General features: G+C 36.6%; 12 protein-coding genes and 1 long non-coding RNA gene across 17 annotated transcripts in view; 8 read left to right on the plus strand and 5 right to left on the minus strand.

Annotated features, from left to right (window-relative positions):
* Window positions 1-4,362: 4,362 nt before the first annotated feature.
* LOC147863734 (putative isoprenylcysteine alpha-carbonyl methylesterase ICMEL1) lies at window positions 4,363-6,769 on the plus strand. Its single transcript, XM_087320415.1, has 4 exons — window positions 4,363-4,700; window positions 4,906-5,113; window positions 5,673-5,787; window positions 6,053-6,769. Exons 1-4 carry the CDS (start codon window positions 4,369-4,371, stop codon window positions 6,571-6,573), a joined length of 1,176 nt encoding a protein of 391 aa, XP_087176541.1. The 5' UTR covers window positions 4,363-4,368; the 3' UTR covers window positions 6,574-6,769.
* Window positions 6,770-15,900: 9,131 nt separating this feature from the next.
* On the plus strand, window positions 15,901-19,075 carry LOC147863735 (putative receptor-like protein kinase At2g42960). The gene is made up of 6 exons (XM_087319439.1): window positions 15,901-16,830; window positions 17,259-17,363; window positions 17,483-17,599; window positions 17,725-17,895; window positions 18,080-18,209; window positions 18,536-19,075. The coding sequence occupies exons 1-6, from the start codon at window positions 16,286-16,288 to the stop codon at window positions 18,740-18,742; spliced, it is 1,275 nt and encodes a 424-aa protein (XP_087175565.1). The 5' UTR covers window positions 15,901-16,285; the 3' UTR covers window positions 18,743-19,075.
* Window positions 19,076-21,531: 2,456 nt separating this feature from the next.
* Window positions 21,532-28,668, minus strand: LOC147863736 (SH3 domain-containing protein 3-like). Its single transcript, XM_087319441.1, has 10 exons — window positions 28,240-28,668; window positions 27,568-27,690; window positions 27,397-27,466; window positions 26,604-26,752; window positions 26,352-26,453; window positions 24,397-24,597; window positions 24,186-24,248; window positions 23,924-24,103; window positions 23,764-23,838; window positions 21,532-21,824 (listed from the first exon to the last, which is right to left on the minus strand). Exons 1-10 carry the CDS (start codon window positions 28,297-28,299, stop codon window positions 21,708-21,710), a joined length of 1,140 nt encoding a protein of 379 aa, XP_087175567.1. The 5' UTR covers window positions 28,300-28,668; the 3' UTR covers window positions 21,532-21,707.
* A 1,940-nt stretch (window positions 28,669-30,608) lies between these two features.
* Window positions 30,609-37,268, minus strand: LOC147863737 (uncharacterized). Of its 2 annotated transcripts, none has more exons than XM_087319443.1 (6): window positions 36,932-37,268; window positions 36,044-36,146; window positions 35,078-35,166; window positions 32,627-34,987; window positions 32,100-32,289; window positions 30,609-31,723 (listed from the first exon to the last, which is right to left on the minus strand). In XM_087319443.1, the coding sequence occupies exons 2-6, from the start codon at window positions 36,123-36,125 to the stop codon at window positions 31,032-31,034; spliced, it is 3,414 nt and encodes a 1,137-aa protein (XP_087175569.1). In that variant the 5' UTR covers window positions 36,126-36,146; window positions 36,932-37,268; the 3' UTR covers window positions 30,609-31,031. The 2 variants fall into 2 exon arrangements, with proteins under 2 accessions (XP_087175569.1, XP_087175568.1); XM_087319442.1 differs by having other exon boundaries at window positions 35,075-35,166.
* A 4,079-nt stretch (window positions 37,269-41,347) lies between these two features.
* LOC147863738 (histone H3.3) lies at window positions 41,348-43,322 on the plus strand. Its single transcript, XM_087319918.1, has 5 exons — window positions 41,348-41,492; window positions 41,651-41,737; window positions 42,547-42,623; window positions 42,715-42,805; window positions 42,892-43,322. The coding sequence occupies exons 2-5, from the start codon at window positions 41,666-41,668 to the stop codon at window positions 43,060-43,062; spliced, it is 411 nt and encodes a 136-aa protein (XP_087176044.1). The 5' UTR covers window positions 41,348-41,492; window positions 41,651-41,665; the 3' UTR covers window positions 43,063-43,322.
* Window positions 43,323-44,729: 1,407 nt separating this feature from the next.
* On the plus strand, window positions 44,730-52,730 carry LOC147863739 (SET domain-containing protein). The gene is made up of 16 exons (XM_087319554.1): window positions 44,730-44,888; window positions 45,940-46,033; window positions 46,390-46,567; window positions 46,654-46,759; window positions 48,030-48,112; window positions 48,226-48,252; window positions 48,405-48,483; window positions 48,598-48,748; window positions 49,438-49,521; window positions 49,649-49,707; window positions 49,895-49,951; window positions 50,025-50,096; window positions 51,476-51,727; window positions 51,919-52,034; window positions 52,117-52,176; window positions 52,299-52,730. The coding sequence occupies exons 1-16, from the start codon at window positions 44,838-44,840 to the stop codon at window positions 52,459-52,461; spliced, it is 1,632 nt and encodes a 543-aa protein (XP_087175680.1). The 5' UTR covers window positions 44,730-44,837; the 3' UTR covers window positions 52,462-52,730.
* Window positions 52,731-55,649: 2,919 nt separating this feature from the next.
* On the plus strand, window positions 55,650-58,426 carry LOC147863740 (UPF0664 stress-induced protein C29B12.11c-like). Its single transcript, XM_087320530.1, has 5 exons — window positions 55,650-55,822; window positions 56,517-56,628; window positions 56,747-56,818; window positions 57,062-57,306; window positions 57,979-58,426. The coding sequence occupies exons 1-5, from the start codon at window positions 55,707-55,709 to the stop codon at window positions 58,091-58,093; spliced, it is 660 nt and encodes a 219-aa protein (XP_087176656.1). The 5' UTR covers window positions 55,650-55,706; the 3' UTR covers window positions 58,094-58,426.
* Window positions 58,427-60,334: 1,908 nt separating this feature from the next.
* On the plus strand, window positions 60,335-62,073 carry LOC147863741 (uncharacterized). Its single transcript, XR_015529828.1, has 3 exons — window positions 60,335-60,445; window positions 61,492-61,562; window positions 61,641-62,073. It is a non-coding gene; the product is annotated as an uncharacterized LOC147863741 (long non-coding RNA).
* A 423-nt stretch (window positions 62,074-62,496) lies between these two features.
* LOC147863742 (uncharacterized) lies at window positions 62,497-64,285 on the plus strand. 2 transcript variants are annotated; one of them, XM_087319891.1, is made up of 4 exons: window positions 62,497-62,995; window positions 63,079-63,338; window positions 63,420-63,996; window positions 64,065-64,285. In XM_087319891.1, the coding sequence occupies exons 1-4, from the start codon at window positions 62,513-62,515 to the stop codon at window positions 64,149-64,151; spliced, it is 1,407 nt and encodes a 468-aa protein (XP_087176017.1). In that variant the 5' UTR covers window positions 62,497-62,512; the 3' UTR covers window positions 64,152-64,285. The 2 variants fall into 2 exon arrangements, with proteins under 2 accessions (XP_087176017.1, XP_087176018.1); XM_087319892.1 differs by having other exon boundaries at window positions 63,801-63,996.
* Window positions 64,286-66,709: 2,424 nt separating this feature from the next.
* On the plus strand, window positions 66,710-73,773 carry LOC147863743 (uncharacterized). 2 transcript variants are annotated; one of them, XM_087319882.1, is made up of 9 exons: window positions 66,711-67,074; window positions 69,163-69,224; window positions 69,452-69,506; window positions 70,690-70,788; window positions 70,886-70,972; window positions 71,058-71,174; window positions 71,679-71,771; window positions 73,165-73,195; window positions 73,272-73,773. In XM_087319882.1, exons 1-9 carry the CDS (start codon window positions 66,769-66,771, stop codon window positions 73,466-73,468), a joined length of 1,047 nt encoding a protein of 348 aa, XP_087176008.1. In that variant the 5' UTR covers window positions 66,711-66,768; the 3' UTR covers window positions 73,469-73,773. The 2 variants fall into 2 exon arrangements, with proteins under 2 accessions (XP_087176009.1, XP_087176008.1); XM_087319883.1 differs by lacking the exons at window positions 73,165-73,195; window positions 73,272-73,773 and adding an exon at window positions 73,102-73,161 and having other exon boundaries at window positions 66,710-67,074.
* A 7,412-nt stretch (window positions 73,774-81,185) lies between these two features.
* On the minus strand, window positions 81,186-86,110 carry LOC147863744 (uncharacterized). Its single transcript, XM_087319496.1, has 2 exons — window positions 84,655-86,110; window positions 81,186-84,427 (listed from the first exon to the last, which is right to left on the minus strand). The coding sequence occupies exons 1-2, from the start codon at window positions 85,543-85,545 to the stop codon at window positions 81,542-81,544; spliced, it is 3,777 nt and encodes a 1,258-aa protein (XP_087175622.1). The 5' UTR covers window positions 85,546-86,110; the 3' UTR covers window positions 81,186-81,541.
* Window positions 86,111-92,070: 5,960 nt separating this feature from the next.
* Window positions 92,071-106,146, minus strand: SOS4 (pfkB-like carbohydrate kinase family protein). The gene is made up of 12 exons (XM_087319444.1): window positions 105,785-106,146; window positions 102,519-102,612; window positions 101,733-101,837; window positions 101,552-101,635; window positions 98,431-98,504; window positions 97,304-97,368; window positions 95,870-95,933; window positions 94,958-95,023; window positions 93,788-93,844; window positions 93,463-93,507; window positions 93,324-93,377; window positions 92,071-92,415 (listed from the first exon to the last, which is right to left on the minus strand). Exons 1-12 carry the CDS (start codon window positions 105,857-105,859, stop codon window positions 92,275-92,277), a joined length of 924 nt encoding a protein of 307 aa, XP_087175570.1. The 5' UTR covers window positions 105,860-106,146; the 3' UTR covers window positions 92,071-92,274.
* Window positions 106,147-115,218: 9,072 nt separating this feature from the next.
* The window catches only part of LOC147863746 (protein argonaute 1B-like), an 8,099-nt gene continuing 628 nt past the window's right edge, over window positions 115,219-122,689 (minus strand). The window contains exons 2-20 of one of the 2 annotated variants that reach the window (XM_087319446.1): window positions 121,751-121,962; window positions 121,087-121,370; window positions 120,413-120,519; window positions 120,195-120,301; window positions 119,874-120,012; window positions 119,681-119,797; window positions 119,350-119,457; window positions 119,056-119,127; window positions 118,834-118,956; window positions 118,568-118,727; window positions 118,086-118,345; window positions 117,858-118,004; window positions 117,706-117,764; window positions 117,563-117,626; window positions 117,305-117,440; window positions 117,142-117,215; window positions 116,668-116,762; window positions 116,414-116,445; window positions 115,219-115,787 (exon numbers count right to left, since the gene is read on the minus strand). In XM_087319446.1, coding sequence (XP_087175572.1) covers window positions 115,570-115,787; window positions 116,414-116,445; window positions 116,668-116,762; window positions 117,142-117,215; window positions 117,305-117,440; window positions 117,563-117,626; window positions 117,706-117,764; window positions 117,858-118,004; window positions 118,086-118,345; window positions 118,568-118,727; window positions 118,834-118,956; window positions 119,056-119,127; window positions 119,350-119,457; window positions 119,681-119,797; window positions 119,874-120,012; window positions 120,195-120,301; window positions 120,413-120,519; window positions 121,087-121,370; window positions 121,751-121,962 — 2,514 coding nt within the window. In that variant the 3' untranslated portion in view covers window positions 115,219-115,569. Of the gene's footprint in view, window positions 115,788-116,413; window positions 116,446-116,667; window positions 116,763-117,141; window positions 117,216-117,304; window positions 117,441-117,562; window positions 117,627-117,705; window positions 117,769-117,857; window positions 118,005-118,085; window positions 118,346-118,567; window positions 118,728-118,833; window positions 118,957-119,055; window positions 119,128-119,349; window positions 119,458-119,680; window positions 119,798-119,873; window positions 120,013-120,194; window positions 120,302-120,412; window positions 120,520-121,086; window positions 121,371-121,750; window positions 121,963-122,689 lie in introns of both variants that reach the window. The other variant, XM_087319445.1, reaches the window with a different exon arrangement.

Consider the following 122,689-nt stretch of genomic DNA (forward strand, 5'->3'; position numbering starts at 1 on the left):
GATTGAAGCAGAAGCAGAAACAGAAACAGGGATTCGAAGGAGAAGCACAGACAAGGGAGCAAATAATAGACGGGGAGGAGTGGAGAAACCCTAGAAAAAGCAGAGAAATGGTCGCCACTTCCCGTCGCTTCCTGAGTGTCCGAAGCGTAGAAGAAGAAGAAGAAGAAGAAGACGAGGAAGAAGTAAGAAGTAAGAAGAAGAATTGAATTGAATTTTAGAACGCGTGCGAAAAGGCGTTCTTTTGCTTTTTTGCGTTTTGGTTTGGTCAAGCAAAAATAAAACAATTGCCATTTCCTCATAATCAGTTCACTTTATTCACTCTCCTAATCCAGGATCCTTCCTCGCCTACCTAATCCATTCGTTAATCCTTCATTAACTTGATAATTATTCATCCGTTAATTGTTTCCGTCAACCTTCCCACTTTCTTAATGTTTGTGCCGGTCAGTGGATTAATGATATTTGGCTACGGCACCTTTGGAATGGCCTAATGACGGTTCTCCCTTCAGTTGCTTCTGCCTGTCTATGTCGAGAATTGGGCGGTGTCCGTATCAAGAGAATCATAAGCTTAACTATTTCTTTCGACTTTTTGACTGCATCCGTAATCCAATGAAGAAGTGTGGACAGGGTAGAGATTGAGGGGGCCCTGAACCTGCCAAATGTATTTGATGACTAGTGTTGATATGTCCATTTGTTGTTCACTAGACACAACTAAATGCCCATATAGGCATTGAGTATGACCGTATGTTTGATGCATGCACACAATGATGCTACCTGGAGATCGGAGAGAGATGGAAACAAACAGGTGGGAAATATCGTAAGAAAAGGATGTGTGCTTACCTGTAAATTTATGGATAGGCATCGATCAAAGTGGAGGCTTGTGATCCCAAGACATTCCATATCAATGATATAAAAATACCTTCAAGTAATCATTACAAAACAAATTTCTTTAATTATGATATATACTTATTTATTTGTAGCTAATTAGGAAGTATGACAAATTATAATTACCTTAACTTATCGGTCACACTCATAATTAGAACTTGAAATTGGCATTGCGTCTCTTTTAAAATACTTTAATCATGTGCTAGTCTCAGTTCTTGTTTGATTAGGATGTGACCCAAGCAATTGTATGAATAACCAAGCATACTTTTTTTTATTCGTGTACATAAAGCCATATTTGGATAAACTCTAGAAAAACAATGTACGTTGTAATTATTTATGTTTATTTTCTTGATGACATAATCTTCCATATATGTATGTGGGTATACATATATATGATATTGCACTTCAAGCAAGACCATTGCATTTTGGTTTGGTTTGGAGGCAAAAACGTTATGGTATCTTAGGATGAAAAACAACTTCTCTCATGTGTAGATGTCGTTGGTAGAAACATCTAGTCATATTGATTCTTAAAGGCTACGGTCACTTACATGGCTCATCCAATCGTGTATTCCTATCTTATTTGTTTACATTTAACCCTTGATTTTATAAAAGGTGTCATGATACTCATGTCAATGTGCATAGATTGTTGATTTTTCCTCCCTCCTCTATTTTACAGGCTAATTAATCACAATATATACAATTAGTGTTATGGACATAAACTCTTATGACAAGTTTCCACATCAAGTACTGTGCTACAAATTATTATATTATTTTTGCTTTGAGATGTTATTCATGAGTTTGTTTGCATTGTTGTATATTATATGTAAACTTGAACATTACAACTTGCATCAACATTTTTGCTACTAACTATTATATTGTTTTTTAGATTTGTCTACGTTGATTGATGTGCAGAAAACAAAAGGAAGCCAAGGAAATTATTTGAAAGGACAAGGCTGTAATTGCCATAGCAAACCCCTGAAATTATAACTTTGAAGACTATGTTGGAGGAAATTTCCATTTGATCGTCATTGACCATTGAGCATGGGTCAATTGAGAATGCGTTCACTCATAATGTGTTATTTCTTTGAGACAATATGCTGACCTACTGGCGTCTCATTGGATTTTTTCTAAAGAAATATCAGCATGTCATTTTATTTTGTTGTCAATAATATAAGCTTTTTTTATCTTAAGAGTTGTGATTGTAATTGCCAACTTCACTAAGGGCTTCAACATTTTTTAAAGACACATTACTGATGTGTAATTAATTTGCATCTAGTAAGACGATATGTGAGATTGTTAATTGGTTGAAAATAATCACACAATTGTCAATATGGTAAATTAACACACACACATTCACTCACTCACACACACTCTCTCTCTACATACATATGTAAGTACGTGTATGCACATTTACACACACACACACACACACATCAAACGTGTCACATTGTGTAGGATTCTCATGTACAATTCTTGGCATGTGTCCCACAAATCAAACCTATACTAAGATAACCATGTCTACTAATAGGTTCATGGATTGATTTGGTTTTTGAGGCTCATAAGAACCTTTAGAAAGTGTACATAGTGCGCCTCCTCCACCGCCCAACTATAAAAAGACAATGGTGTAGGTCTTTAGTTTAAAATATAAACCTAAACAACAATGATTGGACCATATCAACTAGTATATCCATTCTCTATTTCTTCTGAGAATGGATGTACTGGTTGATATTGTTCTTTTTTTAAAAGTTGGCCAAAAGTTAACCTTAGATTATCTCATGCACACTAAATAACTATAGATGCAATCCTTGAACTCAAAGCCTTAAACAAGATATCGATATTTGGTCATGCCAACTAACTAACGATAAACACAAAAATTGTAGTCATGATCCAAAACATCCTAAAAGAGTGCGCATCGTCTAAAGTAGCCTATTAGTATCCATAAAGGTTGGTTGAGCAAATAGCTAAGGTTTTTGGATACCAAATATGTACTACCATATTCATAGACACCACGAGTACTCGAAATCTACTTTGTTAACACTTCTACTTGCCACGAGGAGCTACCATTAGGACTCCACTAGTAACCTGAGCACATAATATCTACAACACATTGATGACATGCTTGATCAAAATTGTTTCCACTATGTAGCTTATATTCCGAACACTTTTGACTTCAGTGTGTTGAGAGTGGGGTTCCACCCACTCTTTATGGTCATGTGAATGATAAACACAAACCGACCCAAATAAGCAAGCTTTACCATGCTTTACGGGTTCGGTTGATGCTTATGACCATATAGAATGGTTTTAACAAATTGTGCAAGCTTATGAACTACTCTCAATTGGGACGAGAGTTGGTACTTCTGGCCTTGCCTTAAAGGACCAAGTTGGAGTTTGATTCCACTAGATTCTAGATGAAGTCTATAATGACTTCATTTGTGTCAATGAACAATGTTTTACCTCAACCAACTTTTCTCCCTCGAACAAGAAGCAAATGAAAGCAACAAAGTCTATACACACTATACTTAAAGCCTACACAATTAAGGTGATGACAATGAAAAGATAGTATTGATGAAAAACTTATGAATTGGTTCATCCACAATTTATATGATCCCACCAAACAAAAACATATGTAGCAGTCCCGATTACGGCTAGTCGCATGCGTTGCAACACCTTTTCAAGCTGACAATATTAGTTTCACACTTAGAAAGGTAAATGGTGTGGCCAATCTTGTGATACTTGATACCTAGGGGTAGTTAATGTTTAAAGTAAAATTGTTGGGAGCAATGGGGTAGTTCCAAGATGGGCTAGGAAGAGGTGAAATTTTACATGGCCAATTGCTCAATTCAACATCTCGAGAGTATGACAATCAATCAACCCTTCACAATATATGACATTGAGTATCATCTCGTGTTTGTATTTACTAGATCGACGAACTAATTGAGCCACGAGTGCAGGTTAGGACGACCTTTCCTTTGAGTAAGTCGACTCGTGTGATGAGCTTTGAGAACGTTTTGTCAACTCCACCTCTCCCGTCATTTAGATTCATGGTTAGCCGATTGCCTATAAGGGATGCGCATGCATGTGATAGGTGAAAAGTGGAGAAGGTTGTTTTCATGGTTGGATTGAAGTAGATGAGGGGATACGCTTATGCATAAGCTGGATTGAAGTAGATGAGGGGGGGGGGGGGTTCACGGAGGCTACAAGTTGGATTGATCATTGGAGGCAAACTAGGCAGGTCTACACTTGGTGAGGGGGTATACATATGAATATGTATATCAAGACGCTCAGACAAACATCCAAATTCCAAAGAGGGGGGGGGGGGGGGGGGGAGGTGTGGATAAGAAGCCTTTGGTGGACACATTTTCAGTTATGAGCAAAATATGTTATGTGGATGTTTCCTTCGTCTTCGTCAAAAGTGGGTTCATTTTTAGTGCGGGGGGGGGGGGGGGGGTGGGCAGCTGCTGTTTTGAAGGGGCCGGCGGCGTAAGTATGGCGCTGGCCATGCTGCTGGTGGCCATCGGCGGCGGCGCGTCGCACGTGCGCAGGACACGTGGCGTGTGGCCGAAAGCCCGCCTCGCCACCAGCCTCGCCTATCTCTTCTTCACGGAGATCTTTGGCTTCCTCGCCTTCCTGCCGTCCGTCTCCCGATCGCTCCTCCTCTACTCATCTCTCCCTGCAGCCGCCCGATCAGATCCCACATCCTGCCACGTGTCGCCATCTGGAGGACATCCCGAAGCCTTATCTCGCCGCCCGCGTGTCCGATCTGGAAACAGAGTTTGTGTGGATCGGAATATTCGCTATGGTAAAGCCAAACGGAATCTGTAAGTACATATATTACACATATACATTCACATTCACATGCACATACACATACACTTACATATACATATCCAGTTGCATATGCATATGCATAAACATATACATACATATACATATGCATCTATATATATATATATATGTAGATATATGTACATATGCATAAATACACATACATGTGATGTGTGTATCTTATTTGTTAAACTTTAGGCTAGATGTGTACTTGCCGGCTGAAGCCCCCGTGGAAGAGGCTGTGTTAGCTGAGACCAATGGATCCAATGGCAGTCGTCCTGTCGTCGTCTTTGTTCACGGTGGGATTTGGGCGACCGGTAGCAAAGAGTTGTTCTCGAATTTGGGTGTTTCTCTGGCTAGTCATGGAGTCATCACCCTCATCCTACAGTATACCTTGTTCCCTGAGGTGAAGAGCTCTCTCTCTCTCTCTCTCCCTCTCTCTCGCATACACACGCGCACTCATGCACAAAGGCTTTATTCACAAGGGCTCTTCGACAATTCTGATTATTATGGTAAGACAGAGCATATGTCCTTGCAAGGGAATGCCCCTGGTAGGGAACATGCTCCGGAGGCAAGGCGGGGCATATGCCCTAGCTAGGGAACTGCACATAACCATGGATGCAATTGACCGTTGCCTTGACGTTATGCTGAACACTCTTGGGGAACATGAGATAAATGATGCACTCTTTCGAATATGTGAATATTCATTCGATCCCTGGCTAACGGCCATGTGTGTTTGCTTGTTTTTAAATGGGTTGAATGTAACCAGTTGACCATGACACCATTTTGACAAAGCCTACTGTAAGCCTATCCTACAATGTTGATGACCTCTGGGAGACATGAGGAAAAAATGGGAAGTTCTATTGAACATGTGACAAATCTGTTTCTTGTAATGTTTGGGGACTTGGTTTCTTGATTTACTTCATAATGCTTGGACACCACCATTGTAATCATTGCTCTAGCAGGCACTAGCATCACAACAGGCGAGAGAAGTGTCGTCGGCTTTGACTTGGGCCATGGACAATGTGGAAGAATATGGTGGCAATCCGCGCAAGATCTCTCTCATGGGACATTCTTCAGGTACTACTACTGCCCGAGTCACTTGTTTAATACATTGGGTGCCAATGGACTCATTCATTCGTGGCTTTAATACATTGGGTGCCATGTAGGGCCATCGTGTGGAGTCGAGTCACTTGTTTAATACATTGGGTGCCAATGGACTCATTCATTCGTGGCTTTAATAAGTGGCCATGTAGGGCCCCATGTGGAACCCCTTGATTACTACATTTAGACTGTTGCAAATGAATCCTTTCATATAGTAACTTCAATATTTCTGGTTATCTAGGAGCCCATGTAGCAGCCGTAGCAGTGTGGGAGCGATTCAAGGGACAACATAGTCAACAACATAGTGACAGTCCATATGTGGAGACCAGAGATGTCCGACAACCTTGGCAATTCATGGGGCTTGCAGGTGTATATGACATAGTAGATCACCTTGCCCATGAAGAGAAGCGTGGTGTGGCATCATTGTCATGCATGACACAGGCAAATGGCACCTTGCCACATTCACTAGAAGCCATGTCCCCTGTTCGCCTTTTCCGCCGGGTACTAGACGAACATGACAAGGCATCGTTTCATGACATGTTGCCAGAGAAGTTCACATTGATGTGTAGCCGGGGCGACATCGTGGTCCCGCCCGACACTTCATGGGCATTTCATGGTGTGCTTCTTCCATTGTTGAGCGACCAACATTGTCGCATTCTTTCATTCGAGAGCCTCAAACATCGCGACTTTCTACAGTTGGATGGTACTCTCCCAGAATCTATCCGCCTCCGTGATCATATTCTACTCTCTCTTCGCCAATAGATATTTGTGCACCAAATGTTGTACTTATCCTGAACATTATTAATCTTGATATTTCTACAGATTTGATACTATTATCAAGTTATGAAACAAAACTATTAAAAGTTCTTGATTTCTATTTTCACCAGTCCTAGGTACATTTTGTATAGATTTTCACATACGGCCATGATTCTACTTTTCCAATGATTGTTTTTGACTTATTGGGCATTTCATGGTGTGCTTTTCCAATTGTTGGGCGAGCAACATTGTCGCATTCATACAACCATTATTCTATTTTCACATACCTAGGATTGTATACCTAGAACGTTTATTTTCACATACAACCATGATTCTACTTTTGAGATGGCTGTTTTTTATATTTTGTATATAAACCCAAAGCAGGTGGTGATGGAAACCATTGTGTGTATGTCAGGCGCTTCGTTGAAGGTAACTATATTATTCTCTTATTGTATGTTGATGATATATGCTAATTGTCAGACAAGATGTAGACATGATTCACAACTTAAAAGTAGACCTATCCTAAGTCCTTTCACATGAAAGATTTAGGGCATGCTAAACATATTTTAGGCATGAAAGTTACTCGCAATAGGGAATGTGGAAAGTTGTGGCTTTCCCAATAAAAGTACATAGAATGAATACTAAAGAGGTTTAATATGCAACATGCAAAACCGGTAAGTACCCATCTTGCTAGTCATTTAAAACTGTGTAGAAAAGACTGTCCACATATCGAGCAAGAAAAAGAAGAGATGTCCTCAATTCCTCACTCTTTAGCAATTGGTTCCTTAATGTATGCCATAGCTAGTACAAGACCAGATATTGCTCATCTGGTTGGTGTCTAAGTAGATATATCTCCCCAATCTTGATAAGTCTCATTGGGACATCGTAAAATGGATTTTTGGATATTTAAGAGGTACATCTAGACCGTGTTTATCTTTTGGAGGTTCTTGACCAATTCTTGAAGATTTTTAAGATATAAGTTACAAAAGTGTGATGCTTTCGATGCTTTGCTTTATTTCAGAATTGGGTTTGAATCAACTAACTGATGTGATCTTTTATGATAATCAAAGTGCAATATAGATTTGAGCAAGAACTCGATGGACCATTATCGCACGAAACACATTGAAATGCGACGTCATTGGCTATGCTTGGCAATTGAAGACAAACTATTACAACCCAAGAAAATTCACACAGATGGTAATGTTGCTGACATGTTGACAAAGGTAGTCTCTACAGAAAAGCTTGAGCTATGTGCCAAGTTTGTTGGATTGAATGCAAGTTGAGTTGCTCAATGAAATCTTCAAGAGAGATTTTTAGTATTTTTTGCTACACTAATTAGGTGTGTGGATGGGCGTTGGATGCCCAAATGTTATTATTTTAAAAACTGTGTGAAAAGGCTCACACTTATTTCTATTTACATATCTATACACACTTTTAAAAAATGAGAAAATGGGGACAAACGAGCAAATTTCTATGGTAGAGGAGAGCAAAATTTTTGGAGAGTTTTTAGAGAGCTCATACTCTTATTCTTGGCCTTCTCCATTAATGTTTCTAAGTACACGATTTAACACTGACATTTTGGACATTGTGTAGTCTTTTGGTGGTTTTTTGTGTCTTGTTAGTTGGGTTTAAGTTATTAGAGGAAATTTTACTTTCCTCTTTACATATACTCTAATATATTCAGAGCATAACTTTGGTGTACAAATTCTATATGCTCATGGTGAACTATTTTTGGACTAGGTTCTGTGGTTTTTACCTCCTTGAAGGTTTTTCACATCAAACATTTTGTGGTGTATAATGCATGATTTTGTTGTTTTTTCTGGAATAATTTGCACAATGAAATCTTTCTCATTATAAGTGGTAAAATGCTATCATGAATCTGATCAATGGTTTGGTCTTTGCTTTTAATATGTGTTGCAAGTCCCCCGCGATCTAATTAACAATGGTTCGTGTTCCTCCGACACGTACATAACTTCTTTTTGCTATAACTTATAACCATGTACGTATTTGGAAATGTGAATATTCATTTCTACATCCATATCCAGGGTTCATCCTCTTATATAGTGTGATGAATGATATGATGATGGATCACTATCTCTACATGCAAGCTGGAAAGGTTTATTTATACTTTTTGTTTATCTTATTTAGTTTCAAGGGGAGTATACCTTTCCTTTTGCTGCATTCCAATCCAACCTATGACCTTGTGACGCCTAGTTTATTGGTAGTTTCCAATTCAATTCCTCTATTGTGTGGAAGGTCATTTCTAGGGTCCTACCGTCTCACGTTGTTGTTTTTGATAAATGCACCAACTAGTATGCTATATAATGGGTTTTTTTTATAGTTCTAGAAAGGCATCACACACTATCATTTAGACAAAATGTAGGAAAGCCTGAAAATGTAAATATGGTATAATGCTGAAAATTCTGGCATCTCTATTTATTTATTTTTTAAACATATCCTTCCATTAGTTTAAAAAACCATATCAGCGACAAAATACAAAATGATGGAAAGGAGATGATTATCCTTCCCCAACCCAAAAATTGAGAAATGAGATATGAGAAATGATACTTATATATAAGTTTCACCTTGTGGTATATATGGAAAGCGCGTTGCCTCAAGGTCTTCCAAGGTACGGTACGGCCCCCGGAGGAAGTGATCATGGACATATGGTTCGCGCTTATCAACTGCCTACGAGGGCAACTAGAAGAGGTTTGCAGCCACTCCAACGACGTGACCACTGCCCGTTTGCGTTTTTGGCAGAAATGGCGGAACACACCTATGGTGATGCAAGGCGGGAGTGGCCCGAGGTGGAACTACCAGCCCCCACGTTGCTTGTTTCCTACTCACCTACCACCCTCTCTTCGGTGTAGGCCCCAAGAGCCGACTCGTACTAGGCAACATTGAAGGGCATCGCCTTGGATATAGGTAGCTTCTTACATTAAGTTAGGCCGCAAGGCAATGTAAGTGGCTCATCTTCTTTGGCTTGATCGGAGGAAGTCTCCCCGATGTGTGTATAAGTCTCCTTATAGACTCTATGTAATAATCCTTCCTAACTAATGGGAAAGTAGTTTTACTTTGAAAAAAATAAATAAATTGAGAAATAATACTTGAGGAACCCAAAAATGTATAAAAGAATACCACTAGATAGAGCACTTTTGAATTTAATCTTACCAATCACCATAAGCTCAATTTTCCTTCCTTCCTAAAACCATGTTTTCCAATGTTTGCTTAGTGTCATAAAAAAGACCCTAACATTGGATATATCTACATGTGCAAAGATGATAGAATTGTTTCGTAAAGCACATGCTGAAAACCATATGTTCGATGCTTCCACTTCCACGGGTTTAGCAAATGCGTAAACATTGAATTTCACTGACTATGATTTGATGAGCGCTCTCTAATTTACCAATAAGAATGCATATTACTTGCATAACATACAAATTTTTTCATGATTGTTGCCTTCAACAAAACGTATGTCTATTTCTAGCTAAGAAACATATGACATGTCTTCATGTGCATGTATAGTCCCCCAATGGCTCCAAACTATAATATGAGGGGATCATCTCAAATTATTGCACATACAGAGTATGCCAATTTTTAGTTAGTAAGCTCTAGTAAATTCAAACATTTGTTTGGTAGTAAGTGAAGTCTTGATTATGTCATTTTCCTCTTGATCGGAGAATTTTTGTACCTATTAAATAGCTTCAATGATGAAAATATGTAGCAAATAACATTTATATCCTTATGAAGGCAAACATAAGTTTTAACACCATGAAGGCATTGAATTTATTTGATAATTGATTTCTAGTAAGTTATAGGTGACTAATGTTTATCCGGTCAACTAAATTTATATAATGTGAGCACACGTGGTTACATAAAATTTTGAAGTTGGCCGAATAAATGTCATGGAATAGAATTCTGAAGTTATTATCTTAAGGATATAACGAGGAATGACATAAGTATGAGAGTCTTGGGATGAGTGATTGCAAGAAAATGTAGAATTGGATAAGCTAAGGAATCAAAGCACATTGTTTTACAACTTGGCTACATATAATGTGCTGATATTTGTTTGTAGATGTCAGCAGTTATCACGGAATGTCAAAGTTGATGGGTTGCCCAAAGTGGCAAGGGAGGTTCACCAATGTATGCCATTATTAAACTAAACAAGGAATAAAATCTTTATATTTTATAAGGGAAAGTTTATGATGTATGTTTGCTTAGAATAAGATACACTTATAGAAGCCATCATAAAATCCAAAATTAACTTTAGCCACGAATTGATGGATAGATTTGACATGGACATCCTCGATGGGCGTGCAATACTTTAAATTATCAAAGAAAATGTGACAAGAAGATGTAAAATAGAATTTTCATTCTTGTAATTGATAAAAGCACATCGAGCTATTGCTGCATTTTGTTTTGCTTCTATTACATTGTTATTTGAAATTGTAACATTCAATGTAAGTTGATAAAAGAATGTATGATGAGGTACAATTGTTTCATTCATAGAACTATTGGGTTTTGACAAAGCTTAGAGTAATAGCATGGAGTCTGTGTGAAGCACACTCCTCCATCATTGTGCACTTGGAGATGCATTGTTTTTGGAGGAATTCTTGATTCATCGTGACATGCTTTGACACATTTTGAAGACATGATCCACATCATAGGTGAGCCGATTCGAGATGCTAAAATATCACCTCATGCTCAATAGCTTGCTCTTTTGTAGTTTTTTGGATCTTGGAACTTGCATTGCATTTGAGTGGAATTTGAGAAAAGGAAAGAGAGATCAACTAGTAGGGTTTTGAGATCAAAACAATAAATGTCAAATGTTTTGGCAATCTAAAAGAAAGTGTAGAGTTCAACAATAACACATTGTGTGCTATATTCATTTGTAATTTGTCTTGCCTTTCTCACTAATTGTGGCACATAAGGTACACCAATCATGCTCTATCGGACCATTGAGTGACAAAAAAGAGTGACATAATATGTGCTATGCCAATCCACGTGGTTCCTATTTCACCCTTGGGCATCAATGTTGAGTGTATGAAGAACTATGTAGAGATTGATTATTGCTAAAATATATTCCTCCTGATGCACACAAAATATGTATATTTGAAGAAATATCTGGGTTTATGATGAAGGTGTTGTATATATGGCATGTTACTTTGTGTTTGGTGGAAAGATTTGAACATGGGATAACAATCCTCTCTTCCAATTGGTGCAAATCTGTTTATTTGGTGGGAATTTGTGTTTGCAAAATCGTTCCCCCCCCCTCCAATTCTTGACGAATACATAGGCTCCTTATGTGCCTATTTATGTTGTTGTGTCACATATTCAAGAGTCATTTAGTTATGGCATTGGAGCTATGCACATGATCCTTAAAGGAGTTGCCTTCATATTTCACCTAATAATAGGATCTTAAGAGTACTCTCTAAGTTTAATGACTTTGATGACCAATCGATCCTAACATAGTTTTACAAGGCAATGTCTTTTGATGTAGTCAAACTTGAGAAAATGTCTATGCTTAAGGAGAGATTGCACATATATACTTATGAGTTGTGCAAGATTGTTGCTTGTGGTTGCTTCACATCGTGGTTAGGGGTGATCCTTCTCCAATTTGTTTTGATGATCAGAGAGGAGTATGGAGATCAAAGTTTCTCTAGTGAGTTGCAAGGTTCAATTTTGTTTTCATGATCATGATGATGAGTGTGGAGGAGGATTATTCTTTTGTCACAAAATGGCATGGGGGAAGAGTATATACGATTGGGTGCATCATGTCCTTTCATTGTAGGTGTCAAAACATGTTGAGTCTATGTATGTTGTAGGATTGCAATTTGTTGTCCTTGGCATCCTCTGTCCATTTGATTCAATGCCTTGAACATATAACAGATGTATAGCTCAAGCAGTTTTGCCAAAATCCAACTCTTCAACTAGAAGACAAAATTATGATTTTATTGGTTTTCTACCTTTCAGTATAAGAGTATGGCATCCCAAGGTTGGATTGGTAGGTTAAGTGTCTCTATGTCCTTTTCTTCATTAACAACGTTACTTTTGGACTCTCATCAAGCCCTCTTACAGAATGGGTCTACCGCAAGTTTTGAGGAGAATTGTAGAGTATGACATGATCACCTTGAATCTGTACTTCCACATGATCCTTTAGATCAAGAAACAGGGTAAGCAGATGTTTCACTAAGTTTGGACCCAAAAAATTCTCACATCATGCTACTTGTATGATGATTTTTTCAAAGTGTCCTATGCATAGGACAATATAGAGTGGGATAGAGAGGGAGTTTGTATTATTGTAGTTCAGAAATAATTATCACTTATACATGAGTTGTCACTTTCGAAGTAAATGTTTACTATTGTGATATCATTATCATGGATCAACAAGACATGTTTTTATGACCATTCTAAATTATATTTTGGCATTACAAGCAACATTGGAATTTAAATATTTACTCGTATGAATGTCATGAATGTGGGGATCCCATATTACAAAAGAAAAACACACATCAATGTTTGTGTGATGGAACTTTTATTCTATCATATGGTGCACATGAAAGATCTAGCACTTCGGTTAAGCTCCTCAAATTGTTTTATTTGTTAGTGATGAAAGCCATTAACTTTTCCACGAGGCATTGACCAAACCATCCCTTAAGAAAAAAATGATATTCTAGGGAAAGTATTATAAGGTTTCTAAAAGGCGTGAACATATTTCACTTTACATAGATGGGTTAGATATAGTAAATTGTCACGTTTAACTAAAACCTTGTAAGCTAGGAGATCATCAATGAACTAATCATATTGTCAAAAGTGGGTAGCTAAGAGGTTTGACGAACAAAAGTTGCACGCGTCATTTATCATCTTTATTTGCTAGATCATTGAGAATAATCATGCAAAATACCACTATGATGTTGTCAGTTGTGATGTGCATAGTCAAAGAAAAGTAGTATCCATCCACAAAGTTCATGATTTAAACATTTGAAATAATAATTGTCTAAATGCTGAAATAAATAATAAATATCAACAAGATGTGTAGATTTACATTTGTCCACTCATAATAGAATTAGGGCAATATGCATCATCAAACGAAGATGAAGACGAGCACTCCACAAACAAAAATTACAATGGATCAAGCAATAAACTTCTTCCAATGTGAGAATACAATGATAAGATAAGTATAAAGCTATCAATTATTAAAAACATAATCATTGGTTGAAGAACTGAAAGGGCATTGCCCCACCATCAACTTTCTGAAGTAAAAAATAGCAATGGAATGAAATTTGGACTCTCCCATCTTACTAGGGTACAATGAGACAACCAAGGATATCGGCTTATTTTTGCAATATGCAAAGTTGTGCTACATTGTAGGAATCTTATTAGCATGTAAAATAAAACTAGTGGACAATTTGCATTAATTTATTCTAACAATGTCCCAACAAACATCGAAAGGGAGAAAAAAGGAAACTTTCATATCCAAAGCTAGATTTAGATATAGGTTTGGTGTAGGTGTTAGAGAGTATAATTCAAATATGAAGAACTATAGGTATCCAATGACCTTCAAAGCATATTTATGGATTTCTTAGACATTTGAGTGCCCCAAACATTTTGTGGTTGAAGACAATCAAAGGTGTAAGACGAATTAGGTCTGGCAAAAAGCAAGCAAGCCAATGCGATGAACACATTAGTATATGAGGAACTCTAGGTATCCAATGACCTTCAAAGCATATTTATAGATTGTTCGGACATTTGTGTGCCCCAAACATATTGTGGTTGAAGACAATTGAATGTGCAAGTCGAAATTGGTCTGGCAAAAAGCAAGCAAGCCAATGCGGTGAACACATTAGCATGGAATAATATGATAGGATACAAAGCCTATCCTTTGTTTTTTTTTGTCTTCTCGACTTGCTGTCCGAGCCAACTGTGATGGGGTTGAGCTTTTGAGTAGACTTTCGTGTTCTCATTAGTTTGTGTGGGGTGGACAATGTATGAGCACAGGGATAAAAGTGACGTGATGAACACATGGGAGAAATAAAGGAACTCAATCACCGAGACTGAAAAGGACACGTGTGCGTGTGTCTCTATGTGGGTCAAAAGTATGTAGATTTTGGAAGCATATTAAACAAAGGCACGATCTATGCATATTATACATATGAGAGAAAGAGAAAGAAATAGTAACGTGACTTTTTAAGAGGCCAAAATGGCCTATAAGACCAAACGAGAGGGGGAGAGAGAGAGAGAGAGAGAGAGAGAGAAAAGGAGAGAATGGACAAGCGAGAAAAGGTGTGGTTCCTGTGATGGGGGTATAGGAGGAAAAAGTGAAAGTGTCGTCATGTGAAACAAGCAACCGAACCGAACCGAACCGAACCAGAAACCTGAACCAGCACCAGAACCGAACACAGGGCCGGTTCCGTAGCGCACGTGTGCATGTGAAAGACAAAGAGAAAAGCCAAAAGCAGTGAGAAAGAAAGAGAGAGAGAGAGAGAGAGAGAGAGATTTGAGATTTAAGAGGTGTCCGTGTTTTTCTTTTTTCTTTTTTTCTTTTTTATTTATTTCCCTCTTTTTTGTCTTCGTTTGTAGTGATCTCTATGTTATGTTATGTTATGTTATGTATGAGTGTATGTGTGTGAATTTGGCCAACTATCTGACTTTTTCTACCACCACCACTACTGCTACTGCTACATGGATGGATGGATGGATACATGGATGGATATATGGATGGTCACACGTGTGTGTGTGTATATGTGTGTGTTTGCCATCTCCCCTGCTGTACTCCTTCTGCTGCATGCTAAATGTGAATGGCTGGGAAGGATATGATTCTATGAATGAATTCATCCATCCTACTATCTATCTATCTATCTATCTATCTGTATCTATGTTTCTTCTATTTCTATACATACATATTTATCTACTCCAACAATCAATGCATGGCTCTCACATCATCCATCCCCATCCCATATTTTATAACCCCATCCATCCATCATCCTCTCTCTACAGTCCTTTTCTGTTCACACACAATTCATTCTCTCTCTCCCTCTCTCTCTAGTTTGACATATTCATGCTCTCTCTGCTTTGACATATTAACACACACACACACACACACACACACACTCTCTCTCTCTCTCTCTTTCATTCGTTTGCAAGTAGAATGTTGTGATCAATGAGTGTCTCATAATTTGGGCCCCAAATCTTAACTCTGTTGAATAAATACATCATTATTATATTTAATCTGCCCTTCCCTTCCTCTCTCTCTCTCTGTCTGTACATACATACATACATACATACATATGTATGTGTGTGTGTATAGCATGTGGTGCTTATATAATATAATATATATATATATATATATATATGATCGATTGTGATGATTGATTGCTCAACCTCTCATGATTATAGTGATCATCTTGAAAATCCAGCAAATAACTGAGAGCTTCCTTTCGTATACATAATAATGTACTAGTTAGTATCAGCTATCATCTCATCCATACAACAACACATATGTACATAGACCCAAGAATTAATATAACTTATAAAGAGGAAAATACATCATAATATATATATATATATATACCCATTAACCTCTGTATACGCTTGTTTGATTAGTGATTCATGTACGCTTGTATATATCCATAGACCCAAGAAGAAGAAGAAGAAGAAGAAGAAGAAGAAGAAGAAGAAGAAGATTGATTCAGGTATACATATATACATATTATCACAAATGGGTGTCAATGAAGACCTCAGCAGTAAGCTATCTCAGGAAATTGAACTATTAGGCATCAAGCTATGGGTGCTTATTTCAATATCGGTGGGTGTGTTTATGACTCTCATTCTGTCTGTCATGTCCATATGCCTCCTTGTATCGAGAAGGAAGAAACACCGCAGCAGCTTGGAACCAGTGTTCCAGCATGTGAACACAAGCAAGGTCCCCCCCACATACATTTCTACGGATTCTCCATGGTCATCAAGCATCTCGACAACAGGAGGGGATGATCTGCTCATCATCATCCCACCCACCACAGGTGTTTGGGATCCCACCTGCCATCAACACGACAATGATGCCTCATGGCTCAATCGTAAGCAGGGCACCCATAATCAAATATATCATTGGTTCACACTTAGGGACATGCAAGAAGCTACCCATGGTTTCTCTGAGTCCAACATCCTAGGGCATGGTGGCTATGGCATTGTGTACAAAGGTCAACTGCCTGATGGAACCCTAATTGCTGTTAAGAATCTTCTCATGAACGACAACAACAACAACATGTAAATACATCTACTTGACAAACTGCTACTATTGCTACAATTAATCATCATTTTCTTTAATCTTCTTAATAGCATAAATAACGTTATAAACATATTTGATACAGATATATGTATGTATATTGTGTAGATATCTCATGCGTGTCCTTATAGCCATACATATTGTTTACCAAGTCCCTCGTAAGTGCCGGAAACAACCGATTATATATATATATATATATGCTACAAAGTTTTTTCAAAACTGCCCAAAGCAACAGATTCTTTGGTACTGTCTTATGTCTTATATTAACCATAGATGTTTGTCTAGCAAGCTCTCCGAGAACAACCCCTTCTAATCATGTTGCGAGCGATATGTTTCGCATGATAACTGTAGATAATTTTCAAGCCATTGATACTTGAATGTTGACAAAAATTGTCTTTCTTGAAAAAAGGGGTCAAGTGGAGAGAGAATTCCATGTGGAGTTGGAAGTGATCAAGCATGCGAGACACGAGAACCTCGTTCGATTCCTCGGTTATTGCAAAGAAGGAACCCATAGGTAATAATCACATAATGTCATAGACAAATTCTAAGCCCCGCCTCTTTTCCTTGTGCCCAAGTAATATGTCAATGACATGTAGTTTAGCTCCCCATGATATTGATCATAATTTTCGATAGGATGTTGGTCTACGAGTATGTGGACAATGGGAGCCTCGAGCAATGGCTTCATTCATCTCCAAGCATTGTTCTCAAGTGGGAAAGTCGCATGAAGATCTTACATGGGACCGCGAAAGCGTGAGTATCAATTAGCAACCCCTCCATTAACCGTTGTTTTTTGGTTGTGTTGTAATAATATATATATATGTCAGATCACTTGGATACTAACTTGAGAGATATCTCGTTTGGATGTGTTTTTGCAGGCTAGCTTATATGCATGAAGCTTTGGAACCTAGAGTAATTCACCGAGATGTTAAATCAAGCAACATTCTAGTAGATAGCCGATGGAATGCCAAAGTCTCTGACTTTGGCCTTGCAAAACTGCTCGCTGCCGAGAAACATCATATCGAGACCCGTGTAATGGGCACCTTCGGGTAACTAGATATTTAAAACCCGAATCCGATTCCTAATCATCTTTGTGCTAATGATCAAAATAATAACACCTCTCTTTGTGGTTCAATTCTTCTTCTTCTTCTTTTTACATATCTTTTTTATTGTCTTTATCTATGTCTTTTACTTCCTCTTTTAATAAGCATGCCACCCTTTTCACATTTGTAGATATGTGGCTCCGGAATATGCCAATACCGGCCTTTTAAATGAGAGATGTGATACTTATAGTTTTGGTATTGTCGTCCTTGAAACCATCACCGGAAGGGACCCGGTTGACTATGCCAGACCTCCGGGAGAGGTATGCTATATCATATCAAACTCAAACTCCATCAGCAACAAACATGTCTTTTCTAAGAATCAACTAACCTTTTAGATTAGTTGTAAAGCTTTTTAACTACATTTAGGCATTATAGGTGCTTGCATGTACCTGAGCTAATACATATTGGAATACTATGATTGATATTCTTGTGCCCAATGCACATGTACCCAATAGCAAAAACATGTCTAATACCATCGTTTCGCAAATATTCATAAAGAAGAGTTTGTATTGTGGCTAAATCATTCGCAACAGCATTCTCTTCGATTTCGATAATTGGGGTTAATGGTAGATTCTTTGCCTTTCAGGTGAATCTTGTGGATTGGTTGAATGTGATGGTATCAAATCATCAATTAGAAGAAGTAGTGGATCCAAACCTCAAAGAGAAGCCATCCCTCCAAGAATTGAAGAAGATTGTTGATATTGCGTTAAAATGTGTGGATCAAGAAGCTGAGAGGAGGCCAAAGATGAGTCAAGTAATTCAAATGCTAGAGTCCGATGATAATGTCCTTTAAACAAACAAATGGGTGCAGACTTTAATCATTGTATATATCTAAAAAGGAGCCCCAATTTTGGTCTTCTTCTTAGTTTGTTGGATGGTCGGATGGATGGAGGATGGTAATTAGAATTCCTTCATATCCACATCTGCATTATTAATTGTCTAGTTGATTCAAAGCATGTCGAAGAAAAACCACACGAGGATAGGGACCTTGGTGAAATTAGGGCCCACTTCTTCGACGAAACATACTCTTCGAATTCAATTCATTTGCATCACATTCACCTAACTATTCCAAACATCAACAATGTAAGAGGAGCGACTTGCAACAAGAATACCTAACTTTTTTTTTTGAATTCCTTTTTGTTTTGTTTGTAAACCAAACTTTCACATATGTTGTCAGGATATGAAGTCACATCTATACAAGTAGATACAAATTGGAGTATGTGAAACAATGTCAACGGATTCATATTAAATTCATTACGAAAAGACACAAAGCAATCAAAAATCAAAGGAATTGGCATGGAATACCCCCCAACTAATGGAATCTCTACATGGAAATGTTTCAATACCCTAAAGTGTAAAGAAAAATATATATGTACCCACATGCAACCTGAGCTCATTATTGATCATAGTATAATTGCTATATCATATCGGTAGAATAGACCGCCTTATTATATCCCAACTATTTTTTTACACTTGTAAACTACAAAGAAAAACACAACTCCTCACATGGTGGGTGGTTCGGTGCCACTATGGCTTCTTATTTAATTGCATTTTCTTTACAATATGAAGATTGAAACATTCACTAAGGCTTGTTGTCACATGGGTTCTACATGTTGACCCCATAGGGTCGCTACGTATTATGTCCTTGTGTACTCGCATCATCGGCCAAATTGCTTGAAATCAAAGACCCACAATTTAGATGATACCACTAAATTAGCTTCCTTTAAAAGGAGTCAATAAGAAAGGTGTATTCAATATGGCATCCAAGTTTTTAAATATATTAACTAGAAAGTTCTAATTAATGTTTACTTTATGAAGACAACTTCCAAGAGAACTATTACCAATGTCATGATTATGCTTCATCTGATTTTCATCACTAATTTTGGTACAATTCAGATCAGGCCCTAAAGGTTATCAACGGTCACTAGTATAAGAAAGTTATAGACCTCTCAAATGCATACAATCAAGACATACATACATCACACAAATGTACATGTATGTGTGTGTGTCCATGAACCATCATTAAAGAAATTTCATGTTCAAGAATAAGATCCATTGGTCACACCTTGACCTCTCTTTTTCCTCTTTTGAGCTCATCTTTTCTCTCCTTTCTTTCTTCAGCTTGGCATCCCTCTTCTTTCTTCTTTCTTTTTGAGATTGAGAAGGCCAATCAATATCATAGAAACTTGCCCGCTTAACTATTTTGAATTGACTGCAATGTCTAGAGACTCCTAGCAATTGGCAACCATTTGGTTTGGTTTGAGGGGCTCAAATTTAAACTGTTTAAAGACTTTAAACTACAACTGTTTAAAGCAACCCATTTCATGGATTTCCAACCTCAAACCAAACAGTTTTCTAGTTCAATGCGAACAAATATTTTCTGTTAAATTTCACAAAATATTTTTTAACAAAGAGTTCTCCAACCAAAAGCCACCTACTCATAATGTGAGAAAAGAAGAGAATACTGGAGCCCTAATGTTATAACTTACTATGTTAGAAGGCTATAGCTCTCAACTTTTTAAAGTCTGATTCATTTCAGATAAAAATTTCACAAAACACTAACCCTAAAGTGTGAAGCCTTTTAACTTGTGGTATAAAGATGCCATTCAAATTGTAAATCATTAACCCGATAAAGGCTTAAACTGAATCCTTGATCTCGAAGATAAATCAAACTGTTGGCAAATTCTAAATCTGAATTGAACCAAAAGAAACTGTTTGAACCATTAGGCCATTGCGCCGCAGTTTATTTTGATTTATTCTATTGTGATGCCACCCAAATGTTGACAGCCACACAAAGTGGAACAAAAGAAATCCATGCTAATACAGACCGGAACAAATATAGATCAGAATGAGTGATAAAAAATGGATTGCAGTGATATCTATCAATGATATGTTTCTGAATGGAGATTTTGATTTATTTTAAAGCAATGCTGGTGTTTATTATGACCAATATTTATTCCCTGAATGGAATTTCTATACATTTGGAAAGCGTTTGATTCCCTAAAGTGAGATTATTGCACAATAGCTAAGTGGCAAGCATGGTAAAAAATATTTAAATTATATATTTGCTAATGAGATCCTTCCGCCTACCTTTTCCCAAGGATAGGAAAGGATAGCTTCCACAAAAATGTTCAAATCTGAATTTGATTGGGAGGATTCACGACTCTGGTTTAATTTCCAAAGCTATCTGATATTTTTTCCAGAAAGATTTATACGGAAATGACTTACACGAAATATTTAAATAGGGTTATCTTATCCCCAAGTTAAAATATAAACAAAAGTTTCTCCAGGCACAGTTACATGAACCATTGTCAATGAAGCAAGAAAAGGACATCCAAACACCCCATATTGATGAATGAGAGTAAGGTGAAGAGTGGTAAAAAAACCCATAAATTATTCTGAAGTCAACCTCCAACCTCAAGTTGTTCTTGGATTGTTTATGGACGCTATAATTCAAAACATGTGACAATTCAAAAACATTGAATGGAATCAGACTAGACAGCAAAAAATGGGCAAAAAGGGAATTTGCTTAGTGATGAATTGCAAGAAACTCCTCAAATACAGAGGAAGTTCACTACCAACTGAGCAACCAAACCATAGAGATAAATTAAAAGAATATGAAAAAGGGATAAATAACCATACAAATGCTAATGTTAATATAGCCAGAGGGAGACAGGAGATATTATGAACCTGAACAATGGTTTAGGGTACACGGCCAACATATAAAATTGGGGTTTCCTTCTATGAAGAAAATGACATCAGAAGAACTCCACTAGCTTACTTCCAGGTATCTGCTCCCGAGGTTCCACATATGCTGATGGGAACCATCCAGCCTTGCCTTTACACTCTCCTTCTGACCACCCAGATTGTGAAACCTGTGATTAAGAATCAAGTCAAAATGCTCTCTCTCTCTCTCTCTCTCTCTCTTCCATAAATAATGGCTTTCATTACGAAAGAAAAACACCACCGTAACTAACTACAGTATAGAACCCTTCTATCTATCTAGGGATCTAAAGACTACTACGACTCCAAACTCAATGCCACCCTATACACCAATTCAAATGGAGAATATGATGATATGTGATGATATGTGACCTTGCAGAGTTCTCTCTCTCTCTCTCTCTCTCTCTCTCTCTCTCTCTCTCTCTCTCTCTCTCTCAAAAACACCACCGTGACTAATTTACAACAAAGTATAGAACCCTTCTTGGGATCTAAATACCACTACTACGACTACAAACTCAATCCCACCCTACACTTGCAGAGCTCTTGCTCTCCCACATGGTATTCACTCTCCCACATGTTAAAATACATCTACCTATCTATTACTGCCTGTTGGGTTGTTGATTTACCCTGTAGCATCAAAGTCATAAAATTGAGAGAATCCAATTTCGATCCTTGCAATGAACCCAGCCCTGCCCTATATATACACCATCTTCATTCTCCTGCAGATAGTGATGATATATCTATCTCAAGCACATAGATATACACATTCCTCAAGAGCATATGTGATGATATATCTATCTCAAGCACATTGATATACACATTCCTCAAGAGCATGGATATCTGTCTCTCTATATATCCTTAGCCAAACGCTTGAATAATAACCAGGGGATTTGATGAAGGTTTACTAATTTATTCATATTCATTTTTATTTTAGTTTGTTATTCTCCAAGATGTAATTTCTTGTTTAGTCTCATAGCCCTTTTTGGCTTCTTAAGAGAAATTAACACATCATTCTTTCATATATTTATGTAATGTATCTCAGGAAATCCTCGTTGTAATTACATATTTTGATTTAACTCATAGATGTATGTTCATGTCCAGCCAATACTTTCGATGTTTGATCTTGCATCAGTCATTCTATTAATGATGATTATCAGAGTTCATCTATGTAAGGATTCTAACAGTCAACTTCCACTAAGATTTAGTGGTTTTGACTTCAATCCTTAACAGAAAACTATTAAAACATTATCTCACATAGTCATCATGTTTAAGTAGAACATCATTTCCTGTTAAAATATTTTTGAAACTTTAAACTTCCATTTGTATATCGAATTTGACCTTCGTGACAGTCTTCACATTTTTATTAATTATAAAATTTATTATGCACGCATATATGTAAAGAGTCTTTCCCAAGGAATGAGCTTAGAGAGTTACAACATTATCCCATAGACTTTGCATCCATAGGGGGAGGGTAGTCATAGGTGTAATGTTCATTTGTTTAGACGTGCTTACTTGGGGGCTATCATACTGTAATATCTGAGTCGTCAGCTTTTTTGGACTAACCTAATGTGTGTCATTGGGTACCCCACACATGATTGGTCAGGTAGATGTCATTACATGGCCTAGGTCCTATAAATAGGGGATACTCTCCTTGGTCAGGAGGAGCCCCATGAGTGGTTCCGACGAAGCTCTCTCTAATGAGGACTAGTCATCTACCAAGGTCCTGACGTGGAGATCCTGGCTGGTATGGGACAGATCGGGATTCCTTGTCTGCGCTGTCAACTCTGGCGTGGGGGCGGATGGGTGGTAACACGTATTTTCAGTATGATTGTGTCCCTTATGTCTTTATGTGAGGATTAATGATCTTGGTTATTACAAATGGTGTGTTAGAAACATTCGTTTTTTTTCTTGTATTTGACAAAGATGAAGAAGATAAAAACAATTTTACTGATAGCATACTGCTCTGGTGTTTCTGAATTATAAAGGTACAAACAAGGTGACAGCACACATATTTCTGGATACTAAGCAATTAGAAATCATCCATATATTTTTGGAATCCTTTTTCAGATACATAGAGATTAAAAAACGCACCTGGCGAACAACAACAATGTCACCAACAGATAAATATAATTCCCCTTCTGCTTCACCATCAAATGCATGCATAACCTGCAACAAGATCATGATGCTTTTATGTTTTTACCATTCACCTAGTTTGCCTTTGATATCTTGGTATGTTTGAGAGTTAACAAACCTCAGCTAAGTACATATTTGACCTTCTGTTTTCTCCATCAATTACCAGACCTTCCAATGAATTAGAAAGATTGTTTTCTTCTTTCAATGGCACAACCATCTCAGTGACATTTACCAGTTTGTCAGTGTTTTCTTTCTTTGTGGGTGGTAATGAGTCATTTTTCTGACGTTCTGACACAATCTGTTAATATATACATAACAGGAAATAATAAATAATATTTTGCTACAGCTTATATATCAATTCAGAGATGATTAATACGTACATGTGCCTGTATCTGGTCCAATAATTCTGCAGCTCGTCGATGATATGACCGTTCATTTTCCACCTGAAAACAAATTCTGAAATGAAGATCGAGTAATAAAATGCTGTTGCCATGAGAGATATTTTCATTCACATTAGATAATAAATGGAAAAAAACTATTTCTCGAGACTCTCAGTCCAAATTTAAGAATAGAATGGACTAACTAGCTAACCAACACAATAAGACGTTGGAGGGTAAGGCGCTGTTGTTGGGTATCCACAGCTATCATTGAAGCTGAGGCCTCTTTTCCCAGCACTGCCATGGATGATGTGATTTCCTGAATCTTTGCTTCTGCAATTTGAACTTTCAAAGCATTGTCTGCACCACCTCCGGCCTCCCGCAAACGCGCTTGACGCTTTGCCAATTCAGCAGCCTGCGAAGAATTACCCCAAGTTTTTCTTTATTCATATGTTTTAGGAAAAAACTTTGAAATAAACCCTTTTTGCTATTGTCCCAACATGTTTTTGTCAACCTCTCTCATATGTTTTCAGAAAAACTTCAAAATAACCCTTGGTTTTTCTATATTCCACCACTTTTTGTACTGTCTCAAAAGCCCTTATCAACTGGCCTCTCACACAATTTGATGTATACTTTGAATACATATACAACCCTTTTTCTCAATTGTGTGCTATTTGAGCTGTTCAAATTTTCTTCTCTCTTTCAAGGGTTTATCAAGGTCATTTGAGGAAATAAAGAAAAATTAAGAGATGTTTTTCCTCCATCTTTTTAAGGGATTATGAGAGACATTATTGATTATTATTATAGAACTGCTGGTCTGTGGATTCATGTAGAACCCCTCGTGTAGAGGCTTTCTATAGTTCAAAACAGAAATTTTTAAGACACGAATCATACAGAAGGCCTAAAGTCAACCCCCTACCAAGCATTGCAGAACCAAGAGATTTTACATAAATAATCTATAAGAAATTATTTAACTTAATATCAAACAGATGCAAAATCCAATGTAGTGGTTACCAATCTATAGATGGTCAAGGAATAGCTAGGCGTATGCAAGATCTGTTTCTTTACCGAATTTCTTTTGTAAAAGACTATGTTTTTTGCATTGGAAAATATGGTTTTTATCAAAATATGATAAAAGGCCAAAAATAATTCCTCATGTGCAGAAACCTCCATTTATATGTGATGGAAGATAACCTTGATCATATAACTTAATATGGCTACAAGCTGCTTCATTTTCATTTACCAATGCAATTGTTTCCATAAACTTATAATGACAACATTCACAAACCTACAAAGTAAAATCTCATGTGAACTTTACCTCATACCAATGCAAACGCAGTTTGTATCATCCTAACTCATTTCAGGAATATAAGCAGAGTATCTGGTCAGAATCCAGGTTACAATTTCATGTAACCCGCCTTTGGTTGCTATTATCCTCACAATTAAACATGCTCATTCACAATGTGCCCAAATGTTAATGTCTCTCCTTTGCTACTCTATCTCAGTCATAAACCATTCCTATTTCATGAAACTTAAGAGACATGCAGAGAAAAAGGTGAACTTAGCATGGTTCAGCTACTCCCCAGCAAGAAACAGAATCATTAACCATTGCAGCCAAGTCACAACAGTGTTAAAAAGAGCTTTCGCATAACATCATGAAAGAAACTTGTGATTAGATTACAAGGCTTAAGCTTATTTGGAGATCAATTAAAAAAATTTCACTAATAACTTGAGTTGTGTGAATGAGATGGCATAACATGATGAAAAGGCCATGCACTGAAGGTAAATTTAAAAGAAGATTCTTGCAGTCATGCATAATCTCCTAAATGGGTTCAGTAGCATTTCTGAAATGAGGAAACAGGAAACAACAAAGCAACAAAGCACGTCCCTGATTGCTTGGTTTGTTTTGGTTTTTTCATTAGAGAGGCATAGAACTAACATTCTCATTCTGCATTTCAGCAAGTGATTTACGCAACTATGCTCTCAAGTATAATTCAGTCTAAAAACTCTTTTAAAACATCATCCTGTAATTTCTAACCTTGAGATTTGCTTACAAGACAAAATTAAATTTACGCTGTTCAATTTTTGGAGTAAATTACTACTTCTATGAACAACATAAACTTCACCAGCAGAAATACAAAAATGCAAGTGTTGGCTAGTACTAATAACCTGTGCTTCTACATCTTGCCTCATTTGGCCATATCGCTGTACCAAATGGCGAGCATCCTCCAATGCAGCTCCATTCACCATTGCTTTCAATGGTTCTATGACCTAGATGTCGAGCAATAAATGAAGAAAAAATAGTGTTGTTATTCTTGAAATGTTTCTTTTCTATTTGGAAATGGGTGAACATTAGCAAATACATGAAACTTAAAAAAGGATTACACGATCTGTTGAATCATTATTTCTCTAGTGGCTAACCTGACTGCTTAGAGAATTGAAGAGAATCTCTCGCTCCCTCTCGAGGGTAGCCCGATGTGTGCCATAATAAAATAGAGATTTTCCAAGTAAACCTCGAGTACCATGACTCTCCGAAGCATATTTGCAGATGTCATCACAAAGTTTATTTACTGCCAAATGGAAACTGATGTGACATTCATACAAGTTGAATGACATAACAACCATAACAAATTCTACTCACAAAATGAATGCATGAATACGATGGTATAATAATAACTCTTTTATTTCTAAAACATTAATATTGTGGTTTCAAGCATAGAAGTGATAGGTTTAATATTATACTCATTGTGAAAACAATCATGCTCTGGTCTTCCAGTAAAGCAGCTACCACTTAATACTATTACCATTTCATGCTTAGAATATGGCTTTACAAGTTTCAGTTCCCATAAACGAGGGAAAAAAACAATTGCAGGGCCGTGTAAAAGGCATAGCTAGCTAAAGTTCATATAAGAAGAGCAGTTCAGTGTTTTCAACTTGAATTAATTGCATCAAACAATCTCAACTTCCATAACCCAGGTGGTCAAAAATTGTAGGAATGCCTTATGTAAGAGCCATTCCAAGAAAAGTATATGTAACTAGACCACTCATGAGTACTTGTAAAAATGGAAGCTATCAAAACTAACTCTCCCCTAATGATTTACATAGCCTATAAAAGGTGAAATGCGAACAAAAGTACAATGTAACTAGAGCAAATGATTCAACCAGACACTTTGATGCAAAGACAAACAGAAGTAAACCTCTCACAATCTCTTACCTACTTCAATCTGTCGTGTTCCAGTGAGTATGGAATTCTCCACATCTTTCACAATGTCTCTTTGAAAATGCTGCCATTTTCAAAACTTGAGTACATTAAGACCAACATTAGAACAGAGAATTATCTAAAACAATAATAAAAACCTTAGGATATTATTACAGATGGAAAGACCTTAGTAATCCTGGTAGAATTGTAAAGGTTCTCCAATTGATGATGTCGTTGAAGCTCCGCTTCATCTGTGATGATGACATCACTAGAGCCGTGATGATTGAGCGAAAATTGTCGCACAACAGCCTAAAGAAAGGAGAGAGAGAGAGAGAGAGAGAGAGAGAGGATGAGAAAGAAAAGCCAGATCTCAGTGATGGTATGACTAGAATGAGAGGCAAGATCTGGCAAAATTATGATAAAAAAAGAACAGCAAATCTGATGTAAAAGGAGGGACATGAGTAAAACGAATGGCAAAATGTATGAGTAAATGAATGGCAAAATGTGGTACGGATGTGAAAAATATGAAAGGCAACAAATATACAGAAATTAACTTGAAAAAAACAAAATCTGATGCATATATGAACCAAAAAGAAAGAAAAGCAAAACCTTTTCTTAATGCAGATAGATATGAACAAAAACTAAAGGCAAATATCTGATACAGATATGAGCTAAGAAAGGGAAGGCAAGATCGGATGCAGACAGGAGTTGAAAACAAAAAAAGGAGGAAAATTAACACGAAATTTGGATCCTGAAACGGCAGAAAAGATATGAACATCTGATGAGAGGAAAAAAGGAAATGGAGCAAAAGGAAAAAACTAAAAGAAACGACAATACAATAGATTACATAAGGAGAACCTGTTGCTGCTTCGCAACTTGCTCGCGTAGTCTGGTGGCATGTTTCCGGAAGGCATCCATCCTTTTGATGTGGCTGATCACGATGAAGAAGAAGAAGACGAGGATGATGATGATGATGACGATACAGAGGAAGATGAGGATGATTATCAGGAAAATGCGGATGAAATGCTAAAACAGAAAAGTCGAACGTTTCAATGCTTGCCTTCCTCCTTCTTCCTCTTCAACCCTCCCTTTGTTCCAACTGTGTACGGCTATGGAATGAACGCTGAGGGATCGAACTCAAAGCCTCCATACATCCAACAGAAGAAGAAGTCCCTCTCCTCTCCATCTCAATTCTCACTGATCCACTGTGCGACATATAAAATGTTAATAGAACCATTAAGAAGTAGTAACTTTTTTCCCTGAGAGAATCCGAACGCGCGCAAGAGAGGAAGCAGAGTAATGTATGAAAGCATAGTGGAGGGAAAGAGTGGAAAATAGAGAACCTTTTACTGATTTACCATAGCTACGCTCTCTCTCTCTCTCTCTCTCTCTCTCTCTCTCTCTCCAAAGCTTTTTCTTACCAGCAAGGCAATTTGCTTTCCCTGGCTGAGCAGCTTAAGCTCGATCCACACAAAACCACATCATTTCATTTTCAATGTGGGGGTGCTATGGTGATGTTAAGATAGAAATGTACATGGAGACTAGACCTAATGGCCAAGGCCCAACACTGTGTTGAGACACCCCCGGAACTTTACAGTACCCTATCCAACCCCGGTACCCTACACCTCCTCTCCAGAACACTCTTGCGTTCCATTTTTGTCGGGCATTATCCGTTTGCCTCTTTAGACTCCCCGATCTGACCCAAAATACCCCATTCTGTGCAAGCCCATTCTAATGCACCGCCAACCTAATGCATTGCCTCTCTCTCTCTCTCTCTCTCTCTCTCTGTGTGCCCAGGTGTACACTCGATTCGATGTCAACATGAAAACGCATACTCATGATCCATGCACAAATCACGAGCTTGCATAAAATGCATGAGTTTGTTTGACACATTGCTTCTCAAGGATGGGTCCTACATAAGGATCGAAAGCAAACAAAAAACCATGTTCATGTGGCACAAATCATGATCACGTGAAATGTTGGGTAAACGACATTCTATTCATAAACACAAGAATTATGTGATGTGTTGCCACTTAAGCTACCTCCATATATTGAGTGCCCATAATGAACTCAACAAGTTCATGTTCCTCAAAATCCAGAATTTGGTGACCAACTTCTTATCTTGCTTGTTGGGGCTTGACAAAACTTTATTCAATCAATACGCAAGGACATTGTGATATTCGAGAATGAGAACCTAGCCCATTTCCAAAATCTTTCAATTAGTCAATCAAGTATCGACAATGGACGATTACTATATGGATGCTTAGTTTTGGTGGTTATGTAAATCATATCTATGAATCTCAAAGGGAACAATAAACATCACTCACGGTCTATTTGAGTATAAAAAGAAATATTTACTCCAACACATCCATACCACATGTGTTATCAAAATGATCCTTTAAATTATACGCATAATGCTTTTGGCATTGCCTTTTAAGGGGTGATGTTGTAAAAATACAAACAATTTCCACATTGCCATGTTTTAAAATAACAATAGTTTAAAAGAAAATACTTGATCAATAAAATATTTTCGTAAGATCTTCTTAAAAGTGTAATGGTATACAAAAAAGGATCTAGCAGCCTAAATGCAATCCTAACTTGTAATGCCAAGTTATTGGGAGCACAATAAATAGAGAGCATGATCTCAACCTAAAACTTTGTATCATGCAAAATGTGTTGGTATCAATGTCAACGTTTGTAAAGGCAAATTAGTGGGTACAAGTTGTGCGCACAATCTCCTAAGCTATGCTTACTAACTATGCTTATACATCACTATAATTATGAAGAGTTTCGATACAACCCATTTCCCAAGGTTCGTTCACATGTGCAATATCACCATCATGATACACAAAGTTTATCATTAGAACGCTTCATCACCTTTTAGAACCTTAATATGCTTCTTCCATTCATTTATATGCATGCTAAATGCTGTCTTACACAGTCATCCTAAGCACTAACTAGTCACACCGTAAACAATTGAATGCATGTGACCACACTCTAGAAATTCTGTTATTTTTGTTTACAGAAATCCTGCAAGTTTGCAGGGCCGTTTCTCTACATCATGCCATTTGTGCATTGCTATAAAAATAGAGGATACAATATCTGTTTGATTCACATATTTTCTGGGTATATATGAGTGGCGAGGTCGTAGATCATACATTTACCTACTAAACTCTCTCATCATGCATAATTATGGTAATGTCACAAAAACGATCCAGTAAAACAGCTTAAAAGAATTGATATAGCACCATCAAGACTAGTCATAAACAGATTTTGTCAATAAAGGAGCAGATGCATATCTGTACATTATCGAGTCAGCTGTATGAGCAAATATTAAAAGGAAAAAAAAAATTGTGTTTTGAAAATTTATGGAGGGATTAGGCCTAATAATCTCTGATACCCTCATTATGGGAGGCATTAATAATCTTGACATTGTTACTGAAAGTTATAACTCCACCCCGACGATGCCAAAAAATCACTAGAGCTCCAACACATTACCTTTATAAAGTCTCTGATATTACAGAGTATTGTTGATGAAAATCGATATGGGAATTATAAGGCAAACCCGTAAGTGGGCTGGAAATCTTGAAATCAGGTAAGCCCAATATTGATCTAAATTGTTACTAACCTGTCAATGAAAGATCTTGAGCCTAGAAATCTAGCAACAATTCCTCGATCAGATCATCTATGATCATTCTTTCCATTTCAAGACCCAATGCTTCAACTTCGAGGCCATTGTCAAACCATTGGCCTTTCTTGCCCACATCATTCATAACCAGATTCTCCAAGGTGTACTGACTATCTGAATGAGAGCACAAAAGCTGATCAATGTGTACCCTAACATGCTTGAAAATGTCAATATCTGAGATTGTTAGTTTAGAAGATGTTAGACGATGCCCTAAGATATATAGGATTTCATTAACACTGTCAAAAAGAAGACGTCTTTGAGAGGGGCTTAACATTGCTCCAATTGTTCTATCCGGGTTCAGAAGTTTGCTCTCCTTGCCAACATAGTTGTTTTCCATCTTTTCAAACAGATTCATGTTAACAAGTTGATGTGGGGCATGAAACGATGCCAGCAAAGTTCTCTCTCCAATCACACCAGAGGCAAGAAGAACATCTCTAACATAAAGCAATTCAGCTTCTTTTCCACTTGAATAGCTAATTTCCTCCAGGTGAAGATCAGTGCAATTAAGATCATCGTCGATAACATTATCATTATTACATTGCGAGATTGCATGTTTTTTGCATTCAATTTTGTCTCCAGCAAGGCAAGAAACATTGGCTAATGCCTCCTTGTCATGGATATCAAAGTGAAGGCGACGATGACATGTCTGGAGCTCTGCACAAACATATCCATCATCATTATAACACAAATGCAGATTAGCCTGACATATTACAATTCAAAAAGATACATTACATCGATAGATATCATAAATATACCAACAACTTTCCTACTTGTTTCTTTTTCTCTTTGTCTTTTGAATCCTATTCTAGGCAAACTCACAAAAGTCAAAAATCCATCGTTCGATGTGTTAGATCTTAACTAGCAAAGAAAATTTAGATCAAATACTACTTGAAACTCGTTAAAAAATGTGGACTTCATTCTGCCATAAGAATCTTGTTAATTTCAGTTGGTTCTAAAATCATACAGGAAAGACAACTCTGTTTCTGGTGAGATATATAACAGACTTGGCTGCAATGCTCAAAAATGTTACCTTGTAAATCAGAGTTGATCTTATATTCCCTGGATACCGAAGCCTCTTCTTCATACGGGAAGTCCAAAATAGATACAGGACTTGGTTGTTCAGATTGCACTTTGAGTGGTCCATTGTTCTCAATTAATGCTACAATATTTACAGGGGGTTGAATTACTCCAGGTTCTTCCAATATGTGATGTTGATTACTCTGCAAGCAACGCCAGCAATTCATTATATTCTTAGTTGTTTTGCATCAGAGCATAACCACTGTAACCGAAGGTCAAATATTCATTCTATAATATCACAGAAAACCCAACCACAAGCAAATTGTGTATGTGTATTTGACAGCCAAAACATGTGACTGTGAATGATGGTGGTAACGTTTAACTTTCCAATGTAGGGGTTGAAAATTCGTGAACGTGATCCTTTTAACATGACAACCAAAAAACCATTTGATATCACTATCACATTACACAACAAGTACACACGTAGCCTTTAACGTTTTAAACATATACTCCACACAACAAAAGAAAAGTGATCCATACATGTCTATTATTGAGAACGCTGATAACATCTGTGGTTTGGGATCCATAACCAGCTTCATGCTTAGCTGCCATTTGACAAATTGTATCATTGCCTCCACACTGATGGACCTTTTTGTCAGGTTCAGGAGTAATAGATGTGACTGAAGAGAGCGAAAAGTCCTTTTCTACAGCTAGATTATCAGGATCATCTATGGATTGTTGTTTCACATGTATCATGAGAAGTTCCTCATCTTGTTTATGCACAGTAGAAACATCATCTTCAAGAGACATTTGATCCACCTCTGTCGCATTTGAACTTATCTTCAACTGTGAAGCCGCTTTATTGTAGTCAGATTCTGACGTCGAGCTGATTGATCTTATCTCATCAGCTGGCTTTCTCAAATCGTCAAGAGATTCCATACCCATTTCAGGAAGGTCCCCCAAATTAATTCTCTGACTGAACACTTGAAGCTCCTCCTGATTTTGCTCAACGGAAGTAGCAATCACACCTGTATTGGATTTTGGCTTGCTTTTCTCCACATATCTCTCATGATTGAAGCTTTCCATCCCACATTCCGGACTGCTCTTCATATGACCACTGTTCTGTGGATAAGAATGAAAAAGAACATGCCGATACCTCTGGTCCGACTGAATCCCATCCAAACTAGGATTCTCAAACCTTTTTGAACTAGGTGAAATTCGTAGGTCAGGAGAAGACTGATAGCTACTAGCTTCACTACATACTCTGTTGCTCGTTGGGGTATTGTCAACATGTGGGATAATTTTATCTATAATTCTTGCAACTTTTTCTCTGGTCTGATGAGAAACATCTCTTTTCCCTCGTTTGTTAACAACTTCCAAGCTGAGTTTCTTATCTTGGTCCAGCAACATAGAACTTGACCAGCTGTTGGGATTTCCACTGTAAAGTCCACTGGTGGTTGTCAAAGCCTCCCCATCAGTGTCTCTTAGCCTTCTGCTCAGGATTAGATGATCAGAAAATTTGTGCCCATTCTTTGAATTCACTGACCCAATAATGTGATCTCTGGTGATGTTTTCCCTCGCCTTCCTTGCAATTTCTCGAGCAATCTCCCTACAATCGTTTAGGGCATCTCTATGATATTCATTGACACTACTTCGTGCATTTTTTCTCTCGTGTTCATGCTCCTTATCTTTCCGTAGCTTTTCCAATAGTTTCTCAAGAGCAACCATACTTTCAGCAACATGATCCTTTGGGGAGCTAGAGTAGGTAGGGGATGAAGGTTTAAAATTCCTTGCCCTCACGGAGCTTGGTTTCAGCACAACTATCCTAGTTGGAACCTGATAGTTGGCACCATATACCAATGAGGGATCTGCATACCGTTGGTAACCCAATGATTCTTCACTGCATGATGGTGGTGACTCTGCAACGTTAAACTCATTTGTATCCACTGCTGCATCTTCAGTGGAGCTTTCTGGATCACCAATCCTAGAGTTGATCCTTGACCTAGACGAATCTTTAGCCCGAGGCTGAGGCCTATAGCTTTCATCTGGCATTGGGTGTGAATATCTAGCATTCGTGGTTTGTGAAGGATGTGGAAGAAAATTACTGCTCATACAGTCTTCTTGTTCATGCCTTGGTAAAAAGGACTTGGACTCTTGAATGAACTTCATAAAGAAATCTTTGTTGGTCTGTAAAAAGTTTAGGGTATCCTGAAGCTCTCTTGACTCTTTAAATCTCTCTTCTTGTGTGGTTATCCTTGAGCTGCTATGTTTTTCACTTATATCTGCACGATGCATCTTTTCATAAAGAACTTCATGTTTATCAATCTTAGATAAAGATGAATTGTCATTTTTGGCTGACTTTTTTGAATGGCCTAACTTTTGGCTTCGCAATGCATCAAAATCTTTCCTTAACTCTTCAAGCTGTTCTTCCTGTGGATGATTTTGGAAGGATAGATATTGGACATCATTTTCTTCATCATATTCCATCCGATTTTGTTGGAGATTGCTTGTGTGCTGACCTGTGATAGCAGATGCTTTTTTGGTTTTCGAGAACTGTCTAACATTGTGAGACGGTTTATCCTGGTGATCCTGTCTCTCTATGATTACTTTATGAGAAGTTTTCTCATCTATATTGGGTATCACCTTCCCTGTTGACCCCTTATGTAGGGTTTTAGGGCTTATCGGCTGTGGTTTATTAAGAGTTTTAGAATTTGTAGGTAATGTCTTCTGAAGCGTTTTCGAACCCATCGGCAGTGCTTCCAGACCCATCAACCGTGCAACCACACTGGGGGTATGATTCTTGACATCTGGGCCTTTTGATGATTCTCGTTTAATGAGACCCTTCACAGGCATTCCATTGGATTTTCTCAAGGCTGATGCAGTAGGTGTTTCATGCCAATACTGCAAATTATGTGTAAAAAGAATACCTATTAGTCAAATGGATCAACATCCTTGTTTGAGAAGCACAAAACGTAAAAGCATTCACACTACCTGAGTATCTTCATTTTTTGGTGGCTTTAACTTGGTAGCTTCTGCAAAACTACCTTCCACATGCAAACTATTTTCCGGGGGAGTCAGACCTAACCAAAAGATAGTGTTAATTCAAAGCATAGAAATGTGCCAAGTTTCTGCATAAGACAGCTAGAAATTTAATAGTAGTTCCTAGGATAACATTCTCAAACAATGGAAATACCCTGGAGAAGAGGTAGCCTGTGCGAACCGTCCACATGACTATGATAATCTTTTAGGAAAAAGGTGACCATAAAGCATACTTGATGGTTAAATATATTTCTAAAGTGAATAATTTCCAGTGGAAATAGATAAGTGTTCTTCCAGCGTCCTATAAATTTCCATTATTTTCTCATGATTTCCATTTATTTCCATGCAGTAAAAGGAAGACCAACAAAATACTAAAGAAATGATTATACTAAATGTTGATTTTCTTTAGCATCCCTCCATTGTAAAAAAGTTGCCTGATCTTACAGATGAAAATAATAATTGTCTATACGATAATTAACCAGCTGCAGTCAACAGCTATCTGTACCAAATTCAACATATGCATTCAGCTGCACATACTAGACTTAATCAATCACGTTCAATAACTATCCAGAAGAGACTTAATCAGTTGCATTCTACATCTATTCATACCAAAATTAATCAGCTGCATTCTGCGGAAATCTATAATACATCTACTTAGTTACATTCAACAGCCATTGAGACTTGAGATGCACTTGGCAGTGGAATATACCAGATGTAATCTGACGTATGAAACAGCTAAGTGATTGCATTCGATAGCCACATATACCAGATGAATCTGGTTGCATTCAAACTTTGTGTACACCATATATAAACTGGTAACATTCAACAGCTATCTATACTAGATTCCCATTATTTGCATTCAACCGGTATTTATATCAGATTAAATCAGTTACATTCAACACAAATACATCAAATTACCTGATTTCAGTTTCTTTTCAGTTGTTAGTTTCCTCCCAGAGAGGGCCTGATTGAAGTCGAAAAGATGCATAAGCCCCCCCATCCAACCAGCTTTATCTCGTTCCTATAAAAAATAAAACTGATATATCAGAACTATTTTCTCATAACAACAAAGAGACAGAGCATTGTGAGGCATATTATAGAATTTCAGCTGATTTATTAGGTCTATTTTCTGTAGCAACAGCAAACAAGCACTTTGGCATGATAAAGAAACAAGATGTTACAAGAGATGCCTCTCTTTCCATCTTGTGTGGCAGTAAGATCATTCTTCGATGGAAAACTAGCAGAAATTTTTTACTGACATACATGAGAACGCATTAAACAACACAAAAAAACACGTATTGTGAGATGCACCACCGTGTCCTTCAAGAAGAACACAAACAAAATAATAAAGAAAAAATGCCTTAAAAAACCCAATGCAGGCCTTAAAATCAACACAACGAGGTGACGAATGGAGAAGTATACATATTATAATGGAAAAGCAATGCGTAGAGACATTTTTCATAAATATACAGACATAGTAGAAGTGATGATGGAAATGATTTTGTGAACCAGAAAAGCAAGGAGATAATTAGAAATGATGAATAAAGGCTTCTCAGAACCAGACATCAAACCTTTTGCGGAAAAACACAGATGCAATCACAAATTATGGAAACAGTAATGAGAACTACAAAAGCAAATATCTCTTGCAGAAGAACACAGAATTGATGAAAATGCTTTAAAAAACTGAAATTAAGCATTACTTGCAGAAAGAACACAGAGATGGTGGATGGCAAAGGCGTTAAGGAAAAGAAATCAGACGTTACAGAATAACACAGACACTAGGAGTAGAAAGTGAGAAAGAAGTACCAAGTTCGCAACTTCTATTCATGTAGATCGATATATCTCAATGGAAAGACGGATCGGCCGTTTTGCATCGCATTTCCAATGTAGAGGAAGAGGAAGTTGCGCCTGAGAGATGGTGATTCCTTGAGTGTAGAGAGAGGAGGAGGGTTAGAGGGGGGGGGGGGGAGGAACTGGATATGGTTAGGTTAAAGCGAAGAAGAAGAAGAAAAAAAAAGGCGGCTGAGAGAGGGAGAGAAAGGAGGAGTATCTTTACTGTCACCGCCGCAGTGAAAATGACTGTTTTGAAGAAAGCCTCTGCAAATGCACACAGAGAGAGCAGAGAGAGAGAGAGAGAGAGAGAGAGAGGGAGGGAGGGAGCTGAGAGCAGAGACTGATTGTTTTACTGAGGAGAGGAAGACGAAGAAAGAGAATGAGAGACGGACAGCTCACACCTCACTCACCATACCCACAAACACACACACACACACACACACACACACACACACAGAATAAAAGTGCACGGTTCTTCTCGGTCTCGAAACTCCGTCTGTCTTTTCATGCTTTCTTTCTTTCTTGTTGTGTCTAGGAGGAAGACGGAGACGGAGACGAAGATGGTCGGAATTGGAATCGGGTCCATCCATTTCCCGAAGCCTCACTTGCCCCTCGTTCTTCCATTGGCCAATTGATCTTCTCCTTCCGCTATATTGTGTTTCGGGGGTGCATGGAGCAGGTGGGGTAAAGAGATAATCAATCAATCCATCGAGGAGTAGCTTGGGGTGTGTGGCATACACCGATGATCGGTCACGACTCCTTTTGTCCCGGCGATATTAATCGTGTGTTGATCGAAAACTTCGTAGACCTACTTCGAACATGCTCTAAAACGGCCAAATATTGTGGAGCCCTAACAACAACTGCATTGATGAAGAACAACCTTTCTATGGTAATCATTTTGCCTATCCACTTGTGTGTTGGTAGGAGGTAATTTGTTGTATAACAAACTTGCAATGATCTAAATTTAGGAAGTGCACACAAAAATATATTGGGGTGGGAAACTATCATCAAGTATGTTTAGTTGACTTCGAGCTTACTAGAGGATATATATTATTAGGTTTTGACAATGTGCTTGGAGATTGATGTGCATCATGTAAACAATTTAACAACTCTTTTGGCAATGTGAGCATTGTTTGAGGGGACAAACAACAAAGTGGATCACACACGAAGTAACTCAACAACTTGGTAAATTCGTCTCTTTAAGCAAGTAGAATATATTTTTTAGACGACAAACTAAGAAATCATACCCAAACAAAACATCATGATCTATTCATCTACTGAGTTGGATTCTACATCGTGTCTACATATCAGGGAAAAAATATGTGAGCAAACATAACTAATAGAAATACTCATAAGCCACTTGGATATGTTTTTGACTCGTAACTATTATTAAAATCAAGTGTAAAGGTTTTTTGGTATGTATGCACATGCCCTATTGTGTTAACACTCTAATTTCTAAATGCAAATGTGGAGGAAGAACTAGCATATAAAACAATGGAGTGCAAGTTGAACTCAAATAGAGACCATAAACTAAGTTGCCATTGTTTTTATTTTAGGGGGGGAAGGAGCATTGACTATCCTTATCTAGATGAGCTATGATTGACATATTATCGCAAAAAAATACAAGTGCAAGGCAAAAAGCCACAGTATCGATCAAGTGGTTATCATCTCTATTGGCCTCAATTCAATGCACACCATGTGAATTGTGTGATCCATTTAGTTATGCCATGTACGTAGTAATAAATCATATGCATTTATTGTTTGGTCATTTCCACCTATCCCTCTCTTTTAGCATATATGGCTCATGAAAGAGTATGGGGATTCGCTCTCGAGTGCAACATGATCTTGGATGGGTGAAAGGTGAAAGTCGTGGAGGTCTTAGGTAATCAAATGTGATTTGTTTTGAAGTTGGGTTCATAACATCGAGGCCATGCATCTACTTGGTTATGACTCTACAAATAATATAGTTATGTTCCTTTTTATTACTACACAACAATGGTTGTTTTTTTTTTTTTTTTTGGGGGGGGGGGGGGGGGGGGGGCAATAGGCAATAGTTCCAAATCCTATTAATTCCAACTTGGGTTTTTTTGTGCAAGTTTTACGTGTTTTCGATTATTAGCACAAACCGATCATGGCAACAACAATAAAGAATATCCATCAACATTTGCGACTACGACAAATCTAATTACCAAGCATGTGTTTTATTTATTATTGCAACGAGATGGCGTCCACCGTCCAATCAATTACACAAGCTTTTCTTTGCCAATATGGCCACACAAAAATGCCAACAAGCTCTCATTTCAAAATTAAGTCCCTAGAAACATTTCTAGAGCTATCTCTTGATTGGGAATTATGTGACAATCAAAGAGCAAAAATATGGTTCACAAATAGCATGACTTGAACCAACAAGGATCGCGATAGATTGTGTCATCTCAAAAAATAGACCACGTCCTATTTATATTTTAACAAAATTAATTCGATATAATAACCTATTAATGTATGACTTTTATGTATGCATGAAACATACACCCATACAAGAAAAAATTGTTATTAAAATTTAACTTACACTTCGAATTCCAACAATCCTCTCAAGAATTTGTGATCCACATTTCTCTTTTATTCTCTTCAATGCATATTAGATACTCATTTTTCTTTCCTCTTCCCCCCTTGACACATTAGATGAAACCCTTTACATAAAGGGTTTCACATGTACCAACGGCTAAGAGCACGTTGCCACTTAGCTCTCATTCTTTACCTTGCATACAATGATTACATTGACTACATTTATGGGAATATAATTCCTAATCCATGACATCCTAATGGTTTTTACATTCTTTCAAAGAAGAAGGGTGTTGGTGGTGGCGCCAATGCAAAAAATGCTTTCTACATGACCGTTCAAAATGCCCAACAAATCCCTATGGGGGAAGTGCACATGTAACTAGATTGAAGAATAATATCCAGCCTCACGTAACTCCACATCCATTGACAACTATCAACGATATTTGCAACAATAAGTTTGGGGATGTTTGACACTCATACATACATGTGATGCTAGCCTTAGCATATATTGTGAACGAATCCTTTCCTAAAGATATTAGCGTGAGATAAAAGTGTATTTGGGAGGAAGCTCCAAACCCTTGCACACAAATGGAGTTATTGGAGGAGGTGAACATAGGAATAACCAAATATCTCGAGTAGGTTTACATCACAAATGGCTTATGACTACCTTTTCAATAACTCACTTACCTCTTTTGGCAATACAATAATATGTTCTCTTGGTTGTGCAAGGATAAGCAAAGTTTGATTCTATTAGCATGAATTATGATTGAAGATGAATGTGAATTATTTCATCATTTGACATTAAATTACATACATATAATTTTATAATACTTACCATAGTTTTAGATGATAATATCAAATAGATGTCATGGAATTATGGGATTTATTTACAAAAACCTTGTGTTCGAAGATTAACATTCAGAAACCACAAAGCACACGATTATACATATAAGGTTCTAATAATGATTATACTATAATTAAGCAGCATATTATGGTAATGCAATATTGTCCGTCGCTTAGAAAGATATGGAAAATGTATTTGATAAGCATGCTTGTAATGTTATAAATGGTAGATTAGCATTATAACAATTGGAAGCTTGGTTGAATCATGATTAAATCATTAATATTTCAATGTGAGTTTGCTAAAGCCTGTACATATGTAATGATGATTATGCATGCATCGACTAACCCTAATGTCTAAGCTTGAAACATTTATTTGTAACAAAACGTTGGATGGTGGACGAATATGACCACACAACAAATATCATTGTCAACTTGACTAGATGTGTGTGCAATGTTTTATGTAAGGTGCAAAGTGATGCCTTTTTTTTAAGGGGAAATTGGAGAGATGATAAGCTATGACCTATGAAAACGTGCACTTATAGATTCAAACAAAATTACTCCCATGATGTTGGATAGGGTTAAGGAACCAATACATGTGATCAACGCATAACACGAGCTTAAAAATGATATGAGTTGTATTCATGTGGAGTATCTAAGTGATGGAGTCGAGACTCATACAGGCATAACAATATAATGTAGCGAGTTATTGTTTATGGGGTCAAGCTAACGTGATTGATCGATCGACCTTGGTTTTTCTCTCTTTGTTTACAGGGTTGGCACTTTCCATAACAAGAAGAAGCCAAGCCAAGAAGGTGTAATGTTGTTTGATTAGTTTCCTTTGATCTCAATAGCTGTTAGATACTGGCATAATTTTGACCAATCCGCTGCGAGGAAGCAGATTGTGCTTGTCTACATGGCTTTCCAACCGTCGATCTGATAAAGCGAAGCCTTAATGAACGGCTAGATGTGATACGATAACGGGAGTCGTTGATTTCTCGGATCGCAAGAAAATCGAACGCTTCCCGCGAGGCTTATAAATACTATACGAGAATCATACACAAATACAGTTCGCTTTCTTTCTTCTTCCCGTGTGAGCAGTGCGTGTTTCAACGTCTGTTCTGCGTTTTCTAGGGTTTGTTTCTTCTCCCCCTCTCTCCTGTACTCCGCGTTTTTTAGGGTTTCCTATAGCCTTGTTTTCTAAGGACTCGCGTCTCCGTTTTGCATATAAGGATCTTATCCATCTCTTTCTGTAACCGATAGTCACTATTTTCTTTCTTTCTTTCTTATCAGAGAGGATTTCCCGCCATGGCTCGTACCAAGCAAACTGCTCGAAAGTCTACAGGAGGAAAAGCTCCCAGGAAGCAGCTTGCTACCAAGGTATGTTCATTTATTCTTTCCAAAGTTTTTTTTGTTATTTACATCTTGAATTCCGTGTTCTTCCCTGCATTATATCGTGTTTATGCAGGTTAGACATATTTTCATCCGCTTTTTTCGGTCTCATGTTTTTCTACCGAGATTGTTTTGTTTATATCTCAACTACTGTATACGTATCTTTGTTATCCTAAACCAACATATATTACAGAGTTATAGATAGTAGAGCATCAGCATCATGTTTGCGTTCCCCTCTCACTATGCTCTTACAGAAGTTTGTGCGATTTCGACTTCACGTCATATTACACCGTTGCTAATCATCTAAATGCTTAGATTCAAGTAGCGTTTTTTTGCGTATTTCGCGGTTATGTATCTGTTTGCCGTTAGCTTGTTATTTATTTCAGTTTGTCATTGTTGATGCTTGTATTGAGTTCCTAAGACTTTCTGAATCCCACACGACATTCGTTGATATTAAATATTATTCTTTGTGCTTGCTTTTACTATTCGATGAATTCATGAATTTTGTTATAAGTAATTTTTTAAAGATAACGACGATTTTTTCTTTGTTTTTTTGTGCGGATTAATAAAAATTTATCTGTTACGTTTAAATTATCAGTAAGAAGTTGAGATCAATTTTGTGTTTTTGCGTGCATTCTTAGATGCAGAAATCAGAGGCTGTGTATTGTTTCTTTCCCATTCTAATTTCATATATGATACACACGTTTTCTGATACTATGATAGTAATGTAAAGATTCAGAGTGAGAATCTAACGGTGCTTATGGATTTTGTACTGATGTTAATTTGCACTTGTGTAGGCTGCTCGCAAGTCTGCTCCCACTACAGGTGGTGTGAAGAAGCCTCATAGATACAGACCTGGAACTGTTGCTTTAAGGTGACATAAATTGGTGCACATTGTTATATTTAGAGAAAAGTTTGCAGGGAGTGTGTTCTTTCTCACTTCAAATCGTTCTTGTATGTTGCAGAGAAATCCGTAAGTATCAGAAGAGCACTGAGCTCTTGATCAGGAAGCTACCATTCCAAAGGTTGGTCAGAGAAATTGCTCAGGATTTCAAGGTATGTTTTGGTTGTTTTTAGTATTCGAAATGTGCTGTTGAGTGGTATTGGAAAACATGGTAAAGGAGTTTCTTTTTAATATGCAGACTGATCTCCGCTTCCAAAGCCATGCTGTTCTGGCCCTTCAGGAGGCAGCTGAGGCCTATTTGGTTGGATTGTTTGAAGACACTAACCTTTGTGCTATCCATGCCAAGAGAGTTACAATTATGCCCAAGGACATTCAACTTGCCAGGCGTATCCGTGGTGAACGTGCTTAGGTTCTTGCAGACTCCAATCTGTACAGAAGAAGGAAGAAGAAGAAAAGGAAGAAGAATTTAGATAGTTATGTAGGTTGTTTTCAGTATGTGTTATTGTCTGTTTTATGCTTTTTCTTGCTGAACTGCTGATGGGGTGACATTTTATGAAACTGTTAATTTGTACCCAGAAGTTGTTTAGAGCTTGTTAGTTCAGCATAGCTGAACTGGATTCTTTGTTTAACAATCTATTGAAGCAAACCTATTTATACTGTTTGTGTGGACACTGTTTGTACATCTGGATCCATGTTGTGGATTAATGGGTTCCTTGTCTTATCATACTGAATGATAATGACTCATCAATTCAAAATGGGAAAGCAGAAAGGAGATTGTGTTTCATATGACTCGTACAGGGTGGTTATTTGCATTGTGTATTTACATATGTATGGTAGTTTGTATTTAGAATTGGCTATTTATCTGAATCAATGACCAAAGAAAATGATATAATTGTGATTATTGGAATGTCTATGGGAAGATTTTTAAAGGGTGTGGTATGTTTGGTGGTGATTTATAATGGCACAAAATGGTACTAATAGGTAGGTAGATGATTGCTATTTTTGTATGGTAATTTATGATCTACGTGATTGGTTTGTTACTAAATGCGGAATGATTCATGAACTGACGCATAATTGAGAGGAAAAAACAGCTCCATGTGAGTAATAATGAACTGATGAGAAGCCTTTATGTTATATATAGAAGTCATGAAAAGGTTGGGCTGTTTAACAAAGACAACGTTTTAGAGAGTTAGTATAGGAGATGATTACCATTTTCCAATATGTAGACCAAGCTATAATTTTGTAATGTATAGAAGTTTTAAATAATATAGATTGTTATGATTTGGCTTGCATAAATGATTTTGACTAAGCTATAAAGTTTGGTGGCCTATCCAGGAAACGAAGCACATGAAGTCACTAATTTGTCTATAATGATATTGTCCAGGATAATATTGTTCATTGAAATAAATAGCTACAATCTCAAAACTATGAGCGGTAGATATTCTCACTTTGATGTGGTGGGGAGGCATATGAAACCCTCATGGGTAAGATCTAGGTTGTGTGTGGATGATATGTAATTGTTCACATGCACAACACTAAGTTGGTAACTTGAATTTAAAAGCAAAAAACAAGGAAATCATCTCTTTTCAAATCCTAATTCGATGTTCTTGTTATTATAGAAGAATGATGCCTTCATTACATATACCTTAGGATTGCTAATATTCTCACACATGAATTCATGCTTTTCCGATGCTCTTCTAGTGTTGGCCCAAACAAGAAGGGTACATTTGGACTATTGCTAGAGCTGGCGAGGAGGCAATGTAAAAGTAAAGGCCCTCCTTATCCTATAGGCTGAATAGACAAAAAAACGATGCCTTCATTATGCTATGGGATTGGTCATATTGCTACACGTACGAATTATGCTTTTCCGATGCTCTTCTAGTGTTGGCCCAAACAAGAAGGCTACTTTCGAGCCACCGCTAGGGGTGTCGAAGAGCTGAAGTTAAACTAAAGTCAAGCACAAATGCAAGGTGATGCCCCTGATGGGTGTGTTAATAAGGCTAGTTTTGGAATTGGCCCTAATGGGGAGGTTATATCTGTAAACTTCATCTCTATGCCACCATCTCCCTTGTGTTCACAATACATATGCATATGCATATGCATATATGCGTTCTTATACGAACATAACTTAAAACTTCACATACATAGTATTAGGGGCCAGCGTTGTTATCGCATCTGTTGGCTATGACACACGAAGATGAAGAAAAACTGCAGAGATTTATACTCTGGCTTCAGGTAAATCTCACTTTCTTCCATATGGTGTGTATGTGTTTTCTGTTGATATACTCTTCTAGTGTTGTTTTTGTCAAGACTTTCCTTTCATGTGAGATATACATATTTTTTGAATAAATTCTCGCTAATCAGTGATATGAAAATTCTTTTGCTAATCGTGGTGTTAATATGGTACTGCAAATTATCATATTTTGTTTATATTAAGAAGCAGAATGAACTTAAGTTTTGATGTAAACAAAAAGGAAAAATGGTAATCGATGTGTTGTGGCAATACTTCAAGGAATTCTTTTTTCTAGTATTGGGTGAAGTGGCCAGAAAACATTTCTAGGGGTTTTAAGTTAGACATAATGGAAAGTGACCCATGATGATTTGAGGAAAATTTGAAATAGAAAAATTCTATTCAATGTAGCGATTGTTCAGTAAAAATGCAAATGCTCGGATTATCTAGCAATAGGTTGAATGGATTTTTTGTTCTTGAAATGCTTGGAAGTTGTTTGAAAATACCAGCAAATTCTTGGAAACTAGAATAATAAGAATATCTATATTTCAATGAATTATTTCTAGTCATGGTCTGCGTAATTTCTCATGCTTATAGGAAAATATCTGGAATTTCGAGGAATTTAGAATAAGTAACATATATTGATATTGGAGTTTGTTCTCTTTTATAAAAATGTCTTGTGGATACATTCAAAAAATTCATGGGCCTTTGATGAATGAGACCACCATTAACTGGAAACTGTTGAAGGGTAGAAAAAGCTACATTGTGGATAAGAGTTGAAATGTTGATGTCTGGTGATATTCAAAGAGCAAAGCTACCCTATTAGAAAAGACTGTATTGTGTTCTTGGATTCTGTTTTTTAACTACCGATGCTAGAAACTTTTTTCATGCTTAACGTAATGTGATTTGAGCAAAAAATAAGTAAACAAGCATTAGAATTTGTTCCAAGGACTACAACTATTATATAATATAGTCTTATTGTTTGGCTTACTTGATGACAAGTTTATGGATGACATATGTGTAGAGTTCTTATATGCAATAGCTGATTGTGTACAGACAAATGGAGTACAATTAGAGGTTTCGAGTATAAAGCATTCACATGGAAAATCCATAGGTCTTGGTGTTTTCTCATTGTATGACAATGGTCCAGGTAATTCATTGCACTTAGACTATTGGACTGTCTTAACTCATTGTGAGGACTCAGGAGTATGGGAGACATAAACTCGTGGTTTAACTTAATTCTTGGTTGATGAATATGGAAGTTCGATTTTTATGCTGATTTATTTGGTCTGGGAGCATCATCATGCATCTGGATTGTTTCTGATGAAAGGCTTAGGAAAAATGGATTCTTTTCCTCACGACGGAAAGAAATATATTGTATAGGAAATGCATATAAGAAATATACTATTGGGATAAAGTAAAAAAGGCAGACAAGGATATTTGTTTTCACCAAATGCAAAAATTGCAACAAGATCATCAAACTGAAATTGCTGATGCGTTGAACAGGTGTGCTTATGGTTACACCACTTACCCTAGCAATCACACCGATGAGCGTACTACAGAATCCAGATTTTGGGGAAGCATATGGAAAATTGTTTGAAGAAGGAGAAGTGGATGATAGGCTGCTGGTGATCCTTTTCTTAATGGTGGAACGTCTTCGTGGTTCATGTTCTGTTTGGGCACCGTATTCCACTATGCCTTGCAAAGAAATGTATTTCTGTATATTATGTTGTAAAGATGGAATTCATTCCTTCCTCACATGTTATTCAGGTATTTTGATGTGCTACCAACCTCGTTTGGTACACCACTTTGGTTTACAGAGAAAGAGATCCAAGAGCTTAAGGGGACTAATCTTTTTAATGCTACAAAGATTCAGGTATCCATTGTCTCTATCCTAAATATCCCCATAACAATAATCAATATGTGGTCGAAGGGGATCAAAATTATTCTCTGGAACTAACTTGTAATGGTCGTTCTTAAATTTAATTAAAAAATATGGAGCCACATCAATGTTCGAATGGAAGCTCAATGGAGTTGTAATTTGCGTCTATTCCTTATATTCGGCAACCAAGTAGTAACATGAATCTTATCAAAATCTAGAAGCAGAGATTATGTGCTACAGTCCCATAGATCAATTTATTGAGGAAATGATTTATTTTGGAAAATATGATGTAAAGGGACAGCATACTTTAAAGTCCAGGCTAAAGATAAAGATACTGACAATGATTTTTTTGGATTAGGGCTACTAGGGCTACTAGGGCTACTAGGGCTAAACATGCACTAGATTTCAAGATGAGGAAATGGTAGGGAAAAGATAAGTGATTTCAATAACTTGCAATAGATCAAAAGAATCAATTCTAACAAGATTCAAATGTCTCTCTCATGATTGCATTATAGTCTACAAATTCTACAAATAAAATAGAACAATGGATATGGATCTCGTTTTGTTGCAGTCTGTTTTGGGAAATTAGGGCATGAATGGCAAAAAACGTTATTTGCTACTGGATGACAGAATGGAAAACCATTCTGTTAAAAGATGCTGATGTAGGGTACAAGGATCAAACCATTTCACTAAATCCCTTCGTTTGATATGACATATCCTTTTGGCTTTCAGTATGAGGGTGTGGGGACTCAGGATGATCTCCAGCATTAATACTTGTTTCACAAGCCTATAGGCTTGTGAAGTTGCCTCCATATAAGTACTTTTGAAGAAAACCTATTAAATTAGCCATGCAAAATTCCAGCTTTATAAGAATAATATGCCTTTTCAGTGTTGCCTCATAAGAGACACCGAGAAGAAGATGAGTGCTTCTATCTGATGATTATTTGGGGGATGGACATTCAGCCCAGATGAATATGGACACCAGGTAGTAGCCAAAGTCACAATGTGCTAATAACCAAAGCGACATGATGCAGAGCTCTTCTGTTTGCCTCATTGCCATGCACTGTATATGGCAGTGAAAATGTTCTACCATATCCAGTCTATTTGTTTAGTATTTAAAAAACTTGTAATGGATATCCAAGCTTCAAAGATAATAAAGTGGGTGTGCTGCTATGTGAATACATTGGCTGGTTTCTGTGGTGCTTCTAATATGCTCAGTATGTACATATTTCTCTTTTTTTCTTAGTTTCTTGTGATGTTGTAGCTCAGGAATTTAATGACACACTTCGAAGAGAAGGCGAAACCTTTTGCTCGTCAGCTTCTTTTGTCATTAGGTGTTGTAGAAAGGTCATCTTACCTCTTTAGGTTTCTAAACCCAGTGTCATTCATGCTTCTTTATCTCTCATTTAGCACAATTGTTTTAGAAACCTAACATTTTCTTGTTTTTGTGCTGTGCACAGGGAGATAGAGTTCCAGGAATTTTTATGGTATAGTGGGTTCTCAGATTTGTAATTATTGTCATTTTATGTTGAGACTGGTTCATTGGATGCAGGCAGTTTTCCCAATACAAAATAACATAATTTAGGCAACTCTCGAGTGGGCTAGACTTCTGAAACATTTAATTGTTGGAACTGTGCAGGGCTAATAGCATCTTTTGGACACGGGCGCTCAATATTCCATGTCCTCATTCATTTGTCTTTCCCAAGCAGATTGAAGAGGTATCATACTATCATGTATCTAAAAGGAAACTTAAGATGTACCTTTACATTATACCTTCCAAATTGATGCCTATGAGATATCGACAGTAATTGCATTAATTTTTTTCTGCTCAGGATCTCATGATTCTCAACTCTGATCTGGAATCTAAAACTCAAAATGAGAGAGAGCCTTCAAATTGTAACAGTCAGGGAGAGGCAACCCCAGGGGAACTTGAAACTGTGTGGGTTGAGGGGTTAGTTCCTGGTATCGACTTTTGCAACCATGGTAACAGCTAGTCCTGAATCTGTTTTTCATAGTTCAGGATTGCTTATTCATTTTTGCAGCCACAACAAAATGTTTCTTATTTAGTATAAAAAATTTGTGCACTTGTTTTGAACCCTATGCCACAAATGAAATGGCTGCACAATAAAGCTATCCATATCACCATTCTACCAAGGCATTGTACAGTCTGAAATGAAATGAGGTTTTCCAGAACCTCGTGAAGCAGTATGGCAAGAATACTGTGTTTGCTATCCTGAGAAAGAAAACGCTTATTAAAGAACTTACAGTGGCCATTGAATATGCAGAAAAACCCTCATTAAAGAAATGATGCAAATTAATTGAACGGGGAGTGAGATTACTTGAAATGATGAAACATGCTGTCTCTGGAGATTTATGACTTAACCTGAAAAGCACTGGTAAAGGAGAACCTTTTGTTCTGCCCCCCCCGTCCCCCCAAAAAAAAAACAGAAAAGAGAAAACGACATCAAAATGATAGATTGTTGTAACCTATGCATTAAATTTCACTAGTTGAAGTCAATTCAATGATGCCTTCCTTTTGACAGGTTTGTTAACTGTGCATGAGCGTTTCATCTTGTAAAATAGCACCTATTCTGGGCGAGCTTGTAAATTTTCTACTTATGAAAAAAAGGGTTTTAATGAGTAATCTAACACTGTTAATAATGAGATTGCAGCACCAAAAGGCCTAGCACATTGGGAAGTTGATGGTTTGAAGGGATGTGTCAGTGGAATTCCTAATTCAATGTATTTGACTACAGGTTTGTGATTTCAGCGATACTACCTTCAGGACTAGTGAACTTTTATATCAGGTTCTTATTTCAGAAACATCACATCTATTTTTTTTAAAGATGCCTATCATTCATTATTTGCTTACTTTATGGACAGAGCTACATCTTGCTGCAGATGATGAGATATTCATTAGCTATGGCAACAAAGGAAATGAGGTCGGCCATGTGATTTTCATTCAATATAGCTGTAAATTGTTTCAATGAATATATCTCTATGTTTGCAGATATACATGCATACATGCATAATAATAGATATTTCGGACAATAATTTCCCTCTGGTTTGTTGTGTGGTGATGTAAAAGGTCTTGGAGGAATCTTATTGACTTTAGAATTAATTTTTCAGGAACTTCTTTTTCTCTATGGCTTTGTCCTTGAGAATAATCCAGATGACTATGTTATGGTAATCTATGTTTGCATTCTATGCATTTATCTTCTACTGCCATATCTTTAGAGAGAGCTTGTGAAATCTGCAGGTACATTTTCCTAAAGAAGCTCTTGATCAGGATCCTTGCAGTGAAGCCAAAATACAGCTGATTCATGAACAAGTAACACACACATCATTTTTATATTTCTAGCATTTGTAGGAGTTTAAATAGCTCCGATACAGAGTTTGATGCTGTCCATATGAAAATAAGTAGGTAAAAGCTGGGTAAATAAGGTCATAACCAACAATGTTTGCTCTTGGGTGTAGGTAGTTTTTTTAGCTATTAGATTTCCTCTACCTTGGATGACAATTGTATGCCCGTATTATTGTTGTCTTCTTACATAAGCCACTTGGGATGCCAAAGACATAGTTCTTGAGTTTCCATGTATAATCCACAGCAAAGTTATGAACTCCATCACAAAAGAGGACCCATAATTGCATCGTCAGGTCACTTTAGGCCAGTCAAGCATTATTCTTGTGTTCTCCACATTCTGACAGCGCCAATGCAGAAGTGGGCTAGAGAACAAAGGAGCCAATATGTCCTTGATACCTGATTATGGGCTATCAGATCCTGTTACATGACCTTTCATGTGGTGTTTGTGTTTGTGTGTGTAGGGATCCCTATACCAGAAGGGAGATCTTGTCCATTTCCTGGTTTGATACTTGCAACTAGCAATGGGCATGGTTCGGTTAAGTTTCAAGGCAAAGAAACCGTACCAAACCGTTTATATAAAACAAAAACCAAACCGAACTGTTTATGAACTCTCAAGTATTTAAACCAAACCATTTAAGAAAAAGTAAACCAAACGATTTAAAACCAAACCGTTTAGGGAAAAGTTGAAACCAAACTGAACCATTTAATAAAAAATTTAAACCCAACTATTTAATAAAAAATATAAACCCAACCATTTAAGTCAAACTAATTAAATATTTAAATAAGCAAAAGTACATTAAATTAAATAAAAATTGAAGTTAAATTTATTAAATCAATAAAAGAAACTTTAATTGAACCATTAAATTAAATAAACATTTAAGTTAAATTAATTAAATCAATTAAAAACCATTAAATTAATAAACTATTAAGGTAAAAGAAAAAGTTAACCAAAAACCTATAAACCTTTAAACCAAACCTATAAACCTATAAACCTGAGTTTGAGAATCGAACCAAACTGAAACCGAACCGTTTATCAAAAATCCAAACCAAACCAAACCATTAATTTTTTTGGAACCAATAAACCGTGAAACCATAACTTAACGGGTCGGATCGGTTCGAGCCGAAACCATGCCCATTGCTACTTGCAACCTTGTGGAGTGCCTTTGATGTTTAGACAATGGTCATGTGATTGTATTTTTGGTGTCATGTTATAACGTAATACCATTTATGAAGAGAGACAATGAGAGAGAGAGAGAGAGAGAGAGAGAGAGAGAGAGAGAGAGAGAGAGAGAGAGAGAGAGAGAGAGAGAGATTGTTCATAGATATTTATTGCTTGTTTTATTAAGAACTTGACATTACGATGGCTACTTCCGGGTTCTTTATTACAAAGTGGGTTTTATAGCAAGGAATCTATCTCTCAACCAAATACTTTGGAATGTGATAATCCTGCTTCTTGTACAAGCTATAGCTGGAGTGGAAATCGTAAGCCACCATCATTCTTGAAACAGTTTGTTTTTCCCGAGGATATGATTGCAGCCCTTCGTATTGTTGCGATGAAAGAAGATGAACTGCAGACTGTTGTTTCCATGTTGGAGGAGGTACTTTATTCTGATATGAATCTAAAATGCAATATATGAAGAATTCCAGTCCCAAGACGGGCATCATTCTCAAAGTAGTTGTGAATTTAATCTATTTGGGGGGTTTCTCTTCTAAGAAATACGTGATTAGTCTATAGGAAAAATGCCATCTAGTAGTGTCTTTATTATAACTAAATTTATGGTACATGTAGTTATCACAGACTGGGATGCAAAAGACACCATCTGGTGATGATATAAGAGCTGCTGTGTGGGAGGTGTGTGGAAATGTGGATGCCTTGCAGCTTCTAACAGATCTGATCTCATCCAGGTAACATTACAAACATATATGCTGTCTTTCTCTGATTCAAAATTTAATGACTCCACCGCATGTGCACTTATGTATTGAAAAGATTGATGGAGCTTGAGGAAGGTACTGGTTCTGAAGAGTCCGACAAGAGGTTGCTCTCGAGGTATATACTTCCAGCCATCGTTGGAAGTGTCAAAATACTTCTATTTTTTGAGTCATGCTCTCTCTCTCTCTCTCTCTCTCTCTCTCTCTCTCTCTATGCGATCACGTCCATTGGTTGTGCAGGGGTGATGATAGTCCAGACTTGATGATGACACAAAATGTGAGATCTTGTGTAATATATCGACTCGGGCAAAAGTCACTTACAAAGAAGTTCCTCAAAGAAGCAGAACATTTACTTGAACTGAGTATATTAGAAGAGCAGGCTGGAACCAAGAAAAGCAGCTGAGTTTGAAAACAAAAGATGTATATTTATATATACCTTGCAAGATTAGAGAGACATAGTTTACAGTTATTTACAATACTCCCCTATTATTTCAGCCTTAATACGTGGTGAAAGCGAGCAGATGCTCAGCTATTTATTTATTGCTTGTATTTGCAAGCATTTTCCTGGCAATTACTACTTTATTTCTTACACTCACACATAATTGGGCGTGATAAATGGCTAGAACGTGAAGGTTTGGCTACATGCTTTTCAGTTATTTTATAGCTAGCTCCTAGGTAGGTCAAATGCTATTCTTTATATTCTGAACTCATGATTTACGGGTTTTTTTTTCTTTGAATTTGTTGTTTCTTCCATGAAGACACCCTACTTAGCTTGTGATGCTCAATATCAATGAGGGCATTTTAGGTTGACTTTATAGTGATTCGAACTGTCAACAGGTTCTTTTCTGTGCATATATATTTGGGCATCTAAGCCTCTCCAGAGTTATATCTTACATTTCTCTATGTTTGTTGCCAGTGTAAGGTAGTATTTGTCAGTGTTGGCATGCAAGTGAATGAAGGGCTGGGAATTAAAAACCCTTTACATCTCATGGATGGTTTATCCTGAGGTAGTACATGCATGTTATCATAAGTGACTCCAGTGGAAGCGCTTGCAATCTTGAAAGGATTCATGTCTTGTGTTGCTAAGAGCTCAATGATACAAGATGAATCATATTGGTTTAAACCATAAGTCATAATTGTCAATCTGATCCATGATGATGATCATAAAATTGCGATAATGTATGGCTGAGCATGTTTTTTGTGGCGTAAGGCTAGCAAGATGCATATTTGCACTACGATCTTGCATATAATAGGAGATTATTATCATCTCCTTCTAAATATTGGAATGATGTCTGGAATACATTAAATAATTATCAACAACTTTTAGACTCTAGTTGTTGTGTTGTGATGTTTGATAGATTAGTGTGTACAAAGTTGGATTGATCAAAAGATATTTGAAAACTCTTGTTTTTCGCCATTGAAAGGCATTGGCCTGACTGTGAGAACCATTGAATGGCACTGTTCCTTTCATTTAGTTTTCAAATTTCATCGTCATGCATGGTATTTAATTTGTTATCTTTCAAAGTGTTAACAACTTTGGTGGTTGCTAGGTTTACATGGTAAAATTTGCATGTAACAATATTTCAAGCATAGGTGATATGTTTGAGTTCACCATATTTGATGACAAAACCATAATGGTCAAATGCCCTCTTGATAAAGAAATGAAACCACCCCATCCATTATCTCATTCAATGCTAAGGCTTTGTATCCATATTGAGAGAGAGAGAGAGAGAGAGAGAGAGAGAGAGAGGTTGGTAAGGTTGCCCAATAGAGACAAGGAGGTCATGGGTTCAACCCTACATTCAACAATGGCATCCAGTGAGTTAAGAGATATGTATGAAGTATATAATAGAGAGGTGAGAAAAATTGGGTTTTGAACCCAAGACATAGTGCTTGTGGTGTAACAACTTACCGAGAGAGATTTTTCGGCAATTAGGGTATCCATTGGGAATGAATGTTACGAATGGTTAATTGATTGGATGGATGTCTAATAACTTAAGGGATAAGTTCATGTATTGGAAGTCATACTCTTTGGCCATTTCATGTACGCATGAAGGTTGACAATGTATTATGGAACACATGATATTATATTACTTGCCATGGGCAAAGAAGGTTTCACATGCTATTTTGTAACCTCTTCAATATTTGTTGTGGAGGAAGAGGGATATGATGAGAATCACATGGGTTGCATGGAATCATCTAGCAACCCCTAAACGCTTGGGGGAGTTGAAATATTTGTTGGTCTTATCTATCAATATGATGGTTCATAGGTTTTCATTATTGCAAGACGTGTTTAGACTCACAAGTTACAACTGTAGATATCTATTGTTCAATATTTCATTGAGAACAAGGGTTTAACACATGGGGGAACAACAATTAAGGCTTCACAATGGCAATTAATGAATGGATGTATTTCGCTTAGGATTCCTTGCTCTTCATGTGTTCAACACTTGGTTGTCTCGTGGCAAGAAGCTTTTTCGTTATTTATATAGAAACCATCATCTAGTAGAGAACATTGTAATTATTTGCAAAAAGAGTTATGTGTGTATTATTAGTTATTATGTTGGCATAGAAAGGAGAGATTACACTTTCAATTAAATGCTTGTTTCGTTTGGGGGTCAAAAAGGTGGGAGATATAGTTGAGGCTCCATCTAAAAGAATTTTGGAGTTTGTTAAAGCATGGATTGATTGGTATTTACAAGGTCAAACACTATTTTTTAGGAGTGAGTACTAATATCTTGTATCATTGATTCATTGGCTCTTGTCGATGGCCATCATCTAATGCTAACACAAGAATGGAAAATACATCCCTCTAATCATGGATGGTGGCTGATCTTAAAACGTAGTTGACATTCTAAATTGCTACTTGTAGCGAAGGCAGTCATTTGGCGAGTTTTGATTGGGGGTTTGCCAGTGGGATTAGTTCTAAAGCAACGTGGACTAGCAGTGGGGCAATTACTTCTTTTGCATCGTTCAAGTGGAAGATAGTACATCATCATTTCATACAATGTCCGATTGCTTGTCAGATTAGGAGTTACATTTCCTCAAATTTGGCAAGTTTTGTCGTGAAGTTATTCGACCTTAAGATAGTGGGTATGTGCACAATTCGCACAAACGTGATCCCAAAATCCGAGATGGAGATCGTTTTTCTATTTCCGAGGGATTAGGGATCGGGTAACAATTGGGATATGGGCAATGCCTGTGGAATTGTTGATGGCAGGCATAAGAGTCAAAAAAGGCATGTATACGAAAGTTGAAAGGAGTACTAATGTGGCAAATGTCCGCATAGTTATTCCCAAAGGCCATGGCCATGGCCAAGGCCAAGGGGATGAATGAATGAATGAATGAAGAAGGTTTTTTATGGGTCCAGTAAAATCTTGCCTTTGCGTACTAATGGAGAAAGAAAAGAGAAGAGAAGAGAAAGGAGTACATACATACATATAAATGCCAATATGAGAGAGAGAGAGAGAGAGAGAGAGAGAGATCGTGGGAGAGACAGGAACACACCTCAGAGAGGACCTTCCGCAGGAGAGAAGGATATTGCGAATTGTGAAACACAGAGGATTCTTTCTATTTGCAGAGACCAGAGACCAGAGACCAGAGACCAGAGACCAGAGAACAGAGACAGAAACAGAGGGTGTGGTCTCCATGGCTGTCAATCCACCTCTTCTCTCTTCCATCGGTGGTATGCCTGTCCCTTTCGAAGCGGAGATGTTCCTTCTCACTCGCCAGAGTGTCGAATTCGAAGTTGACAAGATTCCGGAGTAAGTCATCTTCACATTTCCTTCAATTCCCCATTGATTGACCTATATGGTTTTAATGGGCTCATCGGCCCGTGGTTTTGATGGGTTTGTCTATTTCTGTGCTCTTTGAATGAATCAGTCTCTGTGATTTTGAATGGATTCATCTATGCGTGCACCTACAAATAGATTAATCTCTGTGATCTGTGCCGGATTTCTGTACGTGATTTTTAATGGGTTTCTCTACATGTGCTTTTTGAGTGGATTTATTTATGTGGTTTTAGGTGTATTTATTTCTGTGCTTTTTCAAGGGAATTGTGTATGTGATTTGTTAATTTAATTTTCTGCATTTTTTCCATGGAAGTGCCTCTGTGCTTGGAAGACATGTTCTATGTGCTATTGAAGGGATTGTTCTACATGGTTTCGGCGGGAATGACCTTTATGTTTTTTGATGGATTGTGAATTGTTTTAAATAGTGTTAATTAAATACTTGCTTTTTTTCCATGAAAGTACCTCTGTGCTTGGAGACATTGTTCTATGTGTTATTGAAGGGATTGTTCTACGTGGTTTTGATGGGAATGACCTTTATGTTTTTTAATGGATTGTGTCTTGTTTTGAATAGTGTGTTTAAATTCATTTAACCATTTCTGCTTCCAATTATGCGTTTTTGTATATGATGCTTAAATGGATTGGGTATTTTCAATCTTGTCTTTGGTAGGTGCCCAAGAGGGAACATTTCTGCAAAAGGATCGATTTATCTGTCTAATGTTCGTCTTGTTTTTGTTGCTGATAAGCCTGTGGGAAGTTTCTATGCGTTTGATATGCCACTTGTATGTTTTCTCTTCCTTTCCGCTTTTTCCAGTTTTTATATCAATTCTTTCTAGTTTCTTTCTCTCATTTCAGCTCATTTATTATTTACCTACATTAGAAATGTTTTTTCCAACGCAGTTATATGTCCATGAAGAGAAGTTCAACCAGCCAATCTTCTTTGCAAACAACATTACAGGGAGAGTCCACCCGGTATGATCACTATGATATTAGATTGATTACATCTCTTTGTGGTGATTGAATGAAAAATTCTATCTTTTCTAAGACAATCAATATTTCTATGTGGTGAGTGAAGGAAAAGTTCTATCCATTCTAAGAGGCTTATATATGTATATATATGTGTGTGTGTGTGTGTGTCGTGATTGAATAGAAAAATTCTGCCCGTTATAGAGGCTTACATATTATTTGTGTATATGTATGTGCATGGTATTTCAGGTTATACCAGAAGGAGCACATAGGGCTATCTACTCTCCGCATTCATTCAAGATAATATTCAAAGAGGGAGGTTGTGGGACATTCGTGCCATTGTTTTTCAATCTTGTGAAGGTTATTCGACAGTATCAAGCGCAGTATAATCCACCCCCTCCATTTGAACCGAGTGCTCAACAAACCAGCCCCTATGTGTATAGTGATCCCATACCAGCAGCACCACCAGCTACGGATGAGATTATCCGGCAAGCGTATGTTTTGTGACCTTTCTTATCCTTTTCCTTTTTTCTTTGTATTCTCCTTTGTTTTTGTATAGCTAGCTCTCTTGCTGTTTTATGAGCTCTGAGTTTGAACATGCTTCGGTATCAAGTGATAAACCTTTAAGAAAACACAAATACGTTTTGAAAATTCTTGTGTAAAGTGTGAAATTTGGAAATGTTTTTGTTGAAGGAATTTAATTTTATATGAATAAACAATTGCACGCTCCAAAATACTTTCGTTTAAAGAATGGAATTTTGAAAATGCATTTGTTTAAAGAATGAAATACTAAGGTAAAGGAAAGTGTTTTATATTACTTTCAACTTCGTCTATGTATAATTAAATGGAATACACATTTTTACTAGATGTGTTTTAGGTTAAAAATTTTGTTTAGAAGGAATTGCCTGCTCTTTGAAACTCTTAAATACTGTTAACAATAGGAAATGGAGTGCATGTTTTTACTAGATTTTTTGCCTTTTGTTTTCTAAATGGAAATTAAATTACTTTTTTGTAAAGAAATATTAGAATTTATTGTCTACATGAACTTGCTTGATAATACGTTCTTTTACTACAGAATCTTGTTTCAATCTCTGAATATTATATATGGATTGGGATTCATGAGTGCATCACATTGTAATATCTTATTTATTGTGTTGTTCCTACAGATATGTGGACCCAAATGATCCAACCAAAATCTACTTACAACAGCCATATGAGTCTCAACCACAGCTTCGAAGGAGGACATACACGGCTATTCCTTCTGAAGATGGGCAGATATAGACAAGACAAAAAGCAATCTGTATTGAAGGATGGGTAAAGCTACAAAGATTTGGAGCAATTAATAATAATAAATCTTCTTGATTATTTTGCAATAGAGCTTTGTGACCTCACCCCATCTTCACTATGGACATCCATGCACAGCATTAGAATCCTTTTTTATAAAATCAAAAGTGTTCGAAGCTTTGTTAATATTTCTGTGTTGTACAGTTTATGTAGTTCTAAATGTTCTTAAAGACAACAAAATCATGGTGGCTTCTCCCCCTACTTGTGTTGTGAATGTTTACATTGTACATTGTATGTCTACAGCAAATTTCCAAGAGATATTTCACATAATTTTGTATGAGCACCTATTGCTGATGATCATCATATGCGGTCTTCAGAGGAAACACTGTTTGTATTTTATGGTTTCATTGACTTGTTGTTTTGTATCCTAATTTGTGCCACTAACTAATGTCATCATCATTAAGTTATCTTCCTCTCATATGAATGATATCTTCTTTGGAAGCTGATTTGTGTTATTACCATTAGGCTATTATACATATATTATTAGCTTTCATTATGTAGAGTTCCACTTGGTCATGGCGATGATGATAAACTATGAAAGTATCTTACAACTTTAGGTGATTAGGTTTGCTACTTTAGGAGCATAAAATAAACAATTGGTGAAGGATTGGAACAATTTTTTTTTTGTGTGTATGTCTATAAATATATGTATTGGATAGTGATTGCGAATAAAGGTGCCACCCTTTCCATGAGACACCTTGAAGAAAGAAAATGAGGGTATTTATAAGCATTATGGTACGAGAAAAAGCATAGGAGAACTAATTATAGCATATAATAATGTTTATTAAACGAGGTGTTTTGTTTTTGCATGCAACATGGTCTCATAAAGATTTTCAACAGGATATTTTATTTATAGTGCAACCATATACTTAATTATTATTGATATGAGAATTAACTTTATCTTATGTTGCTCATCCTAACAAGGTGCTATCCACTAAGGAATAATTGATATAGTTGATCAAACTAGATGTGTGAAGTAGAACTATCGCTGAATGATAATGTAGAATGATGTACATCACCAAAATGTTAAACATGCTTTTTACAATCGTTTCACTCAATAGTAGGTTACCCTACATACCCATGCTAGGGTTGTTACTATAGTTCATTGATGGTTGGTACATGGTTCATCGATGAACTATCAAGAATTGCTTGTGCAAATGAGAGAAATAAATTTTATATTTGTTTTCATTTTCATTCTTGTCTCAAAACCATTCCAAGGCACAACTTACCACAGGATTGATTGTTCCATTTCCATATGCTTATAGCGACACTTGATTGAACATTGTATGATTCTATCTACGCTCAAGTCAATGATAAAGTTCTCCTACGGGAGTGTTCAATCAAATTTTGTATATAGAATTAAAGGATCATAACAAAGTTGCTCACCCAGAACTAAAGATATGAAGAGAAATGCTTTAAGAAGGTCATACATAGGGAGGAGAGGTTTCTCCATGCATGCCTTGCCCTCACGTGCAGAAAATCAGGATGGACGCAAACAACAACTAGCAGCTATGTACCGATAGGAAACACCCCACAGTCGAGTGGCCATTGGTAGACCAGGAAAAACACATATACATAAACAAACTCATGTGTATGTACTTGATTGGACGATTCACACTTATAAAATCAGCCCATGTATAGAATTATGTACATGCTGCTACTTCAAGCATTTGTACATATATGCATGCATGCATGCATACACACACACACACACACACACACACACATGTACATAAACCCATTATCTAAGCGCATGTATGCATGTATAAAGCGTATGTATGTATAAAGCGTATGTATGTATGTATAAGCGTGGTGTCTAACTACTACCAAATATTAAAGAGGCCAAGTGAGGGAATCGCGGAGAGGGACGGTGCAGGTCGCACCGCTGATGGCGCGTTCGATCTCCACCGTCCAAGATGGATGTGGAATAGGCGCGAAAAAGCGCGCCACATAAAAAGGGAGCCCGGCTCATACAAAATGGAGCCCGACTCATTAAAGAAGGGCTCCACTTTGTGAAAGGGAGCCCTTCTCATTCATGTTCAGGGAAGTATAAAAACCCATTCAGGCAAAATGGAGCCCGACTCATTAAAGAATGGCTCCATTTTGTCAAAAGGGAGCCCTTCTCATTCATGTTCAAGGAAGTATAAAAACCCATTTCCTGTCATTTTCTGTCATTTTTTGTCATTCGTGGGTTTGAGGGTTTAGGGTTTTTGAGCGAGGCGCACCACCTGTCTGCGAGCACTCGTTGCAAACATCTCCGGTGAGGCAGCGAGCACCTGCAGTCCAGAGGTAGGCATCATATTCCTTCTATTAGGTTTTGGTTTTTATTAGGTATCATATTCTTTCTATTAGGTTTAGGGTTGCTTCTAATAGGTACCATAAATGTGTGTATGATTAAATACATGTATGTGTGTATGATTCAATACATTTGTGTGTGTATGTGTATGATTAAATACATGTATGTGTGTGTATGATTGAATACATTTCTGTGTGTGTATGATTGAATACATTTGTGTGTGTGATGGGTTTAGGGTTACATGTATGTGTGTATTTAAGATCTTCTTTGGGCTGTGAATGTGTGTGTTTGTTGTATGATTGAATACATTTATTTGGGAATGTGCGTGTATACATGTGTATGATTGAATACATGTATGTGTGTATGATTGAATACATTTGTGTGTGTGATGGTTGAATACATGTATGTGTGTATTTAAGATCTTCTTTGGGCTGTGAATGTGTGTGTTTGTTGTATGATTGAATACATTTATTTGGGAATGTGTGTGTATACATGTGTATGATTGAATACATTTCTGTGTGTGTATGATTGAATACATTTGTGTGTGTGATAGTTGAATACATGTATGTGTGTATTTAAGATCTTCTTTGGGCTGTGAATGTGTGTGTTTGTTGTATGATGAATACATTTATTTGGGAATGTGTGTGTATACATGTGTATGATTGAATACATGTATTTGTGTATTTTAGATCTTCCATGGGCTGCGAATGTGTGTGCATGTGTATGATTGAATACATGTTTGTGTGTATTTAAGATCTTCTATAGGCTGTGATTTAATACATGTATCTGTGCATTTAAGATCTCCCATGGGCTGTGTATGATTGAATACATGTTTGATTTTGATTTTGCCAACATTTGAATGTCATTTAAATGCCAACATTTGAATGCTTGAATTTGCCCATGTGATTCATGCATTATTGGGCTCTTTTTTATGCCCACATTTGAATGTCAAATCTAAAATCTTGTATACATTCTTTGCGTTTTTTCTCCCTAAATAATAGTAATGTAATGAATGCCTTTCTAAAAATGTTTTGTACAGATGGCTAGTCGGTCCAAGATCTTCATAGACTTTGATGCAGATTGGGGTGAAACAATACCCTATGAAGGGAGGTATGGCATGAATCATTTCTCTACTTTATATTGTGTATAAATAATAATGTTTGTGTGCTAACTTGAATGTTGGTTTAGGGTTTATGTAAGAAAGGGTGTTAGGTGCCCCAAATCCAATGATACGGAGGCTGAAAACATCATTACTCAAGACTCGAGCATGGATACGAACCCCATGCATGACGTGGGTCCGCTCGTGACTAACTGCTACCAAATATTAAAGAGGGCAAGTGAGGGAATCGCGGAGAGGGACGGTGCAGGTCACATCGCTGATGGCGCGTTCGATCTCCACCGTCCAAGATGGATAAAAAGCTGACAACGTCTGTCAGAAGGAGCCCGACTCTGCCACAGGGAGCCCGACTCTGTCAAAAAGGAGCCCCGCTGTCAGACAGCCTATGCAAGAGGGAGCCCGACTCTGTCAGAAGGAGCCCCGCTGTCAGATCACATCAGTAAGAAGGAGCCCGACTCTGTCAAAAGGAGCCCGACTCTGTAGCAACAAACATCAAAAACTCCACAAAATTGTAAGTGTACAACAAATATTTTCCATGAAACTGACCATAAAATTTCTCAAAAAAAACGTAAAGGTTCAAATAACAAGTCTTACATAAAATATTAAAATGTCAGATGTTGACAACCCTAAATTGAAATATACATATTAAGATTATGGCCCCCGAGGCAGTATTACATGGATGCCATGTGCCTTCTGTAAATGGGCCTCCATGTCCGCTTTTTTTCGAAACCATCTCCCCTCTTTTCTACACGAATCTCCCACAATACAGGTGCGACATTTGATACCTGTTGAGTCTCTTCCACACTTGAAGAGGGACATAGGGTCCACTACAACAATGGTGTCACATTTGCATTAGAAAAACCCAAAATATGCTTACATCAATAATCAAGCATATTTTGGGTTTTTCTAATGCAAATGTGACACCATTGTTGTAGTGGACCCTATGTCCCTCTTCAAGTGTGGAAGAGACTCAACAGGTATCAAATGTCGCACCTGTATTGTGGGAGATTCGTGTAGAAAAGAGGGGAGATGGTTTCGAAAAAAAACGGACATGGAGGCCCATTTACAGAAGGCACATGGCATCCATGTAATACTGCCTCGGGGGCTAAAGATAGACGAAGAAGAGCAATCGACCTCCATGAGGAGTACAGCCACATCATTCTTCAGCGAATACGAAAGACAACGATCAATAAATCGTTTTTTGGATCCGGAGCTCAAGTATAATAGATCACGCCAATCACACATGAGAAAGTTGAGGACAAGAGCAATAAAAATCTTCAAAGCCACTCCGGACTCACTTCGAACATGCAAGGAGGCTGATTTCATTGCTCAATTCGTTAGCCAACAAATGGCCAGGTATGACGAGGGAAAGGAGCATAGGATGGCAAAAGTGAGGTTGAAGATTGCGGATGCGTCTAAAGATTATGTAAGTATGGTTTATGATTTTGTGTGCATCTTATGTGAGTTTAAAACTTATGATTATGTGTGAATCTTATGTATGAATTGTAGTGTAAGAGTCATGGAATTCCCATACCAAAGGATGAGGCACATGTCGAGATCGATGGTGGTCAAGACCAACTGTCAGAATCGACAATGCAACAAGCAAGGAGGCCGAAAATCCAAATCCGCAGGAAAGAAGTAGACCCATGTAATTCGGAGTTCATTACATCATCTGACACAGATGAGGATGCAGACATTGGGATTGTCTTTGTTGGTCCAGGGACAATCTCGAAAACATGGGATAACTCTGCAAGAAATAAGTTCACCAGGTATGTTGTTATGCTGGGGGCATGATATCAATAGTTAACATCATGTTTGTTTAGTAGTTACTAATCTAGCCTAATAAACAGGTATCAGGTGGCATGCCGACGACTGGATGTAGCGGTCTTCTTGTTGGAGATACAACTATGTTCGTTGATCACAGTAGGGGAGATGGCATCCACATGGATGATAACCCTCTTCCATTTATGGATGGAGTACTCGCTGCCCCCCGAGATCAACAAGCGGTTTCATATTGTGGATCCGCTATGGGTACAACTAGAAGGCCAAGGCGATAAGGTCAAAGACGTACTCACTCGTGTTCCTGAAAGGGATTATGTCTTCATTCCAATATTGAACGCAGGGCATTGGGTGCTTTGGTTGAAGATGCGACAAACTCCTACAGGTCTCGATGCCAAGGTGAGGAGCCCAATTATATTTTGTGATCCACTAAATATTCATCTGACTACCAGGGTGCGGACATTGGGTGATTTGGCTATACGACATATCTCGAGTCGGACACATGACCATTGCATCATCAACAACGGGCAATTCCATGAATTGCGTATCCCAACCCAACCTAATGGGACCGATTGTGGGTATTACGTGATGCAAACTATTCGCATGTTGGTCGAGGAGTTGATTCAAGGATTTGAGTCCGATCAATTTGTAAGTATTTATGAGATTTGAATTTGAGCATTTGTTTTTGTTTTTGTTGATGGCATCTTCAATTGTAGGGTAAGGAGCAATGGTTTGGATTCGAAGACGTGGAGCTCCTTCGGAAAATCATGGCAAAATGGGCACGAAGGACTTTGGGCATATGACTACGTGGAGTCATTTTGCAATGGTTGTATATGACTCAATGTAAATCATTTTGGTTGTATATGAATCTCATTTTGGTTGTAGATGACTCAATGTAAATCATTTTGGCTGTAGATGACTCAATGTAAATCATTTTGGTTGTATATGACTCAATGTAAATCATTTTGGTTGTATATGAATCTCATCTTGGTTGAATATGAATCAATTTTTGAATCTCATTTTGGTTGTATATGAATCTCATCTTGGTTGAATATGAATCAATTTTTGAATCGCATTTTGGTTGTATATGAATCTCATCTTGGTTGAATATGAATCAATTTTTGAATCGCATTTTGGTTGTATATGAATCTCATTTTGGTTGTGTATGAATCTCATTTTGGTTGTATATGAAAATCATTTTGGTTGTATATTGGAATTGTTTTGGGTGTCAAAAGAATAAGACTAATAGCTTATTGACAAGTAGTGAAGGCAATGGTTTTTGAGAAAGGCCAATAAAGAGTAAGTATATAGAAAGAGTGCTTCGGTCCTTACGTAAAGAATACATAGTAAGACATAATGTCAATCCATTTCAAAGACATAATAAGACTCAATGTCAATCCAATTCAAAGACATAATAAGACATAATAAGACTCAATGTCATTCCATTTCAAAGACATAAATAAGACTCAATGTCAATCCATTTCAAAGACATAAATAAGACTCAATGTCAATCCATTTCAAAGACATAAATAAGACTCAATGTCAATCCATTTCAAAGACATAATAAGACTCAATGTCAATCTTATGACTAAGGTTAAAAATCGGGAGTGCCATGACTAAGGTTGATTGGGCTTTGATCTTGCATCATGCCTATGCACTCCGAGATCTTGGGAAAGTGGCACATGTTCAACCCTACCTGCATGGTGAACCAGGATCTCCCGCCATACAACCATTTATCTTGATACTTCAAGATCAATGGATGTTGGAAATGTGTGAGCGGTTGACCCTAAACAACTCTTGGGCAATCGACTCGACATTTAAAACAAACCAATTTGGGCTACCATTATATGCCGCAGTTGCCCCCAATGCCATGGGAATTGGGATCCCATTATGGTACATGCTTTGTAGTTCTGATAAGGGGTCAAACCATGAGCAAGTGGCATTAGAAACTTGTTTGAAAGTCATATTCGCAAGGATGCCCACGGTGAGGCCAAATGCGATAGTGATCGATAAATGTTGGACGTCATATAATGCCATAACTAATGTGGTTGCAACAGACCGTCAATCTTGGATTGTTGTAAATGGGCAACGGTCCCAAACACATTTGTGGTTTGACATGTGTGTGGAGGAAACTCTGGCCCAAGTTTGGTAGAATGTTCAACTATGGACATGTTGACACTACCAATATTGTGGAAAGACATTGGCAGTTTATCAAGTATACTGCCTTGAGGGGAAGAATAAACCGATCAATTACCGACCTTCTACATGTCTTAATCGGGGACAGTGAAACTGGCACTTGCATAGGAGGAACGGTAATAGAGTGGTACAAGCAACGACAAGAAATATGTGAGAGTGGTCGGTTTGCACCTCGTGCGAATTGTAGGGATCAAAGGTCTCGACTTAAAGAAGCAGAGAGAATATTGGAAAGGTATGTCGAAAATAGACATCTCGCAAGAACTTATTGGCAGCAACAATAGACATCTCGTGCAACAATAGACATCTCGCAAGAACTTATTGGCAGCTCCCCAAACACTTCCAAATCCCACTCCGGAAAATTACAAAGAGGTGCTAGTCGGGCTAGGAGGAGATTGCCATTGGTTGACCATGAGAAGGTTCGGTGTTTGCGTTGCGATGGCTTGACCTTGACTTCAAGGGACTCAAATGTTACATGTTGTAAAAATTGTGGTTGCATCTTGCAATCATCCCGACATGAGCCATAATCTTAATATGTATATTTCAATTTAGGGTTGTCAACATCTGACATTTTAATATTTTATGTAAGACTTGTTATTTGAACCTTTACGTTTTTTTGAGAAATTTTATGGTCAGTTTCATGGAAAATATTTGTTGTACACTTACAATTTTGTGGAGTTTTTGATGTTTGTTGCTACAGAGTCGGGCTCCTTTTGACAGAGTCGGGCTCCTTCTTACTGATGTGATCTGACAGCAGGGCTCCTTCTGACAGAGTCGGGCTCCCTCTTGCATAGGCTGTCTGACAGCGGGGCTCCTTTTTGACAGAGTCGGGCTCCCTGTGGCAGAGTCGGGCTCCTTTTCGCAGAGTCGGGCTCCTTCTGACAGACGTTGTCAGCTTTTTATCCATCTTGGGCGGTGGAGATCGAACGCGCCATCAGCGATGTGACCTGCACCGTCCCTCTCCGCGATTCCCTCACTTGCCCTCTTTAATATTTGGTAGCAGTTAGTCACGAGCATGTATAAGCGTCTATGTATTTGTATGTATGAATACAGTATATATGTATATGTATACATATATAAGCGGCGAGCGCGTGTGTACTTTTTATTCATTCATTTCATTCATGAGAAGAAAGCAGGGAGAAGGAGAAGGAGAGGAGAGAGAGAGAGAGAGAGAGAGAGAGAGAGAGAGAGAGAGCTGAAAGGTAGCACAAAGACGAAGGTTTCTGCATGCCTCCAGACGAAGAAGATCGCCATGGCCACAGCTACGATCACCAACACGATCATCGTCTGTTTCCACATGAAGAGGAGATGAACGATTTAAATCTCATTGATCCTCTCAGAAGGCCCACCAAGGCTCTGAAATTAGGCCTTAGAGCTCGATCTTATCATCGCCATATCCTTTCAGATCCTTCTAAGGTCTGGCACAGGAGAGTTCGCATGGCTGCTTCCTTTGGAAACATCCTACGCATGGTCCTTCTTCTTCTCCTCCTCATCGCCATCGCTGTGGCTTGCTTTACGCTGCCCATTGATAAGGTATTTCGCTCTTCTTCTTCTTCCTCTTCTTGTAGGTCTATGAAAACGTTTGATCTGGACTTTTGATGCACGTGTCCATGAAACATGTTAGATTGGATGTTTATGGTGAATTAACATCAGTACTAAAGAAAATTCTAAAGGAAGCCTTTTCTCTCTCATTTCTTACTTTTACTCATTTCTTTTCTTTTTCTTCCTCTTCATCCTCATGGACATTGTTATCATCGGCATATTCTTCTTCTTCTTCAAGCGTTAGAGATTTGTTTCTTGTAAGGTATGATCAAGGCCTATTAACCGTTTGACCAAGCCTTTGGAGGTGTCATTCCATGCTAAACAACAAGAAGTGCTAGAGGAAAAAGGAAACGTTTTCTATTCATTGAAGTTGTTATTGGATTGTATCTTTATGCTGGTCAGCACCAAAGGAATTCTAGAAGGTAACTAGATTGCTTCTGGTTTACCTTCTTCTCTTTTGGAGAACCAGAGAACCAAAGGAAGCCTTTCATACTCTAGCTCTGAAGGGTACTCTGCGGACTAGAACTTGACACCAAGTTTACCTAATGCCTACCTTTACTAGCATAGGAGCTTTGTGGATTTCAAGGCCTTCGCTGGAATGCAGTAGTATCTGTAGTAACTGGAGGATTGATTGATTGGATTGCTGTGATAGAATTTTGCATTTAGTCTGCATTCCGCAATCTGTAAAAGACACATCTGTGTTTTCTTTATGGAGTTAGTGTGATACTTCTTTACCTGATGCTACCAAGTAACAGCTTATGATCTTTGTGGGGATCAAGGCCTTTGGCAGGATGCGGTAGTATTTGGAAGGATCAATTGATCATTATTTGTGGTATTACATCAGCCTTTTAGTCCCAGCTCATGTGAGACTAGTAATAGCAGAGTTATGCTGTCATGCTGATTGGTGAAGTGGGTTATGGCATGCATTGGATGGGTACATCAATGTAATAATAATGAAATGGATAAAGCAATGTATTTGAGAAGATCCAATTGCCAGGGGTTACTGAAAGATTACCATAGAGTGTAATGCTAATGTACCTCTTCAAACAAGGAGGTTGCTTCCCTCAAGCACATCTTTCACTTTCTGATCATTGTGCTCCATTATAGGTAGAGATTTTATATTATCTTTATCAAGAGCACTTTAACTAGTTCTCATTCTTAATGTTTTCAAGAACACTTTAATCTTTAAACTGTTCCAATTCTTGTCTTACGATTATAGTTTCATTTTTCTTCATGCTTTATGTCCATAACTAGGGTAATAATTTGACTTGCCAAAACTTTTCAATTTTTTCTTCAAGTTCTTTCTGTGAACTGACTTTCCCTCGCCAGATTTGTTCAGCTTTTCATTTTTGAAGAAGGTTTATCTTTGTATTTCTGACTTTTCTTTCTTTTTCAAGGTGTTGAGACGCTTGAACAATCCAACCCATATGGGACAATACGAAATATGTGTATATATATATGGGGAGTACTCTGAAATAACCCCCAAATTTTCTTTACATTCCTAAATGCGCCTGACTTTTTGTTATTCCCCCAAATATTTTGGTCAACCCTGTGTTGAGGATTTATATGCTCCATTCATCCTCATTTCACCTCTTTTGGTGGTCCACCAGTGGTATTCAGGGAAATGAAGACATTAGGTGCATTTGAGAAAATAAAGAAAAAATTGCAGGGCTATTTCAGTTTTTTCCTTCAAAATGTAATGAATTTGAAGACAAGTAAAGTATGCAATGAAGGCATGGTAGAGGATGAATGCCACTTGCTCTTCACATGCTCGACATATAGTGCAATTCGTTCAAGATATGCTGACGTACTAAGAGGGAGTGATAACTTAAGGGCCATACTTAAGACACCACCTAGAAGGTTGAGCTCATATGTGTAATGCTTTATTCACGCATAGAGACTTTGTGCTTCAATGTATGAATACCCCTTCTTAGGAAGGAGGCACATATCAAGAACACAAGTATACTCTGGTCGCACAAGTCAAAACTGGCCTCTTTATGGACGATTAAAAAATCTAATTCTAATTCTAATTCTAATATATAAAAGCAAACCTATGTAATATATCTTATTACTATGCAGATCTTGAATGGATTCTTGATTTGGATTCACGTAAATCTGGGATCATGGGGTCCTGTTGCATTGTAAGATCCCTTCCTTAAAGTTCTTTGAGAAACAGCGAGTTTTATGAGTGCTAGTTCATCTATCAACTGCATATTTTTATTTACTACAGAAAGAATTAATATATCAACTGTTCCCTTATAGTGAAATCTTGCATTCGTTCTTTACAAGAATTAAGATAATCAAGTGGTTGTTTATGAAGTATATATGTTTTACTGAATGACTAGCATGCTGTAATCCAATTTTGCAGGGCCCTTGCTTACATACCTTTGACTATTTTGGCAGTTCCAGCATCAATCCTTACGGTATGCTTTTACCATTCATTGCTGTTAATGATAAAGTGCTGTTCGGTAAAAAGTTAGAGAGAATAGTAGTACTAACAAATTATCTTTACAACACGATGTATTAGTGCAGGCAATTTCTTCCTCCAAATTTGTTTGCTAAAACATCTCTTATGATGATAATATACTTAGGATATGGATGCAGGCTTTAGCAAACAACACTTAGATGACGTTTATAATTCACCTTAGAAATGATGCAAGTCAATTCACAGAAATTCCTGAAAACCCTCAACATGTATAGCTAGAAGCTAGCCATATTTGTATTTCGACCTGTTGCATAGGTTAATGTTTCTGTCTTCCTTCTTCCTCTCTCTATGTCTTGGTGAGTTTGTAAGACCAAGGTCATAATTTGCACACTTCTGCACTGGTCTGGAGACATTCGATCATAACATTAGCAGGAGGTCAATTAGGGAACATCACAGAACATCTCTGAATATCTGAAGCTCGGAATTATGCTCAAGTACAATGAGCTGATAACATGAAAGGTATGACATGAAAGCATAGACCAAATACACTTGTATATAAAGAAAGTATTTTTAAGGTTCAACTAGAAGAACTGATTGTGTAAGAGCATGGAAGTTATGAATCTCAGTAATATTCATAGGAGGAAACCCAGAAACTATTGAAATCTACAGGACTTTTCAATGAATTAGATCCCAACTATAAACCGCTACAAGGAGAATAATAAATTCAATGTGTAAGAACCATTGTCACATAATAATAGTAATAATAATGTGAGAATTTTTTAATAATAATAGTAATAATAAAGAGGAATACATGTGAGTATTGTTTCTAGTTTATATAATTGTCATGTGATTTTCTAATGCTTGGAATGTAATCATTAGTGGAGATTATGAAACGAATTTGATTTTGTCAAGATGGAAAACTTATACACAAAGCTAGATTTAAAGTCACCTTGTGGGATATGTTTTCTGACACTACGAATTCAGCTTTCCCATGCTTCCACTTATCCTTGCATTTAGGTGCACTTATACAATTGTGATTGACAAATATATATCTCTTGCCTTTACTTGTGATAATAATTGGTATTTACTCATAATCGGATATCATTCATGTTGGTACTCTTTACTGCGTTATCCTATTAGGCATGCATTCTGATGATTCTGTACTTCTGATATTGATTCAGATTGGTGGTGGTTACTTGTTTGGGCTTCCTATTGGATTTTTGGCGGATTCTGTTGGTGCTGCATTAGGAGCAACTGCAGCATTTCTGGTTGGAAGAACTGTGAGTTAAGCATATCTAAATGCTAATTAGTTGTTGGATTTCCTTTCTGGACTCAGAAACCTAAACTTTCTCAAAACTAATAATCAAGAGATTGTAGATTGCAAGGCCACTTGTTCTGGCAAAGTTGAAAGACTATCCACAGTTTCAAGTTATCTCATTAGCAGTTAAACGATCTGGGTTTAAGGTAATATTATTATTACAAGCTTGATGTGTGTGTATGTATATATATATGAGAGAGAGAGAGTGAGAGAGGCGTTTTACATTTGCAGATCGTTTTGCTGCTTCGCCTAGTACCTCTTTTACCTTTCAACATAATGAATTACCTTCTTTCTGTCACACCAATTGGTGTTGGAAAGTACATGCTTGCATCTTGGATTGGCATGATGGTAAGTATGAAGTGGATCCATTTCTATATATCTTGCTCCAGTCACTAATCAATGTAAGTTACATTACATGAATGCATTGTTTCTGGAAACGGTCTATGTATTGACATTAAATCATACACAGATTCCATGGGCTAAGAAAAGACACTTGAAATGGATTGAAGTGTCATGAAGACTTTGTTATGAAGGCTCAATTTATGATACTAGTTGCTATTTGTGTGTGAGGACAGTGTGATACTAGTTTCTATTTGTATATGGAACTTTTGACTTTGATAGTGTTGTGCCATTTGGCTGTATATCAGTGTAGTCTGGGATTAATTTGAACTGTTGCACTCTTTTGCTGAATAAATTTCTAAATTTCTAAATTTCTTTTTATGTCAAAAATTGTAATATAATTTTAAGATGTAATCTCCTATTTGGTCTCGTATGACATTTGGCCTCTTAAAAGATATTAATACATTATTTTTTCTTCACAATTAAGATATTGATAATATGCTCATTTTGCAGCCAATAACTGGGGCACTTGTCTATCTTGGAACGACAATCAAGGACCTTTCTGATATTACACATGATTGGGGTCATTTTACAACTTTTGAATGGGTAATAGTTATTAAAATATTTATATATTTGAAATTGAATCAGCATATGTGCGATAAACTGATTGTTCTTTTTATAGGGGTAATCTCTCTCTCTCTCTCTCTCTCTCTCCCCCCGACCAAATCTTATGCTCACACTCTCAGATCCTTAAGGTGAAAAGGAAAGATCTTGCTCAATTAAATATCAGATCCGAGGACGTCTGACATTACATCAACAGATAACTACATGGGTACTCATCTTTCTTATGGGCTCACACGTGCCATTTAACAGAGATCTAAACCAGGATATACAGAAGCAACCCTCAGAATATAGGATCTGTCTGACATCACGACACATCCATATGGATGCCATCTTTCTCATGAATGCAGACATTTCATTGGCCAGAGATCTAAACTGGGAGAAAGAGAGCACATGTCAGAATTGTAAGAAAGAGCCTGACAGGAGCATTACAAATCAAATCATGGACTATCATGACCAGAGATGCCTGCGATTATTTTGAGAGCCCACTAGGAGATTCTTTTCACTGTTATTTTTGAGATGGTTTGGACCTTCAGATCGACTCATTAATTACCATGACCAGAGATGCCTGGGGATTCATATCTCTGAAGATTTGTGAGCTGAGATAAGACTCTCACCATGACAGGTGAAGCTACCTAAAGAGACGGCCACAAAGTCTTGGGGTCAACACCATGCACACTGCTACCTCCAAAACATCCCTTTCAGGGGAAACCTTGTTGATTGAGTTGACCTGTTCAATCATTCTCGTCAACCTCTAATGCATGGCCTGCTCACATTGTAAATGGCAATTACATCAACAGATATGGGCTACCACTGTGCATCATTATGGAGGAAATTGATGTCATTCTAGAGAGACCCATGCAAGATCCTGTGATTACATTTAACCTGGGGAGAGTTTCTTTTCTCCTTTTTATTTTCCCTTGCTATCAGACATAAGTCACTTGGGTGTTTCATAGATATTAATATATCATTTCAAGGATTGGTATGGACTCTATAACATCGGAGACTGGATTCATGCAGAAACCAATGTACATGGATATAAAAGCCACATGTAGAGACCAGAGTGCAAAAATGCGATGGTAGGGTTGTGTCAGACAAACTTGAGACTTTCCAAGATTGATAGCGAGCATTCCGCTAGAGCATAGCCAGCATTGCTAGAGCATAGCCAGATAAGAGATTATGCAGTATCCAATTAGGAATTGAGGAGCATTTAGATGTAGAGGCTGGGATTTACTAGTGTTAAACTTTTTACTGCTTGATCATTTAACAGATTAAGAAAAGACTCAGATTAATTACCATTCAATTTGCTTTATAGATTATTCATTTACAATTTCAAAACTCATTCCATTGATTGTTTTTCCACTTCCTTTCAACTCAGATGATCCTGGCAATGGGGCTTATAATTTCTGGTTAGTATAATAATTAAATTTCCGCGCTGATCTATGTTTGTTGGGATGTTGTGTTAATTATTTCTTGCACTTGCAGTGGTTCTGATAGTCCTGGTTTCTCGAATAGCAAGGAAATCACTCAACAAAGCAATTCTAGAGATTGAAGCAGAGAGAACAAGTGCATTGCAATCTGAAAATGTCGATGGTGCTAGCATTTATCAGCCTTTAATTATTCAAATCGATGGCTCTGACCACAGCGACAGCAAAAACATCCAGCATTCTCTATTAGATTGAAGTACACTGACTGGGCTAGTATGTAAATATCACTTCTCGATGCCCGTGTACATGTATCACTATATAGATTACATAGTCACGACAGTCAAGAAGGCTGTGCAAGTAATGAGACCCTTTTATTTCATCAAGAATTGAACATGCTATTAAAGAACATGATTTGCTTGATGAAGCCATTGTAAAACTTGAACTTGAAAAGGATTTTCCTCTCGAGCCTTTAATCAAGTCATTTCTTGAGCCTTGCCGATCTTCTCTCTGAAGAAAAAGCTTTTATGAAATTGTTAGAATTCCTATTGTTTAGTATGGTACATGCAGTCTTTATTTTTGTGACCACTGATAATAATAACAACAATGGTAAGCAACATTCATTCATCCAGAATTTTCTTGGTGTAATCACAAGGTTTGTGCCCATTCAATAAAGTGCACTAATGAAGAAAAAGATTTGGGGTATGATCTCTTATTGAGGTATTTGAAGATTTAAAATGCATTTAGAACAATAGAGGGATTAAGATGAAATCCTCATTAAGATGAACTTAGTGGATAGCCACTGAGTCAGATGGCAACGAATCTTACTATTATTTTCAACCAGGTTAAAAATGAGGCTTACATTACAAATTAAATTGAATTTGAGGATGTCCAAGTGTCCCCTCTTGAAGGTCTTTCACATTTATTTTCCTAATCTTTTGGTCCTGAAGAATTTTTTCCCTTCCATTTTCCATCGTGAACTAATTTATGGTTTTGACATTTCCACTAATTCAAAATAAATGCACGGAATTTGACACATGTTCTTTGAGTAAGCCAAATATTCATCCAATAGTATTGAAATGAAAGGCCTTTAAAGTTGAATAAACAATGGTTTCATCTTTGCAATCCTAAACAAAAAAAAAAGGATACATGTGTTACTTTGACAAACTAAAATGTTTATTTAACATTGAAATAAAAAGCGGTCAGATAATGTTTTGGTATATTCAGGAAATACAGAAGGCTAAGATCTTTGCCATCCTGAAACGAAACTAAAACTTTGCTTCAATTTTACAAGATTCAAAATCAGTTTAGGTATTCTATGTCACCTCCAGACCTGCGAAGAAAAGAAATTTGAAATATGAAACGGAAAGGTTAAAAACTTTCATGGCTTCATCATGTCAATTTCAAGAATTTATGGATTGCAAACAATTTGTCCAAAATAATTAGTTTGGTTCGTAGCTGCTGAAATGAAACACAACAACAGAGTAACTCAGAAAGTAAGATACACTACAATCATGGACTAATAACGGATGCAATATTAACAAAATGAGACAATGGCTATGTATTGGCCATGTTCAACACTGCAGTCCTCATAGGAATCAATGAATTGCCTCATGAATAGTTCCAGTATTTATATGATATCCATACACCTCCCTTTAGATGCTACCCCCCCACAGAATTAATTGTAACTATCTTTCTATGTTAGTTCCAACTGGAAAACACTTGCCCATTCATTAAATTGAAGAAAGAGGCTACCATCACCAATAACCGGAAATCAAGCAATATAAAGTTTGAAAATTTGTCTCTTGTGGGCAAAATAATGTTTCTCCATACAATACATATGCACATTAATCATATAGCTAACTCTGATCTAGCAGATAGTTCTGCCGGAAAGAGCTTGAAACACTATGTGACAACAATAAGCATTTCCCCACAGCTATAAAAATCACACATGGTCAGAGAGGCATTTAAACTTCGAGGAATCGCCACTCAAACTTCAAGGGAGGTCCTTCAATGTAAATAAAAATAAACATTTCCCCACTCAAACTTGAAGGGAGGTGCTTCAATGTGAATAAAAATAAGCATTTCCCCTCTCAAACTTGAAGGGAGGTGCTTCAATCTGAATAAACATTAAGCATTTCTCCACTCAAACTTCATGGGCGGTGCTTCAATCTGAATAAACATACGCATTTCTCCATTCAAACTTCAAGGGAGGTGCTTTAATCTGTATAAACATAAGCATTTCTCCACTCAAACTTCAAGGGAGTTGCTTCAATCTGAATGGCCATTGGAACCTGCAAGGCTCTGGGATGCAAGGGGGTTGAAAGCCATCGCTTAGATGGAATCTCTAACTAGCAGGAATCCAACTGCTGCCAAGAATCATAGCATGGGAAAGATCTACTCATTGCAAGATAACTCCCCTAGTTTATAGATTGTTCAGAGAGGGGTGGGGCTTCAGTCTGAATGCCAATTGGCACCTGATCCAAAGATGTGTTATATCATCCAAGGAATGTTAGCATGGTGTACTCCTTCCTGGAAGTGACTAGATTGAATGTGAGTGTAAAGCCCAACCACTCTTTTGGAAGAGTCACTTGTTCTCCTAAAGACTTATGGTCAAAACATTATAACAATGCCCTTCCTTAAAGTAGTTTGCATGCTCACAATGAAATTAACTCTGCAGTTATGAATCAATTTCTCATGAGATTTAAGAAAACCTTTTCTAGACAGTCCAAATCTAGTAACAAGCATCGGTCTGCAGATTTACTGTAGAACAGAAGTTTAGAGCATGTTCCACACACATCATAGGAACGTTCAATACAGGAAACAGTAACCTCATTACGCCACTAAGTGATGTGTTTACCTTATTTCATCTCCTGCTTGCTATATATGCCTTAGACATTGAATACTCCAGACATCAAACCAGCTATATAGTTAATGAGATAGATACAAAGTCTGATTAATCGATCAAAAACCTTTGTCTCTTAGTTACACATTTGGCAGGAGAATCAAACTAATCATTTCGAACATATATAGCAACTCTGTTATAATATGTATTAATGGATATCTATCTCTACATGAAGACTGTTTCCTTGCTTTTTTGATTGTGACTGTTTCCCATAACGGACTGAGCAATTGAAGATGTTTATTCATGATGCCTTGTCTGTAATCTATAGATTGAGCAAATACACATAGCTTGAGATTTCTCTTCCCTGCATGACATAATTGGAGCATCTGAGAAACCACAAACCCATATGAATCATAACTGTTATAATTTTCAATCACATTTGTCTCATTTTTCAATATGCCAAATTCAGTCTTCAAATACATATTCAATCCACATTTTTATATGCATTGACTTCAGAAGGAACACTCTTAGATACAATTTTAAAGAGGTCTAACGTAATTGCATTTTATTCTATATAATGATCTATATATTTTGGCATTCTATCGAGAAGGAGAATTATTTATATTCTAGAACGGCATTTCATCTACCTTATACAAATTTAGATCAAAATCAATAAATAAAATCATCCTCATACCATTGTGCAACAAAATAAAGTTGTCAAACCTCAAGCATAGATTTTGGCATTGTTGTACAACAATCCATTATATATACTATTTGGCTCACCAAATGTAAAAAACCATACATTGCGAGATTCCATCTAAAACCCAAAATGCGAACCATACCAAAGTCAAAATCTAACGATAATGTGCTCGAACAAAGAGGCATAATTGTTATTTATTAGTTTGGATCCAATTCACAACTATCTCAAGCTTGTTATTGTGATAATGTCATTGAGAACAACATGTAAGGGCATCACCCCCCACGTTTATGTTGGCATGGGCCACCATTGAGCAGTGATATTATAAAGAGCTTATCAACATCAATGTGGAGAACTCATACAACCTACCTTTGTTGTAAAAAACTCTCTTGACTAATTTCAAAAACCTAGAGTAGCTTGCCACCATTGACTAATGTGAAGTGTTTAATAATAATAGTCAAGAATATAGATAAATGGAAAATGCATTACCTTATTATAGACATTTTGTTCTGACGACTTTTGGGTATATCTTAGCATCTATTGATTGATATATTTTGAGATCACTTACCAAATGACTTCATGCCTTATTATACAATTTGATTTCGATGTGTTCCCTCTTCAATTCCCCTCCCCCACACACCTAGTAGCTTGTTAACATTTCAAAGTTTGTGATGTTTAATCTTGAATCAAGCAATTCTGAAATTGAGGACATGGATCATAATATAATATCGCCAATGTTCCATCAAATTCTCGGAACTTTGATGTAAATTTGGTTCACATACTTTACTAGCTTGTCAAGGAAAAGCACATTTGTATAAAATGCTCATGTAGATAGATAATTGGCCTTCTCGATCGTGAAACTCATACTCTTACGAGTTCACAAGTCAAACTTCACACTTGGAATCCTCTCCTAATTTCACATGTATCCATTCTTTTGTATCTTAATGTTCATGAGTTTGGTTATATTGTAAATGCAAGGAAATATTGATTGAGGCGCAACCTTATCGAAATCTCATGCTCAATAAAATTGTGTCATAGATGTTTATCGCCATTATTGAAAACTTAAGTTACAATCATCGCAATGAACAAGGGTTGACAAGACTTATAATAAGTTTGTGGAGGGCCATGAGGAATAAGACTATATAATATATGTGTAAATGTTTAATATATAACATAAAAAAACGTAGGGAACCTTGGTACTTGTAGATATACTCTAGAGGCTATAGTAAGTGGGAATCTATTTCAATGGATTTTATAGAAAAACTTCTGACCACTTTAACAAAGACAACTTATGTTTATTCGATTAGAAAAAGACCATTGCATTGAATGAAACTTAAATTTTCGTGAAAGAAGTATTCAAATGATTACTAAATGCATGTAAAAGTACAGTGCCAAAACATGATTCTAAAACCATTTCAAATTTCTAGCAAGCTATTGTTGAAGAAATGGATCGAAGCTTAGAATGAACATTGGCTGTCATTGGCCTTCTAATGGTGAAGCCAAACGAGTTAGTATGAGTCTATGAGACATGTGTAAGCATGTTCAATGATCATTTGACAAATGGGGCAAAAGATCTTCTAGATGTGCAGTTTCCATCTAATAAATGTTAACGGCACAACATTATCAAGGTGCATTCGTTTGAAGCCATGCATGGTTAGAATTGTCTTACCACTGAAAACAAGGTAGATGCATTTACACAAATGTGTGTGATGATAAGATTAGTGAGAACGTGAACAAAAAGGTGTGTAGAAAGAGTATTATAACAAGCAACATGTGTGAGTTAAATTTAAGGGGGGTGCCTCATTTTTTTTTTCTAATAGTGAATCCCTACATAACAAACTTGAGATTAGGACAGGATCAAAATGTTCACAACCTTTTAAGATTAGTGAAGAAGATTGGAATCATCTAGCCGTGTGAAAGCACATCTTATTTTGCAGGAGTCGTATGAATCGAAATCAAATGTTACACTTGAAATAGAACGTGAATGCACTTCAACGATAGGGCCAGGAATCTTACAAATTGAGATTTTATTGATAGGAAATATTATCCAATATAAATCTGTACTTGTGAAATCCATGGATTGCATCAACAATACCCTCCCTATCAACTCGGAGACATGGTTCTTGAAGGATAGGTGATTGTAGCATACAATTCTGTACTTTATTGCATATAATCATTGCTTTTTAACAAAGAATTGATATTGTAGTGCTAGGTGTTGAATTTGAAAAATATCGTGTGAGAAGGGATCATTTTGGTGTAATAGAGTTTAAATGTTTTCTTTCTAAAGCCACATCATATATTATGGCACAAGGGTTGTAAATCTTGGTGGGGTTCCTTTTTTTGTATTGACAAATTGGTTGTTAGATATTGGGTTTTGACTCTCGAGAAATGACCTATTCTTAGGAGACACAAAAGTGTGACATTGGGCTGCATTAGGAGAGATGGGTAAACTTGACTTATTGTGAACTTAAAAGAAAGAGACCAAAATCACAACTCTAAGAATAACTTGTAATTTGAGAGAGCAAGTGAGTGCGTGAGTGAGTGAGTGAGTGAGTGAATGAGTGTGTGTGTGTGTGTGTGTGTGTGTGTGTGTGTGAGAGAGAGAGAGAGAGAGAGAGTTATTCTTAGAGTGTGGTGAAAGTGGAGACTCGAGAGGGAAATTGAATTAAAGATTATTGAGATTATCACTAAATCGCATTAATTTTGTTACCTTTTGTACAAGAGGATGAGAAATGATCATTTCTGTACTATAAATACACATTCTCTTATAAAAAGGAAAATGGAGGTTTAAAATGCACTCCAATGTTAGGACTCTATGACCTACGGAATGACTACAAATCTATGCTATCATGCATTATTGCTGCATTATGCACAAATCAAACCAAAAAGTGTTAACAATCACTATTTGAAGATGATAATGGAGAATATTAGAAATCTATCTTTATTACCCGGATAAATAAACCATACAAACATTGTTCTATGAGAGGAAGAGGGTATTTTCCGAAGGTTTGTTGAAACCTTTCATAATCAACGTATCCATATTTTAGGCTCTAAATGATTTTTGTCATTTATATTTCACGATTCTCTAGTTTAGAGATACCTTGTTCAATACTTCCAAAAGCATAGACCTAAAATGCTATAGATTTATTGAAAGTTGGCTTCATATATGAAAGTTCGTTACAAATAAAGTCTGGGTGGCATGCAAAGAAACAAAATCAAGAGTAGGTAAGAAGTGCAAGCAATTAGAAAAGAACACCACATATTTATAACTTATGTAAATGTGTACACTAAATGAGATAGAGAGGAGGATATGGGTAGATAGATATATTTTATTACCTTGCTTTATAGTGGTCACTTATTGGCTGTGAGATTTTCATAGAACTGATGCGTGCATGTGTTCGGAGGTGCCATGTTACTGCCAACACTAAATAATTTTCTCAATCAATTTTGCATTGAAAGCCCACATCATGGGAGAGAAAGAAACGCGTGAAAGGATACATCACAACGTAGCATTGAAATGTAGTGAAATTAAGTTTAATGTTGCCAAATGTTCAATATCATTGGAATATGCACATAGATTGTTATGCTTAGACTTTTGGACTTGTTGGATTCATAACATGCAGTGCTAATGAGATAACCCTTGCCAATGTCCCAACGCCTTGTCCCGTCTCTATTAGAATGAGAACTATGCCAAATAGTAGTGATAGTGTTGACTAGAGACAAGGGAATGGGCTTAACTACGTGGAGGTGAGGAGTACAGAACAACATGGGTCTAGGCTTGAGCTTAAATTAGAACCGAACTCGGATATCAAACTTCTAAATTGTGCATGATTAGGCATTGCATTGATAAGGGTCTCCCTATGGGTTTTAATTTAGACCCAATGCGGTTATTGCGTGTTGTATGAAACATGAGCGACGATAGTCCCAATTGAAATTTCAAAGGAAAAAGAGCCCTGGAATGTTGATTGAGTCATGACTAAGCACACATGTTGACCAAGCATATAAATTTATGAGCATTCTCTTCCATCTTATTTGAGTGAAAAAGCAAAAAATAAATACAACCTTCTTGCATGACACAAACATTTTTTGAAGCATATGATGACAACCGGATAGGTCCACTTTATTCCTATTAAATGCTATTAAAATGGAAGGGTTAGCATGGAAAATAGATAGGTTGTATTTTAATCGATGTGAGGTCAAATGGGGACAAATGAAACATTTGCACGTAGTGCGTGAGCATTACGGAAGGATGTGCTAAATGACTCTTGTGGCCATGATCCATCATGCTCAAGAGCTTTACTAGAGACAAAGAGCTCACACACCCTCGGGAATATATGTTTCGATAAACACACACATATGTACATACTACACAAAGCATTATATGTGTGCATGTTTAGAGAGAGAGAGAGAGAGAGAGAGAGAGAGAGAGACTCTTGAAGAACACCCATTTTATTCCTTGGAACTTTTCTTTATTCAAATGTAACTACACATCATACAAAAGGGGTACACCCTTCTAAACCATTTGGCCCCTTTTTGCTGTTACCTAATGATTTTTGAGGTTTACCCAATGAGGACTTACCCAATGAGAAAGAAAGAAGAGGAGAATATAGGCATCAGTTAGTAAATATATTTTTATGTTACACAATATACACCATGTACATGTATGTATGGTTGACAAGAGTAGCAAGTAGCACAATGAATAATAAGCACAAGTGGTAACAATAGGAGGTGAAGTTAGTTGGTTGGTCAGCCAGTTTGGAAGGTAGGTAAGGCACTTGGTTAGCTCTCTTTATTTTACATGGAAGGGATATTGAGGAGAAGAGAAGATGGAGAAGGAATCGGAGAATAACGGGATATCCTTGGAATAATGTAGTGGGTCGGCCTCGCCAGTATCAAACTTACGCCCTTTATTAATTAATTCGACATTGAAGTGATCCCCCCATATGTCATACAAACTCATATTGTAGTCATGATCCCTTATCGATGTCGATGTCGATGTCAATGTCGAGCTAGCAAAGCTACCTAAATCTTGTGCATCATTACTATGATTCTCATTAACATCCTCCAATGCTCCATTGTAAGGTTTATCGATGGTCAATATTGTGTCATGTGAAGTGGACCTTGTTGATATGATGGCAGAATTGGTGATTCTGGGTTTCGTTCCCGGAGCTCGTGCATACGGAGCTATGGCTGATGTAGGGATCACATTTTTTGATGAAACTGTCACTAATGTTGGGTTTCTTTTAATCCTCGGTATCGCTCTCACCTCCGATGATGACTTTGTTGGCTTCAAAGAGTCATCATTCAGAGCACTCGATCTTGGTTTGGTCAACGATTGCTCCACATCACTAGATTTTGTTGTCTTCAGTGATTCATCATCCAGAATACTCGATAGCGGTTGGATCAATGATTGCTTCAGATCACTAGACTTCGTTGTCTTCAGTGATTCATCATTCAGAGTACCCAATTTTGGTTTAATCAATGATTCCTCCAAATCACTAGTATGCTTGTTAGATGTCAATGTGCTCTCTGAAGATGCTGTAGATAGATTCATGTCACTATGATCATTGTCACCACCATCATCCAAGGATCGATGTTTACTAATATCAGGATCAGCATATTTAAATGGAAAAACCGATTCCTTATTTTTATTAGTCATTTGTACATCATCTAGCGTATTCTTAACTTCGTGCCTTAATGCTAGTGTAGCAGCAACAGCAGTACCTGGATTAAAAATACTTGCCTTCACCAAAGGACTTATTGGCCTAACAGTACCAATAGTGTTGATACTCTGTCTAATCAATGGTGAAGATGGGGTCGACCGAGGAGAATGGCAACTACTATCACTTGAATTATTCTCTATATTACTGTGATCTAGAGGATTAATGCCTATACCAATATTCTTCCTCTTTTTTGTCCTTTTCCCAATTTTATAACTATCCTTTTCTTTCTCTAATGATTTCCGAGGTGAAGAAGAATTAGACGATGATGATTGCACAGGCTCTAGTAGTTTATCCGATGTATTTAGCAGAAGCATGCTGGATTTCCCTTTTCTTGAATGTGAAATCTTCAGTCGTGATGACGAATTACCGCCTTGTGGATGATTTGACATCAAAGAAGTCGACTTAGGATAATGAGAATGATCAGGATTAGGATGATTCATCGTGTGAGTCCCTTTCTTAATGTCCGGCATGATCATGCCATCAACACCCATGTCTTGCTTAGTAGAGCTTTTGGATATTACTGCTCCCATCAATATGGCTCTTGTAGTCCATACCTTAATTGCATTCAAATGTTTTATACCAGCTAAATATATGTAAGCTATTGCTGAATGTACAACCTCAAGGGCACCTTTTGTGAAGCTCAAGAAGTTGATACAATCTTGCTTTTTACCTTCACCTTGTGTGTAATCAAGATCAATGCTCACATAGATTGACGGTCTTTTGTGCACCATTTTCGGCCTTGATCTGTCATTTTGGGAGAATTTGGACAAGCCATTGATGTTGGATAATGTCCATTCATTCACACTTGCATTCGTCACTACAGAATCATCCTGTTTGAGCATTTTTCCAAACACAAAGAGCACTAGAAAGAGTGCCACTAGACACACTTGCAGGAATATTCTCTTGACAGTTGAAAGCAGTTGTGCCATCTCACAAAACCAAATCATGTCATCAGGAATCCGTGCCTTGAGGGTAACTGAAAGGACGTCCCCCTTCGTGGTTACTAGCTGAAGATCACCATGGGCATCAAAGAGTTTATCAAAATCCGGTTGATATGAGACTAGAAGCTTAGCAGATTCTCCTGGTGCAAGGCCGAATCCATGGAAAGAATCTATCCGGAATCCATGAGATCCAGTGAGCATCAAGGAAGCTACTTGAACGGACGAATTCCCAAGGTTTTTTGCAATAAATCCTTTGCTAGTGCGCCGATTATGACATACCCCATACGCGCCTTCCTCGTCGAGAAATGTCTCAATCTTCTCTTTCAATGTCTTCTTCAAAAAAGAAGGCAAAGACCTTGAATCCACTTCCACTTCAAGTGTGTCTACTAGCTCGTTTCCATCAAAGAACTTCAGCCCTAATTCACTAGAGCTGGCTACAATGGCAGTACCTTCTCCTTCAATCCTCATCCATTCAATCCCAGTTAAGTTGTTCACTAGAATAACATTGCTCCGCCACAACACATTATATTCCTCTTCATATGGGTGAAAAACTATGGGACCTATGGCACCTGTAGAGTTAGGTGGCAACACAATCTTTGTCATATCATGATCATCTCCTTCAATGCTGAAAACTATGCCCTTATGCTTAGATTGCACCCATTCCTTCACAACTGGAGACGTTCCAACCTCCTTGGGATCATGGTGTGTTGTACATCCCAGCATTTCATCGTTTACAATCGGATGTGTTTTATTACAGGGAATTACGCTGATATTCACATTGGAAACATTTCTCTTTTGAGCTATAGAATTTACAAACAATTGTATGGAGATTGGCATACCCCTTGGATTTCGGACTTGGATCCATTGCTTAGATTTTTGCCCGGCCAGAGTATCTGGAAACGTGAACACATTGGAGGCCCCAAGAATGGACAATCGGCTTGGAATAACCGTATTAACTGTCCAAGATGCCACCGGATGCATTAGTGGATCTGATAATTTCCCCAGGCCATTCTGCATGATCAAGCACATAATCATTGTTGTTTTTTAGATATAAATGCCATCTATCAAGGAAAAACCATTGTCAAGGAATTAATTATCTTGATCTTCTCAAGCACTCCAAAATGCAAATGTTTGAAAAGGGAGGCTTTCGATTTTTTCCATACTAGAGTTTCCCATATTGAGGATTGAACTAACTAAAACCAAACAAAAACAGAACTGGTTAAAAAATATATACTTACATGGTTTGACACACGAAGGGCAATAGAAGGACGGAAATGTGGTTCATCATCAAGAGGGCAAAGAGGAACATGCTGAAGTTCATGGACCATATCAACAGTAGTAGCATCATCATTCTTCTTTTTCTTGAGAATCTCATGGGACTGTGGTTTCACACCAGCACCTTCCATACCAATCGATATCGGCCCGGCACTCGTATGAATCACAAGTAAACCTTGTACAATATCTGCAACCTTTGGCATGAATATCACATGTACTGCCAACATCCCTCTTGGTTGTAAGAGTGTCTTCTCAAATCCAATTACATGGAAATTACTAGGGTTCGTGCTATAAACTTGGAAGACACAGAGACTAGTGTCAGCCATCCATGTGTTCACAATTGTCAATGACCTCCGAGACTGTGAGGAGACTTCTTGTTTCCCCCATGTTAAGCTCACATTAGCAGTGACCATCAATGTACTGGACCCTCCTAATTCTTCTAAGCCAACCACATGCTCTTGCATAGTACTATTAGGTCCCATGTCTGGCATCATTGACACATGGTTTGTATCATGGCAAGCATTCAAATGATCTGGTTTCAAACTTGATACTTCGGCCACAGCCTGGGTTGTCTGCTTCACATCTTCATGGCCATAGGTCTCGAATGGCTTTGATTGCTTCTTGTTGTCATCGTTGTTTAATGATGTCGAAGAACCAAATGGCACATCAATATTGTCATGAATATATGTATCATGAGTCTTTGCCATCGATAATACTGCAAGAGAATTGACAAAGCAAATAACAAAGAAAAAGTTCGAATGGATGGCTCTATTCTTCCTCTTCGTGTAATTGCTCCTCCTAATCTGACTTATATATATAAGACCCATCAACAAGCAAATAGTTGCTACATCCATGTATATATATTTACAGAAAAACAGTTTAATGAGCAAAAAAGGGGGGAGAGGGGGCACTAATTTCTTGTGAATAAATGGGCTAATTTTTGCTTGATTTAGCCCAGATTTTAATCTAATGAAGATTTAATTTGACAAGGAACCCTGTCTAGTTTCCCACAAATAAGCCACGACAGAATCAGACTGGTTTTTAATTGAAGAGGAAGAAGATAGAGATTAAGACCCAATATTTGTAAGTACCTGAGGGAGAAGAAGATGAAGAAGATGATGAAAAGAAGAGACCCATGAACTAAAGTCACCATACACAAAAAGTTAAAAAGCAATATCTGATCATATGCATATTATGATTAACAAAGGAATCATTGAGAGAGGGAGAAGCAGAGAGGGAGCGTTGTATGGACGCAAACTAGAGAGAGAGAGAGAGAGAGAGAGAGAGAGAGAGAGAGAGAATAATCTGTTATATATGTATATGTATGTATGTAAGGAATTACATATTCATCGGGAAAGAACGGTGCATGAAGCAGAAGAAGAAATGCTCTGTTTTTTTGTTCCCCCCTCTTTTTAACATAATGAAGGAGAGAGAATGAATGAATGAATGAAGACAACAAAGGAATCAAAAGAAAAAGGGGGAATGAGAGAGAGATGGTCAGCGCCAGCCATGTCTGCAAAATAAACGGAATAATTTTCTATGTCTGTGCTGAAATTCCTTCCATGGATCGCTCATTTATGAGCCCCCCCCCCCCCCCCAAAAAAAAAAAAATGGATGCATGGCCACACACAGATTAACACAGAGACAGATAGACAGAGAGAAGGGGGCATCTTCTTTTCTCTAAGGAATAGAATTGAAAATATTTCTAAGGCCACACACACACAATCTAGATTCATGTATGTAATAATCTTCTTCTTTTTCTTCTTCTTCTTCTTCTCTCTGTGTGTTTGTATGTAGAATTGAAATATTTCTAAGGCCACACACACAATCTAGATTCATGTATGTAATAATCTTCTTCTTTTTCTTCTTCTTCTTCTTCTCTGTGTGTGTGTGTATGTTCTTCTTCTTGTGTGTGTGTGTGTGTGTGTGTGTGTGTAGTGTGTAGTGTGTAGCATTTATGGAATCTTGTGTGCCATGCCATGCCCCTTGATCTCCATGTTATCCTCTTGGGTCGCACTTTAACTTCAAATCTTGCCTGCCCATAAGTATAGGCCGTAACGTATACCGTCGTGGTGAATGCGTGTCTATTATTCGGCTCGTATGAACCTGGGTCCCTTCATTTTACTGGATGGTGTTGTAGAGAATGTAGTACGGGTTGTCTTTTATTCGGCTCGTATGAACCCCTGGGTCCTTGCATTTTTATTAGATGATGTTTGTGGAGAATGTACTAGGGGTTTGACATCATCCTGATCACAACATTCGTCATCAACCTTGTGTTCCAACTCCACTTGTTTCCTAGATCATCACCATGGTCCCTGCCACTGCCTAAACATCCGTAGAATTGCAACTGCACTCTTTTTATCTATGTGTGTGTGTGTGTGTGTGCGCGCGCACTCTTGCATTTTGTGTTTTTTGTGTGGATATCAAATCATTGACATTGCCATCTATTTTGTCAAGTAAAGTAAAAATGTGGGGGGGTTGAACATAATGAATTCATGGTCAATCTCCACTCGGCATTAGGCTCTACCAAGTATGTGAAGCATGTGAGCTAGAGGATGGGGTTTACACAATGTTGTTGGATTTCTTAGCATATGTGGACAATGAGAGGGTGCTTGCTCGACACGAGATATGAGGATGTATGGCTGTGATGCTAGAATACAAGGCCCAAGTTTTAAAAATGCAAAGCATTTGAAAGAGATAAAGTTGGAAAACGAAGTGGACGCGAAAGCATATCCTCCTCCTTCATGAATAATTTAGTATTGGTTTCTCATGCATTTGACTCACCAACCTACTAAAGCCTCCTTACATTGCATTGCCCAGATGTTATTGGTGCCAATCGTTTTTCTATTATGACTAATGGAGGTTCAATTCTAGAGTGCAAACCAAATCGATGGTTGCCAAAGTCAAATATCTTCAACGCCATCCTCCCCCCTTAGATTAAGATAGCGAACGTGGTTAGCAATATTGCGAATGAACAAGTGTCGACACGCTTCTAAGTTCTAACCATAAAACAAAAACATTCATGTTAAAGAGTAACTTGATGGTTCGTGAATCAAAAGATCCCTCAATTAATTATTGGAATAATTTGTTCATAACTCGTATAAACACAATTTATAAATTAAAAACGTATAAAATTAAGTAACCACAAAAGTTTAGAGACTAGACATATCATCAAAATAGTGAACTCTGTAAAAATCAACTAGATGACAACACAATTAGCAAGTTTCATTAATGAATATCAAGTAGCATGTGATTATAATTAGTGTATAATCACATGTTTCTGAATTAGTGTCCATGTCATCATTATCATTCACATCTTGCATATTATGGGCAAGATTTACTATCACGTTCATAAGGACATTTTTTATTCACTTTGTAGTCTTCTTGCTCTTTTTGCAAGATAAAAAAGACTTCCTTCATCATTTTTGTATCCATCATTTCCAACCTAATCTCCAAAGGATAGGAACCTCTTTCTTTGATATTTTTTAAGACGACAATCTTCATGGAAGTAAACCAACTTCTCCATATGCGTAGGAATTAATCTGTTGTTATTTTTGGTATATCTCAAAGAAAATGTGCTCCATTGTGGATGGAGATGCAATACTACCTTGCAAGAGAAAAGTAGAAATGGAAAAAAATCGAGTTAAATTTTAGAAAATAAAATAATGCATCTCCATGCACAATGGAGCACATTTTCTAACATGGTCATGAATAGAAAAAAGCTCATGAATTTTATAGACAATATTCATGTTTGTTTAATGAGTTCCAAACACATTTTATGTAGAATGAAATCTCTTCTAACAAACAATTCTCGTAACATATTCTCAAATATGAATATTGGTGGAAACCATGACCTTTCCCTCCACTGTAGCATCACGTTATGCCGCATTGCCTATTGAAGTGCAACTCATCCACCTTAGTAAAATCTTGCCATGTTTAGGTAAATGTGAAATTGTGTTGGTTAAACATGTTAAAGGCTGGACAACCATACTTTTATGGGACTCGTTGATCAATACAATAATAGAGCATTATTTTCTAAGTGTCTCACATAGAACCTTTCCTATAGGCCATAATATCACAATCATGGGCATATACACGTTTCCAAACACCATTATAGAAATAAAAAGGTTTGTGTTGTGAAGGAAATCTCTTAGTATCTAGAATTAATCAAGTATTATGAGCAATAGGGAATGTTAGTGCTTGTGAATTTTTTAGCAAGTCCCAAATAATAATAGAATGCCATAATTCACTATATTGAAACTAGAACTTCCATTTCTTTCATTTGGGCATTTACATTAGTAGTTGAAACTACATTAACGTAGCTACCCAATAATAAATATGAATTTGTTTTTTATACCAAATGCTCCATGTTAATAAAGTAAGTTCCAGTTATCATAAAGAAAGAAACTCTTTCCTGAATAGAAGCATTGAAGAAATCAACACTATTTATGAGGGAACACGTTTCATTTTCGAGTGAATTATCAAGCTTTAATGTTGATGGTGAAAAAGTAACCTCTCGAAAGGTGGATTGCAAACATGTGTGATTTGGAGGAACATGAAAATTAAGGTACCCTAACCTATTTGAGAACTTATCCCAATGTGTTGGAACAATATATTTAGGGGAATTTGTCGTCCTCCCTAGCTAATCAAGTTACTTTTCATATATTTGTTGGTTTTGTTGCTAGTGAAATAAATAATATAAGAAAACATTGCACTTGTTAATAACAAAACAAACTATACTTAGTTAAGATATAGTATCGAATTCGATAGTTACTAGATTATTTCATTACATATTCATACAGTAATGGATCATGATTGACATGCCTTATTCCTCTACAACATTTAAAGCTAACCTAATGTCTTGATTATTGGAATAAGGTGAATAAAAGACAAGACCTAAAAGGCAAATAGTTATAATTAGTCCTTAAAGTACATTGTTATAAGATCATATATAGTGAAGACATGTTCCATGTGATGAGCATTTAGTAGTACATGACTTCCGTAAGATGCAAATGAGTATGGAAATGAATGTGCTAAGTGCAATAGAATGCAAGAGAAATCTCAAAGACGGATCAATGGATCACCCAAATTCTTCCATTTATTAGGGTTGGATTTTATGGATTCATGAGACTATATATAGAACAGACTATAAAGCAATGTAACTTATGCCAATTAACTCATGAGACTACGCCAAAGCAATTGAAATGAATACCTCTTAATATCAAATTTTAGATTTGTTGATCTACCTAGGAATATTCACATCACATGTTCTTATGGGGGGATAATCATTTCTCCATGCCTTATTCCAGTGAGTTGGAAACTTAGTTTCAAATCTTTGGGACCTACCAAACCAAATATACAAGAGAGTTGGAAGCACCTTCTTAGAATTATACACTAAATTGTGTATGTGTGTGAGAAAGAGGGTGCACATTTAGACCATACCGTATGCTTCTATTATTGGATGGCACATGCTTGAGAATTTGGTATATGTTTTAGCTCCAAGGTTCTATATGACCTTTCAACTAAAAGAGTGTACGCAAGGAATGGAGCTTGAAACATGGGAAAACATTTTGGGTACAACTCAAAAGGGTTTTGAAGAATATCCATTACATCTTAAATAGCACCTACATTACGTTGGATCTTACTCAATATCATTATTGTTTCTTGTTCCATTATTCTAAGAACTTTTCAACTCCTTGATATTTTACCACTTGACAACGAGTGTTTTACTTCTTTTATCCCTTTATGGTCATCATGATTCTAGTTCAACATCATAATCTATAAAACTTATGTACGCATGTACATGCACATGTAACAATGACAACGGTTCGGTTCGGTTCCAATGTCCAAACTCAACCGTTCAACATTTTTTAATCCTGAACCGTTGGTTAAAAATCCATACCATTGACTATTAAACTGCTAAAACCGCAATTTCATGGTTCAATTTCAATTTTCAACTTAGGTCAATATTCAAATTTTAAATATTTCATTATTTCAAAATTTTAAAGATTTTTCCTAAAATGTGAGAATTAGGCTAAAAAATAGAAAGGTTGTTTAAAAAAATAAAAAATACCATCACGCCATTAAACCATTTAAACCACGGTTCAAATCATTAAAACTGAACCGAATCGTTCACCCCCAAACCAAACCAAACCATTTTGAAAAACTCAAACATGAACCAAACAAACAAAACCATTAAGCCACAATTTCACGATTCAATTCAATTGAAACCAAACCGTTGCTGATTGTTATGTTACACACATACTCATGTACCCTTGTCTCTATGTACACATGCACTGCCCTTGCCTCAATGTACACGCAACCATACAAAGCTCAATGAGTAACTATACAAGCAATTATTTTCTATATTAATTCTGCATGTAACGATTACCATTGCTAGTAGTCTAGTTCCACTCAAGAGCTAATCTCATGTTGACAAATTTTGAAGTCTCCTTAATAATATGGCTTGTCATCCCCCTGAACTTAAGTGTCGTACTACATCAATAATGGAGTTTTAGGGAGCAGTCTCCAATCCTACCATATTGTTAAAAAGAGAGGGGCTTTTTTGGATAAAAAAGGAGGGAGACTTAACATTCCCTTAAAAGAGAATTTTTCAATCAAAATGGAGAGAATTTTCACATTGCCTTAAAAGAGAATTATTGCTAACATGTTGCAGAGGTTGTTAGAAATATTGAGAATCGATTAGATAGGTATATAGAGTTACAATTACAGAGATGGATATATGAAAACAATACTTCTATTACATATGAGAGTAGCTCACAATGGTAGTTTACCCATTCGCTCACACCTTAGAGCTTAGATAGGATATGGACTAACTCACTACAAAATTAGTGGGGACTAATGATCAATCCAACCACTGTGTAAGAAAGTAGATTATATTCTATCTTTGGTCTGAGTATAACATTAAATGTGCAAGTCAGTTGATAGTAATGGAGATATTCCTTTTTCGTCAATTGACTTGTCATTTAATATGACCCAATTCCCTAGATATAGGCCAATGCTAGATAGTACTTATCTTGAAGTCAATGGCACATACTTGAAGACCAAGTACATCATAACTTGCCTGTAAAATATTCTAGTTGACTTGATTAGCCAATCCTATTACCTATTTCGCTCTTTCCTAAATACATTGTGTCCTACACATCTACGGTTTCCTAGATTAACACCTTATCAACCCATATGGTCGAGTTGCACACTAGCCACTCCTCATTTGGGGTGCTATCACAAAATGTGCACTCTAAGAGCACATATGGGGATAGATTTACAACTTCAGGCTGATCATTGATTATATCTAACAGAGGTTAGAGGTTAGCCGCATCAAGAGATAGATTTAGTACTGAATTAAATAATTAACCATAAATTGGAATTGTTGAGTATATTGCTCCATTCACATATGTACAGATTTCCCATAAACAAAAGAATTTGGCACCAATGGATTAAATAAGCCACTTTGGTAGCAAATGGTAACAAATAAACATATCTGATACATTTGATTTCGTAAAAGTATGGTGCTGTAATCTCCATATAAATAAGGAAGAAGAATGGGTAAAAATGCAATCATGTCATGGATACCTTTTAGCAAAATACAAAATTTGGGGCGTTTTTATTTCTTCTTGACATTGTACTAATCTGAGCTCCAGTTGCTTACCACTTGGTTGTTGATCTGCTGCGGCATAATCTGCTACTGTTCGCCTTAAGACACTCTGCAAATCAAAGTGTTAGCAGTTTTACTGTATAAAGTACTGTTTTAAATATCTAACCATAACAATTTCTTATAAACATATATATGTATATAACAGTCCCATGAGAACACCAGAAATTGGGATTTAGATATGAAGAAACCAAATTTATAAACTATCGCTAGTAGCTTGAGGGATAAATCCACCTACACCATAGGCAAAAGCAAGAAATAAATATTAAGATCTCTCAGAGTCCAAAATGTGTTATGAGACCCAACAATGATTTCTCATCCAGATGATCAACATACTATTTATATCTCAAATTGATGTGCTTGGAAACACAGTTGCAAATGTTGCACTTTCTTCAAGGCTTTAAAGTTGGACATGAAGCAATGAATAATGACAGAAAACATTACGTTGGCATAGTAGGTCAAGATTTTCGAGGAAACTCATAAGAATGTCCAAGTTATAATTGCTAACATAGTGAAAGAATATTCGAAAAAAATGACAGTAAAACTCTTCTATACAACTAATGGCCCAAGTCGAGACCGTTATAATTGCTAACAAAGTGAAAGAATATTTGAATAAAAAGAAAGTAAAATTCTTCTACCCAATTAATCGCCCAAGCCCAGACCTGTCTGCAGGCTAGACACTTGACTTATTCCTCACAATTTTGGATACGCGGACACATGAAGATAAAGCAAGTCACAAGAACTGGGGCAGATGAGGAACTCCAAAGAGAGGATATACCATTAGAGTGGTAAGGAAACAATTAAAAAAGATGTTAGGCCTTTCCATATTCATTCCAGCATAATCCTGTTCAGACCACAGGTATCCCCACTGTATATCTAACAAGCCCATATCTAGTCTTCATCCAATCTTATTTAAAAGATAGCTATGTGGACATAGCATTAGACAATTTTATAACTTACCTGAAGACTTGAGACAGCAAGCTCCACTGCCTTCTGAAAATCATTTTCTATTTTCTGAATCAAAATAATGGCAATTCACATAATTATGCAACATAAGGAAAACATCTGCCATGAAAAATAGGTCAAGAAAATTACATACATGACTCCAACCCAATATAAGCGCCGTCATTAAGTCTCCTGTTCCCTATAAATCATAAGTCAAGATTAATTACTGGGATGAAGTAACAGTCAAAAGTACACAATACACAAAAAAACAAAAGAACATTGAAAACAAAAAATCAGTGCTTCTCAACCCTGCATATCCCCATGGCTGATGGCAATTGCAGCTGAATTAAAATTTTGAAAAGAGATGAAACATTGTAAAGCCCCATAACAGTACAGGAAAGATATAAATGTGAATTGAAATATAGTTCCAGGGTGAATTGCAATTTATTCTATTACATCATGACTTTGGCAGGACGTACCGTAAATAAACCTGGTATCTTATTGATGCTTATCTGAAACTGTTCAGGGGGTTCTCCCTGCATCAATGGCCTTTTTTTAAACCTTTGGATTTAAATCAATAAACTCAAAAAATAGTTATTATAATTCAATTCAGTCTTAAGGTGAACCAAGTGGACATCAGTTTGTGGAATCAAGCAAAACAAAGAGAGTAGAATATGAATCGGTCAACATGTACAAGCATCCTTAATAAGTTTCCTAGCAACCTAATCTCAAGAAACTGCATTATGATCACCCAACGTTTTACTCTAGATATGTCTCAAAAGATACAGGAGTATATAGATATGCCCTCTGATTTAAATGTTCCTTTCTGAACAATTGCATTATGATCAACCTACTTCTGAGGCATAAAATTCAGATTGTTAACCTACTCTGCATATGTATCGAAAGATACAGGAGGAAAGGTATGGTCTCTGATTTAAACATTCCCATCTGGATATAAGCATAATAACCTAGATGTCCTCAGTTTGAATCATAGTTTTTAAGAATCACGTATTCCATGCTTTAGAACTGCCATTTTAAAATGTTTCACGTATTCTAATTATTCCATGTATGCAAAACGTATTTAATGTTTCGAAAAGTTCAAAAATAATTTAAATTTAAAAAGGTAAAAACTTAAGAAGTATTTAACAAATTCTACACGTGTTTTAACATATTATATGTGTACAATAAGTATTCTAAGTGTCTAATAAAAAAGGATAGAATATGTATTCTACAAATATTGTATGCTGAGTATTCTACAACTACGGTTGTAATCCTGTTTTTGCGTTTTTCACCTCACACTGGTGTTCTCCAACATTAATATGATATATAAATACGTAAATGTGCATGTATTAGGATTCTCTACTAATGATAAGCAATTGATTTTTAATGTACTGCAAAGCAAGCATTCATAGTTTTATTTTTGTTAACATCAAAAAAATTTAGACATGTTATTTGAATGTGTCCTATGGATGCCTTACAAATTGTGCAATCTCTGATTCCTTGTACATGATAGCGAGGAATAAAAGGAAATTTTAGTTCAAACACAGTGACAAAATTAATATCACAGAAATAGGAAAAATTGTAATTGATGAGATATTTATTGTGTAAATGACACTTTATATTTCATAGATAAGAAAGCAAAAAGTTACTTGAGTTTTCATATGGCTTCCAATAAGCAGCAAATTTCCGTTAACATCTACACTGGTAATAACCACCTGCAAAACAAATTTTCCAAATTGTGAATAGGACCGTGTCAGTGAAACACTATAGTAACCCTTTTGCTGCACTGACCAAAAATTGCTTTCTATACTAGGACTATGGTAATCATATATCTCATTCTACCTCAAATTCACAAAAAATCACCATAAGAAAAAAGACCTCCCATTCTTCTTAAAGTATTTTCATCGCAAAACACTACTATCTAGGTGTCCATAAAGTCAATGGCAACCATCATCCTACATGATCTGATATTCTACTCACAGAAACCTTATCGATCTCTTCCTCCAGCATGTCCCATTGGCTATTAAACATGTGTGTTAACCCCCATCTTTCTGTAAGGGCCTTGCCTATCAATGATGTATGAAGTCATAAGATCTCTCCTTGGAACATGAATTCTGGAAAAGGTGTAGCACTATATTCTACATCTTGGAGATTTAAAGAATTACTGACGTTTGTGTCTCTGATTAAATTTATAGACTTAACACATTGACTGTATTCCCACTATGAAAATACAATACCCAAACACCTCCAAGACACAAGCATATTGCCATATCCATGGGTAAGGTATCAAATGACATCAATCTTTACTGCATGATCAATAACAAATGCCAGATTAAAAAATAATTGCAGTTTCCAGATCTCATGGGAGAATCAATGACATGGTATGTTTCATAAAATCATCCAAATTATTATATAACAGAATAAAGCATCGAACTGAACGACTAAATACAACTGTGCATTCATTTGACATCTATCATTCTAATAATCAGTATCTTTAAAGCAAAAACAAATATTATATCAAGTTTCTTTTTATATCATTGTTCATTATACCTTTAACTTACTTTTGAGGGACCTCCATCATGAAGTAGATTGCAAGCTCGCAAAGCATCTTCTTCAGACTTTATACTGAAATAAAGAAAGATATAATAACATGATATCCTGTGAGACCTTACAAAGATTACAACACATATTAACTCCTCAAAGCAAATGGTTATAATCCCCCCTACAGAAAGGTCAAATTCGTTTTCCTCTTGAAGAAACAATTATAACTTCCTTTAAACACATCTGGCTCATCAGATCAGAACGTCATGTTATACAGAAGGCATGTGTCTCCATATACTAGAATTGAATAATGGAACCTGCAATATTATCTTACCAGCTCCTGGAACCTGCTTGACGTCAGATTGTGTTCACTATAGTGTATTTTGTCTATGACATAGTCGTATCCATAGATTGACATATTCGCATTCGTCAGGTTTCCCATTCGAATGCAAACGAATACGAATACGAATGGGTGGTCAAGTATTCGTTTAACTCAAAAAAAAACTCTGTTTTTTTTAATTTCCTAAGATAAAAAAAAAGGAACTTGACAATAAATAGGGATAATAAAAGAGGGACTTGGGGATTTGACACTACTAAATTTTTATAATAAATGTATAACTTATAAGTTATAAGTATTCGTTTTATTTTTAATAAATAAATAAAATAAAATTAAGGCTCATTAATTTCTCACTTTTTATTCCCTCAAAATTTATGCATATTTTTATTTTGACATTAAAAATAGTACTTCAAACCAATCATATCTTCAAAGTTCATACTAATCATATTTGTATAATAAATATAAAAATATTCGTTTTTTTTTAATTAATTTATTTATTTATTAATTAAAATAAGTTTCATAAACTCTCTTGACACTATAATTTATTCATGAATAATTGTTCTTTTTTTGGTGAAATAAATTTATTTAAATAAATAAATAAATATTTTATATTTATTTTGCAAAACAAATGGTTTTCTAATATTCTTGGGGCCATTTTGTATTCTCGAATATTGAGAATATTGCGCATGGAGAATATCACGCATGTGTCAATCTATGGTTGTATCCATATATCCAACAATTGCATCATAATGTTCCATTAGCTGTATACATATAGCAACATCCAACCCAGGTTGCAAGGCCTAGGTAGTTCCCATAATCACTTTATACAAGTGGCAGATCTAAAAAATGTCTCCATAAGGCTCATGCACACTTAGGTGAAGATCTTCAAGATGCCCATCCAGTTATTGTTGGTCACAATTACTGAATACCTTTAATCCTTACATGTAATACCCCTTATCTTCTACAATGACAGTTAAAATGACCCTGAACTAATTAAACCATTGACTTTAAATTCAAAAAGTTGCTCTATTTCAATGGAGAAAGCATGCACTTCAACATGTTATCCATAATAAGTTGTTAAAACCACTGATATTTAAGAAAAAATGTTTTGCATGACCTGCGTCCTGTAAGCTTCTCAGCTTCAAACTGATTTGGAGTAATCATTGAAGCTAGACAAAGAACCTGTATGACAAACCAATGAAAAACATCATTTCTATAAAGCAAACCATAATCCTGGCTACTGTACCCGTGAACTGAATTACATGATCTTACAACAAAAGACTAGAAAAGTGAAATTATAAAAAGATTTCTAAGGAGCCATTCCAGTACAGTGAAGAACAGACGTGTCCTTTGTATGCATGAAGAACTTTAGGCTCTTTGTTTTAGTATCCCTATGGTTTGTAAAGTTTGAACTGAAGGTGTAAATAATCTCTACACTCTGGTCTACTGCCAACAGTCGTCTTCAAAGTATTCTGCTCTTTTGATCTATTGTGGTCATGCATTTGGACACCCAGAAAACAATATAATGATACTGATATAGTCTCCTCAAGCAGATGCATAAGGAGTCTCCATCCTATGAAATCAATGTATGATAAGATGACCATATCTGATGATATGGGATGTTGATTGGTTTTCATATTCATCTCTTATCCGAAGCTCAGGGTGGTTGCTATAAGTAAGCACTCTTAATCCATTATTTCTCTTAATCTGTTTACTAATCAATTATCATTATTACTCACTAGTAATAATTAACCATGTGCATATGACCTGATGCTATCCTCTGAAAGTGGGAGATAAAGATAAAATGAGTGTCTACACCAGTAAATCACTGTTGATATGTGAGTGACTATGTGTGGGATCATTGTCTCTAACATAGTTCAGAGCAATATGTTCAATCTCCTTTACATGTTTTCTTAACAATATATGAATTGGATTATTATGTTTTCTTTACTTACATGTTCAATCTCCTTTACTTATATGCATGTATGTAAAAAGGTTAGTATCAATGGTCTACATACATACGTACAACAAGCATATGCATAGACTTAATTCTTTATAATTATTCTCATGTGCTTGGTTGAATCAGCATCAACCCTGATATTTCTACACCAGAAAGCAATATATCCTTTTAACAATTTAGGTAATGGCAATCATGTGGTTCATAGTACTTGAAAGATAACATATAATTGAAACTTGGAAATATGGCTCGTTCCTTCATTCAAATAATCAATTATTCATACATGCCTTTTCAATATATAACGGAACAAGGCTTTCTGGAACATAGAAAATATCATCATCCCCTAGAACTGGATCACAGACTGCATAACAAAAAAAACTCCATTATTTAATGTTTGTCTGATTGCTGCAAAAAAAGTATTGCTCCAGTACAAAATGCATGAGATATGCAGCCTCTAAAGACAAAATAACAAGAGAATAAGAGAAATATGTTAAACAGCAATCTTGCTCACATATTTCTGTTTGCAAATTGGGTGTGCAAATGGAATTATAAAGGCATGTGTGCAGCCATAACAGGTTAGTCAAATTATATGGCAAACCTTCAGAATTACGAGATACAACCATCAATTGTCACAAGTTATGACATGAAAATGTGATATAATGGAGATCTAATCCTCACTTCACTAGTCCAAGTCAACCAAGTTTATCCACTATATGACTTAGCATTTACAAAGTTCCCACTATAGATTCTTAATCATTTGTACCTTCAGCTAAATCTTTTTCAAGTTTGTAAGGTTAGGAAACATGGATAATCGAATCAAAACAACGAAACAAAGACATCGTTGTGAGTTCAAACAACTATACTGAAATATAATACCTTAAACAGAGTGATAAGAACAAATCCACTTTGAACTTCATTCTGGAAAGAAGAATAGGCAACTTTAGGGGTGATGGAAGAATGGGACAAAGTAAATTCTAGAAACCTGCTAGGAAAGAGAAGCACATGAAACTGTACTAAGGAACTTCCAGATGGTCTTGAAACTCTAAATGAACCACCAATTTTACTTAATTTCACCACTGGAGAAGTTTTATATTAATTGAAGAAGCATTCACTTACGATTCTCATTCATTATGAATTAATTTCACAAGCCCAATCTAGCATTTTCAACAAAGAATTTGACAACTTGCCCCGAAGCATGGTGCCCTCTTATTTATATCTAACGAAGATAACACAAAAGCCTAGAAAATCAGCCCGCAGCTTAAGCCTACTTCAGGACTGAAACTTATATCTATAGAGCTTCCACAATAGCAGCTTAAGCCTATATCAGGATTGAAAATACTAAGAAAAAGAGTAAATTTCCTGCGAATCCCCGCAGATTCAAAAATAGGGCATAAACCCGAGAAAATCAACTAGAAATTTAAGCCTATTTGAGCAACAAAACCAATAATGGAGATTCCAACATATTGCTGCGTTTTGTTTTTCTCTAGCCTGATTCTTTGCTCTCCAAAATTAAATTTTGACTTTTTATCAAATGATAGGTTTGTCTGAATAACAAAAGTCTATTCCAAAACTAAATTTGAACTTTTCATCAAAACTAAGGTTTGTTTAACTAAGGCAAGCCATTTTCATGTTGCTAAGTACTAACTTTTGACAGAAAATATATTGGTTCTCTCACAAATCCAGACTTATAGCTACGAAGTGATTTATATAGAACCTCACTTAAAGTGACCACTGGTTCTCAACTATCTCACAATAGCCATACAATGTCATCTTGCCCAATTTATGTAAGTAAAAATAAAATAAAATAAAATAACAGATATAAAGCAATTACTCAATAATGTAATAAAAGCCAACAAAATAACAAGTCCACGTGGCTTACCCTCTTGAAACAATGAAAGAACCTCAATTGACTGCCTACAATACATTCTCACTGTTAACATCAAGTGATAATGTGTAACTCATACTATTTGTGTTATCGCACAATTAGTTTTCTCTAGTTTGAGCTGAAATCACATACATGTGAACATTAGAGGACAATACTGTGGATGCCCTACATACATTTGTGCTTTCACATGTATATATCTTAAAAAGTTTACATTGTGCTCTTAAATGAAGTTAAACATCAACCACTCTAGCATTGATTCTGTACAGAAAACCCTCAACAAATGACCCCTCTCTTGAGCACCAAGCTATGCTCTAGTAGCTAGCTTGATTAAGCTTAATTAATTCATGATGGGTTCTAATTGAAACACCTCCAGTCTTCTAATTGAATAGTTCTTCAACTTCACCAGGTAACATCTAGTGCTTCTCCTCTTCAGTTTTCTTTCTTTATGTGCCACATATGTTCGGGAATTTCTTTGACTTCAAGCATCGTGATATGAAGAAATGGTTTGGAAAATGGGATGCATCAATAGATTCCTCAGGGAATGTAGTTTGTTGCGATGCCAACATATCATGTTCTGAAAAGATATGGAGATTAATGTTTCACAAATTTATTACATATATTGCACCAAACTACAAAACAATCTTCATCTCTGGATAACAAAATCGAACTTGCAGATACGTGTTAGACCCCATCCCTTTGTCTGCCATTGCACCATCACTTCCATACAACTTAGCTTACCTTCTTCTCAACATACCTTACCTTCCATACAAGTAAAGAGACTCATCAACTGTGCATATTTTGCTTTAAACATGTTCGGGAGTCAAAGTATCACAGTTTCATAATGGGCTGCATTTGACCACATTCGAATTTGCTTTCCACCCTTTGTTAATCCAGTCTACTCCCTACACATATTTGTCTAGCCATCTCAATGTGCCCTCTTGATTCTAATATTTATAAGTAAAATTCTTGGACATCGAGCGTCAGTACTCTATGCCACAGTTACTACGCAAACGCGATTCACTTTTGGTCCCACAGATCATATTTGACCTTAAAGGATGAAAATTAAATCTATTTAGTCTCTCTCGTATTTTACATACACACCCCTATACTTGGTTTTTCCGGACTCACTACCTCCTTTCACTGTTTTGTATAGTTAGAACCATTTACTATTTCTGTAGAGGATATTCTTCAATTGCATTAATGCATGCATCAGGAGGCCTTTAAAACATGTTTACACATATTTAAATCATATACATAATGCTAAAATGACGATAACTTCACTTCTTTTTTTCTCAAGGATAATCATCTTAAGATAATGCTAACGGCACTTTGCACAATTCATAATTTACCCAAGCATAATACTATCACTCAAAAGGGGTCAACATATTCCAATTAACAAATGTCAAAATATTCTTGTTTTTTGTACTGAATATTCCTCTTAACACACATCAAATTTTGTATATTATTGGCAGTATATATACACGTGTCATACACATAAAACAAAGAAAAGGATTGAAAAATACCATATATCAAATCAGGGTTCACAGATCGCAGTTTCTGCACCACCCGAAGAATACATTCTAAAAATGATGCTGAGCCAATGTATCCTGTTATAGTAGCACACAAAATAATAATAAGGTTAACAATCTAATCTATGGACAAGCGCAAATTACCTCTTGTCAATCAATTCCTGAGATGTCAAACCTGTCAAAAGATGAGTATAGAATAAAAGGTTATTTGCCTCCAATCCTTCTATCAAGTTCCAAAGTTCATCTCCATTTAGTATCTGACCACGCCACACTGGATAACCTGTACAACTGCCATGCTAAAATCATATCCTTTATTACATTTCATATTTACCATAAATTGACCTTTGACGAGAATAATCATCAAAAAGATCTAGAATTTCAAAAAGCAGCTTTAGTTCATACAGTGACAGAGTTTGAGTTTCCAAAGGCTACAATACTTTCCAATTATATTGACCGCAGGGATGGCCCTTGCATCTAATCAAATACCCCAGGGCCCAAATACAACCGGCAGTATGCTTTCCTAATCCTAGGATCTAGAATGCCTCCAATGCTCATGACATGTATCGGTTATTGTTCTATGGATCATAGCAAACACCTACTTTTCAGTCTTTGCATACCTTCACATAAATTATCCCTTCCGCATTGAGAGCTTAAAAGTCCTTCAACAAAGTTTAAGTAATTTGCAGAACAGTTCTATCTAGTCGTTATGCTATTCTGGCTGACCACAAACTTTTCCTAGTAATGTTTTAATCACAGATAGACAATACTTGAATATGGATCATATTAGTCACACGTACCACCCATTATCATAGTCACATGGAATGCACTTGAGGGATGGGAAATGGGGACACAAACAAAATGTGCAGTCCTTGGTATGCACATAACACAAACCTTAGTTATAATTAATAAACCACTTAAATGAGACAAAGTGGTAGCCTTTAGATAAAATAGCATTGCATACCTGTGTGATTGGAAAACTGAACAGAATTTATAGGATCCACATCAAAACCAAGAAGCTGCAACGGAAATACCGCAGCTTTATTTCCCACATAGCCCTGCACATCAATGCATTCTCTCTCTCTCTCTCTCTCTCTTCCTTTTTATGGTCTTATAGGCCATTTTGGCCTCTTCAAAGACGTTAATCTCTGTCTCTATCTCTATCCATCTCTCTCCCTCTCAGGTGAAATCACACAATTATTAATAAATGTGTGAAAAACACTACAATGGTACCAGAACTTAGTGGTATCACTGCTACATGGGTAGTGGGACATGCTGCATTGCTAACAGGCAAGTCAAACACTCCACCAAGGAAAGAATTTTGACTTGCTCCAATAAACAAAACTGCCACATCAGTACTAACAGAAAAAACCTTGAGAAGGAACTAGTGCTCTTAAGAGGAACACAACTGAAGCTTTTCATAGCTTTTCTGTTCCTCCATCTCGTCAACAGGAGAAGGTCTTGCCATGACTCCTTCCCTCGTCTGTTTTTATCTTATTTACTTTAATATTTACTGAGTAATACTTATTTTATTTTGATTTGTTGTTCTCAAAGACGAGAGAACCCTTAAGATGTAATCTCTTGTTTGGTCTTATCGGCCATTTTGGTCCCTTAAAAGACGTTAATATCTCTCTCTGGCTGTTGGCATTTACACAACAACATCAAAGTTGTAAAATTGAGGGAACTCAAGTTCAATCCTCACCATCGACTAGGCCCCGTCTCATTGCAGAAAAATCAATTATTATTTCCAGCCATTGCTATGAGTTCAAGCGAAAGGGTACTCTAATCATGAGAGGTCATAACATGTGCACCCACATAGGAAGTTAGCACGCTTAAAATCTGTAAAAAATTCAAAATATGACGCGCTTAAAATCGGTAATAGGTTCAAAATATGACTCTTCTTGGAAGAACTTCTGGAAACAGTCAGCTTTAGAACTCTGATATTAACATGTGAATGTATTTCTAGTGAGAAATAAAATTACGTGCAAGAAAAGAAGAAAAAGAAGAAATACATATCATAAGGCCTGGCAAAATTTACAACTATTTACAGTAACTCATCAAGCTGAGTAAAGAAGAAAACCTTGTAGTTTAGTCCGTCAGGTTGTCCAAAGGAGAACAGAAGTTAGTACATTCTAACTATAAATTCCAGTGTAATCTAGTGAAATAGTGCAATAAGTGAGATTTGAACCTTGCTGCATTGTCGTTTACTAAAAATATGATCTGTCACAAAACATATTCCATAGGGATATGGAGGCGTTAGAAATTGTATGAAGATTCATATAAGCTAAATGGAGAATACTTTGTCTTCCTAATATTGCCTTTGTATATTATCTTCATCCATGACTGCATTGCAGTTCAAATGTACATTTGATCATTTTGTTAATATTTGTACACTGCATTTAACTTGTGAAGAAGTCAATATCTTTTTGAAATTGTATGTATCTGTATGAGAGAGAAAGTTTATGTTAAACATCTGCTTTCACATGTTTCAACCTGCTAGCATGGAAACCTCATAGCAAAAGCATGCAGCTTTTTCAGCAAATTTTGTGGAGCCTTTATATTAGACAATCATCCTTGCATCGAAACTATTCATAACAGCAGTAAATTTAAGTTTAAAACATTTTAACACTTAACACAGATCTACCGTTAACATGATCCATGAATGCATTGTGGTTCAGAATCCCTATCCATCAGATTTTGTTTGAGGCTTGGATCTTCCATTTTTAAACTCCGAGTTTATTTTGCATGCATGTGCGCGATCAACAGGGAACATGTTCAACTGAACCTTTCTTATCTTATGTGCAAGCATGGAAAAGTTGTAGCAAAAATTCCTCTTAGCAATCTTCCATGAAAGTCGAAACAAAAGGTTCAAAGAACTGCAGTTGATCTAAGTTACATATATGGAAAAATTTATAGAATTAGGTTTAACAATCTTCCTTTAAACATGACATTTCCGGAACAACTGTAATAAAATTTGAGTAGATTAACTATATTTGCTAGCTCTCCAAAAACTGATACTCATTCAGGACAGCGTTGAATATTCAAAAGTTTGTTCTTTTCTTTCCACGCTTCAGAGACCTCTTCATTCTGGATCGACCTCTGCTAGAGATCTTTTGAAGACAAAAATTACAAAATATCTGACTTAAGAATCTTAGCTGTGCCAATATCAATATTCTTTGGTCTCCTTTTTATCTTATTTTGATTTGTTGTTCTCAAAGACAAGACAACAGTTAAGATGTAATCTCTTGTTTAGTTTTATAGGCCATTTTGGCCTCTTAAAAGACATTAACATTTCTTTCCTGATTCTCAAAGTCATGGAAGTAGACAATTTTAGTTTACATAACCTTCCTTGCAACAAAATGTCTCAAGAACTACAGTAGAAGTTGAGTGAAATCCATTGAAAGATTCTAGCAAAGTTTAATTTCAACAATCAACTTTGCAGCAAAATGGTTTGAGGAGGGTAGTGTAATTAAATAAATTTCTCTGATTGGCTTAGAGAGGCACTTAATAGATCATGCTATTTCTGCTAAAACTAGTAAAAAAGTCCAGAATAAGTTGTGCATATAAAGGATTCTTCTTCTTTCCCTAATTATCTGAACTATATAATGATATCATATGTTAAATCAAATCTGAAACAAATCCAACAACACAAGAAAGAAATTGCAAAAGTTAATCGTTAGCTAATTGTGCTAAAACTGGTAAACAGGTCCCCAAAAACCATGCATTTAGCTAAAGGCATTTTCTTCCAATCCTAATTCTCTGAGCCAAACAAAAAAGAAAACCTAGCTAGTTCTGATAAAACTGATAAACAAATCCTCAAACACCTTACATAGAGAAAAAAACATACTTTCCTGTCTTTTATTCTGTAAGTCTAAAAAGAAGCTAACTTAATTAACTCTGTTAAAACTAGTAGCAGATCTACGGACACATTGCATATAGAGCAAACTTTTTCTCATGGAAGCTAATCTAGACAGTAAAATTGTGTGTGCTAGTTGTGTTAACATTGCTATAAAATCTACAAACAGCTGGCACATAGAAATACAAAGATTCTTCTTCTTTCCATTCCTAGTTCTCTACGTCGACATGGAAGCTAACCTAATTTTTAGTGTGAGATTGTCCGCTAAAACTATCGAAACTGGTACTAAATCCAGCAGACGCATTCCTAATAAAAGCTATGAAAAAATTTCATTTTATTTCTTCCTGATTCTCTGAGCAGACATGAAAGCTAACCTGGACAGTATGAGATTGTATACTCAGAACACGACCTTGACCGAGCTTTGGAATAGTTGAGAGAGGAGGTGCCATAGTGGGCTTGATCACAAGATTGTTGATTCTTGAAAAGTTGCAGCAGGAGCTTACTGGCTACAAATGCACACAGAAAGAAAATGAAGATGATGATTACAATGAAGAAGTAAATGATGATGATGATGATGATGATGATGATGATAAATGATGAAACGACAATGAGGAAAGATTAAAGTAGACTTGAGACGATATGGTGAAAAATATAAAGACTGTGCAGAAGAAGATGGAGAGACAGAGAAACAAATCTATGTAATTTAGATGAAGGAGATAGAGAAGAGATCGAAAACGAGGGCGATGGCGAGAGGGGAAGAGACGATCAAGAAGAAGAAGAAGATGATGATGATGATGATGATGATGATGATGAATCAGAAATGGATGTTAATACATAATTTCAGGAGGACGAAAATGAGAATGAGAGGGATGAAGAACAGATGATGATCTTCATTTACCGCTCTGCGGGTGAGTGTAGAGTAGACACAGAAGAAGTCGCATTCGCAGAGACAGACAGAAGCAGAAGAAGAAGAAGACGCACAGACGGACAACAGTCTTTTGTGAACAAGACAAGAAGGAGCCATGCGAGCGAAGTGAATTTTCCTTTATGTATTTTGTTTTTTTCTTTTTGGTTTGGGGGGGGGGGGGGGGGGGGGTGGCCATTGGCCATAATATTTATTCATTCCTTCGGCTTCCTTTGGCCGGCCTCGTTCACCGGGCGGGCGGGGTAAACATAAAAAACAAGAAGGCCACACAGGCATGAACCATAAGTAAAGCAGCTGGCATAGAAACCCTAACTAAACCCTATGAAAGAACAAAAACCACCCTTGTTGGCTTGCCAGAGCGAGTCGTACCCACGGCCCTCCCTACAGGATCGGTTGGCTTCTTTCGTCCATCCGTCCATTTGTCATCCTCTAGGACCAACCAAATTTGGTCGACAATGATGGGCGGCCATCAGATGTCCTGCCAATCGATCGACCAAACAAGTGAGATAGAAAGAAGAAGGATATATTAACGTCTTCTACTACCAAATTCGGCCCCTGTTGAGACAAATGAATATATACAATAACAGGATATGTACCGAATTGTCGTAAATAAAAATAAACGTGACTTAAAAGGCCCGTTGATAGTAGTTGAACGGGAAAAGGGAACATAAATAAAAATGAGTTATAAGATGGTACAAAAAGTGTGATGGGATGTAGTAATGTTCTATAAAGGAATGGTTATGTGATGAGACTAGTTACATTTCCATCCAAGTCTCTCAAAAAGGAGAAGGGGGTTGAAAGGTTTAGATGTGGGTGTGGCCCGTGGTCACGATGTAAATGGTATCCCAACCACAATTTCTAGATAGAGTAACTTGCATTCCCGTATCTTCTTAATTTTTATTGCACAGCAACAAGTGACTTTGAAGCTCGGTATTGAGGGCATTTGATTGCTCTCTGATTTTCTACTTCAAAGATCGAGAAGTCGAGTGCACATGTGTGTTCACGTTCATCGTCCCCTCCTATCCTTGAATGGTTATTAGAATGGTTATGGTTACCATTTTGTAGCTTCCTCTCTCTGTGTTGTTTCCTCCTTAATAAGATATACCTACCTAGTGTCTATATTTCCGAGGTATCCAATAATTGGGAGAGGGTCCAAGTATGTCTTGATATTTTTTTCTTATCTCAACGTAAGTTGGACATTTGCATGTAAAATGGTACTCATCATCTATCTCCACGTGACACAATCAACATATCCTTTCCTTTCCTCTTTGGAAACTTCGATGGCACAACCAATGTCAATGTCAAGGTAGTGGATGATACTCTAAGTTGTCCAATAACAACCCTTAGTAGTGCATGTGATAAGAACATATCTAAATATTTTGATTGTATAATAAACCCCAAATCATAGAAATACATGAAATGTTTTTAATAATAAAACATTTTAGATGGGAGTGATTATGATGGGTTGATCCATCTATGGCAAGTACAAATTTGTCACATTTCTTGACATGTCACTTTATTACGAGTTTTATATGTATCTTGGTCAGACCTAAGAGGAAATAGGTTATTAACGTTTAAGTCGTTTTCTAAAAAGTTGAATTCACTGCACTATTATACCAAGACCTAATATTCCCAGACTCATAAAGTGATCGAGATGCCTAAAAAGTTTGTTGAGATCATCTATGTATCGTGTGATCAACCATGCATCCTGTTAATAAAAACTACTAGTTTAAGAAGCTCTTCTACTACCATAAGTATTAAGGGGAAAAGTGAACTAGACTACTCTAATGATTTCATGTGGCATTGTTAGTTTGCTTTTGATTTGTTGTGATATCGGCGTGACCATTGGTCTCTCTAATTGTGCCTACGTGAAAGGTGGTAGTCTTGGAGATTGAACCACCCGTTGAAGGGGGCACTAATGAGTTGAAAAACCACCCCAATGTTTCTGGCTCTTGGAAGTATTCCTAGTGTCATTGTCTCTCTAAGAGTGAGAGGGACGCATATCATGTTGCCAATCTATCTCTTTGCTACCGGTGTGATTGAAAATTTACATGAGTGAGCACTAAAAGTGACTTCAAGATATCATATGGTCTGACTACCTCAACTTGTCTATTAGGGAGCATTAGGTTACATTTAGTCCCAACCTAAGCAATGGTGTGGAGGATAAGGACTTCATTTTTCCCTATATTCATTACCAATCCTCTTTGTGTGCAAAAGTAATCTAAGGTATTCAGGTTCACTTGTAAGGTGTGGTCAAACTTAGAGAGTAAAACTACATTGTATGAATCAAGCGAGATATTGACTTTTGTACCCCCGAGGTCTACTCCGATGCCTCCTTTACAAGCAATAAAATTAGCAATGTCATCAATGTATCCCAAAAAGAGTCGGTGAAAGGGGACAACCTTGTCGTTACAACAATGGTGCTAGTAAAGAAATTAAATAGGTCGTCTGAACATCGTATGTGCTCGGAGACATGCTCATATAAGGCATAGACGGGCCAAATCATGTCATTTGGTATTTCTAAGCTTTTAAGTCTATCAAACAACCGATCTCTAGGGACTATGTCAAAGGCATTGTGAAAGTCCACAAACAACAATATAATTTTTATTTGTGAGAGTTGGTTTGGTCAATTCAACATCTAAGTGTGAAGATATGAAGAACACTAGAAAAGGGTCATCTAAAGTCAACTCGTTTGGGTTCTCAAAGACTTAATGTCTCGATATGATGATCGAGCTTTGCTTCCTCACTGCCCCATATATTTTAGTGAGCATATGGCCAATCATAATAATCCTATATGTATTCGGGTCCATGGGGTCCCCTCCTTTATATATAGGGGCCACTATGTTCATGATCCATTGTGGTGGATCATGTGGGCACACTCAAAGAGTAGAGTGAGAAAAGAAGCTAGACACTCTTGAGCATATATGATGTGCTCGGCTTGCAATCTTGTTCGATGCATGAACTTTCTGCAATCTGTAACTACCATTATATTGATGTTGATATTCTCCAATTGATTCCCTTTTTAAATCGCTTTTTCGTTGGTTCCCACATTTGCAAAGGGGTTGTTTGCAAGGTGTTTTGCCTCCTTGTAGGTGAACTCTTTAGTGTTCAAGCACGTAAAGTATTTGTTATTGTTTTTTAAGGAAATTGGTAAATTCACAGTTTTTCCCCTACTTTCACAGTTTTTTGGGGGGGATGGAATTTGGCTATCATTTGTAGTGCAAATATGTAATCATATTTCTGAACTAAAAAAAAAAAATTGTGAAAATACGGGCAATTTCCTTTTTTAAACACGAGCAAAGTTTATGGATTAAACTTATTGAGTACACTCTGTTGGTTCCAAAGTCCTATTCTTCAAAACAATCGTCATTTTCTTAGTGGCATTCCTTATATTGATTATAAATTTGATTTCCACTATATTCAAGAAGGTTGTAGCCCTTAAGGAATGAAGTTTATTTGTTGTCAATATACATCTTTCACTACATATAAAAGTGTGAGACCATATCAAAATGTGATAAAGCATGGAGAAACATAAAAAAGCCAATATTGTTCATGGGAAGATACATGCACAAACTTATGGGTGGCATTGAAATTTGAAGCCCAGCTCAATCTTGATAATAATTATCGATGAGATTGTGGATATGTCCAAACAATTGATATTGTCTTTCCTTTGGACCCACAAATACTAATTTTCTAGACTGATAGAAGCTCAATCTAGAGTAATACATGATATATACTTAGACACCATGTTCATAATTGCAAATGTCATCAAATGGCTATGAGATGTCACTCAATGGTCCAAGTCTTTCTCATCAATATGGTTATATATATTGTACCGAGATGCTAGGCTCAAAACAAATTACTTTCAACAAATAAAACCTTCTCTAGATTGATTGAAGCTCGGTCTAGAGTCATACATGATATATACTTAAGGCACAATGTTCATAATTGCATATGTCATGAAATGGCTATGAGATGTCACTCAATGGTCCAAGTCTCTTTCTTGTCTATATGGTTGCATATTTGCACCAAGATGCTTGGATCAAAACAAATCACTCTCGACAAACAAAGCCAAGATACATCAATAGTTTAAATGCCAATGCAAAATGGAAATTTGCATGACCAATAACTATTTATACCATAAATTCTAAGTGTTCAAAGTTGTCTGCTGCAAAAATGATTGTTTGATTACACTTCTAACAAACACATTCAATAGACAAATTCAACTCCATTTTTCACATGGTTGCTTCACATCCTTCCATTTACTAACCATGTACCGTTCACAACTTTACCTCATGGAGTGTAGTTTTCTTCTCTTTTACTTAACCTAAGGTTGCTTAATTTGCATGAAATGGAATACATAGTATAGTTTGTCTCATGTAAAAGAACTCATCTATATTAGGTAGATAAATGTGCAAGATAGTGATCAATGCAATTATCACGCCAACTAATTAATGGACAATTGTGGGCCTCAACAGGAAAATCTTTTTTAAAATCGTTATTTATGCAAAGATACAAGAAGGTAAAGTTGATGAAGAAAACGAAAGATAATAAGTACATGCTCTACTTCCTATCGGTGTATACAAAATTACACATATAGTGGAAATTTGTATTCGACATAAAGTATAGTCTGCATCCAACGAATATAAACGAGAGTGCGTAGAGACTTTAATAGGAATAAATGAATGCATAATTTAAAAGCAATCCTTATAAAAGAATACAAATGGGAAAGTGCAACTTGTATTCTAATTTCTGACTATTGCCAAGGCATAGGTGAAATCTCGTGCTTGTGGTTTTTATTAAATGAAATCTCCATGTGAATAAGGGTGGTGATTATGTTTGTGCCAAAAGGGAGCTACTAAACATGTCAATCAGATTTTTATATGCATATCACATGAGCCAAGGCAAGAGAGTTTGTTCCCACTTATAGAACAAAGGATTCAACCATCCCTCAATATTTGGAGGATAGGTGTTAGCAAGAACAATATTTAGTATTCTTTTTCAATACCATGCTATGCATATTTAGCTCAATAAAGTAATGGTTTAAGGGTGTTTGACCATTCTTAACACTATTGAGCAAATGACTAGAGACAAACATAACATACCATTGGTGTCTTGTCGCCCTACAACCTTTTTCTTCCTAATCTTTATAAAAGGGTGATAGAGTTGTGAAGAGTTCAAAGTGAAATATGTAGGGGGTGGAAGCTAGCTAGCATGCTGGGTATTGACCATAATTCATTGGAACATTCTTGTGAAAGGCATAAGGGTCAAAAACAAATCTAGTGTGAGGTATCACATTGTTAGACGAAACTAATCCAAAAGAAGAGAGCTTTGCTTCAACAATACAGTTTCGACAATGTTTCAAGTTATTATTAAAAGCGATAGCTAGACCCCTTATGTAACCCAACATCTTAGGCTCCCAAACCACCACACACCACACACCATAGGTCCTTTTGTTTTTTACCAAGCCTTAGGATGACGAGTTTCCTTCTCATTCTACCCTTAAACCATTATTACAATTGGCTTTACATTATGGTCATTATGGTTATGCCAGGAACACAATGAAATGCAATGATAAGTTTATTTTCACTTAAAACACCGAGATAGACAAAAATAGCAAAATTTTATCTCCTCTTTAATACCCATAACATGGTTGTACCCAAATTCAGACGTAATGATCATGCAAGAAAATTGAATGTTTCATTCATATAATAATTTACTTAATCTTTGGGTCATGGCCTATTGGGCGTGTATTGTGTTTGGGCCATCGTAGAATGGCCGGGTGAATCCCACCAATAGGAAGGAGGATCATAGTCTTCATCAGTCTCCGTTGTGCACTTAGTGTTCAAGTTTACAAGCTAAACATCGACGCCAATTTTTACTTTGTAGAAAGCTAGGGCAATTTCAAAATAGTTCTTCACAATAAACAAAATTCAAATTGATCGCTTTTGTTTCTCATTCAAGACAAGAAAGTTGTATGTTGTGGAATAAACATTTAGGACATTATGCAATTAATTTTATAGAAACAAACGTCACCTTGATGAAGTGTGGTATATGTAACTCTTGTTTGAGGACTATGAAGCCTTCAAAAGGCATTAGTAGAATGAGCAAACAAGTTTTCATGAGTATAGAGAATCTTGAACATCAAGTCTAGCTTTTTCAAGAGGTAAGAAAACCAAAGCCATTTTGGAAATGAGTAATAGGTCTTACGTCATAAACACAACAACATTACAACTAGCTTACCGTTTTGGTGGATCCTTGGTAGATCACTTATTGAAAATGTACTGGGATTAGGCAAATAATATTGTGCTAATTTTCTAAACAATATGAAAGTACCCTAAAGGTTGTATAAAAATGGCAACATATACCCTCGATCAACCTAGAGTAAAAAATGTATCCACATTTTGATAAATTGACTGTACTGAGTGTGATTTGATATACTTTTCACTGAGACATAGGAGTCTTGCTAATACTTCATATCCTTTGTGAATGATAAATTGGAGTATACTTACATGTTAAGCTTATCTTTTGTGTCACAACTCCCAAGTTACAAATAGGAGGGTTTGCATATTTCACCCCAAAAAACGTAGTCAAAGTTGTTGAAAAGATTATAAATCAAAATATGACAAGAAAACCAAATAATAGTAGATTGTTTATTTATCACTTGCCATTTGATTTTAGTTAAGTTAAGAGCATCCATTTGCAAAAAAATAGCTATATTTAAAGTGTATAATTTAACATACAACATGTACAAAATTTCATGGTATGTAATGTCACATGTACAAATTTCATGCGTTATTATGTGCCGTACATATGTCGTGCACAAGCTGTAACATAATTGAGGGCACTTCTAGAGTGTAAAAATTCATGTGAAAGATATGTAACAATATATGTACAAAAACTCATGTGAGCTTTTATATGTAACAATGATCAATGAAGGAGTACTATAAAGAAAACCATTACTATAGAGCTTGATATGTCACTCATAAAAAGTGTTAACATATTTATGATAGAAAGCATACTTAAATGGTGATGACGATGAGCAAGACTTTTGAAGAGGATTCAAGAGATAATGAATAGAATTTGAGGGATGGTCTCAGAAGGATGGCAACAAAAGAAACGGATTAGAATCTTAAAAAGCTTAGGTTTCTATATAAATACCTAGAAGAATGTGCATGTAGTGAGATGCACCTTGGAGATCACACGGTTTGCAAATTTATGATAGAAAGCATACTTAAATGGTGATGACGATGAGCAGGACTTTTGAAGAGGATTCAAGAGATAATGAATAGAATTTGAGGGATGGTCTTAGAAGGATGGCAACAAAAGAAATGGATTAGAATCATAAAAAGCTTAGGTTTCTATATAAATACCTAGAAGAATGTGCATGTAGTGAGATGCACCTTGGAGATCACACGGTTTGCATATTGCCAACTTTTTCCCCGTGTTCATTAAAACGTGTTCCAATGTCTTTCTAGATTGAAAGAAACGAAAAGAGCCCTTGAAGAAAGGGGTGAAATAAAAGAAACCACCTTATATGATTTTTTTCTAGTTCCTCTTAATACTTATATGATATATCTCACGTCTTACGTCTAGAGTTCTCTCTTTCTCTCTCTAAGTTAATCTTTGCAAATTTAATGACTTCCATTTTCTAGTTTCTCCCTTGGTGTCTAAACACTATGTCATCAATTGTTTGCAACAACGCGTCACATTCTACTTTGCATGAAATGTCTTATTTGCTAACCCATCTTTTAAGGAACAATACGTCTTTACTTACTAATCATCGACACAACTCTTTAAATCCAGCCAAGTCATAAGATAAATCTCATCAATACTTCCAATATAATTAAAACAATTATTTGACTTCTCAATCTCTTAGTGGGTGGCATTGTTTTTGTTTCAATATTTATATCTTCTATTTACTTGGTCAAGCTTATATCAATTCTTCTTTCATTGGTTCCTAGAAATCAATTCATTGCCATGTTTGTAGATAAGATGATGCCATGCATCACACATTATGCTTTCAACTATGTGTAGATTTTTTTGTTGGTCATGTTCTAGTACAAATTTGTAGTACTTGTTTTATATCTTTTGCATTATGTTTTCAAGAGCTTTGATGAGCGCTACATGCTACATGCAACTCTCCTCAAGTGGCACATTAAAGGCATGAAAGGGAGAAGTTATTTCAGTTAATAGTCTCATATAAATGTATAATTCTATAACTGGGTTATAAGGTAGATTCATTGCTTAGGATATAAGTATGAAACAATGCACATCATTTCGCTTTGCACATAATGCCTTCTTTTGCCAGCCATGTTTCAAGGTTTGGCATCTATTTGATGCTATATAATATTTGAATAATTGTCATTCTATCTTGAATAGGATAACTTCATCCTCCATCAACTTGAAAGATGAAAACGTTATTATATTTACTAAGTGGGGTGATTCCTTCCCTAATTATAAATATATGGGATTTTAATGTTATTTCTCATGAAATCATTGCAACCATAATTGAAGCCACAACAAAACCAAAGATAAAGGAAGCTGATATTCTTCTATTCCTATGCCAAAAGTTGGGTTGTCATAACTACTTGAATTTAGGTGTAATGGAAACACACGGTAAAGAATATTAATATCCAAACCTTTACTTGTATTTGAAGTTTGAACATTCTTCATCCCTCCAATGCAAAAGCTCCATTAAAGAACATGAAATATCAATTTATGGCTAACACATGCATATACTTTACTAAATATTTTGCAAGCTTGATAACTTATCAAAAACTTGTGTAAATTAAAATTAAATCAAACCAAGCTCTCCGCGTGGAGAGGTGATGCTTATGTATATCATCATCATCATCATCTAGAAAGTCAAACACACCCATCATACCGAAACATCAAAATATTATATTTATATGTAAATTGTAATTATCCAAAACAGAGCATGCTAAGTTAGGTGTGGAAAGAGAGAATTCCGAAACTTAATACACAAGATATATATACATTAACATCTGCCAGGGATCTGGTGTCTGAAAGCCTGACTATCGGTGGCATTTACTGGATACATATTAGTATTCTTAACTACAGAAGCGAAAATGGAGAAATCCCAACTATACATGTATACAAACAAAGAAAGAAAAAACGAGAAAGAGGCCTTACGTAAAGCCCAATCCAAAACATTGACATCTTGCTTTAGACTTTTTGTTCGGTGCTCTTTCTTCTTTGTTTTCTTCATTCTCAACAATAGAACATAACTCTCTTGACATTGTCTTTCACTGCTGGGAGGGGCCGTACTGAGGTCCCAGAAGTGCGAGTGGTACGGGAACCCGAGCTTCCGGTTGCCATGCTTCTCACAGCCGGGCCTGCACCACTAGTTATAGAACCACTCTCTGACTCCGGTTCCATGTAGAATCGAGCTCGGAAAGCCGCCAAATGTGCGTAGTAAGCAGGAGGAACTACCACATGTGAAAAACAATGACATCAAATCAATATGAGTATATACATTTCCTTACATGAATTTGTAAGGAAAAATGAGGATATATATTTTTTCCTTAGATGAATTTGTAAAGTAAATTAGTATATATGCTTTCCCTCACACGAAGTTACGAGGAAAAATGAGTACATATTGGATTTGTAAAGGAAATGAGTATATCTGCTTCCCTCACATGAACTTGAAAGAGAAAATAAGTATACATACTTTTCCAAACATGAATTCGTCACGAATTTGTCAGCAAAAACAAGTATAGAACATAGGGTTTCCTTGCATGAATTAGTGAGAGAAAACGAGTCTATGCTTTTCAGAACATTTGTATGAGGGAAATTGAAGTATTTTGGGAAACGACATGCCTAGCATTTTCCAGATATTGACCCGAATACCCCTATAAGTTTATAGAAAAAACATTACGAACCTGAATATTGGAGATATTTGGGGTAATTTCTTGAAAACTTAGGTGTATACTCTATCTAAGCTTGGAGTTTATGAAAGTAATTAAGTTTTCTAAAATTTACGGGTATTTTCATAAAAACCCAAGAAACAAAGGGGTATAACAACGTGTAATGTACAATATATTCCAGAACTTACCAATAGAGACAGAGCGCGTGCATCGAGCATACCTGCCAATATATTTGACAAGATGAGGATTAACTAGAAATTATGTGGTATCAACAACAATTATTCTGCCTTTGTTTTTTGAGCACATGGCATTTAATGACATTCAAATAAACTTAATTTGTGCCCATTTCTTATCCAAGTTACAGCACAATACATTGACACTTATTTTTTCAATGATAGTATTGATCGCATTAATCAAAGACGCATTAGATAAGTGTGCTTACGTGTAACAAAGGTTGTTTGTAAGTAGTTGTAAGCCATCTGCTGTGAATTTGTTCTCATCCCACAGCACATGATAATGGGCAGGTCGACTTGTTCCCTGCAATCATGAGAAGCGAGAGTTGAATTCGTTAACTTTACTTTCATAAAAATCTCATCAAAACCATAGCAAACTTCTTCACAAGAAATTATCTACGTGACAATAGTGACTTCTATCAGCCATGCAACATAGATGGGCTGTATCTACTATATCCTTTGGATATAGCTTCACCAAAAGCATTCATTGCTGACATACACGTGACCATATTGACAAATGACGCCTTATATCAGCCATGTTACATAGTGGTTTTACATTCCCTCTTCTGAAATAGTTTTAACAAAAACCATAGCAAACCATTCACAAGAAGCTCACCAAAATGACAGCTTTGGCCACAAGAAGTTACATACTTGACCATAGTGCTTGAAAATTTCATGCTTACCTGAATACCCGCATGGCTACAGAGGTAAAAGTCAAACTCAGTAGGATGACATATCCGGGAATCAACAACAGTGCCTGCTTGATGACCGGCACAACCATTCAGGAAATGTCACATAAACAAAAAACAATCAATAATCATACAACATTTATCAGCAACAATTCACCTGGGAGGATGTTTCCACTATGGTCGATGCTCCGTCTATCATTATGATTGTTCGCAAACAACCGTGTATGATGCCGTTTCTGAACTACTACAAATGTAACTGGAGGCTGATAATTTGGTTCAAGCGATGCACAAGCCTGTCCAAGGTTGCCAAATATCAATTTAGCTATAAGTGGTCATGAATAATGTGTGTAATCTACATAAGCGGCAACCAATAAATACAAGGCTGGCTGAAATCAGTTTCAGGTGTTTCATATACCCTACGAATAGCATCAAGTTCATATAGAAGCACTTGATAGAATTGGCCTTCGCTTACTCCATCCCTGCATAAAACGTTTATAGCTAATAATTCCACATGATATGAGAAAAATAATAGTGTTTGAAAAAGGGTAAGACTTTCACCTATAAAAGATAATCCGGCGAGGCTTTTGGCCTGTTGCTCGCCTGAAGGAGATTAAAAGCTCCCTGCATATATATAGATTGTGAGATTACTGCACAAATCAAAATTCTCTTACATTAGAAACTAATGCATAAACACTAGTTGGGACAAGAACTTGCTTTATCATTCCTCCAGTTTGTGGGCCATGAACAGGATCGACCCAACACTTGAATAAGTCTTGAATCAACTCTTGCCTATGTTCTTGTGCACACACCAATCCAGCATATTTTGTAACCTCCGGCCAATCTTGTGATGCCACAACCTAACATTTAAAAAATATTACAAAAACCAGTTTAGAAGCAGCAGCAACGTCAAATGAACCATCCAAGTATGAAGGACTCACGGCAGCAATAGAAGGACTAGAATCTTCTCCAGGATGGGGATGTGTCACATCAGCTCCAAATATAATGGTTGGTAAGTCGCTGACAAGAGGAATGCGGCGGGACAGTGCATCAACGAGCACAGTATTTCTTCCACCAACCTTCACATTTATCTTCAAAGCTACATTAGCAAGATATTGCTTGCTCATCTTGTATACATGCTTGGTTAAGCAACATTGCGACACTAAGCCAAGATCTGTTTCACATATACGTTTCAAATCACCTGTACAACCATTGGCATGGAAATTTGTTAATGATAAATGTTCTTAAGCCTTATAGCATTGTAGACACAAAACAAAACAATCCAGTTTAGAAGTGAACAATTTGTTAAAATGCAGACTAATGGATTGCATAGCTGCATACGTTGACCAGTTATGAGAGGCGTATTTATGTGTGTGTGTGTGTGTGTGTAGGCTCTAGAAGTTTGGACAAAGTATATACTCACCATACAAAGTGCCATTGTTATCAGGCAGAATTACTATAAGCAACTCAAGATCACGCCCATTGTGCTGTGCCTGAAAATCCTTGAATACCATCTTCAGAGCTCTTTCGACCTGATCAGGGCGAGCTGAATGTATGCCTATGGCAGGCTCTTGCTTGAAGATCTGTCAGCTCAACAAAGAAAACCCGTTTAGTTTAAAAAACAAATCAATAACTGTTAACACCATCACAAACTGTTATGATAACGGAACTGCATTTGGTCAAACTAACCATGCCAGATATTTGGCACATTAGTGCCAGCTCTTGACAGAACCGAGCAGCTGCAGTCTCTTGAACACCTCGAGAGAAATTAATGCATGCCCAATAATTCACTACACCTCCATTAACCATTTTCTACCAAAAACATATCAAATGAGTGAGAAAGTTATACTCCTCATGTACCCAAAACACTACTTTAAGTTGATAAGTAAATGGAGATAAACCCCTCTTTACTTTGTCTCTCATGTTCCATTGACCAATCTCTGGTTGGCAAACCTTCAGCTTCCCTGTATCATGGTACTTAAGCTGCACAAATGGGTTTAGTGCTGTGTCAAAAGGGCAGTTCTAAAGTATCTCTACGGCAAGAAAGCATATATATGTAAACAATATATATATAGATAGATAGATAGATAGATAGATAGATAGATTTGTGTAAGGATTATATGTGTGTGTGCGCCTCTATGGGTATATATACATAAATGTATTACATACTAATACATGTATACAACTCAAAACGGCATCAATGACCTGCGGGGCTGGTAATATTCGAGCTTCGACAGCAGCCAATTTATCACTGATCTTTATACCAAATTCTTTCGCATAAGGATCATTGACATAGGAATTGTGTCGCACAGTCTACAAATATTAATACAAATACCACCATTTCATGGATTATAAGCCCGACTTGCTTTCGTATTTTACAATGCATTAAAGATGTTAACTTTCAATAACTCTCATGACACTTCGTTCAAAACACATCACTGGCATTTACTTCAAAGCGTATATGCAAAAGGCATTGACTACATGGAAAATATGGCTTTGACATTTAGCATTGATTCAGCTGATGTGGCATAAATACCTCCATAATATCTCTCTCCCTATCAATGGGACGCTGGCATGTCACTTTCAAAAGGGCTGTAATCTGCTTCTCATTTAGTCGTTTTGAGTACCTCTGGCCTTCAACAATTTTGCATACCTAATGGAGTAGAAGAAATCATTTGCATATAAATGGAACACAAACAACAGATATAGTGGCATATGTGCAAACCCACCTCCATAGGTAGATAATTTGGACGTTGCTGATTGCCAACTTGCAAACACGGAAGAACAGTGTTCTTGATAGTGTATGCGTATGTCTCTTGGAAATACTCTACCACAGACTTCATTGTCCCCTTGTCATCAACAGGAAAGCTACATAATATGACACATTAGGATCAGCGACATAAAAATCAATAACTAAATAATTAAGAATGTCATTCTGTTCTAAGCATTTATTAGTGTGACAGTGTCAATGAGAAAACATAAATTAGTATGACGGTGTCAATGAGAAAATATATTCAAGGATTGAATGATAAACGGATGATCTAACATACGTTAGTTCCTGGGTAGGTTGTGATGTTAAACCAGATATTCGATATTTGCGGCGCATGTTACCACGATGAGTTACTTCCACCTTTACTCCTCTAAGAGCTTTCTTGATCTGGTTATGAATCAAACACAAGAAAAGTGTTACCATTCCATGGGATAATAATACGATATTAGAGATAAAGAAGTAGGCACAGATGATTTAAGATTACTCTGCAAAACATACTTTTATTCGGTCAGCATCAGAAAGATGCCGTGAAACATCCTTGCCAAGTAGCTGGGATACAAAGTCAGGAACCGGAAGAGGCTCAATGAAGGCTGTTGACGACATATCTATAAACACAAACAAAGTTTAACCAATGGAAACTGAAGCTTAATGCAACAATATCCTCTGAAATCAGCATTAAAGCAAAACAAAAAATATTGTAGACCAAGAAAACAGACCCTACTAATATACAGACTGAAAATAGCCACATATATCCACAAAGCAAATAACTCTATGGTTCATTAATACAAACTGAAGCTTATTGCAACGCACCCTGAGATCCCTAACATAAACCAAACAAAAAAACTGTACAACCACAAAAGGCACATCATTGGGAACTATATGCCACTAAAAACATGCTTTCGTTACTAGACAATGTGAGCAAATAGAGACCACGTTTTCAGAACCACATCATTGTATAAAACAAGTTCATATTTCCAGAGCTACACCATTGTAGATCCGAATGAGAACCACATTTCAGAGCCATACCATCATAAACCCAGAAGAAAAACAACATCTTCAGAGCCATGCCATTATAGACAGAGAAAAATAAAAAATTCGCAACGACGCTGCTATAGAACAAATAACCGACATTTTCAGAACTCCGCCATTACAGACCGAATCAAACTTCTTACCTATGTTTAGTGAAAGGCCCATTTGAGTAGGCCTAATGCTCTGATAAAACCCTCTCCAGCTCTCTAATCCTTCTCCCAATTGTTGGCGTCGACCAAGGTTCGGAGAGTAGAAGGATCTCCCAACAGGGCAAAATCTTTGTGTCGGAAGCTCCCTCAACACAATATCAAGCACTTGTAATGCTTCTTGTGGAGCATCTGCCTGCCTGCCATGAAGAAATTCCCCAAGATGATGTAAATCGGCCCTCGCTGCAAACTTAATCACAACTTTAAATTGCCTCTCCCTTCTGCAACAATTCAACAAAACAAAATACAACAAAAAAGATGAGTTCAAAGTTGTAATAAAGGCATCTTGCAATCACAAAAGAGATGAATCAAAGTTTCAATGCATCTATCTAGCTTCCATTGCATACGTTAATGCATTGCAACAAAATAAAACAAAAATGGTATAAAGTTTAAACACAACTACTGATGGCATACCTGAATGCATTCCAGCAAAACAAAATATAAAAGATGAATCATAATTTAAACGCATTATACCTTAATCCATTCCAACAGAAAGTAAAAGACAAAATGAATTTTAGTAACTCCTCTACAAGTGATCGCATATAACTTGAAATCAATAATTTATTTCTGGACTTCTTTTCTTTAGGTCAAGAAGAAAAACCTCTTTTGGGCACCACTTCCATCATCTTCGTCCAACAGAGTAATGGAAAATTCTTTATTCTGAAAAGGTAGGGATCCAGCCGTATATAGGCTTTTTCTTCCATCATAAGCTGGAAGCCTTCCTCCTAAGGAGGAATCCCTATGAAGCTTTACAAGCTGTTCCATTACGGCGCGATTTACACCCCGGGAGGTAACTTCTGGAGTGATAGTAACCTGTAAAGAAAGAGCAAAGTTAATCATCTTAGATTGCCTATATACTCTGAATGTATACATAAGACAAAGAAAATAAACCCATTGAGAAGAGATGTTTATCAAAGTATGTTTGATCAATGTTATTAGAAATCCAAAACGCATGCTAAGTTAATTTAAAAATCACCTATAGAAAGTGTGTTCCCAAAATTTAAGATTAAGCACATAATTTACACCTCAAACGTTTGTGCGAGGCTATGAAATTTCGTTTTTCAAATAATTAGAAAATGCGTGATTCTATATATGAAAATTAATTCTTATTTTCTGTCTAACTAGTCACATTGGAATCCTTTGCTGGGTGGGCTTCTAAATATAAGGGGAGGACATCCTCAGAAGTTTAAGTTGCTATATTTTGCTTATAGTTGCAGCTTAATTATGCGCTTCACATTAATTTTCATGTATCGCGGAGCTTGAATTTCACGAAGCATATATATTTGAGTGTTTTGTGTATATATGGAGAGAAAAGAGGGGGAAAGTTAAATAATAAAAATTGGAAGTAAGCAAAAAAATTGCTTTTTTCAAATTCTAAAACATATAAATTAGCTGAGAAAGAGGGAAGACCCATTCTGAAGAAGCGATAAAAAGCATCTGTGGGTCAGGAAAATGAGGTTCAAAAGAAGACCCATTTCTGCGGAGGTAATAGATGATCATTATCAGATGTCTATGCAAGAAAACTGAGATTTGACGAAGA

Source organism: Azolla caroliniana, unplaced genomic scaffold, assembly GCF_043228905.1.
Source record: "Azolla caroliniana isolate FFs.n. ecotype wild unplaced genomic scaffold, voAzoCaro1.0.p SCAF_5, whole genome shotgun sequence".
In the NCBI taxonomy this organism is placed as follows: Eukaryota; Viridiplantae; Streptophyta; class Polypodiopsida; order Salviniales; family Salviniaceae; genus Azolla; species Azolla caroliniana.

Coding starts and splice junctions, on each gene's coding strand:
- LOC147863744 (XM_087319496.1), bottom strand. CDS start 85,545: ATGGATGTAGCAACTATTTGCTTGTTGATGGGTCTTATATATATAAGT. Junction 84,428..84,654: donor CCCTTCGTGTGTCAAACCAT/GTAAGTATATAT, acceptor TTGATCATGCAG/AATGGCCTGGGGAAATTATC.
- LOC147863742 (XM_087319891.1), top strand. CDS start 62,513: ATGTCCCTCTTCAAGTGTGGAAGAGACTCAACAGGTATCAAATGTCGC. Junction 62,996..63,078: donor CGGATGCGTCTAAAGATTAT/GTAAGTATGGTT, acceptor TATGAATTGTAG/TGTAAGAGTCATGGAATTCC. Junction 63,339..63,419: donor GCAAGAAATAAGTTCACCAG/GTATGTTGTTAT, acceptor CCTAATAAACAG/GTATCAGGTGGCATGCCGAC.
- LOC147863734 (XM_087320415.1), top strand. CDS start 4,369: ATGGCGCTGGCCATGCTGCTGGTGGCCATCGGCGGCGGCGCGTCGCAC. Junction 4,701..4,905: donor GGTAAAGCCAAACGGAATCT/GTAAGTACATAT, acceptor GTTAAACTTTAG/GCTAGATGTGTACTTGCCGG. Junction 5,788..6,052: donor TCTCATGGGACATTCTTCAG/GTACTACTACTG, acceptor CTGGTTATCTAG/GAGCCCATGTAGCAGCCGTA.
- LOC147863740 (XM_087320530.1), top strand. CDS start 55,707: ATGGCTGTCAATCCACCTCTTCTCTCTTCCATCGGTGGTATGCCTGTC. Junction 56,629..56,746: donor ATGCGTTTGATATGCCACTT/GTATGTTTTCTC, acceptor TTTCCAACGCAG/TTATATGTCCATGAAGAGAA. Junction 56,819..57,061: donor TTACAGGGAGAGTCCACCCG/GTATGATCACTA, acceptor ATGGTATTTCAG/GTTATACCAGAAGGAGCACA.
- LOC147863736 (XM_087319441.1), bottom strand. CDS start 28,299: ATGGATGCCTTCCGGAAACATGCCACCAGACTACGCGAGCAAGTTGCG. Junction 26,753..27,396: donor AACACGACAGATTGAAGTAG/GTAAGAGATTGT, acceptor TCCATTTGGCAG/TAAATAAACTTTGTGATGAC. Junction 24,598..26,351: donor GGCAAGATGTAGAAGCACAG/GTTATTAGTACT, acceptor AATTCTTCGCAG/GCTGCTGAATTGGCAAAGCG.
- LOC147863739 (XM_087319554.1), top strand. CDS start 44,838: ATGACACACGAAGATGAAGAAAAACTGCAGAGATTTATACTCTGGCTT. Junction 49,522..49,648: donor TTCAATGTATTTGACTACAG/GTTTGTGATTTC, acceptor CTTTATGGACAG/AGCTACATCTTGCTGCAGAT. Junction 51,728..51,918: donor TTGTTTCCATGTTGGAGGAG/GTACTTTATTCT, acceptor TGGTACATGTAG/TTATCACAGACTGGGATGCA.
- LOC147863743 (XM_087319882.1), top strand. CDS start 66,769: ATGCCTCCAGACGAAGAAGATCGCCATGGCCACAGCTACGATCACCAA. Junction 67,075..69,162: donor TTACGCTGCCCATTGATAAG/GTATTTCGCTCT, acceptor ATTACTATGCAG/ATCTTGAATGGATTCTTGAT. Junction 71,175..71,678: donor CATCTTGGATTGGCATGATG/GTAAGTATGAAG, acceptor CTCATTTTGCAG/CCAATAACTGGGGCACTTGT.
- SOS4 (XM_087319444.1), bottom strand. CDS start 105,859: ATGGCACCTCCTCTCTCAACTATTCCAAAGCTCGGTCAAGGTCGTGTT. Junction 102,613..105,784: donor TACAATCTCATACTGTCCAG/GTTAGCTTTCAT, acceptor ATTGATGTGCAG/GGCTATGTGGGAAATAAAGC. Junction 95,934..97,303: donor GAGAAGCTTACAGGACGCAG/GTCATGCAAAAC, acceptor TCTTTATTTCAG/TATAAAGTCTGAAGAAGATG.
- LOC147863735 (XM_087319439.1), top strand. CDS start 16,286: ATGGGTGTCAATGAAGACCTCAGCAGTAAGCTATCTCAGGAAATTGAA. Junction 16,831..17,258: donor AACGACAACAACAACAACAT/GTAAATACATCT, acceptor TCTTGAAAAAAG/GGGTCAAGTGGAGAGAGAAT. Junction 17,600..17,724: donor TTACATGGGACCGCGAAAGC/GTGAGTATCAAT, acceptor GTGTTTTTGCAG/GCTAGCTTATATGCATGAAG.
- LOC147863737 (XM_087319442.1), bottom strand. CDS start 36,125: ATGGGGGGGCTTATGCATCTTTTCGACTTCAATCAGGCCCTCTCTGGG. Junction 34,988..35,074: donor AAAATGAAGATACTCAGGTA/GTGTGAATGCTT, acceptor CATAATTTGCAG/TATTGGCATGAAACACCTAC. Junction 31,724..32,099: donor GATCAACTCTGATTTACAAG/GTAACATTTTTG, acceptor ATGTTTGTGCAG/AGCTCCAGACATGTCATCGT.
- LOC147863738 (XM_087319918.1), top strand. CDS start 41,666: ATGGCTCGTACCAAGCAAACTGCTCGAAAGTCTACAGGAGGAAAAGCT. Junction 42,624..42,714: donor CCTGGAACTGTTGCTTTAAG/GTGACATAAATT, acceptor TGTATGTTGCAG/AGAAATCCGTAAGTATCAGA. Junction 42,806..42,891: donor AAATTGCTCAGGATTTCAAG/GTATGTTTTGGT, acceptor TTTAATATGCAG/ACTGATCTCCGCTTCCAAAG.